Source organism: Leptinotarsa decemlineata, unplaced genomic scaffold (assembly GCF_025532065.1).
Source record: "Leptinotarsa decemlineata unplaced genomic scaffold, Ldec_3_MD MMD2_tig00026307_RagTag_RagTag, whole genome shotgun sequence".
Classification (NCBI taxonomy): Eukaryota; Metazoa; Arthropoda; class Insecta; order Coleoptera; family Chrysomelidae; genus Leptinotarsa; species Leptinotarsa decemlineata.
This window is the reverse complement of record NW_027412681.1, coordinates 15500340-15615715: the sequence shown is the minus strand read 5'-3', so window position 1 is coordinate 15615715 and position 115376 is coordinate 15500340. Positions and strand designations below refer to the sequence as shown.

General features: G+C 35.7%; 2 protein-coding genes and 1 long non-coding RNA gene across 3 annotated transcripts; all 3 read left to right on the top strand.

The window, feature by feature from the left end:
• The first annotated feature begins 45597 nt into the window (after positions 1-45597).
• LOC141485120 (uncharacterized) lies at positions 45598-83349 on the top strand. The gene is made up of 6 exons (XM_074181164.1): positions 45598-45761; positions 64455-64957; positions 66510-66612; positions 70869-70979; positions 76435-76590; positions 83033-83349. Exons 1-6 carry the CDS (start codon positions 45666-45668, stop codon positions 83093-83095), a joined length of 1032 nt encoding a protein of 343 aa, XP_074037265.1. The 5' UTR covers positions 45598-45665; the 3' UTR covers positions 83096-83349.
• Positions 83350-85804: 2455 nt separating this feature from the next.
• LOC141485119 (uncharacterized) lies at positions 85805-98242 on the top strand. The gene is made up of 2 exons (XM_074181163.1): positions 85805-92057; positions 94888-98242. Exon 2 carries the CDS (start codon positions 97022-97024, stop codon positions 97961-97963), a length of 942 nt encoding a protein of 313 aa, XP_074037264.1. The 5' UTR covers positions 85805-92057; positions 94888-97021; the 3' UTR covers positions 97964-98242.
• A 12861-nt stretch (positions 98243-111103) lies between these two features.
• Positions 111104-111958, top strand: LOC141485176 (uncharacterized). The gene is made up of 3 exons (XR_012467070.1): positions 111104-111275; positions 111331-111418; positions 111478-111958. It is a non-coding gene; the product is annotated as an uncharacterized lncRNA (long non-coding RNA).
• Positions 111959-115376: the final 3418 nt, after the last annotated feature.

Here is a 115376-nt window from a genome sequence, read left to right as displayed (position 1 = left end):
TCCTGGCGTAGCGAAACGCCTAAAAACCCGGAGTCGCAAATGAATAATTATTTCACAAACAATAACCACAAATGCTGTAATGCAGGCACATAAAAGGTCATGACAATAGCAAATGCGTATGTCCACTACTGAAATGCCCACTACTGAAATAATGAACTCCACAAATAACACTCCTTTTAATATTTCATGAGAATTAGCCTCTGGAGCCACAGGAACTATCTCGAGAAGTTATAGAGGTTCAAAATGTAACATAAAATCTGGCAAATTGATACCGCAGTGAAATCGAGTACGTTCCTCAACAAAGAAGTGGACTTGCGCCTCTTTGGCTCGAAAATTTGAATGTTGAATATACTAAGTATGGGTCGCTCTGGACAAAAAAAATGATTTTCAGTTAAGCCTTATACTACTCTCCATTCTTGTATGCATCAACTGCCTGCTACCAGGAAGTGGATGTTTGTGAATGACCGTAAATGCTACCAGATATATTCCCAATAAATTCGTCCACAGGGACCTTTTATCACATTTCACTAATCACAAAGTAGCACTGTCTTGACTGGATGCGAACGAAGAGTTATAGTTGGAAGCAGCAGATTCTCATTAATCATTTGTTAATTCCGAAATATTATATAGGCCAGAAATATGCTTCAATTTGTGTTATAATGATGTAGGCTTCAATATATCGGTTAGCAAGCTAATGTACAAACAGAGCAAATGTACAAACAGAGCAAATGTTCGAAGGCGGTTTCGTTAACCTTTTCTTTCTTCTGCATTCTCAAAGGTTATGTCGGAATACAGGTACCAGTATATACAAGTTACAGGTACTTTAGTACGAGAATATAAAACAAGGTCACAAAATGGTATCAGCTACACATGTTATAACCAAGAGCGGCTGGACTGCTGTTCATCCGATGTTCATGACTTTTGATTTGTTGGATATGTCTTCACGCAGAATAGCCTAATTGTAATCGAAATATTTAGAAACCTAAGAAAACAAATTAGTATATGAGATGAAGTCGCATAACGGTGTTTATTAATTACACCATGTTAGTTACACAAGATCGAATCGTTCATAACGAAACCGTTATGTGATCAGACTAGAATGTTGCGAATAAATACATTGTAGATGAAAAAGAATTTGGCACAAGAGGAGTGCCGTGTTCAGTGTTTGCCGGGTCTATTGTTTCTGCAGTAGATCTCCTTTGTTTGAAGGTGGTTGACAATGTTCCATAGTGAATTTCATTAGTTTAGACTTCGATTGTCTCCCACATAGCAATAGATATTCCAGGAATATTTGAGGAATATACATTTGAGGATATTGTATTATGCTATGAATATGTCATGGATATATATATATATATATATATATATATATATATATATATATATATATATGGTTTTTCTCATTTTGTCTTCAATCGAGGACCGCCTGCCCGGTACTGACGATGCCCAATAGGCTGAGAGAGCTGTCTAGCGGTGGCTCTTAAATTGAAATCAATATGGAAATGATCAAAAAGTACTTATCTATTTTTTATATATACAGTGTCACTAGATATATAAATATATATATATATATATATATATATATATATATATATATATATATATATATATATATATATAATATATATATATTTCAATATTAAACAGTGTAACTATTAAAGTGCGCACCATATGGAAAACTATTTTTTTGAAAAGTTTCAATGAAGTTTAACTTCGGCACTTGTTTGTGGTTTAAATTTAACTTAATATGATGCGGCCAACTGCGACCCACTGACGTTCAGTGTTTGTCAAATTCAACTTTCTTTTTTAAAAAAATTGAAAAAGTGCATTTCTAGATCGAATTTAACAAAAAGTTACTTGAAAAAGTTGTGTCTACGGTAATTATATATCCATATGCCAAATTTTATGCAACTAGGATAAAGTTAACGTTTTGCTTATTTTTGACAGATATCCCCTTTATTTTAAAATACAAGTTTGGTTAACTGTCATCAATTCATGTATACATAACAAACTCATCATGGAGTTTAACTTTTCTGATAAATTTTCACTCATACGGACATGTTCAGAGAGAAATTAAAAATGTGCTATAAAAATTTTAACATGACTAGTGCAAAGTTTCAATCACCCTAACATGCATGATTTTTTAAAATAAAAAATATTTTTGGGTTGGTATTAGCACTCTCAACAGGTGAAAAATAATAAAAAAAAATTATTTTGTGTTACATTTTTTTGTTTTTTGATTTTTTCTTTTGTATCATATATGCTACATATATGAACTCAGATCTAAAACATATTATAAATCACATCTCTATTTTATTGATTGAAGTTAGCGAAACAATTTTTATTTCTATTGAAACAAAGATTGAGTTTGCATTTTTCACAGAAATCAAAAGAAAACCCTTTGCAGCCAGGCAATTTACATCGCTGCCGAGTCTCACACCATATAGGAATGTGGCCAAAATTGTCAATTCTCACATCTTTCGGAGGAATCGAAGCCGAATTTGTTTTTTTTTCTTCATTTCCAAATTTCGATCAACTGATGAAGAAGGTCTACCTTTTCTTTTTGAATTCTGACCAACGTTGCATAGGCAATTGGCAATTTCCCCACAGAATTTTTCCATTGTTATGGTATTTGTGTTTCCTTTTTGCTTTTCAACCCTGCGATATAGAAGCCATGCATTGATAATAGCAACATCAACTGAACGATAAAAAATTCTACAATACAATTTTCTGCTTCTCATCGAGATTTTGAAACGTCCCAAAATACTGTCCAAAAGGACGACTCCGCCCATATATTTGTTAAACTCTAATACTAAGTTTGGACACTGTATTGGGACTCTTTTCTTTTCTTTTTTATCAAATCTTTTTACGTGTTGGACAGGAATAGACCCCACGTATGTGGAAAGTAATGAAACCGCTTTATTGTCTAACCATAACACTGATGTGAAAGGAGCATCTTGAAAAGTGCTTACATACTTTTCGAAAGAACCACGCGTCTTTTTTTTAAATGTAGCGTCACTGGAAAAATTGCAGTTGGGCAAACGATTCCTTTTTACTGTTCCTAGCGAAAGAATACCTCTTCCATATAAGTATGCCATCAGAGGAACTCCAGTATAATAGTTTTCAGCTATAATATCCCAAGGACATTGATAACTAACGAAATAATTTTATCACAGTTTTCGAAAGCACGAAAGCACGCCGAAGGCGGAGGGATGTTACCTAAAATAACGTGCTTGAGGAAGTTGTGATAAAATTATGAGTTATTTATCAATGTTCGAGGGATATTCGGTGAGAAATTTTTTTGCAATTCGAACAAAATTATTTATTGAACACACAGTTATTAAAAGAACAATTCGTATAATGATATTCCGTTGATCTTGCTGTATTTGCCTCGGTTACTGCATAGGTATTTCCACGCATACTATTGATTATTTGGTTATGATGTTCCTGATCAATATTCAAATAAGGTTTTATGGAATTTCCATTATTGTGCCCAGTAATTTTCAACAATTGCTGTTCTTGAACTCCACTCTTAGCTAGTTGACTGACTGCAGTTGCTCTATTAGAGTGATTGGTTATTTTCCTCTGTTTCGTATCCAAGCCAATTGCTTCAGCAGAAGATTTCGTCCATCCGTTGATTATATTTCTACCCAGAGGCATATTGTCATACCAGTTATCGCTTCCTGTCTTCCAGTGACGATTTGGCCTTAAAAATAGTCTATTTGTCTTGATATTTGTGCCTCGTTTTGATAATAATTTAATGAATAATCTGACAGAACAAGCATCGTTATCACTATTTTGAACTAACCATTTGCTAGAGGCGCAGTTCTTTGAACCCCTTGGCAGGTTTTACTGAAAATTGGATTATATTCTATCCTATTAGTTGGAGATCCATTGTTGTCCTTTTCGATATGAAAATAATCAACTAAGCAAGCAGCACCTTCACCACCTCTCCACGCCAATTCCACCGCTGCTATGTGATAAAATTTGCGTAGGAGTCCTATAGGGGTATTTTCATCCCAAAAGTTTATAATTTTACTCATTTCATTTGAAGTTAATGGTACTGAGCTTGTTTTGCGTTTAGTGGGATCTGTTTGTAAATTTCTTCGGGCTGCGTCGCGTGCATTCCGCGCTTGTTTGAATGCAACACTTTTAAAGGGGTCTAGCATGATATTATACTCCTTGTAATACTTTTCTTGTGATAATTTGCTTGTTATATTCCATACGGTTTTAACAGTAGCCTCCTTAAACTCTGTGCTATCCTTTTTTCTCATATTAATCGCCCAATCCTTGAGTATTGATGCAAGCTCTTCGAGAGTACGATTTCCATCCAATTCATATTTTCTGGCGTCACAAAACTCCATAAATATTTTCCAAGTGTATTTTTTACTATTGACAGTATTTTTTGGTGTATTTTCTTCAATGATTTTGTCAATTGCCGCATCATTTTGAACACCAAAGCGAGGAAGTGACATTTTCGAATGTCATTGAAGTCGCCCCGGAGCGCCAATTAATTTTTATTGTTGTATTTATTTTATTTTTAATGTCATAAATTATAAACTGTATTTACATATATTCAATTACTGAAATGTCAAACAACTTTATTGTGTTGGTTGCTTAGCAATGTCATGACATAAGTGATAACTACCCGTGAAAACTATCCATGGGTAGTTATCAGTGTAATGATGGTTTCATTGGTTATTTCGACACACATGACTAGAAATAGACAAATTTGATAGGATAATTTTTTTGGCAAAAAATTTTCAAAATAAACTATATAATTACATTTAGTGGAAATTGAGCGGCACAATCGTATGACTACGTTTGCTGAGGACCCTAAGTCTGGCTCATGTGAAAAACGATTTTTCTCATCATTTTCTTGACCAGAGTAAATTTCAAACCGGTATGCATAACCTGAAATCCCAGATAGAACAAATAATTTGTATCCCCATTTGTGGGGTTTTAGTGGCATATATTGTTTCATATAATGCCGGGCCTTTGTCGCACACATTTGTTCGTCTATTGAAAGACGCTTTTCGAATGGAATACTTCCAAATTTATTATTCAAGTGATCAATGATAGGCCGCAACTTATGCAAGCGATCATGATTCTCATGGTCTTTTGTGAGTAGTTTAGAATTGTCATTAAAATGTAGCATTTCACGGATTTTTTCAAATCTATTAATGCTCATTGTATTTTTTATTTTGTCAAAACCGAATTCCTCGGACCAATACCTTCTGATGTTTGACATATTTATGACTGACATGTAAATGCAAATGCCTATGTACTGTTTTAAATCATCTGTCGTGATATTTGCAGGTTTGGAAATATTTTTTTGAACGCTGTAGAGGTTCGATTCATCTGCAATCTTTTGAAATAAATCGTCGGAAAAAAATACCTGAAAAAATACAAATTCAAAAATAATGCAAAGAGAAATATAGCTATACTTTTACCAGAAGAACTGGTAGGGGGTTGATAGCTCCATATTTTTTGGAAGAATATCGTCACCACCAAATTTTGTACATTCAGAATTTTCTTCAAAACTAGCTTCTTTCCAGGACATAGATTTGAAGGCCTTTTTATCGAATGTAAACAAACTTTCATTTTCAGGAAAATTTTGGTCGATAGGATCTGAATCATTATCACTTACTGTATTTTGAGTGATGGGATCTGATTGATTGTCACATATAGTTTCCAAATTAATATCATTTACTGCATCTAACTCATGATGAAAAATAATAGGTATATTTTTAATATCTAAGTCAGAAAAATCAACGGGATTCTGAAATTTTTGAGAAGCCAAGTTTATACAATCTTCAATATTTTCGGAAAAATTTTCTTCTTGAAAATCTTGCAAATCATCTTCGCTTTCATAAAAATTTTCTGCAAGCTTTTGCAACCCTTTTTCTGTGAGACATTTTCGTAAACAAGGATTTCTGCCCATTGCGCTATAAAAAGAAAAAAAAAAGAATAATGCATGTTGTAGCAGTTGTGCTACATTTTTTAAAAAACAACGCCGATTTATTTTTAAGGCGTTTTACTACAAACTAATTCAACAAAATACTTTAGTACATACCTAAATTAGCAAATCCACGGAGTTTTTGGACAAAATTGCATTAATTTCTGTTAAAAACAATATAATTTGAGCACCCGACACACACACAAAAGCCGCTAAATCTAACCACCATATACAAACTTCTACATTCAATATCCGTCCCGCCACCTATGATTCACTAGATGGACAATAATGTAAACTGAGTATCTGGTATGCTACAATATGCATTTAGGAGATAATCTTCAATAAATAAGGAGGTAGAATTGTTTATTATTTTTAAAGTAGCAGATATGCTACACGATGCATTGTAGGGTTAAACAACGTCAGTACCTTCAATTTTGAAAAAGCAGACACAACTCAAAAACTGCAATAAGTATTAATAAAATTACTAGAGTTGAAATTACATTGAAATTTCAATATTCAGTATTTACAGATTATTTATAAACACTAACTAGGACGGTAAGGATGCTTAAATCACGTTGAATAAAATTTTTAAGTAGGTCTTGACAAACAAAATGCATGCTATGGTAGTGTCAAGTTGTTGAGTTACTTGTCAAATTTTTAACAGTTATTGTTGCAATAATGTTGTCTTTTCAGGAAAGAATAGAAATAGTTTCAATATATGTTGAGAATACACCATACCGGCAAGTAGCTAACATTTTTAATGAACGGCATCCAGGAAAAAATGTTCAACATACTACTGTGTCAAGGAAAATGTCGAAATTCAGAGAAACAGGATCCGTAGCAAATCAATTCAAGAAAAAGCACACTCCAAGTAAATATGATGAGGAGGCCCAACTTAACATTTGTTTTGAAGTTATTGAACACGGGCAAACGAGCATAACCGATATTATAAAAACTACCGATTACAAGAGAGAAAGTGTTAGAAATTTTTTATTAAAGAATAAATTTTGGCCTTACAAGCCAGAATTTATTAACACATTAAAAGAATGAGATTTTGATGTCCGTTTGGGGTTTTCATTCCGGTTTCAAGAGAGAGAGAGAGAGAGAGAGAGAGAGAAGAAAATGTAAAGTTTCCGTATAAAATTTTATGGACAGATGAGGCAACGTTCTCTTCGAATGGAACGGTAAGTTCTCAAAATTGCCGATGGTGGGCCCAAGAAAATACCAATTTCACAGTTGAATGTGGTGATCAGTATTCCTTTAAAACTAATGTATGGTGTGGGATACTTAACGACCAAATAATTGGGCCATTTTTCTTTAGGGAAAATTCATCATCCGTCGGTTATCTCAACCTTTTAAATAATGAGGTTAGTGAAGTTTTAGATAATATGCCTTTAAATATCAAATACGACCTATGGTATCAGCTTGATGGCGCACCAATACATCACACGGTTGCTGTAAAACAGTCCCTCCAACAAATGTTCAGAGGCAAAGTTATTGGACGTAACTGGGAACATTATTGGCCACCTAAATCACCTGACTTAACGCCTTTAGACTTTTTCTTGTGGGGTTACCTGAAACAAAAAGTGTACCGAAGTAGACCATTTACTGACATACAACATCTGGAAAATACCATTCGCGAGTGCTGTGCAAATATAAAGCCCCGATTTATTAAAAATGCAGTTACAGATGTTAGTAGAAGGACCATAATTTGTATTGAACGTGGAGGACGGCATACTGAAATGTAGGATATGAGTGTTTGACAACCCCATTTAGATCAATAAGTAATTTCTTGTACCATTTGTATTTTCTATAATATTGTTGTTTAAAATTCATAATAATAATAATAGTTCTATCGAAATTATTTGCATTTTTTTTAATTGCCTCTACTTTTTCGAAGTTTTTTCGAAGTTAAAGGTTTGTTTAAGTAAATAGCCAAGTGATTGAAACTTTGCACCAGTCGTGTTAAAATTTTTATAGCAAATTTTTAATTTCTCTCTAAAAATGTCCGTATAAGTAAAAATGTATCAGAAAAGTTAAACTCCATGATGATTTTGTTATGTATACATGAATTGATGGCAATTAACCGAACTTGTTTTTTAAAATAAAGGGGATATCTGTTGTGATAAAGATTTAAGTCACATATTTTACATTTCAAATAGTTTACCAAATTCGTATTATATTCAATTGTCTTTTCCACAATTCTACGTATAGAAACGTTGCAGGTTCATTAAACTCACCTCGACCTTAATATGTATTACTGCAACCTTTTCAGTACATTGAACTGTTTGCAGTTCAAATATATAACAATTAGATAATAAGTGATGAGCAACCAATTCTGTATAACCCCGATTCTGATGAATCATTAGTGTGCATATACTCTTCGATGTAAGATGTTAACTTTGATACGAATAAAAACGAAACTCTTGCTAATGACTGGCTTCAATTAAACTACCTGGAAAACCCAACATTTCATGGCGATCCTGCCAGTCCAGTCCAACCAGTGTGAAGAGAAAAAACCAAATAGTTAAAAATGTGTGGATCAAAAGTTACAAACGAAGAAAGACTGCAGATACAAGCTACTGGCACGGGATCAAATAATGCAAATCAATCCAGTTCCACCGAATTCACACACACCGACGGAATGATAATTCCAATTTTAATATTCATCGCAATTGTTATTATTTATTTTATATGGAGGAAAATGCGAGATGGTATGAAAAAATCAATGGAACGACAAATCGCGTTAAGCGAACTCCGAAGGTCTCGAGAAGGTATTAATTCCAACTGAAAAAGAGAATATTAGAATACGCTAGTATCCAGGGCTCATGAGCAGCAGGGATATTCTGAAGGAGTTCACAGGAGCTGAAGAACAACTGATGAAATTTGAAGAAAATCTTCGCAAAGATTCTTACGAAAAACGAAGTGAAGCAGCTACGCAGAGACGGTATCAGAGGTTAGAAAATATTAATTCACTTATTAATGAATTAGTTCATAAGTTTAATAATAGCGGGCCAACTAAGGATGAAATTGCTCAAGTAGAATTATATTTACATAGATTAGAGAAAGTATCTACTAGAGTAAAAAATATTTTGGATGATAGGATCAGTTCAGTTAGGAAAATAGATATTAGCACTAATATAGATACAGTTTTGATTACAGAGATAATCATGAGTGGAGACAAATTTGATTTCAAAACAGCAGCTAACTTACTGCCAAAATTAAATGGCACAACTGAAGGCGTGTATCAGTTAATAGAGGGAATTGAATTATATGAACCTACGTTAGACACGTTAGGCAAACAATCTTTAATAAATTATGTTCTTAAAGCTTGCATATCTCACAGAGATAAAATCCGAATGAAAAACAATTATACCACTGCAGCAAATTTATTAAAAGATTTAAAAACTAACTTTTTGCCAAAGCAATCAGCTCCAACACTTTCGGCTAAATTACAAAATATAAAACAAGGTAACTCAAGTATCGATGAATATGGAAGATCAATAGAAACATTAATGTCAGATCTTACTTTAGCTCAGGCAGGTGACAACACAGATTCTATTGAAATTTTCAGGAAAGAGAATGAAAAACTAGCAATTGACGTTTTCGCAAAAGGTATACAAAATACAGAACTTAGAACTATTATAAAAGCTCGGAATTACAACACACTGACAGACGCAATTAATGGAGCAAAAGACGAATTCACACAAGACAACCATCAACCACCGACTATGTTTCACATTCGAAATAAACAAAATCATCATTTCAAAAATTTTAACAATAGATATAGAGGACAAAACGGGAACAGGTATCAAAACAGTTCGAACAGACATAACAATACAAGGTACATCCCAAACAACAATTTTCGAGGGAGATTCAATAGTGTTAACAGACAAAACAACCCTATGAATAGAAATCGTTTCTCTCAAAACTCACCAAATTATCGTCCCCAACAAAATCAAAATATTAGAAGAGACAACAGAAGACAAAATATGTTTTTAGTAAATAGTGTAGAAAACGAGGAATCAAATCAAAACAGCTCACAAGAGCAAACATTTTTTCGAGGCCAATAGTCTGAAAAATTATGCTAACTTTGATATACACGATTTAAACTATGTCAGATTCAATTACAATAATCAGGAAATTCATTTACTTCTCGACTCAGGTGCATCGATTAGCGCACTTTTCCACAAACATGTAAACAGACACTTGTCTACAATAGATTATTCAGACACAATAAAAATCGACGGAATTTCAGGGTCAACAAATACGCTAGGGTCATTATACTTACCTTTACAAGCCGACAAAAATGAGTTCACACATAAATTCTTTATAATAGAATCATTTGACAATAACATAAAAGGGATTTTAGGTGCAGATTTTTTCAAAAAATACTCGGCAATCATAGATTATGAAAATTTTGAGTTTTCTTTCACAGTTTATGGGAATAAATTTACAATTCCAATAGAGTCCAACTTCAATAAAAATACTAGTATTCCCCCGCGCTGTGAAATAATCAAGTACTTCAAGATAAACAAAAATTTTGAATGCATAGTATTTCCACAAGAAATAGCCAGTGGTGTCTTTGTTGCCGGATCTATTTCAAAACCGGTAGACGGAAATGAAATTCCAGTAAAAATTCTGAACACGCGAGAAGAACCAGTAGAAATTAAGAATTTTTCACCGAAAATTGCTGACGCCAAATTGTTCGAAATTATTTCTTACAACGACATGAATGTTTCATCCGTTCAACGAGTGGAAGAAGTCTTAAAATCAATTTGTAAAGACGGACTAAATGGAGAGGAAAAACGAGCACTCGACCATATCTGTGCGAAATTCGCGGACGTTTTCCATTTACCCAATGATATACTTTCAGTAACTAACATTTATAAACATTCAATTAAACTCAACGAAAACACAAACCCCGTGTACACAAAACCATACAGACTACCTCAATCACAAAAACTGGAAATTGAAAAACAGATTGAAAAAATGTTAAACGATAAAATAATAGAACCTGCTAGATCTCCATGGTCGTCACCACTACTAATAGTACCCAAAAAATCGGACGAAAATGGGGAACGCAAGTGGAGAGTTGTTATTGATTATAGATTACTAAATAAATGTCTTAAAGACAAAAAATTTCCTATTGCTAATATTAATGAGATTTTAGATTCACTTTCCGGTGCAATTTATTTTTCCCATCTTGACTTAGCACAAGGATATTACCAAATTGAACTCGACCCAGCTTCTAGAGAGTATACAGCTTTCACCACGAATACAGGGCATTATCAAATGACCAGATTGCCAATGGGTGCGAAAGTAAGTCCCAGTGTATTCTCAAGGGCTTTAACTATGGCTATGACAGGTTTAAATTTTGAATGTTGTTTTGTTTACTTAGACGATATTATTATTCTGGGAAATAGTTTAATGGATCACAACAAAAATTTAACGAAAGTTTTACACAGGTTGCGAAAGGTAAATTTAAAACTCAACCCAAGTAAATGTCAATTTTTCAGAAAAGAAATCATTTATTTAGGTCATAAAATTTCAGCGTCAGGAGTATCTCCCGACCCGTCAAAAATTCTGGCATTACAACAATATCCAGTATCCAAAGACGCACAGGAAACGAAACGATTTGTAGCTTTTGCTAATTATTACAGGTCGTTTATTCCAAATTTTGCTCTTATAACATCACCTCTGAACAAACTTTCTAGAAAAGGTGAAAAATTTATCTGGACTGATGAATGTCAAGAAGCATTTGAAAATTTGAAATCAAGATTAACATCACCTCCAGTTTTACAATACCCAGATTTTTCAGCTGAAAACACTTTCATACTGAAAACTGATGCCTCAAAAATAGCAATTTCAGGAGTACTCTGTAACGGAGACAATAAACCAATTGCATATGCCAGTAGAACATTAAATAAAGCAGAAAGAAATTATAGCATTATTGAACTAGAGCTTTTAGCTATAGTTTGGTCAGTGAAACATTACAGACCATATTTGTATGGAAGAAAATTTGTAATACAGACCGATCATAGGCCTCTTATATTTTTGTACGGCTCAAATCAACCGTCTAGTAGACTGACGAAATTTCGACTCGTTTTAGATGAATATGACTATGTAGTACAGTACGTTAAGGGCAATTCAAACGTTGCAGACGCTCTTTCTCGAGTAGAAATACCATCTGACAACTTGAAAGAAATGTCCAGAAAAATTGATGCCTTTGTGAATGTTATAACACGTTCACGAACAAAGAGATTGCTGGATAACCCGAGTGTAAACGATGAAACTAGGACTGATCACCCCGGAATTGTCGAAGTTTTGAAAAAGCCTTATAACGTAACTGAATTGAAAATATTGAGCTCACAACAATTCAATGCACTACGGAAGTCAGAAAAACAATTTAAGTTCATGAACGATTATTTAATTTATGACGCAAGCTTGCAGATAATATATTTAAATAAGACAGATTCTTGCTCAGCATTATATCTTCGAGAGATGTTGAAAGACTGTCAAAAGTTGTCCGGACAAGAAAATATTCCAGAAATATTAATCGATAAAAATAACAATTTATCTGCAGATATAATTAAATATATTTCAAAAATCTTCAAGAAGTCGAAAACAAAAATTACATTCATAAACAACTGCCAAATCATTAACGATTCAGCAACTAGACAATCAATTTTAAATGATTTTCACATTCTACATACAGGAGGTAACGCAGGTATCAATAGAATGTATAACAACATCAAAAGGTATTACAATTGGAAGGGACTGTACAATGACGTAGAAAAATTTGTAAAAATTTGCGATGACTGCCAAAGATACAAACACTCTAAACCATTTATAGAACCCCTGAATATAACAACAACAGCATCATACGCGTTTGAGAAAATATCCTTAGATTTAGTAGGACCTATCGAACAAGACATTGAGAACAATAAATATATTTTGACATTACAATGCGACTTGTCAAAATTTGTGGAGGCATTTGCACTACCAAATAAAGAAGCAGTAACCGTAGCGAAATCATTCGTTGATAATTTTGTTTTACGATACGGAATTCCGAAACAAATTCTTTCGGACCAGGGTACCGAATTCATAAATTCAGTATTCGCCGAAATGTGTAAATTACTTGATATAAAACAACTCAATTCGTGTGCATATCACCCACAGACAATAGGATCCTTAGAAAATTCACACAAACATCTAGGCGCGTACCTAAGAATGCAGACATCTAAATTTGAGTCTGCATGGAGCACTTGGCTTCCTTTTTGGTGTTTTTCATACAATACAACGGTTCATACAGAAACAAAATATTCTCCTTACGAGCTAGTTTTTGGCCATTTACCGAAACTTCCCACTAACATTGGTGAAAATATTGATCCTCTGTATAGTTTTGATAACTATCCTCTAGAACTGAAACACCGTCTTCAGCGAGCATGTGCCGATGCAAAAAATAATTTGTTAAAATGTTAAACAAATAGAAAAGAGAGATATGATGAGTACTGTAATCCTAGTAATGAGTTTAGAGTAGGAGATTTAATTTTAGTGAAAAATAATGTTACTAACAAAATGCTAGAACTTTTTAAGGGTCCTTATTCAGTGATAAAAGACGAACATCCGAATATAGTGATTAAAGTGGACAATAAAGAAGTGACAGTGCATAAAAACAGAGTGAAACCGTATTACAACTGAGTGATAGTATAATTAGATTAGATACTGTAATTAGATTTAGTTTTAGTGATTAGAAGAAGAAGAAAAAAATTTTTTTTAAAAAACTTTTCTTTTTATTTTGCCAAGGGAGGTGTGATAAAGATTTAAGTCACATATTTTACATTTCAAATAGTTTACCAAATTCGTATTATATTCAATTGTCTTTTCCACAATTCTACGTATAGAAACGTTGCAGGTTCATTAAACTCACCTCGACCTTAATATGTATTACTGCAACCTTTTCAGTACATTGAACTGTTTGCAGTTCAAATATATAACAATTAGATAATAAGTGATGAGCAACCAATTCTGTATAACCCCGATTCTGATGAATCATTAGTGTGCATATACTCTTCGATGTAAGATGTTAACTTTGATACGAATAAAAACGAAACTCTTGCTAATGACTGGCTTCAATTAAACTACCTGGAAAACCCAACATTTCACTGTCAAAAATAAGCAAAACTTCATCCTAGCTGCATAAAATTTGGCATATGGATATAAAATTGCCGTAGACACAACTTTTTCATGTAACTTTTTGTTAAATTCGATCTAGAAATGCACTTTTTCAATTTTTTTCAAAAAAAAAGTTGAATTTGACAAACACTGAACGTCAGTGAGCCGCAGTTGGCCGCATCATTTTAGGTTAAATTTAAAGCACAAACAAGTGCCGAAGTTAAACTTCATTGAAACTTTTCGAAAAAAAAGTTTCCCATATGGTGCGCACTTTAATGGTGACACTTTTTATATATATATATATATATATATATATATATATATATATATATATATATATATATATATATATATATATATATATATATATATATATATATATATATATAGCCTAGATGAACTGTCATCATTCTGGGCTCTACTCAAACTGTTTGAGTAGTTTGAGTGGAGCCTAGATGATGACAATACGACCAGCTGTCGAAAGCGCTCGCAGATAATTAAATAGAAGTTATAAAGCTTCAAATCCTTTTTGTGACTTACATTTGATATTAACATACTGAAAAAAAAATTAGTTGCATCATTCAATATATATATATATATATATATATATATATATATATATATATATATATATATATATATATATATATAAAGATAAATTGATAAGTACTTTTTGATCATTCCCATATTGATTTCAATTTAAGAGCCACCGGTATACAGCTGTTTCAGCCTATTGGGCAAGAATTTCGGACCAAAATTCCAGACGGTCTAATAGATTTCGCAGATAGGGACTCTCTTTCCGATCATCTGAAAGATGTTCAGAATATTTTCGCGAACGTACGCCAACGGTTGCAGGATTCTTACGATAAAGCTGCCAAAGGTTATGATTTAAGACATAGGCCTTAACGTCGGGCAAATCGTTTGAAAGAGAAATTATACGTTGTCTGATAAGGCATAATATTATGCTGGGAAATTCGCACCGAAATATATAAAATGTAAAGTAATTCGCTGCATATCAACGAACGTATACGAACTCGTTGATGTCATTCGGGTCAGTCCATGTGAAGGATATAAAATTAGATTGAGGAAACGTCTTTTTATTATTTGTTTTTTTTTGTAAGTGGGGATGGTGTTACGATTAGTTGTAAATAGTTGAACGCTAATTTTTAAATTAGGGCAACTCTATTTGTGAAACACCCGATATATAGTTCCAGCCGACTCGATAAAACTGAAGGATAATGTTCGGAAAATTTGATTTCAGGCAAATTCTGGTTTTCGAATAGAAATTACGTGTTTTGAAGGATATAAACCTGCCGTGCCTTGTTGTGATATTGTGATTGGGTAATTCTGCTGTGGAGCGATCTTGCAATATCCTTATTATCGATTAAGATGAATTTTATCGAATGAATTATTTCTTCCGGACCGTTTAAAAACATCTCCGGCAATGTTGGGGCAGTCGAGCATTGGGAGGTAAGCGTATTGTTTTGTCACTCATTATTTTATTTTGGCACGGATGTATCGCGAAATCAATTATTTACGAGAATACCTTTTTTCTAGATGTTTTTCTCTGATATGGTAAATCGAAATTTCGCCCGGACGGTGCTACCTTTGAGAACACGTTGAAGTAGATGGGGTCAGACCTTTTTGAACTTTATTGCCTTGTACGTAGCGACTAAACCACACATTTTCCGAAGTCATATGGATGGTGGTGTTCCTATTTCGACCGTGTGGACGTGGAATCAAGAGCTTTTCACGAATTTGCGTAGTAGCGGGCCATAGGAATCTACACATCACTAGCAGCTAGATCAGTACCGATGAGAAGTTTTATTAATGGTGTTGTTTTTGCGGGATTGTGACATTATTGTTTACGAAAGCAATGAACCTCGTTGAATAGGTGTTTCCGAATAGTTTCGTCTTCGCCTTTGTATAAGCGTTTAGTTTTTGATATAAGTGAAGAATAAATCCGTTGAACAGGCGTATTTTGGCGAAGCAACATTCAACGTTTTTATTCTTGTTCCTTTGTCGTATTCCACCTTGCTGTTTTCGCGTATCTGGATTGTTTAGTAGTTTCATTTCAGGTTTAGGCTAGTCGATGCACAAGAAACTACTTGGCGCCCTTGTTATAATTTTTTTTGTACATGTTTATACTTATCTGTCGGATTTAACCCACGGCCCTTACGAGCAAGCACATTACCTGCCGTACACAAAAAAAGGACAGAAGTGTTATTCCTAATGTTTTAGAAATAAATATCTCTGATAGATATTTTTTTTTAATTCAATGTAATGGAAATTGGCGCCTGAAACGTGGGGCGATTTTTTTTATTGAGGTTAGCAGTTTACTTGTTCATTGCTTTTGTTATCATCGTTTTGCAAAATGGATTTGTCTAGACTTGTGAGAGATGAGTTGGAATATGAATTGAACATAAGAGGCTTTTTAAATTTAGATTCTGAAACGGTACTTTCTATGCGTAAACAATTGAAAGATTTTTGGGAAAGAAAGTTTTTGGCTTTCTACTACTCCATCTGATACAAAAAAATGGATGAGAGAATCTTCCAAAGAAAGGAAGGATTAATTAATTTGTATCAGATGGAGTAGTAGAAAGCCAAAAACTTTCTTTCCCAAAAATTAATCACTCCTAAAAATATAACCCTTTCAAATCAAATTGAAAGATATAATGCAAAATGAGACTTTTGGTAGTTCGATAGCAATACCATATACTTTGAATATAGACGTAACTTTTGAACTAGACAGTTGTGATAAGAAGGTAGCTGAGTTGGAATCTTACGTAACTTCTCATGAATTCCGTTCCGTCAGTGCCACTGAATGTAGATACGTTGAATACAAGTTGAAACATTTGTATTCCCGTTTGAATAGGCTTGAACCGCTAGATGATCCTTCGAAGGCTAGTAAAACGAATTTGTTAGACCAATTAGGTACTGTAGAAGTTTTGATCAAAAACTGCAAGGAATTGATGATAGTCCTATTACTAAGATCTCACCAGTTTCCGCGAATACTACCAGTTCCAATCTGCCCGCAGTTTCGAGAAAATCTACACCAATCCATAAGTGGAATATTCAACAAAGAACTAGCGGAAATGATTTCTAATATAAAAGCATTTATCAAAAAGCTGGAGTTTTGAGAACAAAACCTAATTAACAGCGATGCCAAGCATTTTCCTATTCTTTCAGAAAAAATATCTCAAAATCCATTAGAACCCTATGACAACAAATATCATTTAGAAATAATTTCTACCCTGAAGAGTAACTTCAAAAATCGTTTTAAGGATTTCAATGAAATGGCTTTAGTAGCGCAGTTTGTTGTTTCACCCTTTATGGAAATTGATATCCAACAGTGTGCAACTTGTGTTATGCTGAACTTTGGCGAAGACATCGCTGCAACAGAAATGGAAGTCATTGAGTTTCAAAATGATTTAGCCTTGAAATCGTTAGTCTCAAGTACTGAATGTATCTGGCCTATTGTAAGTAAAGGCAAATATTCAGTTCTATACCGTGTTGCCTTGAAAGTGCCTTCAGTTCAACCTATTTGTGTGAATCTTTTTTTTCCAATATGAAGTTCATTAAGAACAAATATCGCAATCGACTTATAGATGAACATTTGGATAATTGTATTCGAATGGCTGCATCAAATTATACTGCAAACATTAAAAAAATTATCGATGAGTCTGAGTGTCAGCCTTCTCATTGAACGTGCTTTTTTATTTTTCAATGTTCATGTTCATGATAGTGCGTTACTTTTTTGTTGTTATTATTAACTATTTTTAAATCATACGTGACATGCCGTTGTGGCTGGATAAAAGTTTGTGTTTATTTTTCAAACACCTTCGTTTGATAGGTAGGAATGTGGCTATGAACAAGTATGTACTAGTAATATTAGTTATTTTGTTATTAGTTTATTATTAGTACCTATGTATTATGTATTACCAGTTAAATAGTAAAATAAATACATATAATGATAAATTAACTGTGGATTATTTCATTTACGTTGCGTTACGTGGCTTCCGTGTGGGTAGTTCGCTGTTTATTCCAAAATTAACAAAGTAGCTCAACACATTGAAGAGGTTGGCGACCACTGATCTAGATGATACAATTGTGGTATCGAAGGATTTTGCTTCCCATATGTCCGCTGTTGGGCAAGTTCTACAGAAGCTTCTTGAAGTGGGTCTAACTATAAATCGCGAAAAATGTTGTTTCCTTAGGGACGAATTAAAATATTTAGGATATCTGGTAAATAAAGACGGTTTAGGCACGGACCCCTCCAAAGTAGACTCGATTTTAAACTATCCGGCTCCGTAGGTTTATTGGTATGGTGTCGTAGTACAGAAGGTTCATAAAGGATTTTGCCACTCGAGTATCACCACTTACCAGTTTAACTCGGAAAAATGCGTTTTATATGGGATTCAAAGTGTATTCAAGCCTTCAATGATATCAAACAATGTTTGGTTTCTGCACCGATTTCAACATGCCCAGATTTTGATAAAGAATTCATTATTCAATGCGACGCTTCGCAAGTGGGGTTATGTTGCGTGTTGAGCCAAGAATTCGAAGATGGTGAGAAAGTAATAGCGTACGCTAGTCGGTCTCTGACAGGACAAGAAAAAAATACTCAACAACGGAGCTCGAGTGTCTGGCGGTTCTATTTGGTGTCGAAAAATTCTGAGCCTATGTAGAGGGAACTCATTTTAAGATGATTACTGACCGGGTTCTGTAATCGATGTAACCACAGTAGGGAATACTGTGGTTACATCGATTACAGAACCCGTCCGGTAGGTTAGCCCGCTGGGGCCTCAGATTACAAAATTATGACTTTGAGATTATTCACCGTAAGGGTAAGTGGCACGCGGTTCCTGACGCGCTTTCGTGTGCAGTCAATTTAATAAAAGTCAATCAAGAGGATACTGATCGCTGGTATTCTAGGTTACGGAAAGGTGTAGGTAACAACCCAGACAAATACCCTAATTTCAAAATCGACCAAAATAGATTATATAAATGTGTTCGGCCGAAAGTACCCATTTATGATGAAGAGGCGAATTGGAAATGAGTAATTCCAAAATCATTGCGATTGGAGGTGCTCAGAAGGGCACATGATGTTCCTACTGCTGGACATCTCGGGATTTTTAAAACTCAAAAACGGGTGGCCAGGTGTGCACAAAGATGTCATGAAATATGTCCGTTCATGCGAAGTTTGCAAAGCCCAGAAACCCAATCAAACTTTACCGCATGGCTAGATGAGTATAAGACGGCTTCACCGTCCATGGGAATTAGTTTGCTCGGATATTATCGGAACATTACCTTTAAAAGAATCGTTATATTTTAGTCATTTCGGATTGCTTTACTAAGTACTCGATGTTGTTTCCTTTGAAAACCGCTTCAAGTTCCACGATCACGAAACATATGGAAAATGATATATTTTTGGTTTATGGAGTACCAAACCGGTTGATCTGTGATAATGGTAAACAGTATGTATCAAAACAGTTCCGGAAAATGGTGGAATCTTATGGGACCCAAATACTCTTTAATGCGAATTATAGCCCTCATGTGAACCCAACTGAACGGACGAACCGAATTATAGGTACCATGTTGAGGTCTTGAGGCGCGATTGGGACAAACATTTAGCGAAGATCGGTTTCGCGCTCCGGACGTCAGTGCACGAGATAACAGGCTTCAGTCCCGCATATCTGAATTTCGGTAGGGACCTAAATTGTATGGGAAAGAATTTCAGACCAAAATTCCAGACGGTCTAATAGATTTCGCAGATAGGGACTCTCTTTCCGATCATCTAAAAGATGCTCAGAATATTTTCGCGAACGTACGCCAACGGTTGTAGGATGCTTACGATAAAGCCGCCAAACGTTATGATTTAAGACATAGGCCTTAACGTTTGGATGTCGGACAAATCGTTTGGAAGAGAAATTATACGTTGTCTGATAAGGCAGAATATTATGCTGGGAAACTCGCACCGAAATATATAAAATGTAAAGTAATTCGCTGCATATCAACGAACGTATACGAACTCGTTGATGTGCAAAATAACAAGTCATTCGGGTCAGTCCATGTGAAGGATATAAAATTAGATTGAGGAAGCGTCTTTTTATTATTTGTTTTTTTTTGTAAGTGGGGATGGTGTTACGATTAGTTGTAAATAGTTGAACGCTAATTATTAAATTAGGGCAACTCTATTTGTACGGAAAATAAAACACAGGGCCAACAAAAAAGTTTTTCTCGTTTAATGGAGCCGGTTAACCAATAGCATTTAACGTACCAACTAATATTGAATCCACGATTTTGTCGATTATCTGACGATTTAATTGAAATCCAATTTGGTTGAGGCCTTCCCAGAGTTTTATTAATGTAAAATTTATTATCATAGATAAAGACTTAAAATGATTCGTCAGCAACCAATCGACTATATCGTCAGATTTTTTAATTTCGTCCAACTTATCTATGATAAATGAAAAAAACTTACCGAAATGTGAAAACCTGAAAACACATTGAAATTGAAAGAAAACACTTTACATTGAAAATATTACCAAAAAGCACTGTTATAATATAATACTGCCTGTTTTATACGCAAATAACAAATATTATCAAGAAACACTAAAACGATTCACCGGAATATTTTTTATTCCCGGTTCGTCACGGTATCCCATCCGAATAATTAAATTCAAAGACAAACGCAGTCGTACACTAACGACGACCAACTGGAGGCTAGCCTCCTCTAACTCTATAATTTCTGCAACTAAAATTACAAATCGGGACGTATGTCACTGGCTGGATCGGTCTCGCGGAGCTTGTGTTTTTTGAAACGGTCGGAGGCTTGGCTTTCTTGCGTATCAACGTATGGCATTTATTATTTCTGGTTGATGGTTTCTTCGTTATTCGTTCGTGGGTAGGCGTTGCGTTTAAGATTTATTGATTCAGAATACAGTGTGGTACGTACTACGAAGTAATTGATGGTAAAGTAATGTAAACCCAATCATTTTTAGACAAAAATAATCATAATTATTTGTCGAAATCTTTTAATTTATTGCCATGAATAGCCTCAAATTTTATGGGGAGGCTAAGCCTCCCTTGCCTCCTCTGACGAGCCGCCGCTGATCCATGACTGGCTACAGAAAATGTATCTCGAAGTTTGTCAATAATCCCATTTGTTACTATCTTTAGAGCACAGGAAACTGCTTTCTTGCATCTAGAAAAGATACAACAGGTTTTCGGAATGAGGACAACTGGACAGAAGAGCTCATGATTCTCTCAAAACAAGATTTAAAAACGACATATAAGTAAATGTAACCTGAGCAGAGAATTAGGATTATATTAAACCAGCGTGTCTCGAATGATGAGAGCTAGGAAATTTGATCCTTTCCTCATGCACTAGTTGTGAGAATTGAGAGGTATTTTGAAACATGCGTGCATTTTTTTTAATTTCGTCTTATTTTCTGGTGAAACGACTTTTCAAAAAAACGTAATTGTGATTCGGCATAACATGCATTATCATTCAATCGAAACCCCTTATGAACCATCAACAGCGTTGGTCACTTGATATTATCACTGAAAGGAAGTTCATCAGTATTTTTCGGCTTAGATTTCCAAATTTATTGGACAATGTTCCATATGTGATGAAACTCAAAATGTGGCTTAAGACGGTGTGCCACCACATTTCAAACCTGAAGTACTAGAATACCCCAAAAATGGATAGATAGTGTCGTGGCTACCCAGATAACCTGAGGCATACAATATGAATTTTTCAGGGGTGTACGAGTATTATATTGATTATCGACCAACATTTAGAAAAGACATGGAAGTAAGAATCACTACAGCTGTCGGGAAAATCCCAGAGGAAATGCTTCAGAATTTTCCCTGGGAGCAGGAGACAGATACAGGAAAACACAGAAAATGTTTCAGAGACCAACTCAATTATTTTGTATTTTAACAGTAGGTATAGTAACAGAAATCAATTTCAGTCTTCATCAAGTCCGCTGCACAAACAGCTTATATTTTGGTGGTGAATTGTGACTGCACTGGTCTCAACTATTTTTTTTGAAATATGGTAGGAATTTTGTTTTCAAATTCAATACTTAGTTAGTCCAAAAATCAATCACTCCTAAAATTATAACCCCTTCAATTAGTTAGTCCTGTTTAACAATTTTGTTTCCGTTATTTGAGCTAGTTTCTGATATTTGCATATTGTAGTTGCTTTGGCGTTCTATTGAGTCCTAGTAAATAATTTGAATTGCCAGTTCATAACTTCTTTCAATGGTCTTGAACTTGGAATGGATTTTCTCGTTGAAGACATACCCACACGGATACCTTTGATCACCTCCAGAACACCTTACACAAAGTTTGATTATTATTTTCAGTCATATGCAACTCTTTGTGTTGAAAATTGACTACTGGATTCTGGAACGTTGGAAACCCAATTTAATTAATAGTTATCGGTATTTGCTGAGAAAATTCCGCTGAGATAATATCATCATCAAATCTGGAGCTCCATCATTCCTAATACCAGAAAGCTGATCAATTGATCGTCAAGTTCAATCATGCCTGCATCATATTTTTCAGTGATTTTCAGTATTTTACCGCTTAGCAAAGGCATATATAGTTTTTATCAACTCATAAAATTAGTAATTTTTGATAATAGGTGATAACCATGAATTAACGAAGGAAGCACAAAACAGGCATGTTCAAAAACTTTCATGACATAAATGGAAATACTTTTGTCTCATTTCCTGTAGTTATTTCATGTTTACGACCTGTTTCGGGTATTATAGACCTATCTAAGGCATGTGATATCATCAATCATGATATAATCCAGAGTAAGTTATTCTCGCTAGGATTTAGAGAAATGTACTTCCATGGCTGGAGTCATATTTGACTCTCAGAAAGATGTGCATGAAATATGATGTCTGCCAATCACAATCATACAGAAATGCATATGGAGTTCCTCAGGGATCCATTTTGGGACCTCTGGTGTTCCTACTTTTCATCAAAGATATGCCAAAACATGTGAATACAAACTGAATAATTTTATATGCAGACGACACAACACTTGATGCAGATGCTAAAAGCCCGGAGAAACTCCAAGTTAAACTCAATGAGCTGTCTGTCGCATTTACAAATTGGTGCCGCAAAAACCCCTTGGTTGTAAACCCCAGTAAGACTATTTCAATGCAGTTCTACTCTAGAACTGTCAGGAAAATTGCCGATTTTCGAGTCAGAGTAAGTAGCCGTGATGTGATTTCGTCAGACAATACTAAATTTCTTGGTACCTGTGTTGATAGTAACATGACTTGGGAGTCAGCTGTGAGTCAGGTCAGAAAGAAAGTGAACTGTGGTTATTATGTTATACGGCAACTTTCATCCACACTCAGTACTGGATGTTTATTATGCCGTAATTTATTCTCACATCTCATACAATATCGCTGTATGGTGTTGCTCCACATCTATAAAAAACATTTCTGTTGGCCGAAAGAGAGTATTGCGTTTTATCAGAAATAAAATTTTGCCTGTACCCTGCATATATATATACAAAATTATTCTGAATTTTAGAAAACATTTACACAATCATCTCCGCAATTCAGATTTCCATACATATCCAACAAGAAATGGTAACTTCAATAGGTTATAAAAACATTCAACTAATTTATATGAGAACAGTTCATCCAACGTAGGAGCAAAGTTTTTTTATTAATCTTCCCAATTGCATAAAGAGGGAAAATAAAGAAATGAATTTCAAATAAACCCTGAAAAAATTCCCAATCAACGGTTCTTTTTATAATGTCGCTGAATATCTAAGTCGATGAGAGTGTATTGTATAAATATTTAATATACTTAATTTTTTCTTCTTTCTTTCCTTGTGTTTGTGTGACACTTTCATGTATTTATTTATTATTTCTCACGTTTTGTAAAGATTTTTGTGTATGCTTAGGTGAAAGGTCCCAATATATGAAAGGGGATAAGAAATATTTATATATTATTATTAATTTTGTATTATTATTAATTTGAAATTATTATTTGTAATTATTATTATTATTTGTAATAATAATGTCGACGTATACTATATCAACTTGTGATCATGAAGGATTTAATAATTTTTTTTTTCACCGTAGTGTGCGCTGGTCAGACCCTATCCCCCGAAGCCCCGATACATTCGGGAGGGCGCGCCACTCCCCACACCGTGGGGTAAGTGATCATTGGGTCCGAGAATCATGTGCCCTGAGCAAGCGCAGTGAGCCAAGAATGACAGCCTTCTGCATCTGTGCGGCTAAGATTTCTGCCTTAGTGTAGCAAGCCGGTATGATTTTAAGATTCGGGAGTAGAGAGGACATAATTCTACCAAGGACTCCAATAATCAGAACAACCATCTTGACAGAGTGATCTGGATAGAGTCTGCGGAGTTCGAAGAGAAAATCTCGATATTTCATCCGTTTTTCCTCCTCTTTTCTGATGATATTCGTGTCGATATATGCTGGACATGGTGATGGCAAGTGCATTAGGGTCTCGGGCGCCTCGCGGTAGGCCCTGCACTTTGTGTCAGGAACCTCTATACCCATCACGCGACTGCGATAGACTACGGTGTTGAAGACACCATCCTGGCAAGCCATGATGAACCCCTCAGTTTCTGACTTCAGCCCGCTCAAAGCGAAAAGCCCTGAGAAAAGCGAACGTCAGGCGCTCTGATAAGCCAAGATCTACAATGTTATTGAAGAAGACCCCATACATTGGCTTATCCTTGTGTTTCCGCAGAAGTAAGGTGATCTCTGTGGCTTTTATCTGAGCTTTTTGCTGAACGGGTTCCAACTCGGTGATAGAGTTGTAGTCACCTCGTTCAGAGTCGAAAACTATACCGAGTTCATCAGCTGCTCGAGCAGCTGCCCTAAGGAGAAATGCTTCAATTCCTGCTCCCTCATGGTCACGGACCATGCAGAGAAGGGGATCCGAACTCCTGATGACTTTACAGGCTGTGTCCAGTACCATTCTGTCATGTAGATACTCCAAACTCAAAAGTCCACGGCCTCCCTGTTGTCGGGGGAAGTACAACCGTGGAACGGACCATTTGGGATGCAAACTCCTATAGAGATGCATAATTTTTCGGGTCTTTACGTCGAGTTGATACTACTCCAAACGAGTAGAGTAAGATTGGAACGGCAAGCATATTTGTTGCAGCAACTTTGTTCTTTCCCGACAGTTCCGATGACCAGATCTGTCGAAGTTTGTGCTGATACTTGCCGCGGAGAGAGTTCTTCACTGCAGTTACCTCTTGTGAGTGGCGTTGTTCCACCCCGAGGTAAGTAAATATCTCTCCGGCATCCGGATGGTGTAGGATGCTTCCATCTACGAGCTGCACATCCTCTCCGTAGTCCCCGCAACGTCCTCTTTTGAGATGAACCATTGCACATTTGTCTATCCCGAATTTCATACCGCGTGTATGCGTGTACTCTTCCACCACCCTAAAGGACTGATGGGGATCTTTCTCTCCAGAGGCATAAAGTTTAAGATGATCCATATAAAACAGATGGGTGACCTTGTGCCTCCGGTTTCCGGGGGTGCCACAGTTATACCCTCGAGTATCTGAGCGCAACGGATAATGGTAATAGTGAGATGCAGAATAGAAGGGGACTGAGGGAATCATCCTGAAATACACCCCTTCTTCTATACTGTTGTGCAGTATATACTACTCTGCACTGCAGTATATACTGCTCTGATCTGCCTGTTTGTCCTGTATATACTGCAGAGGAGTATAAACTGTTCTGCTCTGCAGGTCAAACCGGTAGAAATTTTGACAACTACAAGAATAAAAACACAAGATAAGTAAAGATAATCTCATGTATTAGTAATTTTTATACTTGATAATGGGATAAAACCCGAAACCGGTTGTGAAATGAAATAACTATTGGAAATTGGAAAAAAGTGTTTTCATTCATTTCATTGAAGTGATCATTAATTTTCACAAAATGAACCAGTCATCAATTACACAGACTTGCATAAAAAGCAAAATACCTTCTAACTTCAGGATCTTTTGAATAATAAATCGAATTCTCAGCTTCACTCACACTTTACGATACCATTGAGAGTTACTTCTATGCATGATACAAAAATTAGGAAAATTTTCATTTTTCTAAAAACATATCTTTTCATTCATCAATTTCAATTTCGCCTCCTTCCTAGCAGCCCCCCTCCAGATATAATACACTTGTGCCAGCGTTTTTTCCAATTCTGAAGGCAGTTCTGATATGCACTTTTGAGCTTCCTCAGCGATTCGGTTTATATCTCTGTGATGTTCTCTCTTCGTTCCCTCAATACTCAAATCTCTGATCGGGAAATGTTTAGAGTCAAACACACTTTCACTGCCCAAATCAAAATATATTCTGTGCATTCCAACTCCCCGTTTTTCTATGCCCTCTTCTCCCGGCTCGACACTCGCCGTGATATACGAGGGGAAGAAAACTTACTATATTACACTATCTTCCCCTAAAAGAAAAACTAAGTACACTATTTACAATCTACCATAATTCAGTCGCTGAACCCGTCTGGGTCTAAGAACTGAAGTATTTATATTTTCTCATTTTCTACAATAGTATCATCAACATTTGGAATGGCTTGAACATTTTTTTCTGTCGATTAACTACTAGTTGTAGTTAGGGCAGAAATATTAAAATAATGTTTTTTTATTTGATTCAAGTGTCTTTTTCAAATAACATTATTCAATTCTGGAATCTCAACCAAGTAAGTAGATTTTCCGATTTTCCTGAAAATGAGTGCTTTTATCCAAGTTACTTTAGGCAATTTATAATCTTTAACAGTGACAGTTTCGTTTTCAGAAAACTGTGAAAATCATTTGCCTGCATATTCTTTCACTTGTTTGGCTTGCTGTTTCAAGACACGCTTCTTCAAACCTGCCTCACCATCACCAGCATGAACATCAATCATGCTGGACTTTCACCTGTAGTGCAATGATTTTTGTTACAAAAATCAAACAAAAATTGTCTAAGGCGATACTGATTTCTAAATTTTTATTTTTACATAGTGCAGTTTTCAATGCATTCCTCACTGATTTTACGGCATTTTCGGCTGCATCATTAGAAGACGGATGAAAAGGAGGAGAAGTGATGTGTTAATTACCATTCAAAGACAAAAAGGTCTGGAATTCATTTGAACAAAACGTTGTTGCATTATCAGATACAACTTGATGAGGTAATCCGAATCTGGTAAATAGAGTTCGGAGAACACTAATGGTTGAAGTGATTGAATTCATGATAAATACTTCTATCCACTTTGAATGTGCATCTATGACTTTAAAAAAATTCTTTCCTAATAATGGACCCGTAAATGGAGATTATTCAAAATATTTTCTCTCAAAGTAAAATGAATAACTAACCGATTGTTCCACATTAAGCAATCATTCCCCACACTAAGTTCGTTTCTAATTCTATGAAACGGTTTCAAAGAATTCATTATCTGCCTTGGCCATCCTTCTTGAGTATAGTTTATTATTTTCGATAATTCAACATCTTTTGAAGTTTCTTCTCTTACTTGTTCAAATTTAATTGGGCAATGATCATTTCTCGAAAAATAATCAACAAAATTAAAATCAATATTTTTCCACTCTCCTTCATTTCCTTTTTTAGGCAATATAGACGAAGAATATGCGCGATTATTATCCGATTTTACAAATTCAATATTGTATTGATAATTGGATAAAATTACTGCCCAACGTCGTTGGCAGAAAATTGAGGAATTTTTTCATTTGGATTAAAAATGGATATGAGTGGTTTATGATCCGTTACAAGTATAAAGCTTCGTCCATAAAGATATTGGTTAAACTTACATAGTCCAAAAATAATTGCCAAACCCTCTTTCTCAATTTGCGAGTAATTTCTTTCCGCCTCGGATAAAGTTCGAGATGCATAGGCGATTGGCCATTCTTGTCCATCGGCCATAACATGTGCTAAAACTGACCCAACTCCATATTGAGAAGCGTCAGTGATTAATCGTAGAAGTAGATCAGGATTTTAATGAACAAGCACTTCAGCTGAAGTAAGAATATCTTTTATCTGTTGAAAAGCATTGTTACAACTATCTGACCAATTCCAACTGATTTTATTTTTCAACAAATTGTACAGAGGATTCAGAATAGTTGAGAGATTCCTCACAAATTTACTGTAGTAGTTGATCAGTCCCAAAAAGGACTTCAACTGACTAATATTTTCTGGAACTGGGGCCTTAACAATCGCCGATATCTTATCTTGACAGGTATGTAAACCTTCTTTGTCAATTTTGAAACCAAGATAAGATATTTGTGTTTTGAAAAACTCGCATTTTCAAGCCAGCCTCTTTCAATGTATTTAATTCAGTTCCTAAACGAGTAATATGTTCTCTCCGGTTGCGACCTGTAACCAAAATATCATCTAGGAATATTGTAACACCCGGTATACCATTCAACAGCAACTCCATGAGTTTTTGGAATTAAGCCGGAATACTGGCAATCCCAAAAGGGGCTCTGTTGTAGCGGTATAATCCCTCATGTGTTGAAATCAAACATAGAGTCAAACATACTTTTACTGCACAGATCGAAATATATTCTGTGCATTCCAACTCCCCGTTTTTCCATGACCCCTTCTCCCGACTCGACACTCGCCGTGATATACGAGGGGCAGAAAACTTACTATATTACAATCTCCTCAATCGTCTCAAAATGCCGTCTCTTATGAGTCTTTCCTATCTTGGGGGAAGGGCTAAATCTAATGAATACGGTGGCAGAGGCATGATTAAGGTATTGTTTTTGCCCAAAAAATCACGAACAAGCAATGACTAGTGAGTAGGTGCATTATCGTGATGCAAAAGCCATGCATTGTTATTCCACAATACCAGACGTTTTCCTCATATTGCTTCTCGTGAGCGGCGCATAACTTCAAGATAATACTTCTTTTTGACCGTACGACCATGTAGCAAGAACTACCGAAGCACTACGCCACGGTAATGAAAGAAAACAGTGAGCAAAACCATGACATTTCGAACTTGGCGTGTTTTTTTTGGTCTTTGCTCTCCTTTTGAGCAAATCTGGATTGCTGTTGAGATCATTCAACAATTCCTGAGCGATGCTCATGCGACTGTGTTTTTAGTCAGAATCCAGCTATTTTGGAACGAACTTTGCTGCCACGCGCTTCATGCCTGAAATTTTCGAAAAAATTGCCTAGCATGAGCCAACCGATATGCCGACATCCTCTGCAACGATTCTCAATAACAATTTTCTTCACTAACTCAACATTATCATCGGTTGTCCAGGGCGAGCGTCGTCAATCACATTTTCTCGACCTTCTGTGAAAAGCTTGTACCACGAGTCAACATTTTCTGGGCCAGAGTACAATCACCGTATGCCACTGTCAACATTTCAAGTATTTTGAGTATCTAATTCCATTTTTCACACCAAATTTGATGCAAATTCTTAGATCCATTTTTTCAGAAATCAGAAAATCGTCGAACACGCAAAACACTCCTAACTTTTAGGCCTCTCACCTACAAAATAAACATGCTGTACAGCTGAAACTATGAACATATGTTCGAGACGAGTGTATCAACATAAAAAATAAAAAAAATCGCTAACCGAATGTAAATTTCCCGCAAAATTTGAACATTCACCTTATTTTTTGAACAGCTCTCTACACATTTACAAAAAGTTTATTTTTAAATCAACTGCTTTGTTCCTTTGGAAGTTTCACACATTTTTCTCATATAGATGGAGAAGTAGAAAGCCAAAATATCGCTATACCAAAGGAAACGAAGTAAAAAAGCGTTTTGGTCATGACTCTACCACGACTATTCGCTCATCTTCAAACTTTTCATTTACTTTTATGTTTAGGTACTCAGTTTTTCATAACAAATTGTTTGGATTCAATATTTGTTGAATCAACTGAGTGATTATTCAAGTAACCCTTTATCGCGATATTGTCATTGGACAGCTTACAAAACCGCAACATGTATTCCGCTTTATAAATGCTTTCTCAAGCGTTTTCATACGATGGAAACGTTTGAGTTATTGTATAGTTTCGCTATAATACGTTTTGCGGTTTTGTAAACTGTTCCATGAGAATCTCACAATACACTGTTACTTGAATAATCTACTGTTGAAACTCAATTTTCCGACAAGAAAATTTTCAAAAATGTGTGTTTCAAGAATCAAGATGTAGATAACCAAAATATTACATTTGCAGTAGTTTCTCGAAAGTTTTCGAATATGGATTTTTGGACAGGCTGATGAATTTTATCGATGAGCATAATGAGCTCTGGTTGACGCCAACTTGGTTAATGAAACGCGAGTCGATAGCTGAAACAATTAATTCCAGATATATGATGTAATTGGCCGATACTTGATGAAAATTCAAAAAACTTGAGAGATTCGTTGTGAGATTTTCACTAAACAGTTTTCTGAAACTGACTTGCGTTTTTGTGAAAACGCCACAGGCATTTCGCCATACACAGGCTTCTTCTGGCGTGTCTTTACTTTACTTTAATTTCAGAGTCCGGTATTAATTGGTTTCGTTCGATAATGATTATCAGTAAGAATATAGGAGAAGGAAAGTTCGAATTATTGATGAATTGAAACAAAATATCAGTAGAAATTCGAGTCCATCATCATTACTTTCGTTCAATAGTTCAAAGAGGTAATATCAAAAATTTGTACTATTGACTCCTATTATCTTAATCATAATCATTATCATCATCAACCAACTGTTATTAAGATGATACTAAAAAATATTTATTTTTCATTATATTATGGTTATTCAGCGGATATTATGATATTAATTTTCTCCATTTCAACCAACAAAGAAAAATATTTTAATGGCGGAATTGATGAATAGCATTAACCTAATGAACTTATCATTTGAACTGTACTCTCACTTCTGCTTTTTCCAAGAGTGCATTAGGACACGAAAATGAATACAAATTTCGAACAGGGTAAGTGAAATATCCGATTGGTTCCATTTGATTAGGAATATAATATGATGAGTGTTTGTTTCAAGATGAGTGGGTATGTATGCATGCAGGTACTAGGAATTGTAAAGGTTTTAAATCATACGACCTTTGCTAGAGAACTCTTTATTGAGGACTGTTCTGCGAATATATAAAAGTATAAAAACATACATGTTGTTTGTTTCTTTGGGAAACATTAGTACAGTAAAATAGGTTAAAGATATTATATTTTATGATAACTATTACATCCCTTCCTTTAAATTTCTATTTTTATATTTTTTGTTTTTACCCTACTTAAACTATCCTATACAATATCTTTATACTACCCCAAACAACCAACCATTAGTCTCTGCGGAGGCTTGATAAGCCTACCGTACCTAGTAACATAATCATTATTTGTTGAAACTGGAGTGGAACAATTCAATGTATTCTCATTTTCAGAGGTTCGATTTTCTACAGAATCATTGTCATCATCTGAATATAAATCTACCTTTGGAGTATAATTGTTATTGAAAGAATTATTTACATGCTTATTTTTGTAAGTTCCACGAGTTATGAGATATTTCCTATTTCTAACAATTTTCTGTTATTATCGGCTAATTTTATGTCATACGATCTATGTCTGAAATTTTTACCTATTACTTCTCCAGGAATATTTTTAGAATTTGTTTTTACATAAACTATTTAATTTTTTTCAGTTTTGGCAAATTTTTTGTTCTCTTATCATAATAATATTTTTGACTTTTTTGTATTTTTTCAAGAAAATTTTTAAAATAGTTCCTTTTGATATTAACTGGTTTTAAATGATGATCTGCAACAGGTAAAATACTTCTCAAAGATCTATTATTTAATAATTGTGTAGGTGAATATATTTTATTATACAGAGGAGTATTTCTTAGCTCCAATAATGCTAAAAAAGGATCATTTTTTGCCACTTCACATTTTTTGAAAATATTTTTCACAGTGTGTATAGTTCTCTCTACTAACCCGTTTGATCTCGGATGTTTTGGGCTTGATGTAAGATGAATAAAGTCCCATTCATTTGCAAAACATCTGAATTCATTTGAGGTTAGTTGGGGTCCATTATCTGAAACCAGAACCTCTGGGATGCCCTGACGAGCAAAAATATTTTTAAGCTGAGTAATCACTGCTATTGAAGTCAATGAATCTAATCTAACAATCTCTGGATATTTAGAATAATAATCTACTATACAAATATAATGTTTTCCTTCAATTTCGAAAAAATCTAAAGCAACTTTTTGCCAAGGTCTTTTCGGAATTTCATGTTGTTTTAGAGGTTCTGAAGGATTACCTTTACTATACATAGCACATGCTGTACAGTTAGGAACAACATTTTCTATTTCACGGGTCATGCCTGGCCAAAATAATATCTCTCTTGCTCTAATTTTTGTTTTTCCTTTACCCAAATGACTAGAATGTAACTTTTCTAAAATTTTCTTTCTTAATTTTTTAAGAATTATTAATTTTGAATTTTTAAACAATAAATCATTGTGATATGAAATTTCATCTTGCATTGAAAAATAAATTCTCACACATTCATGTACTTTTTGTTTTTCACTTGGTCAGCCATTTTTTGATAATTTAATTAATTCTTTCATTTCTTGATCTTTCTTTATTTCATTTTTAATTTCTTCTAATTTACTTTCAGAAACCTGTAAATTATTTGTAACAAGAAAAACTTGAGCATTTAAATTTTCCTCGAATATTTTTTCAAAATTTATTTCATCTACTTCAGATTTATAATTATTATCATGACCTCTTGACAATGCATCTGCTATGTACATTTGTGATCCAGGTTTATAAATTATTTTTACATCATATTTCTGAATTTGAATGAACATTCTTTGAAGACGTGGTGGACACATATTTAAAGGTTTTTTTACAATGGTTTCAAGTGGTTTGTGATCACTTTCGACTATTACATTTTTTCTTCCATATACAAAATGATGGAAACGTTCCAAACCGAAACAAACCGCGAGTGTCTCTTTTTCTATAGGGGCCCAACTACTTTGCGATTGAGTTAATGATTTTGATGCGTAATAAACCGGTAAATTATTTTGTAAAAGAACAGCTCCTATTGCAGTTTGAGATGAATCAACTGAAACTGTGACAGGTTTGTTCACATCATAGAACTGTAAAATAGGTTTTGACGACAAACTTTTTTTTAATTCCTCGAAACAGTTTTGGTGGTATTCTTCCCAATGCCGTACATCATTTTTTGAAAGATTTCTTAAAATTTCTGTTTTCATTGATAAGTTTGGTATGAATTTTGGAACGTACGTAATCATTCCTAAAAATCGCTCTGAGTCTTTTTTACAAGAAGGAATTTTGAAATTTTTTATTGCCAATACTTTATCAAAGTCAGGTTCGATACCTTTATCGACCAAGAAAAATTAAATTATTTATGCCAAATTTACATTTACTCAAATTGATTTTTAAATTAACTTCTCTACATCGCATCAATAATTTATTTAGTCTTTTATCGTGTTGTTCTTTAGTTGTTCCCCAAACCAAAAAATCATCGATATAAGACTCTACGCCAGGTATATTTTCAAACAGAAATTTAAACTTTTTTTCGAAAACTTCTGAAGCAAGTGTTATCCCATACGGAAGTCGTAAAAATCTATAGCGTCCATAAGGTGTATTAAATGTGCAAATTTTTGTTTAAAAAACTTCCAGTTGTCGGAGAGACATCCTTCCATACTCATTGGCTCTGGCTGTTTTATATTAGTATTAATGTGCTGATGCACAACCGATTCTTCTTTCAATGAATTATGAATTTTCACATTTTAAACTTATTTATATCAATTACTTTGACTGCGCCATGTAAAGGTTTTAAATCATACGACCTTTGCTAGAGAACTCTTTATTGAGGACTGGTCTGCGAATATATAAAAGTATAAAAACATACATGTTGTTTGTTTCTTTGGGAAACATTAGTACAGTAAAATAGGTTAAAGGTTAAAGATATTATATTTTATGATAACTATGAAAATGACTTTCCAATGTTAGGAAAATTCGCTCTGTTGAAATTTCGCGGACATAACTTTTTCAAAAAATCAGATTTTTTTTTTCATTTTGTAATTCATTCGAATTCCAAGAAAGTAAACAACTTGTCTGTGTATTCAATAATTTGTCAAATACAAACTAATACAAATTTGAACCCAGTTACCCACATTGAGTGCTGTATATCACGCACATATTAAACTTTTCATGTCTTTCCTCCAGCAGAAATGATGTGAAGATAATACTCAAAAAAATCAAGCAAATTCATTTGAAACATCTGATTGTCGAAACGAGTGATTCTAATGAGTCGTCATCCTATGTACTTTATATAGATAAGAAGGAAATGATGTATTCCAGTTCTATTACACATTTCCAGTTCTATTAAACATATATATATATATATATATATATATATATATATATATATATATATATATATATATATATATATACACCTCTCGAAGCGAAGTCGACTATCGAATAGTACACAACGGATGAACACCCGGAAAAACAACACATCATATTCTACCATCCGTGAAAACCTACATTGTAATATATATATATATATATATATATATATATATATGTATATATACCGGGTGTCCCAGAGCTTTTAGGCCAGCAGATATCTCAGTCACCTGCAGAAAAAAATTGAAAAAAAATATGAATATCATAGAAGACCACCAGCACTTTCATGTAGCAGAGCAAAATCCACCCCCTCGCGAGCAACCCCTGCGAAACCACCTCTAACTTTTGTTTTTCAAATAGCAACCCCATGTTGTTTGTCGTTCAACTGACAGCTCTTGTTATTTCTCAACCAACGATATATCATAATTGTTCGAGAAAATTGAATACGTTAGTGGGTACTATTAACTGGACTGATCGAATTGTTCTGCATTGTAGACACGAGAAAAAGTGGACGCTACGCAGAAAAAGAGGCGATAAAATGTTAGAACTTTTTGTGCTTCCTTTCATTCCTCTGATATCTGGATGACACATTGCCATCAGTTGTGATATTGTTGTTGTATATCAAAATGCCTTTTACCTTCACTCCCAACGAATACGTTGATATGCTTTTAATTTTTGGTGAATGCCGAAAGAATAAACGTGCTGCGGAGAGGCTGTATGGGCAGCGCTTTCCTGATCGTCGACAACCAGGTCGTAATACGTTTTCGTATGTAGAAAATACCATGCGAACGGGATCATTTCCAGGAAAAACAGATCAAGTACATCCTACTCCCGTGCGAACTGAGGAAAATTGCATAAATGTGTTGGCCTACGCCGAAGCACATCCTCATATTTCGGTTCGTGCATTGGCGGTAGAGATTGGGATCAGTAAGTCATCTGTGCAAAGAATTTTCAAACAGTACAAGTATCATCCCTTCAAAATTCATTTACACCAAGGACTCAGACCTACCGATTTCGAAAGAAGAACGGCATTCATTGCTCACATTCAAGTTTTAGTCCATGACAATCCAAACATCCTCAATCAAATCTTGTGGAATGACGAATCCCGCTTCCATAATAATGGTACTGTTAATCGACATAACATGCACTATTGGTCACAGGACAACCCTCACTGGATTAGAGAAACCAATTTCCAAACAATGTGGGGTGTGAACGTGTGGTGTGGTTTACATAATGGACGACTCATCGGGCCCCATTTTTTCCAAGACACTTTGACGGGCCACCGATATTTACATTTCTTGGAAAATTGTTTACCTGCCCTCCTGGAAGATATTCCACTTGAAGAACGACAACAAATGTGGTGGCAACAAGATGGTGCTCCTGCACATAACCATAATGTAGTTACTACATTCCTCAATGATACTTTTCGAGACCGTTGGATTGGAAATAGTGGACCTGTGCGATGGCCTGCACGTTCTCCAGATCTCACGCCACTGGACTTTTTCCTGTGGGGATATCTGAAACGAGTTGCCTTCGAAACACAACCAATGAATATTGACGATTTAACCCAAAAAATTTTAGAGGCTTGTCATACCGTTACTCCGGAAATGATTAGGGCTTCCTGTACTCGCGCGCTGATTCGGCGACTTGAAGCATGTGTGGCAAGTGCTTGCCAACATTTTGAACATTTTCTGTAGTATCATGTATCAAAATACAGATGACCTTAAACATTAATATTTCATTTGTGTTTTTATTTTCTATGATTCTGCATGTCATTCTACCTACCATGATACATCATTGACCGAGAAATGAAAAAGACTGTAAGTTGAACCAAAACTGTAACTGTAACTGAATAAGTGATAAACATTCAAGGAAGTGATTCCTCATCGAAAAAAAGATAGGATCTTCCATATGAAGAAACTTCATTGGAGCATCCCTTGTTAAGATACAGTCTCTTAAAGGGGGTACATGAAATTTGTATAACAATTTTTTTCACAAGCACTGAAAAAGTAACAGTATGGAAATCAACCTGACGTTTTGTACTACCAAAAAGACACTTAGGCAGTAATTTATTTGGTTGACCCCATGTTTGTAAGGGGTTGAAAACGCAACCCCTAAAATTTATTTCCCATGTAACTTTTTGTCTTATCATTTGTTCACCATTTGAAAATTTATTTCTGATAGCCTGTTTCATTCTAAACAAAAAATATCTCCTGGGTTTTCTGCCCAAAATAAACCAGTTCGCAGCAAAAAATTATTCTACGAACAACTACAGAGATACATCGTCATAAATGCGAACTGGATTTATTGTTATTTTGTAGTTAGTACCTGCATTAAACGATTGAAGGGTAATGAACAAAACTAATTTATCAATAACAAAACACACAACATGTAGAAATCATAGTAAATGTTCAATATGTCTACCTTCAGACATTACGCATGCGTCTAGACGTCGGCGCATTGAGTCACGTATTCGCTCAAATATTCCTGGAGTCTCTCTGATTACCCTGCACGCATCGATGATGCGGTTTCTCAAGTCCTCTACATCGCGAACAGGAGTACGATAAACCAAATGCTGTAAATGGTCCCAAATAGAGAAATCAAGAGGATTGAGATCTGGGGATCAAGGGGGCCAGTTCTGTGGTCCTCCTCGACCACTCCACTGATTTGCATATGTTTCAGTTAAATGCTGACGTGCTACTTGACTGAAATGGGCGGGGGCCCCATCGTGCATAAAAAACATATTCCTTCTGACGCTCAAAGGAACTTCCCCCAACAGTACTGGATGCACTTCTCTTAAAAATTGAACGTATGCCTCACCATTTAATCGAGGAGGTAGAAAATGAAGCCCAATTGAATCATCCCCAGTAACTCCGAGCCACACGTTGAGAGAAAACTGTTCTTGATGGTTAGTTTCGACAATAGCGTGAGGGTTTTCATCAGCCCATATGTGGTAATTATGAAAATTAATAATCTTGTCCCAAGAATAACTACATTCGTCTGTGAATTCTATCGTCTTCAGAAAGTTACAATTTCTTCTAATCATTTCCAGCATCCAATTGGAAAATTCAAGACGGTTCGGAAAGTCTCGCGGTAACAGTGTCTGTACTCATTGCAGATGGTAAGGGTATAAGAGTTGTTCCTTTATAATTCGAAATACCGTCATATGATCAACATTTTGCTGGAAAGCATCCTTTCTAGTACTGGTAGTCGATTGTTCTTCAATCAAATTAAGTACTGCTTCCTCAAGCTGTGGTGTTCGTACTTCTCGATGGCGACCACAATCCTGCGTTCTTTTGTCGAATGAACCATATTTTCGTAATCGTTGATGAAGTCGAGCAAATATTCTATGTGAAAGGTTGCTGCCGTTGAGGATACATTTCAGCATATCTTCTAGAAGCTTCTAACACATTTCCCTGCGACAGACCGTAAACGTAATGCATATCAGCCATTTCCTCATTTGTATATGCCATTTTAATAACAAGTGAATTATTAAAGTACCAAATCAAGAACAGAACAACAACACACAATTAGTATCAATTCAATTTCAAAAATCCACAAACTGACAACGTCATAACAATTTAATTGTCACTATCGCTAATAGCGATCTACTTGATAGATTAGTTTCGTATTTTCGCATTTATAACGATGTATCTCTATAGTTGTTCCTAAAATAATTTTTTGCTGCGAACTGGTTTATTTTGGGCAAAAAACCCAGGAGATATTTTTTGTTTAGAATGAAACAGGCTATCAGAAATAAATTTTCAAATGGTGAACAAATGATAAGACAAAAAGTTACATGGGAAATACATTTTAGGGGTTGCGTTTTCAACCCCTTACAAACATGGGGTAAACCAAATAAATTACTGGCTAAGTGTCTTTTTGGTAGTTCAAAACGTCAGGTTGATTTCAATACTGTAACTATTTTAGTGCTTATGAAAAAAATTGTTATACAAATTTTATGTACCCCCTTTAAGGAGTTGTATCTCAACAAGGGATGCTCTAATAAAATTTCTTCATATGAAAGATCCAATATTTTTTTGATGAAGAATCATCTCCTTAAATGTTTTACAATTATTTAGTTACACCCTGTATATCTGATTTTTTCATTCTATCCCGTTTGGGTTTTGCATCAAACAGGGTTGTGGCGTCTTCGAATACTTAGGAAATAATAAAAATGAAAACAAGAGTGGACTGTAAGAATTGTGGCATTAAGCGAACTCACCGAATTCCTAGCACAAATCCCTGCTTCTGAAAGGGCCCTTTCTTGGAGTGTTCTTTCTTCAGCTTCACTGGATTGTACAACAAAACGGGAAGTTAAAATGAGTTACCAAACAGTCGAAGATGACACAGAGTCTAGAGCACACACGGCGAAATAAGTAATTAGCAAAAATAATAGCGATTCACGTAGCGTACTTAGCATGAGAACGTAGGTAGGTCTCTATTCATATGGTTTAGATAGATAAGCATACTTTAATTGAGTTTTGAGCATGCGCCCTTAAAAGTCGCTCCATGCCAACAATAATAAAAGTAATAAAAACAGAAAATTACAAATAAAGACGCAATATTACCGGCCCCCAAAATGCATATGATTAAATATGTATTTTCCAATTCGAAACAAAATTATAATTTTCTAAAATAAAAAAAAAGCAATATTAATGTCAAAAAACTAAATATATTCAAGTTGAAAGAAAAGAATGAATTTTAATCAATTTGTCTCCTCAATTGGTAGAGGACACAATTTGACCAAAGGTCGTGTTAATGTACCATTTTTTGTTTTGACCACAGCAACACGAGAAATTCCGTCACTACCCGGTTTCAAAGTAGTGATTCGACCTAAAGTCCATTGGAGTGGGGGCGTAACATCTTTTATCAAAACTAATGTACCCGGTGCAACCGGAGTCATAGGTTTAATCCACTTGCTACGTTGATGTAATGTATGCAAATACTCAATTTTCCATCGACGCCAGAAATCTTGATGGATTCGTTGGAGTAACTGCCACCACGATAAACGGTTCAAAGGAGTTGACGTGATGTCGGAGTCAGGACCGGCAGACAGGGGTTCTAAATTTAAAAAATGGCCTGGAGTTAGAACTGAAATATCATTAGGATCTGAACTTAAAGGTGTTAATGGACGAGAGTTCAATAATGATTCAATTTGAACCAGCACCGTATAAAGTTCTTCATATGTCAGAACCTGTTCTCCGATTGTTTTATTCAAATGACTCTTTACTGATTTGATTCCCGCCTCCCAAATACCTCCGAAGTGCGGTGCTGAAGGGGGGTTGAAGTGAAATTCAATATTCTCAGAGGACGCGGCCTCTTGTAAAAGTTTAAGTCGACTACAAGCTCCAATGAAATTTGTTCCGCAATCACTGCTTATCGAAGAACATCGTCCTCGACGAGCTACAAAACGGCGAAGAGCTGCTAAAAATGCGTCACTCGATAGATCTGAAGCGAGTTCTATGTGAATCGCCTTTGTAGCGAGACATACAAATAGACATATGTATGCCTTGATAGTTTTTGATCCCCTACGTTTATTCATAGTTATAAAAAGTGGACCACCATAATCCACACCAACGTTAGAAAAGGGCTTAATTTGGGAAATGCGTGGTAGAGGAAGATTCCCCATGGGAGGTTGTAATGACACAGGGTGCGTCTTCCAACATGCCATGCATCGAGACAAAATTTTGCGAATTACGCGTTTTAATGCCAAAATCCAATATTGTTGATATAGTAAGAACTGTACAGTTCGTATACCTGCATGGAAATACTTTTTATGAAAATGTTCAATAATAAAATAAGTGAAATCTGAGTTACTAGGTAAAAGAATCGGATGTTTCTTATCGTAAGATAGGTTAGAATTTGTTAATCTACCTCCCACTCTGAGAAGTCCCTCATTGTCTATAAATATATTCAATTTTTTGAGCGGCTTCAAAAAATTATGTGATTCAATTTCTTTTGAGAATGCTAGATGTTGAGTATGTTTAACAAGAAGTTTCGTTGCGTTTTGGAGCTCTTTAGAGGAAAGAGAACCAGACGATTTGCTTCTCGGATTTTTCGAATTGAAAATTAATCGTTGGCAATATGCTAAAATTCGTTGTAAATTTCCGAATGATGATATATCTTTTAATATTTCGCTCAAACAGTGTGATCGATTTACTAATAACAAACCTCTTCATGCGTGGTATACATTTTCAAATCTGACTTGTGCCACTTATTCTGAAAATTTTGCAAAAAAGTGGGTCCTTGAAACCATAGACGATGATTTAGCAACTCAGATGGAAGAATGCCACGAGATGCTATATCAGCAGGATTCTCGTTCGAATCAACATGATGCCATAATTCAGGCGACACTTTATCCTGAATATATGTGACTCTATTACTCACAAAAGTTTTTCATCTGTGTGGAGAAGCTTTAATCCATGCAAGAGTAATTTCCGAATCTGTCCATGCCCAAATAGAACTGAATTTAAGTTTACCTTGATATACACTAAGGACAAATGACATTAAAGAAAAGAGGAGTACAGCAGCACATAACTCCAAACATGGAATAGATATGCGCTTGAGCGGGGCAATTTTGGATTTCGCACAGACAAAATATAGCTTCGATTTCTGATTTTGTATTTCACGAAAATAAATGACAGCAGCATAACCTTTTTCGGAAGCGTCACAAAAACCATGTAGTTCACATTCTAAATGAATATTGTGTAATAATCTGCGGGGTAATTGAATTCCTGACAGTGAATTCAATTCTTCTTTATAGCGTGACCAATATTGAATAATTCGTTCATTGGGAGTTTCGTCCCAGTCCAAACCTGAAACCCATAACTGTTGAATAAGATATTTTGTTGAAAACGTTATAGGGGCAAGAATTCCCAATGGATCGAATCCACGAGCAAGTTCGGACAGTAAATTTCGCTTCGTGCAAGGTCTATTCAATACTTCAACTGAAAATGAAAAGTTATCTTCAGAACAATTCCAAAATAATCCTAAAATTTTATGGAAGCTTTCTTGGCATTGATCAAAAGAAATTGGAGATGTGTCTAAATATGATTTGGGTAAATGAGACAGTAGGGAGGGCTCATTGCTCGACCACTTACGTAGATCGAAGCCTCCTTTCTTCAATAGAGTTATCAACTCTTTTTCAAGACGTAAAGCACCTTCAAACGTCGCATGACCTGTTACGATGTCATCAATATAACAATCGTACAACAAAGAAGCAGATGCGAGCGGAAAATTGGCACCATCTTCAGCCACCAATTGCTGAATAGTTTTCAGTGACAGATATGGCGAGGCTGAAATTCCATAAGTAAGGGTGCGCAGTCTATAATCCTGAAGAGGTTCAGATGGCGAGAAACGCCATATAATGCGTTGATAATCTTGATGATCGGGAGTGATTAAAATCATCCTGTACATTTTTTGTACGTCTGCACATAGGGTATATTTATGTATGCGAAAATTTAACAGGATCGTGACAATATCACGTTGTAATTTGGGACCAGTTAATAAATAATCATTGAGTGATAATTCATTTGGATCACGGACAGACGCATTGAACACTACTCTCAACTTTGTTGTTGAAATTTGAGGTTTAATTACGCAATGGTGCGGTATATAATAACTTTTCATTGGTACTTTGTTTTCCAAAATTAATTCCATGTGATTAAGGTCTGAGTATTCTCGCATAAATGAACAATAATCTTTATATATATGTGGTTGTTTTTTTAAACGTTTTTCAAGGGCTAAAAAACTCCTGATTGCAAGACATCTACTTTGGGAAAATACAGGGGGTGAGTCTCGAAAAGGTAATGAAACAATGAAGCGCCCAGACTGATCCCTTGTAGTTGACATTCTATATAAATCTTCACCCATCTTATCTTCTAGTGATAAACAGATTACATCAGGAACAGATTCAAGCTCCCAAAACTTTTTAATATTGTTTTCTAGAGATGTATAATTGATCTTACAAAAAATGAATTTAATGAAGGCGAAGCGTCACAGTTGAATTGACCCATTACAACATAACCAAATACTGTTTCCAAAGCGTACGGTTCCCCATTTCCACCATTCAAATGATTTCCTAACAAAGTTTTTGGAAATATATCTGCGCCTAAAAGGAGATCAATTTGACCTGGACAGTTAAAGTTAGGATCTGCCAACTCAATATTGGAGATATGTGGTCATTTTTGAATAGAAATATTGGTGGAGGGAAGTTTTTCACATATTTTTGGTGAAATAACAGCATCAGTTGTAAATACAGGTGGAGTTTTTCTATATGGTTTAATACACAATGTTACCCCACCTGAACTAGTAACAGTTTTAGTTTCACCTAATCCTTGCACAGCCAAAGACAAATGATATTTTGGTAAGCCTAAATTGTTGAAAGCTTTCTGAGTAATGAATGTGCTTTGACTGCTTGGGTCTAATAAAGCTAACATTATCACTGAATTGCGTTTCGTAAATCCACACCCACAGTTGACAGTAGCAAATTCTTGAGCAGCAGGCGTGTTGCCAACAGTAGAATTAGATGTAGATGTTTGGGTTTGAGGCGTTGATGAAGTTGATTTTTCCATCAAACATAACCAGGAATGATGTCTTTTATTACACCACCGACAACAGACATTTTACTTGCAGGTCCGAATATCATGCATATTGCTCAGACAATTGAAACATCGATGTAACGATTTACAAAGATTATAGCGATCTGTAACATTTTTCTCAAGAAAGTTAGGGCAGGTATATAGTAAATGTTTGCTCTGGCAAAGTGGACACTGATTATTTGAAATGCGTTTTTCAGTTTTAGCAAAAAATGAAGCATTTTTTGTAAAATTACCTTTACCCTTAGAGCGGAAATTCATACTTGACTTATTACTGGTATCTGAACTTTTATTTGATTTTGAAGTGAATGAAAAAGCTGAAGCTTCAATGGCGGTACATTGTTTATCCAAAAAACTATATAAATCCATGTATTTTGGAATAGACGTAGAACAATTAATTCGCTCAAAATCTCTCATCATTTCTGGATTAATACGCTTAATCAACATTTGAACCAAAATAAAACTCCACTCATCAATAGGCAGACCCATCTTCCTCAACTCGGATAAATTTTCTGAAAAAACATCCAACAGCTGTTGAAACGAAATTGGATTTTCACAATCAACTTCTGGACAATTTTCTAACTCATTCCAGTGAGCCGTAGCTCTGAATCTTTCATTAGTATATTTCTTCACAAGACTTGCATATGCAGTTGCATAACTGGGTCCTTCTAAAGGATGCATCTTTACTAGTGCTAAAGGAGGTCCGTCTGAACACGATACTGAATAATTGATTTTTTCAGAATCATTCAGTGATCCGTTATTATGAACCGTATTGTTGAAAAGATCAATAAACAATGGAAATTCCTTGTAATCACCAGAAAATGTCCTAAGTTCCATTTTAGGTAACCTTATGCGCGAATTATCGGAAATGGAATTCGTATTTTCAACAGTCTGATTCAATCGTAAACTGTTTTCAAATAGATCTGCGTATATTGTGCGAATATCATAATATGATTCTAAAAATGTTTCCTTTGTAGTATTTTCCTGATCCAGCTCAAAGTTTGGATCGCTAGATAAACTAACCAAAATATTATTATGGTGTTTCATGAATTCATCTCTGAGAGTTTCTATCTCAGCATATCTAATTTCGAACAAAGTATGTTGAGATTTATTAGTCATGCCAACAATAATAATAGTAATAAAAACAGAAAATTACAAATAAAGACGCAACAAGGGTTCTACCTAAATTATTATTTGTATTTAGAGAAATGATTTTGAATATTTTCTGAAAGTTTACCTGAGTAATTTATGCTACTGTACTGGACTACATTGTGTTCTTGGCAGTTTGGTTATAATTTACTCATAAGTGTTTTGTAAGTTTTAGTTAGATATTGAATTGAAAACCATTATTAACTCTTGAAATATTCAAATCTAAGAAGTTAAGATCCTTATTTTGTTCGATTTCTACTGTGAACTTAATTTTATTATGCAGACTACTGTTATTTCCCACAGATAATTTCAAACAACTTGTGACGAATCTTCCAAGTCGAAGACGTTGCACAGGTGACTGATTGTTTTACTTCAACTCTCTGCGCGGCATTAGCTGGGTGAGTTGTTGTTTTTCCGTTGGGTATGGAATCATATTTATATTTGTTTGGTCGTGATGCTCAGACGGTTCACATCGTTCTGAAGAGACCATGCATGGTACTGATGATGGTGCAATTACACCGAACCCAGTCTATCGGTTGGTCGGATCTACCAAACGAAATTGATTTCTGCTTTTCATAGTGAGAAATAACTTGCGACGAATCTTCCAAGTCGCACAGGTGTCTGATGGTTTTACTTCAATTCTCTGCGCGACATTAGCTGGATGAGTGTTGTTTTTCCTTTGAGTATCTGCCACACGTACCTACAAAGTCGTAGGTCTACCTACATGAGAGGAAAAGGGCAACTTTTAGCATGTCATAATGCACCTCTCCGAAATATTAATCATTTATATATATATATATATATATATATATATATATATATATATATATACCGACGTTTCGACAAAATCTCATTTGTCATTATTTAGGTGTGCTTTTACGTGTTCAGAAGTTAGTTGACCCTGCTCGACTCACTTCTTGAACGTCGGTGAAATTAGAGATAATATCACATACACGGATCAAATACCCGGAAAAACCAGTTCACAAACTTTTATCAAGAAAAACATTTTGTCAAAAAACCCTAAATAAATAAGTTTTCCATAAAATGAAACAATTCGTGGACACAACACTTCAAAAAGGGGGGGCAAATCGCGGACACGTGTTTCTGGCTATTGGCCTCATCAGCGCGGTGCAGCCAAGTGTGAAGATGGGCAACACTTGTTTGCCGAAAGCAGGAAACAACACATACGCACGAATTGTTTCATTTTTGATTTGTATCACACACACTCGATAAAATCTCAATCTGCATATCTATACTAGTAAGTATATACTTTTTTTGTTTCAGATCAATCATTACGTTTTCTCCTGTTTCCATTTGGGATACTGATTTGGAATTATACCAAATGGGTGGTGTGTGTAATGTCACTACTATGGGAATCATTGTTCGTGATTTTCATGGCCCAAGACTGGCGTTACTTTAAAGAAAATATAACACTTTTTCTAACAGGCCAAATGGTAAATGATCAATATTAATTTTTGAATAACTTGCGGTATCAATTGAAGAGACTTATATTTTTGATATAGCGTAACAAGTTTTTTTTTGAAAAATTTCGACTTGAAATAATGTCCAGGTTAACAATAGACCTACGATATTCAATAGATCTACTTATGGTTCACTTTCATCTGAATCATTTTCAATGTTTGACAGAGTTTCACTCTTGTCATTAAATCTGCAAATTCATAGACCAATTAGTTCAATCCCCTACAAACAGTAGGGGATTTATCGAGTAGATTATTGGTTTTCAGGTTGTTACTTGATTAATTTTTTTTATATTGATCCTCCTTTCAATGAAAATGATACTGTCTTTCAGAAATCAATCACAATATCAGCGGGCTATAAACATTGGATAAAAAAAACCGTTGGAACTTAGTTCTAGTTATTTCGAAGCACATTTAGTTGCTGGCACACTGTCAATCCTAAAGAATGAGCAATACGAAATGAGTTTTACAGTAAAAAATTATTTTGAATTGCAAGTTTGAAGGTGAAACACTTGTTGAAGCTTGAATGGAAATCTGTAGTCAACTTCGAAGGTTGAAAATCAAATACTTGAAAGATTCTAAAAATACTAGTGCGAATTGATAATCCAGCTTATGGGAATTTTTGAAATAGTTCCATTTTGGAGAAAGGCTAGTGTATGAGAAAATATTTGATAATGAAAAAAATGAAGAAATTCATGAGTGAATAATTAAAATGAAAGTTACCAAGAGACAATTATTCTCGATTGAATCATCAACAATTTGGGTAAAAATCCTAGAAATAGGAAAAGCCCTTCAGAATTGAAAAAATCAGACGTAACATTTTTTTTTTCAATTTGCGTTGATTCATCGAAATGAATAATTGTTTTGAATGAACATTTTTTGAAATTTCAAATACGAAAATAACATTCAATAAAATTACAGAGTAAATGCAGATATATGTAAATCGAATTATTTTTCTAATGGAAGTCTTGCTTTATAGTTGATGGAAGAGTAAGCTAAAATTTCTCTTAGATTCATTTGATTTAGACATAAATTTCTTTCAGCAATAGAGGAAATGACAATGAGTAATGAGTTGAGGATCCATAAATAAGTTAAAATATAGGATCACTAATGACATTTCCAAGATCACGGAGTTAAAATGTTCGCTCTCTGTTGAAAAAAAATAAGGTGCATTTTCATTTTTCTCAAGAAGTGTTCATTCATTCATCAATTTCTTTTTTACTTGTGATGAATAAACGGGGTTTGATGAGATGATTGCGATGGGAATTTCGTCTCTTGAAAAGCACAATCCCTTTGTATGAAAAATAACTGACGTGAAGAACATTTCTATCAGAGGGAGGTGAAAGTAGTTTTTTTAATCGATTAGATAGTTGTAGATTGAATTTCGTTTCTAAAAGATCGAATATTATAATGTAGTTTCTTGATAGATGAATAATCTACGTTTTCGATCATGTTTCTGTTTTCGTCGTAAATACGCACCTTTAAGGTGCGTATTTAAGGTTTAAGGTTTCATCTTTCTTTATATATTTTATTTTATTTTTCATGATGGGTGGTCAAATAAAATCGAATAGTAGACAGAAGCGTGGATGGGAGAATTTCGTGGTAGATAATTAAAATAAGATTTTGTGGTAATGACCAAACTGGAAAATTTATTTTGATCATAGTGGTTTTGATAACAAGTTTGCAAAAGGAAATTGTGTTTTTGATAAGAATTATCAAAACGGATGTGAAACCAAATGCAGGAATTTTGTGGGTTTGAAAACAGGAAGTCGTTTCGTGTGATAAGAAAAAGTTTAAGGAAATGTGGTTTGAGATATTAATTGAGGTTTTCCCAGCGAAAGTTTCTTCCTGTGATAAGAATCGAAAACAGGAAGTCATTTCCTGTGATAAGAAAAAGTTTACGGAAATGTGGTTTGAGATATTAATTGAGGTTTTCCCAGCGAAAGTTTCTTCCTGTGATAAGAATCGATAAACAGAAATGTGGTTACAGATAATTGTATTATTTGAGTGAACGCAAACTAGGAGTCATATCATTCTGATAAAGTTCGTCAGCTAGAAAGGTCTGTGAAGTTTTCAAGCATCGTCGTCTGTTATTTAAAACAAACAAACAAAAAACGTAAGTTCATTTCGAATTATTTAGGAGCTCGTATCCAGTTTCATTTTACAGATGAATATCAACGAAATTAATGATTTGCCCAAGGACCAACCACAAACGATTTACAATATACAAATTATACAGACAAAATATGGTTAAACTCCATTGGTTGATCTAGATGAAAAAAGCGTCTTCCTACCTAAGAGATATCTGCAGGTGTTTCAAAAAAAATTGAACAGCTTCATTCCCCAAAAATATGGACTGGTTTTTCGTGGACATAGTGGAATGAAGAATCTTTTCGAAATAATTGAATTGTAAGGTTAGTAATTGTTTCAAGTTCAAGTGATATTTGTGACCATGGCTGAGGATATGGGTGTGGTTAGTGATGGTATAATTGGGATTTTTCAAAAGGCTTTTTCGGAAATTTTAAAATCCTCCACAATTTCAGAACGTGAACATTGGATTAAATTAGCCAATAAACATATTAGATTGATCAATAGGGCTATTTTGAATTCAGATGTGCCTCATGGCATTTTTGTGAAATTGCAAACAAATTTATCTCACTTAAAACGCTTTCGAATGTTACTTAAAAAAATGTTTAATGAACATGTGGGTGGTGGTGGATCATTGAAAGAGAAAAGAAGCGAAAGGGTAAAATGGGAGGATATTCAATCCTCTTTTGCAAAACGCATACGAACCGGAGTTATTATAAATTTGAAACACATAGATGTTGAACAATTTTTTGAAGATGCATATTTTCTTTTCAAAAATAGAATTACTCGTATTGTGAAAAAAATAGGACCTGTGAAAGTAAATACTGTTTTTTGTGGGGAATATATCAAAAATAATAGTGATCAGTCCAGAAGCGAATTCAAATATTTTCATTCAAAAAATGTTGTTATTGACCATGGGACTGAATTGAAAAATTGGTTTCAACAACATATTAAAGAAATAATTTTCAATAAACTATCTGAATTTCAGGAACGAGATAGTGGTTGGGCTTTAAGTGGAATAGTCAATTTGGAAATTAATATCAATAAATTCGAAATAGGAAATGGTTCATCTTTCATTGAACTTCCACATCAAATTGCAAAAAAACATGCATGTATCGATATTAAAAATAATGACAATGCCTGTTTCGCATGGTCAGTTGTCAGTTCTTTGTATCCAATTCATTCTGGAAAGAATACAAATAGGAATTCTTCATACCCACGTTTCTCACAAGTTTTGAATTTGAAGGATATTGAGATGCCTATGGAGTTGAATAAAATAACGAGATTTGAAAAGCTTAACAATATCTCTGTTAATGTGTACACTCTGGAAATGAGAAAAAATTCACAATTTGATGTAGTACCAACTCGTTTGACTAATGATAAAATGGGTAGGCATGTCAATTTACTGTTAATTCAAAATGAGTATCATGTGAAACCAAAAAATTATGAGTCTTTGGAAACTGATGAGGATGAAAATGAAATTATATATCATTACTGTTGGATAAAAAATCTATCTAGATTATTGTCATCTCAACTTTCAAAAAACCATAACAAATGTTTCTTTTGTGATCGATCTTTGAAATATTTCAATGGTCAAGTGAAATTGAATGCACACAGTGTTGAATGTGTGGAAATGGGAAATGAATGTAAAATTTCATTTCCACAACAAAAATTCCTACAGTTCAAAGATTATGCTTTCAAAGAAAAAATTCCATTCATCATTTATGCTGATTTTGAATCATTACTTTTGCCATTTCAAGAGGGTAAAGACTTAAATTCATCTCGTTATCAAAAACATGTTGCTTATAGTGCAGGTTATTATGTAAAATGTTCCTATGATGACTCTCTATCTCATTTCAAGGGTTATCGAGGACCTGATTGTATGGAGTGGTTCTCGAAACAAATGGAGGATCAAGCTATACTCATTCAATCAAAAATCAAAAATATTATACCCATAATGAAAAAATTAATTTGGCAGATGCCACCGAAAATTGTCATATTTGTGAAAAACCTTTTAAAGACAATGATAAGATCACAAGAGATCATAATCACTTCAATGGAGATTTTCGGGGTTTCGCGCATGCGCAGTGTAACTTATTGTACAAAAAAACTTTTGTGGTTCCGGTGGTGTTTCACAATTTTTCTGGGTATGATTGCCACTAAATAATCAGGGCTTTAGCAAAGAATGGACGACTGAGTCTATTGCCAATGAACAAAGAAAAATATATTTCAGTCACCAAGTATGATGAAAATACAAACATCAAATTCAGCTTCATTGATTCATTCCGTTTCCTAGGAGCCTCTTTGGATTCGCTCGTTTCCACTCTAACTGAAGACGAGTTCCATATTTTGGAAAATGAATTCCATCTCTCACACCCTGAAGTAGTCAAATTACTGACTCGAAAAGGAGTATTTCCCTATGATTACATCACCAACGTAGAAAAGTTGGATGAGAAGCAGCTACCAAGTATCGAGCAGTTTTACAGTAAATTGAATGATGTACATTTAAGTGAGGAAGACTACGAACATGCACAACACGTTTGGAGTTCATTCAAAATAAAAAATTTGGGGGAGTACAGCGATCTTTACATAAAAACTGACATACTGTTATTGAGTGTGGTTTTCTAAAATTTTCGTGATAAATGTCACATGACTTATAAATTGGATCCTGCTCATTTTTATACATTATCTGGCTATACTTGGAGTTGTATGATGAAATACACAAAATGTAAATTGGAAACCATACAAGATGTTGACATTTCATTATTTTTGGAAAAGGGTATTCGCGGGGGTGTTTCTCAGACATCTAATCGTTATTCTAAAGCTGATAATAAATATATGCTTGACTATAATTCTTCACAACAGTCCAAATATATTATGTACTATGATGTGAATAATCTCTATGGTCATGCAATGTGTCAGTATCTTCCCTATAAAGGATTTCAATGGATGGAAAATTTTGAAAATTTTGATGTAACCAAAATATCAGATGAATCATCTGAGGGTTATATTTTAGAAGTAGACTTGTGATATCCCGAACATTTACATGATTTACACAAAGATTTACCGTTAGCTCCGGAACATCGCAAACCTCCGAATTCAAAAATACCCAAATTGATGACAACTCTTTTCGCAAAAACAAAGTATGTTTTACGTTATAGAAATTTGAAACAATATCTAGCAAATGGAACGATTCTCAATAGAATACATCGTGTTCTGAAATTCAAACAAGCCGCTTGGTTGAAGCCTTACATTGACTTCAACACCAAGGGCTAAGGGCTACCTCAAAAAATAATTTTGAGAAAAACCTTTATAAGCTAATGAATAATGCCTGTTTTGGCAAAACAAGGGAAAATAAAAGGAACTACAGAATTATAAAGCTGGTTAGAAAATGGAAGGGGAGGTATGGGGCAAAAAATTTGATTGCAAGTCCAAAATTCGTTGATAGAACTATTATAGAGAAGGACTTGATGGCAATTGAAATGAGAAACTGAGATAATTTTTGATAAACCATTATATATTGGAATGGCTATTTTGGACCTATCAAAAACTGTGGTGTATGATTTCCATTATCAATATATCTTACCTAAATTTGGTATTGACAATTGTAAATTGCTTTATACTGATACAGATAGTCTAATTTATGAGCTCGTTTGTGACGATGTATATGCCACTATCAAAGAAGATTGGCATAAATTTGATACGAGTGATTATCCAACAGATAATATATATAATATTCCTGAAAAAAAACAAAAAGGTGGTGGGGTTACTGAAAGATGAAAATAATGGGCATATGATGACCGAATTTATTGGTCTTAGATCAAAAATGTATTCACGAATTCAAAAGACATCAACTCAGAGGATTATTCAGTCAAAGTCTCATAATTTATATTCAATTGAACAGAACAAAATTGCTTTGAGTCCATTCGATGACAAACGGTTTCTGTTGAGAGACTCAAATGACACATTACCTTGGGGGCACTATAGTATCCTGGAAGACTCAAATATCACTTGAGAAAGCAATTACAATTACTTGATGTATACTAATGTAATAAAAGAAATAAAAAAGTGATTTTTTTGTTGTTGTATTTTTGAAACGAGGATTTTGAATAAAGGAAAAAACAATTATATTTTGTATGTGTTTTATTTATAAAGTATGCGATTGTATTCGTTCAATTGAGGATTGCTGCGACAAGGATTGTTGAGCGACAAAAAAAGTAAATATTTTCTCATCTATTACATAAATCACACACTAGTTTTTGTTTATAATAAAATGAATATTCACGTAAAGCATTAGCATACAGACTATCTAAAGATGAAGCCTGACAGAAACCTTCTATAATTTCTTCCAAAGTTGAATTAGTTTTATTTTTACGTAACCATGATTGAATAATATGGAAAACACCCCGATAATAATCACAAAAGTTTATGGCATCCAGCAAAGCGATACGATCAGACAGCACTCCCATGTGAGTGTTCAGGACATCGTTTACATCTTGTTGAAACAGCTCCATGTTTATTGTATCCTTGGAAATGGAAACTTGTTTGGTATCACTTTCGATGTATTGTGTGACGTATATGTAGTTCACGCAACGTGTTGTGATTGGATCATATTCATCTACATACCCATCGATTTGTGAATCAAAGAAATTTTCCTTCACTTGTTGCAGAATGTCAATGAGGGTCGCCCATTCATACGTTGTTAAATTGATGGACTGAATGGAGAATTGTTGCTTCAATATGATGCATGGACTAAAGTCTCTGGATGGACTTAGACCACATCGAATTTCATAAGATGACATGGGGAATGTCATCAATAGTAATTGGTGTTCGTTTCGAGCAGCCATTTCGTACTGCATCAATGCTCTGTCTATTGCACCCAGAGTCTCGTTATAATCTTCACCATCACTATCACACATTACTTCGACTCCACTACCATAACCACTTTCGAGAGACATTTTTCAAACTGAATATCCATGTGTATTTGCATGTGTTCTTATACCTTCAGATCACGTGGTCGTATTCAGATATTGTGTTTGTTGAATACCATTTCTTCACAAAAGGTCCTCCCAATACGATGTCAGTGTGCTTGTTTTCCATAAGATTCTATACAAAATCAACATTTTCGATCCAACTGTTGTGTTTGTTATCCAATCCCAGCCGTTTAACATACATTCTTTTGCCTTTTTTCCTCAACACTCTCTCCACGAGATATATATCTGGATTTGCAGTTTTTTGCAATTCTTCCCCATAGAAAGCACCCTTGATAGGTGCACCCTGCAAATCTTCTAGCATAAAGGTGGCGGGGTTGGTAATGTTGACTTTGATAATTTTGAATAATTCCGTAGTCCAATTGGGTGTGTAACCTTTTTCGAAAACATGTTTTGCCTTACTGATTCGCACAACATCGCCGACCTTGAATTTTCTCGGTCCAAGCTATTTTCAGGTGGGCGTATGCAGATTTGAGGATTTGTTTTTCGTTGGCTTTGTTGATTTTCGATGGTTCTATGCATGTCTTCGAGTGTCGCGTATCATTGTAGGATTTCATTATTTCAGGCAAGACATTCAACCATTTGTAGGTGCCATTCAAACTGAAATATTTGAAAAGTCTTTCTTTTAACGTTCTTATGACACGTTCAGCCATTGAAGCCTTCATGATGCTGTATGTATTGTAGTGATTTATTCCATGTTTTTTCATTAAAGTTTGAAAATTATTGTTGTAAAACTCGGTCTCTTGATCAGTTTGTAAATTTTTTGGGCATCGCTTCGTATGTTCCAAAATATCCAAAAATCTTTTTGTGATTTCTTCTCCCGTTTTCGATTTCAACGGTCGTGTCCACACGAATTTCGAAAAACAATCGATGACGACGAGAATGAGTTTGAAATTTCGATTGTGGTGAGCGTAGGATCTCATCTCAGCCAAGTCCATCTGCCACAGATCATCCAGTCCCTTGATGATGGTACGACGTCGAGGAAAATTTTTTCTAATTGGTTTATGCAGTTCACGGACAAGTTGAATCTTGTCTTTGGAAGCCATAACTGTGCGTAATGTTGTGAAAACATTCAATTTATTACATTAGAGGAAGGATCTGAAGATTTTTTGTTGATTACGAGCTCCAAATTTTCAACATTCACACCTAATGTAGATATTTACGATTCGACGTTAGATTGAAATTTTTTCAACTCTTCATCTATTTTCTTGATCAAAATATCAGTTTGCTGCATAGATTGCAAAGTTTTGGCATTCTTTTCGTGAACCAAATCGGTGAGTTCTTTCAATCCCTTTGACAAATCGTTGCCGATACGTTCGATATCGATTTCATATTGAAGTTTGAATTTTTCATGCAATTTTTGGAGCTGTTCCGTAGCATTTCGAGTCGTTTGAAAGAGGTTGGTGTTAACTGTTTGAATTTTTTTATCAAATTCAATATCTAACTTATTAACCTCATTCTTGATAAGTGCGTTTACATCATTTTTCAAATTTTTCATATCATTGGTTACTTTCATCGTAAACTCAATCATTTTTCTATCATAGTTAGTCATATTTCTTCTTATGAAAGTAGTGAGGTTTTTCTCAACTTCATCCATATATTCTTTGTTGACTGCATCTGATGCGTTCGTAGGTCTTTTCACATTACACAATTTCAAATTATCGAAATCAATGTTGCTATCGGGTGTATGCAGCAAACCTCCACCAGTGCCTACTGATGATGTTGCAGAATGCTTTCGCTTCCTATTTGAGCTACGTCCGAACTTGTCAATAGTCATGATGTAAATGAGACACTCATCGATATGATTCCAATAATATGTGTTTTTTCAACGTGATTACGGTGTTCAAAAATGGTCGTTTCAATGCATTGAATTTTTGTTGAATTTTTTTGATACGTTTTTTGGGGTGAAAATGAACGATTTATCGCATCAAATTTTTGGCATTTTTTGACACGATTTTCGCGTCGTTTCTGCATTATTTTTCATAGCGTGTTACAATGCAAATCATATGGATTTAAACGCATCAAATTTTTGACATTTTTTTGGTGCGGTTTTCACGTCAGTTATGCATTATTTATGGCATCATATTTTTGAAATAAAATACATGTCATTTATGGATGATGATTTATTACTGAATAATGTCGGCTTCTCTGAGTTCATGGAATATAGCTGTAATTTCATTGTCATGTGACGTATTTCCAGCATCTTTCGAAGCTATTAGCAGCTTTAATCTATCGCATAACTCGTTCGGATCATCCCAATACACATACTCGAAGGGCTTGTCATTATATATCCAACGATGAGTATCGATGGCGTTCGTTTGTAGAGTGCTGGAACCAACAACATCATTGCTATCGTAACCTTTACCAAGTGTTTGAGTTCGAAACATAGGTCTTATTATGCCGGACCATTTCCATTTTTGAGTTCCCTTCATGCATCCTCTGGCATTCAGGTGGGCTTGTGTTACGTCCAACAAACGTTTATAAGAGGCTTGATCCTCCTTATTGAAGTCTTCAGGTTCATCAAGAAAGATCAAATTATATAGTCCTGGAGTTCCTTTGAATGCGAATCCTTCAGTTGTAATATTACCACGTTTATCAAAGTCAATGTAGTTTCTACCGATAATCCATTTCGAAGAGGACTCGTCATAAACTGGTCCGTATATTTTATCGATTGAGTCGTCTTTAGCCCAGTGTTTCATGACATATTTGTGTGATATGGGTGGATATTGCTCCAGATATTCCATCATACTCTCCTCTGAAATATTTTCTATTGATGGTGGTGGTGGTGGCGGTGATGGCGACTCGTGGAATACCTCATCATCCTTTCCCGACGTCTCTGCAACATCTTCAAGTGGTGAAAATTGTGTTTCTTCAAATGCTCGAGATTGATCGATTGATGGTTCCGTCTTTATTTCCTCTTTCTCCTCCTTTTTGACATGTCCCAAATGGCCCACCGATTTTTTGGAGATTTCAGCAATATCCTTCAGCGGCTTCGATATAGGTTGAAAAAACTTTTGTAAAGATTCATCCTCTTCAGACTTTCCCAATTTCAGAGCTACATACTTTTTTCTTAAACTTTTTGAGATTTCATTAATTTTGTTCTTGCGCACAACATCGACTTCTTTACTGAGTGGTTTCATATTGACGAATAACGTTTCCATCTCTATTCACACACACTTATGTACTTGTCGAAGCCTTTTCGATATCGCCCCTTATTTAAATCACATTCTTTGACAATGATAAAAGTTCCATACTTGTCATGCCAACATTCGGCACACATGTTCTTGAATCCATCGAAAGACATGTCGGGAGAGACGTGTTCATCGAATACATGTTTCAAATTCATTTCGTCTTGCTTGAACAATACAATCATATTGCAATTGTCACGTATAAGTTGTTTGGGTATCTTGGAATACGTCTGACACAAATAGATGGCATCAATGTCCTTATGCCGACCCATGGAATAATATTCACGAATTTTCTGCTGACCATCACAGGCTACATCATCGAATATGAATATGGAATTTCGTTTGGCCGCCTCTGGACTCTGAATTTCTTCGTTGTCTTGAAATGGGAAATAACCGACTCCCTTAGTTTTTCCAATATCTCTCTAAGCAGCTGATACTTGGGTTGATAAAGCGACTTTGAGTACACGTAGACTTTTTCGAATTTGGCTCCATTCGGATGAAATAATATCGATAATGCTGTGTTGGTTTTTCCACACCCTGATGGACCACATATGATGGCGCGAAACGAATTGGGCAACAACTTGCCATGTTTATTTCGATACTTGACACCATCATTCAAATAGTCCAAGTTGTCTATGGGTAACGTATTGTCTTGTGGAACGACTTCCATGTTCTGATTGGTGTTTGGGAGTTTCACTTCAATAAGTAGCGTGCACATTGATGTCATCTATCATTCCTAATGTTGACTCATTGCGGAGAAGGTGTCGACTTGGCATATTCGCAAGATAAGTCTCTTGAAGCTCGACATCGAGCCGATAAAGATCTGGAAAAAAAGGCGTGGCAACGAGTGAAATGTAAGGACGCATCACTTGGTGAGAAAGAGAGCGCTCTCTTCGTCACCGGAGTCATGAAGTCCAAACGCAAATTAGGAATGGGAAGTATGAAATCATTTCAACGCAGCATTTTGCAAAAAATAATCAAAAATTGGAAGCCCACAACGAATGATGTAAAGAAATCCGCGGCATCCGCTCTCAAGGTGGCAAAAATGGCAGAAAGCTGGAGGACGTAAGAAGATACGTATACCAAGGATAATTCCATTCGAAGCAAAATCTGGAGGAATCCTTCCACTAATACCCATATTTGCAGGCCTTTCAGCTTTGGGTTCATTGGCAGGGGGAGCGAGCGCAATCGCAAAAACCGCGATAGATGCAAAAAATGCCAAAAAGAAACTTGAAGAAGATCAACGTCACAATAAAACTATGGAACATTTGGGTTCCGGTTTGTACCTGCGCAAAACACCTCGAGGATATGGTTTGTTTCTAAAAAAACAACATCATCGCAAAGGACGAGGTCTTTACTTGAAAAAGCAAAAAAACTCCTGTTGAAGCTACCCCATAGAGCATTATATGATTCAGAAATTGAAAAATGTGCCCATCAATTGAAAATACCACATTTTCGTGGAGTCTTTATGCATGATACGCTGCCAACTTGTGGTCCACGGCTGTGAGAATGTGCTGTTTTCAACTTGGATTCTCAATTGAATGCAGGCACTCATTGGGTAGCTTACATTAAAAACGGCAATGCTGTACAATATTTCGATAGTTTCGGTAATCTCAAACCTCCAATGGAATTGATACGATATTTTGGAGGGGGTACAACGATTACATATAACAATGATCGACATCAAAACTTTGATCAGAGTGCCTACAATTTGTACTTCATAATGCCAAGACATAAATCTTTGCGGGATTTAACCGACGCTGAACTGAAAACTCTATCGATTGACTTTTTGATTGAGAATGCCGAACCTTGGGAAAGGACTACCAACATCGATTCGCTTTGCAGATTCGTTTACCATGTTTCATCCATCATCGACATGAAGCTGCGTCATCATCGCTACAAAATGCAATGTATTATGGTCCTGTTAGCTCACAAAGAGAATGTTATTATTGTAGGAATAAATGATCCAAAATATTGTTGTTTCAATCATTATTTAAGGTGTGTGCATGTGGGTGAATGTATCAGTCATGTCTCTGATATTAACTCTAACGAGTCGTTCTTCGACACTTTCCATCGATTTCAATCCACCCATTCGATTGGATTCCGATTTCGAATACAGTTTAGCTTTGCTCAGTTTTCATTCGTACAACAGTATACCGAACATTGAAGAAGACACGAAATTCTATTATTATGAAAACGGTGATAAAACTAAACGAAAAAGTATCGATATTCCTGCTGGATCTTATGAAATTGGTGATATTGAAGCTTTAGTCGGCAAATATATTGTACCTAAAACGTACAAGGAAAATCCTCAGGAATTTTCTCAAGCCGAACAATAATACGCTGAAGAGTGAAATATTCTGTGTGAAACACTCCATCGATTTCCGACCTGCAAATAGCTTGGCTCACATTTAGGGTTTTTCATCTACCCTTCTCAAGCCCAACTTGCATTACGCATCCGATCTACCTGTGGGTATCATTAAAGTACGTACCATACTTATAGATAGCAACATTACGTGTGGAGCCTTCTACAACGATACACCGTCTCATACGATATACGAATTTGCTGTTGATGTTGATCCTGGTTACGCAATCGACGAAACGCCTAATCATCTCATTTATCTACCTATTGCACATAGAGACGAAATAAACAACATTACATTACGAGTGTTCGACCAACATTCCAGACTCATTGATTTTCGAAACGAAGAAATAATAATTCGTTTGGAATTGAAACGAAAGTATGGTACTGGTCATCTATAAGAATAATTCATCCCCAACCAGTACGTCAGTCTTCACCAAGACCTTCAAACAGCGTCAACTGTCAACGGAGAATAAATTATTCCTGGAATCTCTTGGCTATCATGTTGTCCAATCAAGTGTTCAACATTTTCCGAAAACCGCAAAACGATGAGTCCAAACAAAAGGTAGAATGGCGGACCTACTATCCATATTTCAAATCTTTCCGCAATAATGACGTCATTGAAATCAACATTAATCAATCCGATGCCTATGATGCTTTGTACGATAGCCTGCTATTCATCAGCGGAAAAGTTGAGAGGACCAAGGGAGATGGTCGGGTGACCTTCGTGAACAATGCTGGTAGTTTCATGTTTCAATCTGCTACCTATGAGCAAAATGGTAAAGAATTGGAAGCAGTTCGTGAAGTTGGAATTGTTAGTACTGTCAGAGGCTTCCTCACCTACACCGATGAAGATATCAAACACTTGGCCATCTCAGGATGGACATACCCCAACAGCTTCGGCATCATTCAAACTACATCTTTAACGTTCAACATGCTTATACCTATCAAGCATTTCTTGAATATTTTCAATGATTATCAATGTGTTTCCTATGGTAAACACACCATCCGATTAGTACGAGCTGGAGATGATAGCAACTGTTTCAAAATAGAAGAGACTCCTGGTACGCCAAAGACTGAAGTTAAGCTGGAAATTGAAAATATCGAACTGAAAGTTAAACGAATCTTCCCTCATGATCAAATCAAATTGCAACTTTTGAAAGCTATCCAAGCCGACACTCCTATTCTCATACCGTTCAGAAAATGGGAACTTCATATGCTGCCTGTTCTCATACAAGGTGCAAAAAATGAAATATGGACCGTCAAGACTTCTTCGTTTCTCGAAAGCCCTCGCTATGTGATTGTATGTTTCCAAAAAGATCGTGATTACACCAAAGTCAACAATGATCCAACGCAATTCAACCATATAAATATTACCAATATAACGTTGACTTTGAACGGTGAAAATTACCCCAAAGAAAATATGCATCTGAATTTTGGGAAAATGAATTTTTTGCAAGCCTAGTTCAACTACGCACAATTCGGTCTTGGCTAATCAACATAATACTCTCATCAATACCGCCGACTTTATACAAAAAACTCTCTTCCTCATCGATTGTTCCAGACGAGTCAACATGAGAATAGCTGTTGTAGATATTCAAGGTTTCACCGTCGAGCAACAATTCCATCCTAAGGAAATATCCATTAGGATTGGAAATCAGTGTAGTAACTTTTTATTGCTGCCAAACAAACCATTTTCCTGTTTGAGTAAAGAAGATCGTCGTACCGTCTCTTACCTGGAGCGAAACGTTCATGGATTGAGGTATTCCTCCGGCTATGTGGAATATAATCAATTAGATGCCATCCTCATGGAAAATCTACGAAATGTCGATATCGTTAATGTGCGAGGACATCAAAAACGTGACTATCTAATTACGAAATTTCACGAGTTGAATATACCTACACACGCTGTGAATTTAGAAGAGTATGACAATACATCGTGGATGGTTCCCACATTCGGCAACAACGAAGGTGTCTCACCCTGTATGCACCACATTCACAATCGAACTGAATATAATTGCAGTCTCCAAAACGCAGATATTCTATACAAATGGCTTTATAATGTATTACCAAAATGAATAAAATGCATGTTACAAACCTATGTTTTTCATTTTCATGTTCTCAAGTGAAAATTGTGACGTTAGAGTACCCGCAACCCCCTGCCATCTTCAATAATAACAAAGTTAGCTCTCTATGCTTTCAACACTTTTGCAAATGTCTAATTATGTTTCTTCACATCGAGACGAATCCATTGATGCCGAAATTATCGAAATCGAACGACCGGAAGTGAATACCGAAAGTGTCCATTTTATTGTAGATTTGGACTCTACATGATATGGCCATTCCAAATTCACCATTACTATGCTTCTATCTCAATTTTTATAAACCGGAAGTATTTATTTTTCGATGAATCGTACAGATCTGAAACTTTATTATTTCATATATTTGACACATTTATCAAAGACAAATAATGTCTGGCATGTCGGATCTCACGAAAAAATATTAGACCCTCCCAACCTTTCGTGTTGCGTGCGCACCATCTATGTTTTCTCTTCGTGAACTTGGATGTTTTTTACTTGCATGTTGGCAGCCATGTTTTTTCTTTAACGTTGTATATTCCATTCAATTTCCGCCGCCAGGTTTTTTTCTTAAACGCTGCATACCACGTAAATAACGATGGTAGCCATGTTTTTTCTTTAATGCTGGACTTCCATGTTTTTTTCTTTAATATCCGCCGCCATGTTTTTTTTTTCTTAAATGCTGAAATTCATACGTTCCTTATTAGAAAACCGGCAACGTCTCATAAGTCACAATGCTTTAGCTTTACAACCGACAACACCGAACTGTTTACGCTACTACTATCTTTGAAATAGATCAGTTCGAAGCTCCATCTCTCTCACACTCATATGACTGACCAAACCATCGAAAATATATTATACTCTTATGTCATTAAATGATGTATTTCAGTGTCTCTTATCGCATTTCCTGTATCACATTTCCTGTTTACTACGGTTTTATCAATAATACATGATAACAATTGTGAATATGCGAAGAAACTGTTTGATATATTTCATTTGAATAAAATGGAAATTTGTGTGTGTGTGTGTGTGTCAAATCAAGGTCCAAGTCGAGGGTCTAAATCGAGGTCCAAATCAAGACCCAAATCGAGGTCCAAGTGGAGGGCCCAAATCGAGGTCCAAGTCAAGACCCGAATCGAGGTCCAAGTCGAGGGCCCAAATCGAGGTCCAAGTCGAGGGCCAAGTCGAGGTCCAAGTCGAGGTCCAAGTCGAGGCCCCAAATCGAGGTCCAAGTCGAGGGGCCAAATCGAGGTCCAAGTCGAGGACCCAAATCGAGGGCCTAACACACACCCTCCACACACACACACACACACACGCAAGGGTTGCTCTTTGCACCGCCGCGCCCTAATAAACCTCGCTGGGGTTGGTCTTGCTCTTCCTACCACCACCGACCCTCCATCCAATTGACCATCGCCATCCGACTACACCGGAAGTGGATGAGGCAGAACGAACTTAGCATACCTACTGATTGATATGGACTTTGTACATTTTCTTCTTTCCTTGCACCTCGAACACATTGGTTTTTCATCTCCCTTGTCAAGGAATCCAAGCAATGTGACAAACTCAATTGGCCAGTTCTTTGTGGTATGGGGAGAGACAAATCCCAGAAAGGATCGAAGGTTACTAATGAGTGTCCACAGTGTCCAGTGTGTTTCAATTGACCAACGAAATTGTCTACAATTTTAGAGTTGTTCATATTCAAATATCACTCTTGTGCTTTTTAACTGTCGCTCAATTTTTCGTCAATCTCCGTTAAGATCGGTTCAGGTTTCTCAGTAATTCTGTTGAGGTCTTCATGTAAACCTTCTAAAATATATCGAAAGGATTTCTGGTCGTCTTGATGGACAGAACCCATGAATCGAGGGGCAAACCTTCGAATCTGACATTTAAAGTAGACTGTGCTAATTACTCTATTAGATGAATCATCTGATCACAATTCCTTGATAACTTCTGCGAATGCTTTTATTAAAACACCTTCCATACTAGAAATACTAGTATTGATATCTTCCATGTATGTGTCTTTTTTTAAATATTCCAGCAACCATCTTGTGTTTGATAAACATGGGATTATTTTTCAACCCATTAAACCCAAGAGTTCTGACTGAAGAACGATCTAATGTTGTAACTGTTGATACTACTATCTTCTTCTGAGTAATCACGAATACGATGATTCACCCCTTCCTTGGATCGGTGGGATGAGGAATTCGAAGCTAAACTGCTTAAAACTGAAATGGATATTAGTTTTTTTCGGTACTGTGAGCCAGAGGGCAGAACTCGGCCACATTTAGAGTTTTCACTTCCTCTTCTGTCAAAGCTTGACCGTTTTGCTGCGAGTCTTCCACCACACTGCACAACTCCAGTTCTTGCACTGTCTGTACAGATTCGTTAGGTAGCGGCATCGGAGAAAGAGATTTGAGAAAGATAATTCTCCATTGGGGATGAGGATAGGATAGGATTGGCCGTATTATCATTGGTATTCGCTGATTTATTTTGTTCATGAGAAACATGGATAATTCACTTAGTGTTTTTGGAATTGTATCTAAGTATATATATATATATATATATATATATATATATATATATATATATATATATATATATATGTATATAAAAATATTAAATTCTACAAAAAGGATTTGAAGCTTTATATCTTCTATTAATTATCTGCGAGCGCTTTCGACAGTTGGTAGTACTGTCATCATCTGGCACTCCTCAAACTGAACTGGTCATCCTGTTGTCTGTCTCTTTATACGGTCAGAGCGTCTTAACTCAGGTATTTCAGGTACTTTAGGTAAATTTGCCTGTATTTGTTCTGCATCAGGTACTCTTCTTCGTGTTAGATCTTCTCTAGGAATGTGTATGGTTTAGTTTAATATATTGAATGTGAGATCTTGTTGTGTTTTGATTTGTACTTGTTCCTCGATAAGTGATTTATGACTGTTGAATTTATGGATGTTCAAGTTTTTCCAAATGTCCATGCGGTTTCCCTTGTTGATTTGTTTTATTAGTTTTATGTTCTCTGGTGGGGGGAAATTATGTTTGTTTTGTATGGCGTGTGTTGCAAGGTTTGATTTATATACTGTTGGATTTATGTATGCCTTTTGTGCTCATTGTACCTTTGGATCAGTTTTTTCTTGGTTTGGCCGATATAGAATTTGTTGCAGTACGAACATTGTATACTGTATATCCCGTTTTGGTCTTTGTCTTCTTCTTTTTCATAGTTGTTTATTGTTTGTGTTATCTTCGTGTTCGGCTTGTATGTGATGTTGATGTTAAGTGGTTTGAAGATGTTTGTTAGTTTTTTGGTTTGTTGTCCTACGTACTGAACATCAATTTCATTAATTTTTCAGTGACTAATCGTGTGTCGTTGGGCGAGACGCCTGGTGGGAATAACTGATCTATGAGATGTATGATTCAGAATGGCTATGAAACAATAGAGGTTGGTGGTAGAAGGGTGAACATTTAGGGGTCATGAGTATTTTTCAATTCCATATAATAAAAAAATTGAAAAAAAAATAAAAAAAAATTCTCAGATGGAACACCCTCATCACCCAGGGTTATGGAGAATATATTGGAACCGAATATGCATACGATGTATTTCATCCCCGATGACGGGGTCGTAATCTACCTGACCCTGATTTTTTTTTTGCTTTTTCCTGTCAATTTTTTTGAGGCGTTCGATTAGGAATCCATGGAAGTCGAATAAGGACTTTTGTCAAATTATCACCCCTCTTGGGTTATTTTTACACTTTCCAAAGACTTTCAAGTGAAGGCAAGTTTAAAGTCACTTTCTACTTTACGAATATGAAAATCATTTTATTCTGAGAGGTATTGAATAACTTCTAGAAAAGCAGTATGGTGTGATTTCTTTCAGGTTCTTTTTACTGAAGAAGTGAATTGAATAATTTTATAGTAACGAAATTTAGCTTTGATCAAATTTTCAAACACTCTGATTGTTTTAGATCGTCTTATTCAACTACATCGACTTATTCTTGAGTCACTGGAAGAGAGCTCTCGATTTATGGGATTGGATCGAAGAAACTTCATTACCATGGAACGCTGCCGGTGAAGATATATTAAAAAAAATTACACTGGAAATAAGAATGCTCAAACGTAACATGACACTTCTTATGATTGGAGTCATTATTGCAAACGTGACATTATTCCCATATCCCCAAATATGTGAGCCTTTCCATACAATGGGCGAGAAATATTTTGAAAGATGGATAGTTATTATCGATATAATGACTTTTATTATATTGGCTATGTCTGGTTATGGCACGAGCTGTTTATCTTTTAAAGTGGCTTATGCTTTCACACATACAAAATTTCAGTATTATCTTCTGAATGGAATATTGAAAAATTTGTCGGATGATACTAGGAAAGGTTTGGATGACGAAGAATATCAAATGATCACATACCAAAAGCTTGTTCAGTTGGTGGAAGTTCACCAAAATACGAAAAAGTGAGTTTCTGCTGTTGATAATGAAAATATACGCTTCAAACTGAATTTAGAAATCATTCATTAACTAGCGAGCCGTTCCGGTTCCGCACGAGAGCAATGCTGTTATTAAATATACATATAAACGCGTGCGATCGCTGCTAATCATGGGCGACGCGCGGCCTCCAACGCGCAATTTATTGGCACCCGCCGTCGCTCCCCCGGCCGGTACCGCTGCAATCGCTATCTCCCTGCGTTTTAAATCTGTAAATGTAAACTTGGAAAATATTCTTCAAAATCACATGCTGTGACGGTCCATATTGATCTTTATTAAATGCACAATGTATTTAAGGTACTTAATTGAATAAGAAGTAATGCTGTAGGTATTGCTTAAAATCGCTCTGTAAGTAAGCTATTATTTCTTGAGGATAAAAAATGGTTATTGTGTCTAAGAAATAGACATATACCATTGTGGAATTTTTTGTAGACCTTTCTAAGATGTTCAATACTGTAGTACATTTTTTCATCTATCTCGTAGGGTTCAGCAATCGTTTGCAATGTAAGCGCAAAAGTGTTAATTTACATCACATAAGAAACCTCTGAAATTATCAGTGTTTCTCTACTAGATTATGCATCAAAATTTGTTGCGTTGATTCCGAAATCTAAGCATACATAGAGACAGACAGCGGAAAGCGACTCTATTTCATCCTATGTGGTGATGAGTCGGTTAACACTCTCTATTTCAATAATTCGTTTCAATCATTCAACGCATATATCTTGCCAATTGTAACATAAGTATTTCCTGTAATTTTCGAGTACATTATCATTCACACAATTGTGTTTCAAATTTCATTTCACTGTCTACTCTAAAGCAAAATTCACATATAAGTACACTGCTGTCTTTGAGTGACGAATAAATTGATTTTCCACTAAACCTAAAAAATACCAGTGAATGTTCAAAACATGCGATTTTTACTGCATGCACTCATGTACTCACATGAACTAGAGCACGTATAATGAAAAAAATCCTGTTTGAATATTATAAATTGAATAATAATGAAAATAATATAAATTTCATAAGGATATTTGGTATTCGCAAAATGTAGTCACATCATATTTTTGTATTTGAAGTTGAACCTTTTCTCAATCAAGTTAATGTAATATGTGGACCAGTGGATGCGATGAAAATTAGTGAAAAGCAATAAATTCTAGTGCTCTCCCGTTAAAAACGCGACGAATTTTTGCAACGTTGATAGTGAGTCTTTTTGACTGAGTTTCTTTGATGTCTGATTTCAACAGATTGTTTTCAACAAACGCTCAGTCAAAATCTGCTTGAATGTTACTTGAAATTTTGAAATATTCATCTTTAATGAAATGTTCATTCAGGATAGTATGCGCAGAAAAATTTGGAAAAAAACATAATGGCGTGGATGAACTCCACACAAAATATATTGGAGTGTAAAACAACAATAATCATCGTAATCAGTTCAATTTGTAGTTGAATGTTTAATGTATTTCCTTTATTACCTGATTGAACTTATTTTTGTGAAAATAACTATTTTGAAATATGTTTCAGAATATTTGGGTTGATCGTAAAATATTTCAGTTGGATTATGCACCCTGCATATTATATAGTTAATAGTGTTGCGATGGTTTGTGTAATCTACCTTTACATGCTTGTAAGTATTATGACATCAAGTTTTTTTAAAGTTATCTATCTGAATGTGACATTTTCATACAAATAAGCCTCATATATTTTCGGAACTGATTTTGAAACCCATAAAAATACGTTCTGAATCAAGATGTTATATGCTATTGTTACCAGTACCTACTGTTATAAGGTAGGCAACTGTATATGCATTTTTACATGTTGGTCGCATGCACGTTGGCACCTCTGTACATAACCCTTAAAAAATAAAGAGTGGCAACAGATGTCACGTGATGTCAACAAAAAAACAGTAGTTTTGGTAAGATTGTAATACACACAAACATATATGTAGTTTAGAGTTTGAAATTAAATAAAACAGTACCAATGGAAAGATCTCATTACTGGAACATATAACATGGCGCAGTCGAGAAAGAACCTTTAATCGCAAAAGAAGAAATACCGTGTACAGGAAGTACCAAAAACAGAGACATCAGTTATCGTTGAATAGGTTGGAAACACAATTCAAGAAATGGAAGAAAGACTACCAGAGCCCATGAAATTTGAAGGAAATGTTAACGAAATTTTCAAAAGATTTCTTCAAAATTTTGAAACGTATTTGATTGCCACTGAAAAAGATGGAAAATCAGACAAAATAAAAATTGCTCTATTATTGAATACAATAGGCAGTGAAGGTGTGGAAACATTTAATACCTTCAAATTTGTACCCCCAAAGGATAAACAAAAGTATGACAAGGTTGTCTCGGAGTTCAGGAAATACTGAGCGCCTTGGAAAAATAAAACATATGAGAGGTTTATTTTCAAGAATCGTATTCAAGCACTGGATGAGTCATTTGACCATTTTTTTGGTGAGCTAAGAAAACTCATACAGTCATGTGAATATGACACTCAAGAAGAGTCAATTCTTGTTGATAGAATTATCCTGGGGACGAATGATCCTAGAGTCCAAGAGAAGTTACTCAATATTCAAAACCTGGAATTAGATGTGGCCATAGACATTGCTAGGAATGCAGAAGTAACCAAAAAGCATATAGAAAATGTAAGGCATAAAGAAGAAACAAGTGTAGATGCTTTTAAGAAACAATAAAACACATGTATATGGAATGTGCCCAGCATTTGGACAAAAGTGTCATAGATGTGGTGAGCTGAACCATTTTATAGTGGCATGCAGATCCTACGTGAGGAAGGTTAGGGAGGTGTCCCAACAAGTAACGAGACCAGACGAGGAGGATGATCAGCTATATGTCTACAGCATCGCAAAAGTGGAGGAAGTTGAAAAAGATAATTTAAGAATGAGTGAGTCCAAAAAAGAAGAATTCAGAAAGCAAAGTGCAAAGTGAAACAAGTGATTGGGTATACTTTGAATGGGTGGATCGACAAATCATATGAAGGAGAATTAAAGGCATATTATCAAATTCGGAATGATATTTACGAATATAATAATATTATATTTTTCAATGATAGAGTTTGTGTACTGTAACGGAACAATATACCTCTCGGCATGATTTATAATCTATCAATAATTATCATAGAACTCTAACCAGAATTGGAAGGTTTGCGCCTCTCCCCTAGAGATGTCAGTAGGAGAATCAAAAGGTACGAAAATCTTCAGTTTTGAGAGTTATAAAAAACCACCAACTTGAAAAACGTGTGCCTCAATCAGGAATGAGATTAGGAATTCTTTTGGTTCATTGAATATATAATGTTAGAAGCCTTAGGGTGTGTAAACCTAGATATTTTTATTAGAATATTAAGTAGTTACCTGGTTCTAGGTGAGTCTAGTCTGTTTAAATCTTGTTTATATTCTATTAACGAAGAGTTCAATTATTCTAGCTTTGTTATATTCGAATAAAAAGAATGAACTTTGTTCATCTTTTGTTCATCTTTGTTCATCTTTGTGAATCTCTCAATTCTGGTATCTCTCTGTTGAACCCACCTTCAACCTAAACCCAGCGAGCCTTCTTCTAAAGTTCCACTACAGTACCGAGAGTATTGAGGCAAGATATGTTGAAATTATTGCATGAGGGACATTTTGGGATAAGTCATGCAGTAGATAGAGCTCGAGAAATCTCATACTGGCCTGGCATGAACAGAGATATCAAAAGCATGATCAAATGCTGTGCTCAGTGCGAAAAATATAAGTTTGCAAACGTCAAAGAACCTTTGATTATGCATGAAATACCAGAAGTACCTTTCCAAAAACTGGTTTCTGACATATTTGATTATGGAGGAAAGTCATACTTAGTTATTGTAGATTATCTTACAAAGTGGTTGGAAGTAATCCCAATAAAGCACAAACGAAGCAGTGATATTATAAATGCATTTAAAAAAGTTTTCACCACATACGGTGTACCAGATGTTGTTGTTTCTGATAATATGCGCTACTCCTCATATGATTGTAAGCAGTTTGCAAAAGAATTTGATTTTGAGTTCAAAACTATTAGCCCACATTACCCTAGGTCAAATGGCCTAGCCGAAAGGTGTGTTCAGACCGCTTAAAATATGCTAAAGAAGGGTTGTGACTTAGATATTGCCTTATTGGAGTACTGTAATACACCCCTTACTGGCCTTAAAAGATCCCCTGCTGAATTATTGTTCTCACGAAAACTAAAGACTAAACTGCCGTTAGCTGATAAACCAAAAACCTTCGTAAAAGAGTTTAAGAAGGACTTATATCACAAAAATTCACAGTCGAAAATGTATTATGATAGGTTAGGGTTTCGTAATGGTGATGTAGGTGTATTTAGAAATGAAGCCAGAGAATGGCAGCCTGCCTCTGTGGTAGCCATACATGAGTCTCCACGCTCATATTTAATAAATACTGGAACGAATGTGTTGAGAAGAAATAGTTTTCACTCGAGAAAGTCCCTGGCAAAACGTCAAATGGACCACACTCCTTGTGACCTACAAGATATAAATGAAGGGCTCAGGAATAGTTCTACATTTGTAAAGTCTGATACTGCCTCGATGGACTCCCGCGGGGCAAACCCTACAAGCCCTACGTTAATGAAAAATAATAATCACAACCGAACTAATCAGGGAAGTTCCCGACCTTGTAGCACAACAAGACAGCCTTCTAGACTCAATGAGTATATTGTATATTAGGATCAAATGTTATGGCGTTTCTTGAGAACATATAGGTGTCATAAGCATATCAGTTGAAATGTTGGTATTGTTCATTCAATCTCAATATCAATTAGCATGTTATTGGTTCTTATGAGGGAAAGGTGTTATAAGGTAGGCAACTGTATATGCATTTTTACATGTTGGTCGCATGCACGTTGGCACCTCTGTACAGAATCCTTAAAAAATAAAGAGTGGCAAAAAATATATAGTTTTAGCTACGATATGGCTGTATCATTATAGTTTTCCGGTTACTATTTTTAGAGATATATGAATTTCAATATATATATATATATATATATATATATATATATATATATATATATATATATATATATATATATCCATATATATATTTGTTTCAACCGTCCCCATGCCAGGGGCACTTGAAACAGCGATTGGGGTCAGTTGAAGCATATATAAATAATACAATTAATACTAATGAAACATGTTTTATTTATCATCAATACCATTTATACGAATAATTATTATTAGTTTTCAAAATTTTCAAAATACTTCTAGCCTTTGACGAGTCGTAAACATTAAAAGAAATCATAAGAAACGATAATAATCTGTCCAAATCTGTTTTTCTCTTCACAATAAACCTAACGAAAACATTTTCAAAAACAAATAAACTTTGAAAATAAACTAAAAAACATTTCTAAAATCAAATAAACATTAATAATAAAATTAACATTCTGAATTGACTCAAAGAACCTCTTGCTAATGTAATAAACATTGAGAATTAACTTAAAGAAAACATTTAGCTCAGATTTTATTAAGAATATTCAGAGTCGCAATAGTAGCAAAAGTAGCTGAGACCTCCTTCTGTGCATTCTTGGTGAGCCCACTGTTTAAACGAAGTACAGTGAATCCACTTTTCTCTGGATCTGCGATTTCGTGTAATTGACAGATTATAACAATCGTCTTTTTCAAGCTTTGATATTATTTTTCTTTCGAATACTTCAGACTAGAAATCGTTCAACCAGTCAACCATTTCATGATTATTGGGCACGATGCCTGTTGTACAATAGTCATTCAATTTTTGACAGGAGTTTTCAAATGACTCCGTTGGAAACTATCTACACTATCCACAGTGTATGTAATATTTTCAATTGGTTGAATTCATGTTTCATTCAATTTCAGAAAATCAGTTCAGGAGAAAGCTTTCTACAACCGAGAGTTCTAATTACTCAAGTGATGTTTGGATATGCTTTATTCGTAACGGTGAATCATGGACAACGATTATCGGATGAGGTGAGAACTCCTGAGAAAAAAATATTTTCTCAAAATCACATATTTGCTTACACCTACCCACATCAGTAACGTTTCGCACCAGTTGAGTTTTTGGTAAAAATATATTGGTTTATACAGGGCGTTTGGATGTCTAATCGAAAATTTCAAGGCACACGTCAATTTTAATTTCTTGGGGGACTAATTCTGATATAGAAATAATACCCGAAACTTCACTCCCCTGCGGTCAGCAACTACCCCCCTTTTTTTCAATGGCATGAGGGTTTGAGTGATACATCATTTGAAAGGTCTTTTATCCCTCCATTACTTTTATAATTTTTTTTCGAAATTGATTCATTCGTTATTGAGAAATCAAATATTGAACGTTTTATTTAAGAAAAAACAGAAAATTTGCTGTTGTTCATTTCAATAAGGAAATCAACAACAAATAATAATAGTGGAAAAAATCAACGGATAAATTGTTCAAAATGTGAGACATAGATTTTTTGAAGCTTTTCTGGACTGACTTTTCATATTTTGTTTATACTGTCAGAGCAAAGTTTTTTTTGAAAACAATTTTACAATTTTTTCATTTCTACAAGCATTTTGTAGTGAGCGTAAAGGTCTAAATTTTTCGATTGTCTTCATCTTATTAGATTTGTTTCGAAGTGACATGTTTGGTCAGGCCTACCTTATTTCGTCAAAAGGTATTTTGTGTAAGTTTGGTGAAAAGTACCTACACCAAAGTATTACTGAATTACGTATTTACATTACTTTTCACAACGAAGACAAAAGTTGCTTTATGAATAGCCACGTTTAAGCACATGTGGCAACACTCTATATAATTTAATAAATAATAACATTTCCTGTGCTCCGCTCCTACAAAAAATAAATTTTTATGTACCACGCCTCAACTCAAGATACGAGGAAACATTTCATTGTCAAAGTAGTAGAACAAATGTGAATCTCGAAGCACCAGTAAATTTAATGTGTTATAATTTTAATTTAGTATGTAACATGTGTGACATTAATGGAAACTCTGAACTTCATCAAGGATTGTATCTTATATAGAACCTTTCATTTAAAGTTTTTTCGTATATAACTTTCAATTGTTTGATGTCAACCTTGTGAAGGCTAATTCATTTATAATATGTCAATTGAATCTAATTATAATATTCCATTAATATTATTAATGTCATTTGTAATTTGTCAATTTAATATGTAATATGTGCATTTAACATTTCCTTTGATTTGGTGAACACCTGTTGGAAAAGTGTTATCTATATATCTAACACTGTGTACTCAGAATGAATTATATAAATATTAAGAGTTAGTGTCATTAGCACTTATTTGAAAAATTGCCCTCAAGTTTATTATGCTCCGTCGTTTAACTTATTTTACCACTTCGATTGAAAAATGAGTTTTTTGTTATACAGGGTGTAACTGAATAAGTGTAAAACATTCAAGGAGGTGATTCCTCATCGAAAAAAAGATAGGATCTTTCATATGAAGAAACTTCATTGGAGCATCCCTTGAAGGGAGTACATAAAATTTGTATAACAATTTTTTTCACAAGCACTGAAGAAGTTACATTATTGAAATTAACCTGACGTTGGAAAACGCAACCCCTAAAATTCATTTCCAATGTAACTTTTTGTCTTATTATTTGTTTACCAGTTAAAAAATTATTTACGATTTCCGACAGCCTATATCATTCTAAACAGAACATGTCTTTTGGGTTTTTTGCCCAAAATAAAGCAGTTTGCAACAAAAAAATATTTTACGAACAACTACAGAGATACATCGTCATAAATGCGAACTGCATTTATTGTTATTTTGTAGTTGGTACCTGCATTGAACGATTAAAGGGTAATAAACGAAACTAATTCATTACATTAGTGGCATTGAGCCACGTATTCGCTCAAATATTCCTGGAGTCTCTCTGATTACCCTTCACGCATCGATAATGCGGTTTCTTAAGTCCCTATATCGCGAACAGGAGCACGATAAACCAAATGCTGTATGTGGCCCCAGATAGAGAAATCGAGAGGATTGAGATCCGGGGATCAAGCGGGCCAGTTCTGTGGTCCTCCTCGACCTCTCTACTGATTTGCATATGTTTCAGTTAAATGCTGACGTACTACTTGACTAAAATGAGCGGGAGCCCCATCATGCATAAAATGGTAGGTAGAAAATGAGGCCCAATTGAATCATCCCCAATAACTCCGAGCCACACGTTAAGAGAAAACTGTTCTTGATGGTTAGTTTCAACAATAGCGTGAGAGTTTTCATCAGCCCATATGCGGTAATTATGAAAATTAATAATCTTGTCCCGACAATCAAATTAAGTACTGCTTTCTCAAGCTGTGATGTTCGTACATCTTGATGGCGACCACAATCCTGCGTTCTTTTGTCGAATGAACCATATTCTCGTAATCGTTGATGGAGTCGAGCAAATATTCTATGCGAAGGATGCTGCCGTTGAGGACACATTTCAGCATATCTTCTAGAAGCTTCTAACCCATTCCCTTGCGACAGACGGTAAACGTAATGCATATCAGCCATTTCCTCATTTGTGTATGTCATTTCAAAAACAAGTGAATTATTAAAGTAACAAATTAAGAACAGAACAACAACACACAATTAGTATTATTTCAATTTTGAAAATTCACAAACCGACAGCGTCATTCCAATTTAATTTTCACTATCGCTAATAGAGACCTACTAGTTAGAATAGTTTCCTATTTTCGCATTTATGACGATGTATCTCTGTAGTTGTTCCTAAAATAGTTTTTTGTCGCGAACTGGTTTATTTTGGGCAAAAAATCAAAGAGACATTTTTTGTTTAGAATAAAACAGGCTATCGGAAATGAATTTTTAAATGGTAAACATATAATAAGGCAAAAAGTTACATTGGAAATGAATTTTAGGGGTTGCGTTTTTCACCCCTTACAACCATGGGGTAAACCAAATAAATTTCTGGCTGTCTTTTTGATAGTACAAAACGTCAGGTTAATTTAAATATTGTAACTTTTTTAGTGCTTGTGAAAAAAATTGTTATACACATTTTATGTACCACCTTCAAGGGGCTGTATCTTAACAAGGGATGCTCCAAATAAATTCTTTTATATGAACGAGCCTATCTTTTTTTTCGATGAGGAATCACCTCCTCAAATGTTTTACACTTATTTCTTACACCCTGTATAAAACGCAAAAGTCATTGTTGAGTATACTATATGCACTATACTTTGAATACTCTCTCCTAACTTTATTGAGCTCTATCGTTCGTTTTTGATTTAACAAATCGATTAAAATAATGAGTGTTTTGTTATCCTATTCAAGTAATACTCCATTGTAAGATTTTCTCTTAACAGTTTCACAAAACCGAAACACGCAACACATCTTGATCGTACGTGTTCATACCGGCAAAATTCTGCTCAATTACTGCTTTATATGAAATAAATATGAAATAACCTATTACTGTCTACTGTCAATGCTTCCAAAACACAGTTTACGTTAGTGTTGGGGATCGTTTCCAGAACGTGAATTTCAAAAACACATCCACGTTTAAAAGTATGTACTTATGTACCTTTGTAGTTCCCACAAATGGCGCAAATGATCCAGATGTAGAGTGTGATGTGGTATGACATATTTGGGTATAGAATATAAAAACAACGATTTCTTATTACCAATAATTAAACCACTGCAAGGAGAAACATCATCTTTTGTGAAAAATTCAAGGCATTTCGTCGAACTACTAGGGGTAATCGAAGTCAAAGAGCAGGATCAACTGATCAGTTCCGACGTGGAAAGCCTCTACACCAACGTTCCTGTCGAAGAAGCACTTCAAATCATACAGAGCAAGCTGTCCGAAGATGGGGACCTGAAAGATAGAACAAACTTACCGATTCAAGTAATCATGGAATAACTAGAATGCTGTGTACGAAACTGCTACTTCCAACTGAAGGACGAATACTCTACGAAAGTTGAGGGACTGCTATTGGAATCGCAACTTCCACCGGTTATAGCCAACATTTATATATGGAGTGGTTTGAAACTCTGGTCATTGAAGAAGCCCAGAAAAAGCCCGAAGTCAGGTTGAGATACGTAGACGACACCTTCATTATATGGAATCATGGGAATGCAAAACTAGACACCTTCCTGAAGCACATCAATAACGTAAGTCCTTCCATCACTTTCCCAATGAAGAAGGAATTCCACAACGAATTGCCATTCTTAGACGTATTGGTGAAGAGGACCGACACTGAATGGGAAACATCTGTATACCAAAAACCCACTCACACGGGACAGTATCTGAACCAGAAATCCAACCACCATCAATCGACTAAGAGAGGAATCATCAATACTCTAGTAGACCGTGCTTTCGGGCTCTGTAATACAAAAGAAGGTTTCGAAAAGGATCTAGGCATCATAAAAAATGACCTTCAACAAAATGGTTACGCCAAATGGATAGTGGGACAGACTTCAGCTAGAACACAGCAAGAGCCTCACAATGAAGAGAAGTCGTAACAACCAGTACTTGTACTTCCCTACATCAGAAGATTGTCGGAAAGGATACGAAGAATTGGGTCCAAACAAACGATTTCTTATCAGTATTCTCTTCATGGTACAGACAATGAAAACAACCATAAATGTATTTCTTCAAAAATCTATTCTTTTTAGAGAACCAATGATTCTTTATGATCCTGTCAATCGTTTTCTCATGAGCGAAGTGACTAATCATGATTAGCGTTTACTATTTGCTATGTACAGTGTTTCGAGACTACACATCTTCGACCATATGGTGTAACTCGACAATTTTTATTTTACCGTGAATAGTATCCATTGAAAATGTTTTTATTATTCACTTCATCACCATTCAACAATATTTCTTTCATCTCTTTTTATATTACGTCTGAATCTTTTGCCTCTCAATCCTTTATCTTCAGAACTATTTTGTCTTATGATTTGCTTCAGAATTACGGCTGAGTGCATCTACGTTCGCATTTGTGCACCAGCCTAATGCAGCACGTTTAATAAAAAGTGCTGCCGAAATAACACTCACCTGGCTAGGCCTGGAACAATTGGTTGTTTGTTGAAAAGTTCCCAATGAAGCCGTTTTTGTTGATTTCCACGAAAATGTGAAAATATTTACCAACTATCAACTATCCTCCCTCATCCCAGAATGAGGTTATATTGAACTCCTTCTGAGCCACAAAGAGTTCTGAAAAAAGATTTCGATAAAGAATATTACTGTTTGATCTTCCTCTTGAAGATGATCACTTGGAGATCGGAACTCGTGTGGAGGTGTTAAAAATAACGGTTTAGTGTTGGGATAAAACTTCAGTAATATTCATTACTAAACCAAATGTTCCAAACAGTGCATCACAAGATTTCGATAGTCTTGAAGATTGATCCTGAATTTCAGAAATACTTGAACCAATGTTACAATGTTACTAAAAAGTGAATATTTTTTCAGACTGATATTTTTTTTCATAATGTTTATGCATGCCCTTGGTATATATGGAACAAAAGGAACAATCAATTGATTTTTTTGTTGATGACCAACGCTTTGCAGCCGTTGAAATTAACTTCATACTCTTCGGTGAATATGGATTATTCCGCTACAGTTAAGGTGTGTATAAATATATTTCAACTTGTTTTAAATAACAATTTTTTTTTCAAAATACGAATTTATTAGTGGAATATTAATCCCTTCAGAGACCACAGTCGGTTCTCTTCTGAAAAGCTCTACAATCAAGGCTCTTGTTCTTAGGGGTTAAATATTGCCAGCAATTTTTATTTATACATCAGGATATTTTCACCTCAAATTAGATATACTCCTACATTACCATAAAATTCACGCATATGAAGTTTCACTTCCAAACATGCTCTAGCTGCTGAATTTGTTCCAAAGAAGACTTCGTCTGCCTGTTTACGAGCCAAATATTGCAAGTAACGTTGTTGGTCTAGAACAGCGGTTCTCAAACTTTTTTTGTGACGGAACCGTTTTGGAAAGGGAAATACTTGAGGGGATCCTACAATAAAATAATAGATTTTGAAAGTGTATTCTTCATTAATAAATATGATAAAAGTACAATGTAACAGTTACTTATTACTTACATACATAACAAGAATATTAATAGAAGATATTGAAAAAAATTACTAATGGAAGGTATGAAACTGTTTTTCATTTTTAATCAATAATTTGATATTAGGTCTTACAGTCTCATATCAGGTTCGGTGTCCACTCTATTGCGCTTCTTTTATTTCGTGACTGCATATGTTGAAAATCCTGTTTCGCACAAATATGTTGTCGGGAACGGGAGAACAATATTGAGAGCCATTTTGGCAAGCAATGGATATTCATCATGGATTCTGCACCAAAAATCGTTGAGAGATCGTTTTGAACAGTTACTCCATATTTGTGTCTGATGACATTTCTGAAAGAGATTCATATATCCTTCAGGCTTTTGCAAGTTGGGTGAGAAAGGATTATGAATCCATGAATTCAGTTTCATTTTTGTATTCTGTTCTTCGAGAAAATCTTTCTCAAAAGATGCGTGGATCGAAGTGAGATCTTGGACCAATTCTTCAAGTACATCATCTTGAAACATTTCTGAGTCGTTATTGCTAAAACATTCACTTAGTGACGAAAAGCATTCTATTTTTCTCTTACCAACGCAAATAATCAAAACACTTTCTTTTCTTTCGAAGGCAGTTATTTTGTTACAGGCCTGAAACACTGTTGTCTGTTTATATTGCAATGATACATTTAATTCATTCGGTTTTTTAAGATATCTGCCATAAAAGATAGTCGGAACAACCAAGTTTTATCATACAAATGGTCTTTCAAATTGAAAGAAGTATCTGAAAGAAACATTTGTAACTCGGTTCTAAGTCAAAATAGCCTGTTAAAGTTTCACCCCGAGACAGCCATCGCACTTCTGTATGGAACAGCAGTGTTTTATGTTTGCTGCCATAACCTTCACACAATAATAAGAACAATCGGGACTGTAGTGGTCGTGATTTGATGAAATTAATTATTTTTACCGCTCCATCCATAATTAATTTCAGATTTGACGGCATTTGCTTCATTGCAAGTGCTTGTCTATGCAGGATACCATGACTGGAACTACAATTAGGCACTTTATTTTCTATTCCTGACACTACTCCTGCTGTTTTACCCATCATCGCCCCATCCATACAAATGTCAATGCAGTCGTTCCAACCGAGATTATTTTCTTCAAAATATATTTATTTCTTTTAAATTTGTTTTTTCGGCAGTGTTTATGGGCAGCGGTGAACACGTAAGCATGTCTTCCTCAAAAGAAAGTTCTTATGAATATCTCACGATAATCAGTAAGATAGTCAAACCAGCGATATCAGTCGATTAATCCATTTGCAAGACGAATCATGTTTTTTGTAGACGTGTGAGTAGTTCTTGTTTGACGTATCTTGCCAGATCAGAACTAATCCAAAACTGATATACTTCTTTTTTTCGCCTTCGAAACCGTGGAAATTGACGTCGTTGCATCATCGTCTGGATCGGAAATTGCTGTATACTCCGCGCGTACTACTTTCGAATATTCGGCTCCATTAGAAGAAATTGTTGCACAACGTTCAACCTCTTTAAGCTAAAGTTCCATTCCTGTTTATTGATAGTTTTATATGTAAGGATGGTGAGATCAAAATAACGCTCGATAGTCACTGCGTTGAAGAGTTAGTCCAAAGAATAAATGTACAGAACCGATACGACCAAAATACAGCAGTAGAACAATAAATACTACGTTTCTAGCAGGTAGGTACTTATGGCTACGAACGCTATTCGCAACTGACTGAGTGCCATCCCCCCATGCCCCCTTCCGGGTTGAGTGCTCTGAAATGAAATCTTCCTCATACGGTTGATGTCTACAGAACATCCTATCTCGTCCATTTACTCAACTTACTGATGGGCACTTCAGCAAGATTGACATCTGACCGTCTTCGGTCGAAAGTCAGCCTCTAGGTGCTTTTACTTTCTGATCTATTGCATTGTTAAATTTTGACTTTCCTAACTGAATTTTTGCATGGGGTCCCCAAAAAAATAACCGGAAACTATTGTTTTAAAAAAGACCGCGTCGAGTGCTTCTCGTTGAACCTGAAAAGGAAGTGTTAGTTATCTGCTAGAAAATTATACGCCGGACAGCGGCTCTGGTCTTTGGTTCTGCTTCGTTGGCCTCCTGTATTTGTCCCTCTCTCAGAATCAGGGATCATCCCTGTTCAGTGCGTTAAGTAGATCGCTTATCGCTGGATTGTCGTGCGCTCTGATCCTGTCAAATGTGTCCCCTGCCTGTTTTTCCATGTATGCGTCTACGTAGTGTATGTTCAGGTCTAGATTCCGGAATATGTACCTATTCGGTCATATCTTGGAGCGTTTACGGCGACCCTTACGCACGCGTTCATAAACGACTGGATCTGTTTGTTTGAAGGTGATTGACAATGTTTCATGATGAATTTCACTAGTTCGGACTTCCATTGTCTACTATATAAAATGATTTGAAATCCCTGAAACAACTAAAAAAGAAGAATTGAAAATGAATAGCTGAAAATAACAATTTTATATTAACCAAAATTTCGCTTGATGATGGGTTTCCATATGTTGCGTATTTCTACGCTGGCTTGGCTGAATTCGTTGTTGGACGACATGTATGCGGCTTCCTTGAATTTTCTCCTAAACCAATGTTCCTCTCTGTGCAAGATCTCAGCTTGGGACCACTCGATGTTGTGTTGATGGGTCCAAACATGGTCTGCTATTCATGATTTGCTGGTTTCCCCTTGCTGTGTGTGTTTCTTGTTGTCGGCAATGCGAACATTCAATGGCCTCTTAGTTTCACCAATATAGGATTTTTCGCACTCACAGGGTATCCGATAAATGCAATTCTTGGAATCGCAGTCCGCGTTTGGTGGCCTGGTTTTCGTGAGGCTGCTACGGACAGTGTTACCGGATCTGAAGCAGGTTCTGATATTGTACTTGGAACCAATTCTTCTTATCCTCTCCGATAATCCTCTGATGTAGGGAAGTGCAAGCACTGGTTGTGACGGCTTCTCTTCCTTGCGACGCTACTGTCTTCTAGCCAAAGTCTTTTTCACCATCGCTTTGAAGTAGTCATTCCGTTGAAGATCATTTTTGATGATGTCCAGCTCCTTCTCGGGACCTTCCTTGGTATTACAAAGCCTAAAAGCACGGTCTAATAGAGTCTTGATGATTCCTCTTTTAGTCGATTGATGGTGGTTGGATCTGTCTTCAGTATGTCGCTGCGCCCTACCCCCAGGCACTTTAGGCACCTTATCGTCAGCAGCTTCACTTTCAGTCCCATGTTGCTTCTTCGACCTATTGTTGGTAATAAGTTTTGTCGGGCTGATCTCGCCATTTCTATTCTTCGCCGTATGTGAGACCTGAACGTTAATCTTTTGTCTGGGTTTACTCCCAATTATCTAGCTTCGTTGGTCCACTGAGTCTCTTGTCCGTTGAAGATGACGTTTCCTTCCGGGTCTACCATCCACCGGGTGAATAGTATTGCCTGACTCTTGTCAGAGTTAATACTGATCTTACACAGGTTGGCCCATTCCTCTAATATATCTGCCTGTTGCTGCAAGTATCTGGTGACGTGCGCTTGGATTGTTGATCTCACCAGCAGAGCTGTATCGTCCGCGTAGAGCGGCAACTTGTTAAAGTTGTTCTCCCGCTTGGGAAGGTCTGCTGTGTGTACTGAGAAGAGGTGCGGCGAAAGGATTGCACCTTGTGGACCCCTGCTTCCAGTAATCGTATGGTTACTGAGTGTCCAGGCGTGATCGTCGCTTTTATAGTCTTAGCGTCGAGCTCGGACATTCTCGGCAATACTCAAGTCGGCGCCTTTGATGAATAAAAAGTCAAAATGAAAAAAGAGATACCAAAAATGCGGTGTGAACAATCACGACTTGATGTTTCGAAGTTAGATCCGAATGTCTCCTGTTCAAAACTATAGCGTCTAATCTCAGAGGCGGCTTTCATCAAAGGGACTGCGCGCTCACAAGTAGATATTGGCGGTGGCGGCATAGTAAAATTGTACGGTAAGTTCACTCCAATGGGTTGCATCGGATTCGTTGGAGTAGTCGAACGCCGCCTTCTGGCAAGGCAGCGGTAGCCTTGTCTCAGGCGGCTCCCGTTTGTGTCGGCTTAACAAATTGTGCCATTCATTTGAATGAACAAAGTATACTGTGGTGGATGGTGACTCAGTTCGACTGCGCCTCGTAAATCGTGATACGCCGCGTTAAAACGATCTACCAGAGAAAGGTGTTTTGAATTCGTTTCTAATTTCTTGCGGAAGCCCTACAGGGGGTATTGCGGAACTATAGAGTTAGTCGAATACACCTAGAGTACGGCTGGTCTAGAATATCAGTGTAGTATCTATAGAGTTTTATTTGAAAGGGTATATTTTTAGGAGGGATTAATTTTTGGGAAACAAAGTTTTTGGCCTTCTACTTCTCCATCCTGATACAAAAAATGTGGAAATCTTCCAAAGAGGTTACATAATACACAATATTTCCTGTTGGTGAACTCTATGTACTAACGTCAAATGGAATTCCCTCACATAGTTCATAAGATACAATTCTTTTTAGATCGTTACCAATCATACTCCAATATATTGGAGTATGATTGGTAACGATCGAATATGCTTTATTGGAAAACTTATATGAAATTGAATCTTGATATAGGTTCAACTTCAAATAACAAATCCTAAACAAGTACTGCCCTGAAAACCACAACTGCAACACTATTCTTCATGCGCGATTCACAAATTATGATGAAGTCTTCAGCAGATAAAGTCGTCACGGACCTCGTAACTCATGTTACTGTGATGAGAAGTATATTGGTCAGACTAAAAAACTATTTGAATACGTTTAAAGGAACATGCATCACACAGATTTCGGAGCCGAGAAAAGTCTAATGTCGCTCAGAAAGCTTTGGAGGACGGTCATATAATGAATTGAACACTATCAAAAATTGATGTGAAGTGAAGTGTAGCATGAGAACCATGAACAAAGATCCCATTCCAAACATCTCAAATTTACAGGTATTGAAATTTCAAGCCAATTTTTTGCCAAGAAATCATTGAGGTGTATCTAAGGAGAAAGTGAAAATGTACCCTGATAGATATAAAGAGGACAGGTATAGAGTGATAAATGAATCTCTCCAGGCGTCAATTTGGCTGGTGAAATGCGCAGCGAAAAGATGATTCTAGCAGAGGGAGCACTACTTGTTTTGACTGCATTCTTCACCAGAGGTTTCTTTCTGTATCAAATGATAAGAATAATATTACAACTTGTATTGAATGTCATCCACTATATTGTAAAAAAAGGCGTTCTGTGACATTTCTGAAAGTTTTATGATCATACGTAAGCTAAGATATTATAATTTTTTTTCAAATGTTCAATGCTGTATAAAATTGTTGGTTCTGTTCATTATTCATAACGTAATTTTTCTAAAAGCTTTAGAGCCCATTTTAATAACTCACAAAAGACTGTTGAAATTATCTTATTATTTGAAAGAAAGGCTCAATATCCAATGGGTAATATTGAAACCATTCAAATAGATGACAAATAGAATAATAAGTGTATGTTTTTTTACATACTTCAAAGAAAATAATTCCTCAGCCTATAGTACCAATGCTTAAGACTTGCATTCTTGGTATGAAATGAGTTTTACTCGCGGTTTAACCACCAAGAAGTAATTTGCGAATTCGTAGCAACAAATTTTAGTCTATTATTATAAATCAACCAAAGTCAAACAACCCAGCCCAAGCTTTATCAATTGAATCAATGAATTAAAATATGTATACTGATTGTTGTTTTATGACCTTACCGAATCCAACGATTAGAGGAATAGTTGACATAACTGTTGGGTTTTGCGACATTTCAACTTTCATGGAGTCATCATCAGGGCTTTATAATATTAAACATATAAAATATTGAACAGACATAAAATGTGCGTGTAGTATGTTTTTTTTGCAATGATAATTTTCTGGGAGATAACAAAAAATTATTTCATTTTTCAGATAGGAAAGATATCTTGGTCTCTTATGGCTGTCCTGAAGAGTCTCAATGAAAAATATAGATAAAAATAATCAATTTTCCATCGATATTTGTGCACTATTCATAACCATATGTCATATTTTCAAGTGAGCTTCTTCAGACCGAAATATTTAAATAGCACTGCGCTTCAAATGAATATGAACCACGGAGCTGAATGAGATCTCAATATAGTCTTCACTAAGTAGGAATTATAAGAAACACTAGATCACCTGAAGAAGTAACTGAACGAAGATATGGTCCATTGTCTTGATGTTGAAGAATGGTAACTTGTATAATAAAGAATTTTACCAATCAAAACTGTTTTACTGCTCTAATTATGAATGATCATTTTTTATTATTATTTTGACTTCGTGAGAATATTGTCTTTATTGATAGATATGAACGGTAACGTATGAACGGTCACATCTACAGGAGCTACGTTCGAAAATTAGTTATGGGACTGGAGTGGAGCACGAGCAAAGTGACTATCGAACATTCAAAGAGTTCTCATCAACATCATCATTCAACAGATCATTCAACAACAGATCATTCAACAAACGAAGAGTGTAAAAATAATAACTAAGGTTATATTTGAGTCGAATTGTGTTTCAATCTGAAGAATAAAATAAACCAATAAATGCCTGTGGTTACTTCGGTTCAGTACTTGTTCGAAAAGTCAGACTCATTTCATTTTGTATGATTTCAGCATTATTCTGTAAAACTACTTTTTGTTATTCGGGGGTGATGGTGAAACTGCTGTTACTGGAGCATATCGGATTTGTATGCTGTTGTTTGTTGAAATTTTTTCCTTACCTAGAAGGTAACTATAACTTTGGCGATAAGACCGCTGAAGATGCCAGCCACTTGCGCCAGCAAAACGCCTAAAAATCTGGAACTATAAACAGTTACAATTAATTATTATTTCACAAACAACACTCACAAACATTGTAATACAAGCGCGTAAAAGTTCATAACAATTGCAAGTACGGGCGATTGCCCCAGTGGATTGCTTCAGTGAAGGCAATCGGAGCATGCAGGGCGCTTCATGAGATTTAGCCTCTGAAGCCACGAAAACTAGCTCGATGCGTTATAGAGGTACAACATTTTCTAACATGAAATGTGTCAAATCAATACCACAATGTCCTTCGAGTATATTCCAAACAGAAAAGAGGACTTGCGCCTCTGTTTGGGAAATTTGAATGTTGAATAAACTGAGTTGGGGTCGCTCAAGACAAAAACCTGACATTTAGTCGAGCCTATACTACTCCCCATCATCCTTGTATGCATCCACTGGTTGGTACGAGACAAATGTCTATTTGTGAATGACCGTAAACTCTCCAAGATATATTCCCAATAAATTCGTCCACAGGGACCTTCTATCACACTTTGCTAATCACGAAGTAGCACTGTCTTGACTGGATACGAACGAAGAGTATCGTAGAAACCTTGTAGGTCATAATGACTTTGCTGATCCTGGCCAGGGAGTGAAAGCAGCAGATTTTCATATGAGATTTGTTGATTCCGAAATATTACAAACCAAAAACATGCTTGAATTTGTGGTATGAGTTGCAGGCTTCAATATATCGGCTAGTAAGCTAGGGTACAAATAGGGCAAGTTACCTTCAGGAGTGTTTTCGAAGGCGGTTCCCTCAACCTTTTTTTCTTCTGGATTCTTAAGGGTTATGTCGGGATACAGGTACTAGTATGTGAAAGTTATAGGTAATATAGTATGTGAAACAAAGTAGCAAAGTAGTGTTTGTTACACCTTTTATAACTCAAGAGCGACTGGATTGCTGTTCATCCGATGTTCCTGATTTTTTATTTGTTAGATTTGAAACAGCGTAGAATATCAGAATGACTATTGGAATATTTCAAGAAATAGAAAAAAATAGCATATGAAACAAATTTGCATAACGGTGTCAGTTAATTATACCATGGTAATTACACAAGATTGAATCATAATATAATTAGACTGTGGAATACTGCGTATAAGTCCATTGTAGATGAAAAAGAATTTGGCACAAGAGGAGTCCGTGTTCATTGTTTGCCAGGTCGATTGTTTTACAATACTGTTGTATACCCATCCATATGATAAGTTGTTGTGTATACGTAATGGGTCAACACTGTAACCTAAAGTCTGTTTTTCATCCTATCTTCATTATTTGTCGCTCATATCTCAATACTCATTCCCATAGTTGATGGTTTTTCGTTTCCATTTTTATGCTCATTATGTGAATTATCTGAAGGTTCAAGGGTTTATGTATTTGATCTTGACTGAACCCAATTATGTTAGCAAAACCTATATAAAATGAGAATTATCTTTTGTAAAAGGCTCACTTCACTTAATTCCTTTTCCTGTTCAGACTCTCGTCGTTTATCGAAGTCTGTAAATATCGATGTATAAGTAAAATTGAGTTGACCTGATTCACAGAATACGTATTTTGTTCCTCAAAACTCAGTTTTGAGCGTTGAAATCTACTTTCTATATTATCATTGAATGACTGTGTTAAGTGTAGGGCGTTGAGACTGGCCTGAACGATTTCTTCCTTCAGATCAGAGGTTCTCAAACTTATTTTGTCCACCGTCCACTTCGAGAATGAATTATTTTCTAGCGCCCCCCAATTTATTTTACTTTACTACATCTTAAGAATCACAATCGCAGTCATTATTTCAATAATTCAATTATGTGTGTCATGTGAAAATAAGACTTTCTGATGATGGTAATGTGAAACACCATTTTGTAATTGTATCGTCACCACCTCCCTGTATAGTGTGTTTGTCTGATAAAGTAGAGTTTTTGTTTTCATTTTTTTTGTTTATATTCTTATCGCGAGACGACTGTGGTTTTCTGTCTGCCGCGAGAGGAAGAACATATAGACAAAAGGTTCGATTCCGGAGAAAGAACCGAAAGTGCTCGAGAAAACTGCAGTTGTACTGGAAAAGTGCAGTTTCTTATCTCTCTCTCTCTCTCTATTCACCGATTCCTCAAGTGCCGTTGTGACCAAAATCAAGGTAAGGAAATCACAGACACGTTAAATTCTCTCTCTTTGATATCATTATTATTGTTAGTTAATTCTCATTCATTAGCACCACTGAACAGAACGAACTACTCGATAATTTTCAAAGACCTATTAAAACAGTCCACTAAGTTACCCAATATATAACATGGTCCATACGATCCGGATATTGTGAATTCTTGAAAATTTTCGTTTGTTCGTTTTGTTCAAACTCTTTAGTTCTCAGACAAATACATTTAATTTTCTCCTGTTGGCAAAAAACCCAAGAAGTCAACGTTCTGTTGAATACCTCTCTATCGTTTTGTTTTTTAATTTCACATCCAATCTTTACTTGTTTTTTTTTTTGAAAAATATTTAATACTTGGAGTTTTTGCTAGAGGTGAGATATTGATTCTCAATATACGAGGTGTGATCGAATAATTTTGTTCGGTACGATTATTTATCAAGGTATTTTGAAGCTTGTTATTTAGCAATTCTGTGGTAGTTCAAGATGACGGCTAACGCGAATAAAATAAAACAATGTCGGGCTCTTCAACAAATTTGTATAGACCGTATGAGCGATATTGCTGAAATAGCAGAAGCTGCCAAAACGTCTGTCGATCTTCATTCTCTATTTAAATCAATGTGTTCGCACTTAGAAAATATTTATCAAGACTTTGAAAAGCACAATGCAGTTCTTTTGCCACTCCTCATTTCAGTGGATGAATATGACAATGAGGAATTTAAAGTTCTATCCAGAGGATTTTACAAGCATTATTATGCAGCAAAATCTACCTTTTCTCAATTATTCAATACAGTCGATGTTGTAAACAACCCAAGTCCACCCGAAATGAGTCATGTGAGATTGCCAAAAATCGAACTTGTTAAATTTGATGGCAATTTCAAGCAATGGAAAACCTTTATTGACATGTTCAACAGTTTGGTCCATGATAACTCCTCTTTGAAAAACATAGATAAATTTAATTATCTAATCTCATCTCTGTCGGGGTCTCCGTTAGCACTTGTGAAGTGTAACCCTATCTCGGATGCAAACTATATTGTTGCATACAATTCTTTGATGAAACGTTACGAAAACAAAAGACTCCTTGCGAATGCTCACTATCTCGAGTTAGAAAATGCTCCTCGAATCCCTGATAATAATATTTCCTCTCAAAATCTCAGAAAACTCGTAGACACGTTCACAGAAAATATTGCAGCTCTGAAAAATTTAGGGTTTCCTACAGACCAATGGAGCTTTTTGCTTTTTAATATGCTTGTACGGCGGTTAGATTCAAATACAGTTGGTCGATTCGAAATTGAAATTGGTTCTGATGACATACCGACATTTGATGACCTTCGAGATTTCGTGCTAAAACAATCTAGTGCCTTAGATAGAACCTTCGATTGCACACAGAAGAAAATTCCTAAACCCGATATTAAAGCCAGAACACATTTGCAAAACTCATCTTCCAATTTTACCCCCAGAAGATCGTTTCACGCCCAGGTTAAACAAGTGATCTGTTCAGTTTGTGATGGCAATCATCATATTTACAAATGTCCACAATTCATCTCTCTGAATGTTAAGGATCGCTTTAATATGGTGAAAACGAAAGGATGGTGCTTCAACTGTCTCGGTTCAAGACATGTGATAAAAGATTGCACTTCAAAATCACACTGTCTTAATTGTGGGCAGACACATCATACTTTGTTACACTTTGGCATCACCGCTCCTCCCATAAATCAACTTCATCAAGATCAAAGCTCATCTCTGCCTCCTGTAGGAGATAATCTACCACAAAATCAAGCTTCTTCTGCTTTCACGAACATCGAACCCTCAACTCATTCTCAATGTCAACCGTCGAACATGAATACTACCATACTCTTATCAACAGCTCTTATTGAAGTTCTTGATGCCCGCGGTGACTATCAGCAAATTCGTGCCCTCCTCGATTCAGGTTCACAAATCAACATTATAAGCCAAAGTTGCTGCAATCGTCTTGGATTATATAATCAAAACCACAATATTTCCCTCTCCATCCAACGTATAAATGACATGAATTCCTCAGCTTCTAAAGCAGTCTCCCTGCAGATTCGCCCGTGCACTAGCCCTAAACCTCTTATCAAGTTGACTGCGATCGTAATGCCCAAGGTTTGTAATAAAATGCCTAGTCATGACCTCAATGTTACGTCTTGGTCTCATTTGTCGAACCTCAAGCTTGCTGACCCTCATTTCAACATCTCCAATGAAATCGATCTCCTCTTAGGAGCCGAAATATTTTCTTTGATCCTAAATAGTGGTCGCCGGCCTGGGAAACATAACGAACCCAACGCATTTCATACTATTTTTGGTTGGATTCTCATGGGATCAATTCCCAACCCTTCTAGTTCGGAATTACTCACATCTTTACATTGCTCTTGTAATCCTCATCTCGACTCTACACTCAAACGTTTTTGGGAAATGGAGGAAGTCCCAAGAATATGTAAGTCCTCTCCTGAAGATTCTGTTTGCGAAGATATATTCTCTAAAACTGTGTCCCGAACAGCCTCAGGCAGATATATAGTCTCACTTCATTTTCGAGCCAATGCATCTATATTCTCTAATTCTCTAGAACTCGCTCTCCGACGATTTCATCTTCTCGAACTCAAATTGAATAGAAATCCTTCATTAAAAGAACAGTATTCCGAATTTATGCGGGATTACCTCTCTCAACACCATATGTCACCTATAACAGAAACATACAATAACGCTGATGAATATTTCATCCCACATCATTGTGTTTTGCGACCAGAAAGCGCTACCACCAAACTGAGAGTGGTATTCGATGCTTCTGCGAAAACCACAAGTGGGGTATCACTCAATGATACTTTATTAATAGGACCCAAGCTTCAGAGTGACTTGGTTACTCTCCTATTGAATTTCAGAATAAATCCTATCGCTCTCATGGTAGACATTCGTCAAATGTATCGTCAAATTCTCCTTTCCATACAGCATAAGAAGTATCAAAAAATTCTATGGAGATTCTCTCCAAACGAGTCAGTTCAGAAATACGTTCTAAATACTGTCACTTATGGAGTGAGCTCGGCCCCTTTTCTTGCGATAAGAACCCTTCTGCAGCTTGCTCAGGATGAAGGTGAAGAATTCCCCTTGGCAGTTAAAGCCATAAAAACCTCCTCCTATATAGATGACATCGTCACAAGTTGCCAGTCAGTTCAAGAAGCTCAAAGTCTCAAATCTCAACTCATTTCGTTGCTCAGAAGAGGAGGATTCGAACTTCACAAATGGAAAAGTAATCACACTTCTTTACTTGCCCAAGAAGTTTCGGATAACTCTACCTCGCTTGATCTTAATAATGATTCAACTGTAAAGGTTCTAGGTTTACAGTGGAATGCTTCCGCTGATCATTTTTCTTTCACTATATGTTCCAAGTCAGTACCTTGCTCCAAGCGAAATATACTTTCCGAAATTGCCAGGATATTCGACCCCTTGGGATTTCTTAGTCCTCTTACTCTTTTTGCAAAAAAGCTCATTCAACATTTGTGGACCTTAGGAATAGGCTGGGACGAAAATCCTCCTTCGGAAGTGACATGCATTTGGAATCGGATAAAGGATGAGCTTCCAATTCTCTCAAACATTAGCGTTCCTCGCTTTCTATTCCATACCTCTTCTTTTTCCTGTACCCTGCATGGCTTTGCTGATGCCAGTGAACATGGTTACGCGGCCATTATATACTGTCGATATGAAACTATGGATGACATACGCGTTAGCCTGATATGCGCAAAATCCAAAGTATCTCCTCTTAAAACCCTCTCTATCCCAAAACTCGAACTCTCTACGGCTTGTCTACTAGCTGATCTCCTCTTTTTCGTTATAAAGATTTTTGACAAACAAATTCCCGTAAGCAATATTTTTGCCTGGTCAGACTCATCAACAACCTTGTCATGGATACGTTCGTCTCCTCATAAATGGAAAACTTTCGTGAGTAACCGCGTAAGTCGAATTCAAGGCAAGCTCTCCCCTGAAGTTTGGCATTACGTTCCATCAAAAGACAACCCTGCTGATTGTGCATCTCGAGGCCTTTTTCCATCCCAGCTAATAGATCATTCCCAATCAGCTAATAGATCATTCCCAATGGTGGGCGGGGCCTTCTTGGCTTCGCCAACCTTCGACTTTTTGGCCCTCCATGGTTAGCTCCGCTGAGTTAGATGCAGAATATCTCCTGGAAGAAAAAAGAACTGTTTTGTCCACCCAAAGAGAAAGTAATTTTCTTGATATCCTGTTAGAAAAGTATTCCTCCTTCACCAAAATTCAAAGGATTGTCGCTTATGTAAAGCGTTTCCTTCATAATTGTCAGCTTCCTCCTTCCGAACGAAAGTTGTCTTACCTCACGTTCGAAGATCTCCATCATGCTTCACTCTCCCTAGTTAAACATATCCAATCTCACGTGTTCCACTCTGAAATCTCCTCCTTACTCAGTGGAAAAGTTTTAGAGAAATCACTTCGCAAGTTGAATCTCTTTCTTGACACAAATGGTCTCTTGAGAGTAGGTGGTCGTCTTACACACTCCAAACTCACTTATGACAAACGACACCCGTTATTATTACCCAGCAAATATCGGTTAACCGACTTAATCATCGAAAGTATACACTGCCAATATTTCCACCCTGGTTTCCAAACTCTGTATTTTCTCTTACTCCAGAAATACTGGATATTATCTGCGAAACGCACCATCCGTAAGAAACTTCCAAAGTGCCTTACATGCTGGAAACAAAATCCCATTCCATCCCGAGCTCCAATGGGAAACCTCCCTCCATTACGCGTGTCACAGATGAAACCATTCTCTTGCATTGGCATCGATTTCGGCGGACCCTATTCCATAACTCTCGGTCGACATCGTGGTGCGAAAACCCACAATGCCTATATTTGCCTCTTCGTGTGTTTTGCGACTAAGGCACTCCATTTAGAGTTGGCGACAGATTTGACATCCGAGACGTTTTTGGCAGCTCTGCGGCGCTTGATTGCTCGACGTGGTAGGGTTACAAAGATATTTAGTGATAACGGGACTAATTTTATTGGAGCCTCTCGAATCCTCAAAGGTTTTCATATTGCTGCTCAACAAGAGCTAATCGAGTGGAGTTTTATCCCCCCTTCTAGTCCTCACTTCGGTGGATTGTGGGAGGCTGGTATCAAGTCAGTTAAAAATCACATCTCTAGAGTCCTTGGAAAACAGCTTCTTACCTACGAAGAATTCAACACTTTATTGGTCCAAGTAGAATCAGTTTTGAATTCTAGGCCGCTCTGTCCGATCAGCTCTGACCCTAACGATCTGTCCGTTCTCACTCCAGGTCATTTTTTAACTCTGGAACCGCTGAATGCTTCCCCCGATGAAGAGCTTGGCAAAGTCACGTTAAATAGACTATCACGGTGGCAGTTGATTTAACATTTACATAAAGATTTCTGGTCGCGATGGAGCAAAGAGTATCTCCATACCTTGTTCCAGCGAGGCAAGTGGACTGATCCCACTGTTAACATTGAACTGGGTACGATGGTTTTAATTAAGCACGACTCAATGCCTCCCTCACGTTGGCAACTTGGCCGTGTGGTTGAAGTTTATCCGGGCACAGACGGAATAATACGCGTTGCCTCACTAAAAACTCCTACTGGATTGCTCAAACGGTCAGTGGTAAAGCTTTGCCCTTTACCACTCGAAAATAATCAATAAAATGCCTCGGCATTTTAGGTGGGCGGTATGTATCGTCACCACCTCCCTGTATAGTGTGTTTGTCTGATTAAGTAGAGTTTTTTTTCATTTTTTTTGTTAATATTCTTATCGCGAGACGACTGTGGTTTTCTGTCTGCCGCGAGAGGAAGAACATATAGACAAAAGGTTCGATTCCGGAGAAAGAACCGAAAGTGCTCGAGAAAACTGCAGTTGTACTGGAAAAGTGCAGTTTCTTATCTCTCTCTCTCTCTCTATTCACCGATTCCTCAAGTGCCGTTGTGACCAAAATCAAGGTAAGGAAATCACAGACACGTTAAATTCTCTCTCTTTGATATCATTATTATTGTTAGTTAATTCTCATTCATTAGCACCACTGAACAGAACGAACTACTCGATAATTTTCAAAGACCTATTAAAACAGTCCACTAAGTTACCCAATATATAACAGTAATATTAGGAAAACTTTTATTCATGTTATTAAAACAAACATTTCAATTTGAATTCTGCAAACAATCTAATGTGAAGGATGACTTTGATGATTTTCAACAAGTTTGTTGATATCAGGCTCGAATTCACTCAAAAACAGCCGTTAGTCACCGTGTTCGGTAATCTGCAAACGATTTCTCTTTTTAGTTAGCAACGTTGCCACAGCACGTTGCACACAAATACAATGATGGGACTGCTTTCAAAAATCGTTTAACGATGTACCACAATTAAGGGTACAATTGCGGGATAAAATGTCCTGGAATCGTTCTGCGAAATGACTGTGGGGGTTCGCCAAATGTTGGCAGTGAACAAACAAGTCGTCGTTGTTGAAGGATACTGCTGACCTGCCGATATTGTTCTTGTATAAGAGCAATTTGCCTACAAAATTAGCAATTACATTTTTTGTTTCAATAAAATTCAAGTCGTCACCTTGAAGTTGGAGATTGACGTCAATAAATAATTTATACAGGTCTGTCAAGTACGCAATATCATTCTTTGAAGTGATGAGATTGTCGTGAAATTCTTTGCCTTCATTTTTCAAGAGCTCTATTACAGAGTCGAATAGATTGTAAAATCGAGTCAGACAGTTACCTCTTGATAACCAACGCACTTCTGTGTGAAATAGCAATCGGTTGAAATCTTCATCATTAACAACACATTTAAAGAGCTGTTTCGAATTTAATTGATTGCTTTGATGATATATTGCAGTGATTGAGAGAGGCGCTCACTCAAATTTTTCGCAACCAAATGTTGCCTTCGAATGACGCAATATACAGCGAGCACATCTGGAATTTTATTTTTTAAGTACGCTATGAAGCCTTTATGACGTCCTGTCATAGCCGAAGCGCCATCTGTAGCAGCTGATATAATATTCTTTATTGGAATTTCTTTCTCATCACAAAATTTTTCCAGTGTATTATATATGGTTTCTCCTTTTGTATCTATCTCTAAATTTCTGGCAAACAGTAGTTCTTGATATATTTTTTCATTTTTAGTAAACCTCACGTATGCCAACAACAATGCTTCATTAGTTGGTAAAGTGGACTCATCTAACTGAATTGAGAATTTAGAAGTCTTCGGATGATTGCACAATGAATCTTCAATATTTTCAGCCTTCTCATCAATTCGTCTTTGCACGGAACTATTGCTCAAAGAAATTTTTCGGATAATATCTGCCGCTGGTTTATGGAGCACAGTAGTTATTACTTCTTTTATTGTCGGTAAAATAAAATTAAATCCTCTCCAATAGTGTGAGGTTTACCTGTTCGAGCAATTAGCAAGAGATATTGTAGGAAGCTCGGAGTCCGTCGGCTTCTTAGTCTAAGATCCGATCATAGAATGACCTTCACCCATCTGGTTACGAGTTGAAACATATTTTTTTATAACATTTAATATATCGCAAAATATATTTCGTAATGGTTGCTTAAAAATTTCTGTGCAAAGAATAATCAATTAACAAGATCACCGACACTGCCTAAATGGATATGAGAAAGTGGTTCCAAAAAGCTAAGTTGAGTAACCTTTTTTCAATTTCTGTGAAAGATAAAATTTTAGAACAAAGCTTCGCTTGATTTTAAATTTCTTATTTCGTATCTAACTTTCGTACCAAATAATATCCATTTTGGTCAGGACAATCATTTATTGCTGAGATGGGTTTGTTGTCGTTGGTCCAGTTACTCCTTTTCGTCAAACGTGGATGATATTGTTTCACCTATCTGTTTCAAAATGTATCAACCAACATTCGAGACATTCTCCATTCGCGCCTCAATCCGTTAGCATTAGGGTTTATTGGAAGTAATGTAGATTCGCGCGTGGTGTAAGAATATCCCAACAAAAAATGCATGAAAGTAAGAGCTTCTGAATCTGACGGATTATTGCAATATATTGTTCGAGGACATCCTCTTCTTGCCGACATTCTGATTGCGGACTGTCCAAAAATACATTCTGTTGATGGGTTTTTCAGTTCAATTTTATTGTCTGTGTCAATCTGCTTCTCACATCTGCGGCTTGCAATCCTAACCTGGAAATCGAAAGCTGCTTTACAGGTGTAATTCTCGTTAACGTTTCGATTTCGTAATTTTCTTTGGATTTTGAAGATTTAACTGTCAGTATTTTTTCAGATACACTTATGTGGAGATTATTCACTGCTGTTGTTATACCAAATCTGAGTGAAACAGCAAATATAATTCGTTGATAGGCTACAGTTCAAACCAACAGTGCGTCTTTGGTTTAATTTTTGTTCTTCCTTTATTTCGCGATCACATCGGGGTCACCAATATTATTTTGTATGAAACTTCCGTTCCGAAGTGACAAGTGAAATTCACACAATACTTCTCTTTTTCTCAACTTCATAACATAATATTTAGAAGGTATTAAGATCAAGAAAATGGAGGAATAACTCAAAGGTAATCAACTGAAAAATAATACTGAAATGATACTTTTATTTGTGTGAATATATTATTATTATTATATTATCATATATTATATTAATATATATTATTATCTAGAAATCAAGTAGGAACTTTGATGATTACGTATATATATATGATCAGATGATTCCTTTTGGCTCCCGTGGGTGTTAGTTAACAACGGTTTGTAATTTTCGTATAGTATTATATCAATTACTATTATTTTCAGTCAGAAAACCTCTCAAACGGAAAAAGGATCAAGATGAGAGAAGTGGAAGTAGTGATGGTGATGAAAAAGGAACTAAACTGACCAAACCGTCGAATTCTGTCTTATCACTCTTAAAAACAAAACAATCACATTCACTCAAAATAATATCTTACAGAGAGGCTGCTGCTCCAAATTGTTTCGAATCGCAGGTTGATGAAAAGTTTTTTAGTAGTAACGAAGTTATCTCAGCTATCTTGAATGTCAAGTCTATCAGTAATATGAGAGAAGTTCAAGAAAACGAAGTAAATAACGAAAAAGAATGGAAAAAAGTTAGAAATGAGGATGTTTTTTCATGAAGTCCATACAAAACAAGATGCCTGGGTGTATCTTCCATACCTGAAACGTTGGAGTTTCTAAGTTACACTTTACATTCAATATAGCGATATTGCCAGCCTACACTAGGTTTGGAAAATGGATTTATGTTTATGAAGGATCAATGGATTCATATGCTCATCCAGGAGACTCGCAGAACAGTTCTGACTAGGCTCCTATGCGAGAGTTGTTACACCCCAACTTAGTATCTACATGAGCATAAGAGAATCTACTCTACTCTAATATTTTTCTTTTTTATAGGTTTGAAGAACATGAGTATTTGCTGAAATAATTGATCAAGAATCAAAAATATAGTTATTGCAAGTTCTTTATCACTATCTCAATAGATAGGCTTATCTGTGTGTGTTCCTCTCGAGGTGACTTGAAGACACAATTATGGTCCTAGAGTTCCAACCTTGGGTCTGCAGTGTTCTGTGGGTACAACAATCTTGATCGGCTCAACAGCGGGTAACTACTAACTACTGCTACTACTGTATTAGGCATTCACGCAAGGCATTCTAGCTCTGCAGCAGTACTAATACGAGAAAAGGTCATTCAATCGAAAGAAGGCCTTAAATGAAACCATTCATATTAGACTGGTACTGGATCTATTTACTGGAAGTGAGTTCTAGGACAATAAATCTAAACAGAATAATCAATCATTCTCTGAATGTATGAGCTGTCTCCTTCATGAATTCTAACCCACCTCACTATTACGGATAGAAACCCGGAAAAACTTATCATTATACATTATTCGTAAGAATCATCGAGTTAACATTTCAAACCTGCACGGGGAGAAGGGCCAAAACAAGCAGTAGAAGAAACCCAGGTAAATGAAACTACCCATACCTATAAATCAAGAGAGTCCAAACAGATCAGTCTAGTTCTGAACTCCAGACATCACCAGATGATGGCAAATCGGGCTTTGCCGAAAAGTTGTGGAGATAATTTTAGTGAGAATAAAAAGCAGAACACGGATCGAAACCCGGAAACCCGGAGTATATATATAGATGTACAGACAACAACTGACACAGCTAATGCCGCATAGAAAGCTGAAGTGAAACCATCAGGCAACTGTGAAACGTCTTCCATTCGGAAGATTCTTCGCAAGTTGCTTCCAGCATATGAAAAGCATTAATTAATTTTATTTAGTCAGTACAAGCAATCGATACACCGGTTTCGGAATATTACCCCATCATCAGTAGTGGGCAGGTCACTTTAGACTGAGTGAACCGTCTGAGTATCCCAACCAAACAAAATCAATTCCAGCTAGTCATAAACCTTATCTGCAGTTGATTCAGTAGCATGTCCGCCAGGTGGCGAAGTGGGTATCTGCCACACACACACCACACACACACACATACCAATACGTGACTGGGTGGTGAAGCGAGGACCGTGGAATTATCTATAAGGTTCCGAGGACATGGTGAAGGAGACGTCTTAGACCAATAGCGCTTATATTACTGACGATGAAATTTCATAAGCATTCCCAAAAGCCTCTCAGATCCTTTGAAATTGCGAATGGAAAATGCTATGTATCATACTGTAGAAGTGTTTGCAAATTGGATTCTTTCCCCTGTTTTGTTTTATGTAGTTTTTTATGGTACTTCCTTTTTTATATTCTATCCTGTACAAAGATAAGAGAAGAATATTCTCGCAGGGAATGTATAAATTTTATTCACATTAGAGTAATAAACAGTTTATAGTTTATGGTAGCGGTTGTTCATATTAACTTCCCTCATCAACCCATAAATAACAGTGGCGACGAGGAAAAAGAGTAATAATGTCGAATCTAGGACATATTAGAGAGTTTGATCCTCAAACTAGCGATTGGACCATTTTCATCAGAAGGATGGAAAACTATTTCATAGTAAATGGAACAACAGATGCTGACAAAAAACGTGCGATTTTATTAAATGCACTCAGTGAAGGAGCCTATAAACTGATATATAACCTATCCTTGCCCAACAAACCTGAAGACAAGGATTATAAAAATTTGATAATCTTGTTCAACGATCATTTTGAGAATAGTGAATCCATTTTTGCTCACCGATTCAAATTTTACAATGCAGTAAAGTCAACTCAAGAAAGTTCCACCGAATGGGCCGCAAGGGTACGAAATCTTGCTTCGAGTTGCGAATTTGAGTCAACAATGTTGGATATGCTTTTGAGGGATCGATTTGTTGTTGGATTTGAGAAGGGTACTGTTCAGGACAGACTTTTTGAAGAGAAGAAGGACTGTAAATTTTCAGATGTTATTCGCATAGCTTCGTCCAAAATGGCAGTTAGGCAGAATACAGTATTGGAAGGGCCTGTAGTGAAAGTTGAACCAAGCATTCATCACGTGTCTCATGACCGGAAGAAACGTCACAACGCACTTCCAGCTCAACAGTTCCAGAATCAACCTTCAACAAGTGGTGGTGCTTGTGCAAAAATTAAATGTTCTGTGTGTGGTAGGAGTAATCACTCTACCAATTTGTGTCGATACCGCGATTTCTCATGCAATATATGTAAAATTAAAGGTCATTTAGCGCCTGTTTGTCCGAATAAACAGAAGAAAAAGAAAAATTTTCAAAACTTTCTGGAAGTAAATGATGAAGACTGTTTTACAATTTTTTCATGTAACGTAAGTAATGAACCCTATTTTGTAAAAGTGGTTATAGATGAAAAAGAATACTCTTTTCAACTGGATTCGGGAGCTAGCATTTCAGCAGTTTCAGAATAGTTTTATTTGAGTAACTTTCATAATTACCCAATGATTTCAACAGACAAAGTTCTGCATTTTTACAATGGAAATGAAATGAGACCATTAGGTATTTTTCAAGTCAAAATAATTTATAATGATATGTGCAATGATATTGATATATTTGTTATAAAAAATGGGGCTACACCAATTTTAGGGCGCGATTTCATGAGTTTATTTAAATTAAAAATTGCATCAGTCAATTATTATTCAACTACTCCCACTAGCGTTGATGAAATTATCAAAAGGTACGATGCATTATTTTCTCCTGGGCTTGGTACTTTTAACAAAGGTACTGTAACTTTAAAATTAAAAGACGAAGAGGTATCTCCTGAATTTTTTCGTGCAAGACCCTTACCTTACGGTTTGCGAGATAAAGTAAACGATGAAATTGATAGATTGGTTGAGATAGGAATTTTGAAACCTGTTGATTTTTCAAAATGGGCAACTCCCATTGTACCAGTCATTAAAAAAGACGGTTCTGTTCGCATATGTGGAGATTTCAAAATTACTATCAATCCTGTTCTTGAAATTGATCAGTTTCCACTTCCTCGGATAGATGATTTTTTTTCACGATTACAGGGGGGTGCAATATTTTCTAAAATTGACTTATCGCAAGCCTATGCTCAAATACTTTTAGATGAAAACTCCAAGTAATTAGTCACAATTTCAACCCATAAAGGTTTATTTCAATACCAACGTTTACCATACGGTGTTGCATGTGCTTGTGCTAAGTTTCAAAAAATCATGGAATCTTTGTTACAAAACATAGAAGGATCAGTTGTTTTTTTGGACGATATTCTTGTGTGTGGTAAAAATGATTTTGAACATAATAGTAGGCTTGACAAAGTTCTGTCTCGTTTGCAAGAAGTAGGTTTGAAGGTTCGTGTCGATAAATGTGATTTTAATAAAGCAGAAGTTCAATATTTAGGTTACATTATTAATAAAGATGGATTGTCTACTTCTCAAGATAAAATTATTGCCATTGAGAAGGCACCGATTCCAGAAAACATTATCCAGTTGAAATCTTTGTTAGGAATGATAAATTACTACGGAAAATTCATTCCCAATCTTGCAACAGTTCTCAGTCCATTATATAATTTATTAAAAAAGGATGTCAAGTTCATTTGGAGTAAAAAATGTGATACTGCATTCAAAAAAATTAAAAATTTGTTAATTTCTGCTCCAGTATTAACACACTATAATCCAGAATACGAATTGAGACTGACAACTGATGCAAGCCCTTATGGAATAGGGTGTTTAATAAGTCACATTTTACCAAATAATGTCGAAAAACCTATAGCATATGCAAGCCGTACCTTATCTGTAGCTGAAAAAGGGTACAGCCAAATAGAAAGAGAGGGACTGAGTATAATTTTCGGTTTGTGTAAATTCAATCAGTATCTTTACAATAGAGATTTTACATTGGTTACGGATAATAAACCGCTTATGGCAATTTTTAATCCAAAAAAAGGTATTCCTCAATTTTCAGCGAATCGACTACGCCGCTGGGCAGTCATATTATCAAATTATCGTCACAAAATAGAATACGTTAAGTCCGAAAATAATTCCGCAGATTTTCTTTCACGTTTACCCTTGAATATAAATGTTTCCACATTTATATGGATGGATGGATGGAAATCTGTTGATATTGATTATTTCAACTATTTTGAAACTGAATTAACTGCAGCGAATTTTGAGCATGTTAAGCAACATATACATTTTGATGAAACTTTACAAAAGATAATCAAATATGTAAAATACGGTTGGCCGAAAAGCTCAAAGAATACTGCAAGATTCAAACAATTTTATCCAATCAGGCATGAATTATCGATCGAAAACAATATTTTATTATGGAATCATAGAATTGTTATACCGGAAGGTCTTAAGAAACAAATATTATCACAGCTTCATTCCTCGCACATTGGTGTAATGAAAATAAAAAGTATTGCTAGGAATCATTTCTATTGGCCCGGTATAAACGCTGATATTGAAAGATTGTCTAACTCATGTAAAAATTGTTCAGTTAATAAGTCAAGTCCAGTCAAAAATAAAGTACTTCCCTGGAAATGGCCCGATGAAATTTTTTATCGAATTCATATAGATTATTTTGGTCCATTTCCGGATAATTATTACTTGATTATATTCGACGCACATACAAAGTGGATTGAAGTGTTTCCCACAAGAACAATGTCTTCAAGTTTCACTGTGAAAGCACTCCTTTCAGTATTTTCACGTTTTGGAATACCTAAATATGTAATGTCGGATAACGCAAAAAATTTCCCAAGTGGTGAATTTCAAATATTTCTGAAAAGATATAATATTATGCATATTACATCTTCTCCATTCAATCCTCAATCAAATGGTGCCGCAGAAGTAACGGTAAAAACTGTTAAAAAATCTTTACAGAATGCTCTAGGTACAAATAAAAACATCGATATTTCTACAGCACTAAATGATTTTTTGTTCGACTATAGAACCTCTGTTCATTCAACAACTAACGTATCGCCTTCAATATTAATGTTTGGCCGCGATATACGTACAAAATTCGATTTATTGAAACCTCCTAGAGAAGACATCAAAAAAAGAATAGAAAAACAACAGGTAAAACAAATTAAACATTTTGGTGGGAAGGATAGACCAACATTTAATATAAATGAAAATGTTATCGTAAAAGACTATCGTACGATAAACAAGGTAACTTGGATACCCGCTGTGGTTAAAAAAATATTAGGTAAATGTACATATATAGTTTTTGTTCCCGAAATCACTGTAGTACTGTAAATATTTCCAACTCTGAAAACCAGGGTTTGACATGTAGTACTAGTGAAAACTTTTAAAGGCCAAAACGTGTTATTAAACCACCTGATAGATTAACTTATACCTGATGCATGTTTATTATGTATAATATTTATATTTTGTTACTTGCATAATTATAATCGAATTTTTAAAATTATATAACTTGATTAGAGAGGGGAGAGTGCTATGTATCATACTGTAAAAGTGTTTGCAAATTGGATTCTTTCCCCTGTTTTGTTTTATGTAGTTTTTTATGGTACTTCCTTTTTTATATTCTATCCTGTACAAAGATAAGAGAAGAATATTCTCGCAGGGAATGTATAAATTTTATTCACATTAGAGTAATAAATAGTTTATAGTTTATGGTAGCGGTTGTTCATATTAACTTCCCTCATCAACTTATAAATAACAGAAAAAATTGTGTGTTTCTTCCGAGTACTCCGTAATTGCCATGGGTTGTGAGGACTCTTCAAATTCGCGCCTTTTTCTATGTGTGTGATGAATGACTTCATTTGTATGCCGATGCGGGGACCTCATTTGCATAATGTGTGTAGATGCGAGGACCTCATCTGCATTTATGTGCAGATGCGAAGACCTCAAATGAAAAAAATATTGTAGGATTGTTTGAAGAACATTGGCATTGTGAGTAGATTTAATTTGAGTGTCGATGAGGGAACTTCATCCGCGATTGTGTTAGAATGTGGGGACTTCAAATTAAATGATTCATGAGAAGTTCCAAAAGTTTGTCGTATTATGTTTGTACAGGCAGTTTTTTTTATCATGTGGTAACATTGCTATATTCTAAACCGTAACAGATACCAAGACGATTGAAAACGAAAAGGTAACTGTCATCGGGAACAATACAATGGTCGAAGAAAATTTGGGGGGACTCTCGCCCCTCTCGAGTTATACGGGGAAAACCGAAAATTTTGTTTTTCGTTTTTTTCGAATGGAATTGTTATTTCGGAGAATATCAAAAAATGGAAAGATAAAATGTGATTGTTTTCGAAGTGTACTGTACTTAAAGATAAATATTCGATAAAACGTGTCGTGTCAACTTAGCCACCTTCAACTTCTTTTTTAAATACGGACCTTCCTTTTTTACTACTGTTCGAGAAGAGCAATGGACTGTATTTGTTTAGGTACAAGTCGCTTCAAGAGGAAGAATTCCACTTACCTCTTTGGTATTGCTGTGGCACACATACGCGCGTTTTTTCTGGTTGGTTTCTACCGATCGGATTCTTGAATTGTACTGATCCCTTTTTGCTTGGAATCCTCGCGTTTCGTCAAATTGGCACCAAAATACAGTGGCGTTACGACCTCTTGGAGATTAGGGGAACGCGAGGGATTATATTAATAACAGCGGATGAGGTTGCTACTAGTGAGTTGTGTATACAATACGTAACATACCGACCACCAAAAAATGAATGTTTTTTATAGACTACTTGTGAAAAAAGAAAAGAAAAATTATTATATATTCATAAATATAGTGAGAAAAGTTTAATCAAAATTAAAAATTTACCAACAAAAAAAATAAAAATTGGCTGAGAAGGGTTTTGGTAAAGGACACACCTTGCTCACAGGTCTTTTCAGGATTGTCCCTTGAGAATTTTTTACTGATACTACACTCGTAATACCGTCAGCACCCGGGTGCAATTGCGTAATGCGACCGCGAGTCCATTTCATGGGAGGATTATGATCCTCTTTCAAGAGAACTATTGTACCGAGTTCTATTGGGGTAGATGGCTCAAGCCATTTACTACGTTGCAGAAGAGTATGCAAATATTCCTTGTGCCATCTCTCCCAAAAATCTTGCTGAAGACGTTGCACCATTTGCCATCTTGAAAGACGCCCCAAATGAATATTACCAAGATTGGGTTCTGGTACTGAATTGAGAGGTGCTAATGTTAAAAAATGCCCTGGAGTGAGGACTGAATCATCGTTGGGATCAGAACTAAGACTGCAGAGGGGTCTCGAGTTCAACAAGGCTTCCACTTGCGTGACGACCGTAGACAACTCCTCAAACGTGAGAGTCTGATCTCCAATAATTCTGAAGAGGTGCGTTTTAAAGGATTTCACCCCAGCCTCCCATAGACCACCGAAATTGGGAGAGGAAGGGGGGTTGAAATGATACCGTATTCCTTCTTGGCCGGAAACTTGTTGCATGATTTCAGATAATTGCCTTGCAGCTCCCTTAAAATTTGTTCCACAATCTGAGTAAATGTCCGAACAGAGTCCTCGCCGAGATACGAAACGTCGTAAAGCTCCGAGGAAGGCATCAGATGAAAGATCTGAGGTAAGCTCTAAGTGAAGAGCCTTTGTTGACATGCAACAAAAAATGCAAATGTAAGATTTAGTTACCTTTGCACTACGCATCCTAGTAGAAGTAGTTCGAAACGGGCCACAGAAGTCTACTCCAACATGAGAAAAGGGTTTCAGTTCGGATATTCGGCATTTAGGAAGATTACCCATTGGTTGTTGAACCGGTTTCGGGTTGAGACGGAAGCATTTATAACATTTTGAGATAATTCTTCGAATAGTCTTGCGTGGGGATATAATCCAGTAGCGTTGAGACAAAATAAAATGCAAGGTCTGAAGGCCGGGATGGCAGTACTTAGAGTGCGTATACTTTATCACTAAAGTTGTGAAAATATGAGTACTGGGTAAAAGAATAGGGTGTTTCTGTTCATGCGTTATATCTGAATCTTTTAGGCGCCCACCTACTCTTAGAATTCCTTTATCATCAATAAAGGGACTGAGTTTTCGAAAGGGTTTCGGTAAAGGTCTTTTCCGGTGGATTGAGGCTAATTCGGAGGAGAATGCTTGTTGCTGAGTGACTTTTATTAGAAGCTGAAGAGCGAATTCCATTTCCAAAAAAGAGATATGAGATGAATTGAGGGCAGATAGGTCTGCAGCAAATCGAGTCTGTTTTGTTCGAAGGTAAATGAAACGTAATACATAGCAAATAATGCGCTGAATCTTGGTGAGCGAAGAAAAATGTGATATTAAACCGTTAATGACATTTTCGTCTACAACTGAGATCAAAACAGATTTTCGTTGTTCTTCACATATATTAGATAATTCACCAGGTTGGACTGAACTTTCGGGCCACTTGTGGCGAGGAAGTGAGAGCCAAGATGGCCCCGACCACCATAAGGAATTGGTAACCAGTTCCACGGGGGACAATCCTCTGGAACCGGGATCGGCAGGATTTTCCGTTGTAGACACGTGCGCCCAGAGAGAAGGGGAAACCTTTTCTTGTATTTGGGTAATTCTATTTGCGACAAAAGTTGTCCATTTGTGGGGAGAACTGCGTAACCATGCAAGGACAACCATAGAGTCAGTGTAAGCATTGATTGAGGAGATTTTAAATATTTCACCATATGTTTTTAAAGTGAAATCCAGCAATTGGGAGAGAAGCAAGGCTGCGCAAAGTTCTAAGCGTGGTATAGATATCACCTTGAGTGGAGCAACCCTAGATTTAGCAATGAGGAGTCGAGTTTTAAAGGTATCATTCGAGAAGGTTCTAAGGTAAACCACAGCACAATAAGCCTTTTGAGAACTATCGCAGAAACCTATGATTTCTTGAGACAATGAATTTTGGGGTAGTATTCTACGAGGTATTTGAATAGAAGAAATTTGTGAAAGTTCATCTTTAAATTGATTCCACTGTGCCACGATGGATTCAGGAAGGGGATCGTCCCAATCTACACCAGAAGCCCATAAGATTTGCAAAATAACTTTTATAGACAATGTGACAGGAGTGAGGAAACCTAAAGGGTCATAAACTCTGGCTAAGTTTGAAAGAATCGTTCTTTTTGAGCAAGGTTTGTCAAGGGGTTCAACTTGGTATGAAAAGGAATCAAGTGTGGGATTCCATTGCAGACCTAATATCTTTAATATTGTATCCTTTTTCAGATCTAAGTGTAGAGCATCAAATTTCAACAATTCTGGAGCTAAGTGGGAAAGCAACTGTGGTGAATTACTGGCCCACTTACGAATTTCAAACCCAGATTCACCTAATATGTGAATTAAATCAGCTTGTAGATTCAACGCTTCAGAGACAGATGCGCTGCCAGTGACGATATCGTCAACAAAGACATCCGTTTTTAGAACTTCACAGGCCTTTGGATATTTAGATTGATATTGATTGGCAATTTCGTGGATTGTGCGAATGGCTAGGAACGGTGAACTTGAAACGCCAAAAATGACGGAATTGAGTCGGTAATCTTTAATATTTTCATCAGGAGAAAATCTCCACAAAATTCTTTGAAAATCTCTATGGGATTCTTTCATCAGAATTTGCAAAAACATGTGCTTGAGATCGGCTGTAAAGCAAACAGCGTGAGTACGGAATCGTGACAAGACGACACAAATGTCGGGCTGGAGCTTGGGTCCAGTTAATAACGTATCGTTTAAGGACAAGTTATTAGAGCAACGGGATGAAGCATCAAAGACAACTCGAAGTTTGGTGGTAGTGCTCTCAGGCTTCAGAACGCAGTGATGGGTTATGTAATAATGAGAAGGGAAAGGAGTGATATCGGAAATGAGTTCCATGTGATTGAGAGATAGATATTCGTGCATAAAATCGGAATATTGGGAATAAGTATTCGGGTCATTGCGTAGTCTACGTTCAAGTGAGAGAAAACGCTTCAACGCAATATCTCTGGAGTTAGGAAAAGTTGGCTCTACAATTTTAAATGGAAGAGCAACGCAAAAGCGACCAGAACTATCACGAGATACCGAGGATTTATAGAGCTCCTCTGCCTCCATATCTTCTTTTGTGAAAGAGGGTGCTGCAGGAACTTGTTCCAGTTCCCATAATGATTTAACCGAGTTTTCTAAGGAAGAGTCTATAAAGGTTGAAATTGAGATTACTGGGGAGGAAGAAGATACACCGAGCTTTCCCATAATAATCCATCCGAAAATGGTATCTAGGGCGACTGGTTTATCAGTATTTACGACGTGAGAAGAACCTTTCAGTATGTGAGCAAATATATCAGCTCCGAGCAACATATCTATAGGTTGTGAAACATTGAACGTTGGATCAGCTAATTCAAATTTAGATAAATCGAGAAAATCATTCCTATCAATGGTTTGTGAAGGAATATTAGAGCAGATTGAAGGTAACACAACAAAATCAAGATTAAATAAGGGTTGAGATTTATTACATGGTTTTATAGTACATGATACCCCTTGGGAAGCGTGAGTCGTTGTTCGTCCAACTCCTCGTATTTCTAGAGACAATTTGTGACGAGCTAGACCAAGTTTTGTGCTACATTTACTCGTAATAAAATGACTTTGGCTTGCGCTATCCAGGAGAACACGAACCCTTTTATATTGACCTCGACTATCAGCTACATCTACGATGGCAGTGGACAAAAGAATGGTTCCTGGATTGCTAGTGGGTACGCTAGCCGTTAGAGTTTGAGACGACCTTTCATTTGAGCTTCCAGTAGAGATATTTGAATTTTGAGCAGAGTCATTGGAGTTTGAGTTAGTTTGAGAAGTCGTACTAGTGGTTTAAGATTCTTGTTTACTAGGCAAATGGAGAAGAGTGTGGTGTCTCCTTGGAGATGGGCAGAGGCGGCAAAAACCTTTAGACGTACAATTAGGAGACGAGTGTTTAGAACCTAAGCAATTTGAGCACCATTTATTTGTTTTTATTAAATTGTAACGTTCCTCTGGCGTTTTAGAGAGAAATTGTTGACAATTGTAAATTAAATGATCTTGATGACACATCTGACAGTTTTGTTTTTTATTAGAATTTACAAAAAATGAAGAACTGGATCGTTGTTTTGGAAGAGAAAATTTATTAGAAGCTTTCAGTTTAGAAGATTTGGGAGCGGCGGAGTTGACTGTATCAATCGCTGAGCAAATTTTGTTCAAAAATGACTCGAGAGTTTGATAATAATGATTTGGTAATAAAGAAGAATTTTCTAACTCAAATTTTGTAGCGGTAGTGGAATCTAAACGATCAAGCATCATGCATAAAGTCCCAATGCTTAGTTGGAAAGTTCAAATTCTCCAAAACTGCAATATTTTCATTAAATGTATCAATGAGTTGTCGTAAAGAATGAGAGTCTTCTGGATTAGTAACCTTTTTTGTGTTCACTATGGCTCGCCAATGGGACGTTGCAATAATTCGAGGGTTTTGATATCTTTTTATAAGAGCATTATAAACTACCATATAATTTTGAGCTGTCAGAGGTGTACATTTAAATAATGCCAGAGGAGCGCCGTTGAGGCAATTATAGAGGTAAGTAAATTTTTCAACATTAGTTATGGTATCATTTGCGTGGACAACAGAATTAAACATATCAATAAATGTTTGCCAAGACCTGGCATCACCGTCAAACTTAGGTAATTCCATTTTGGGGAGCCAGCAGATAAATTTAGAGCGAGAAAATTTAGTGAGTGTAAGCGGTACGCACGAAATTACTGGAAAAACACTTAAATTGTAAATAAACAATGATTTTTGAATCAGCTGTTGCCTGGATGAATGCAAACGCACAACAATGAATTCGTGCTGCGTGACCACAATGCGCGTACGGTTCTAACCGCCGAGGTGCGAGATTAGAACCAATTTTACGAATTATTATTTCTTTTATTAGTACCTGAGAAAAACTTTAATTTTGGCGGAGTAAAAAATTAGGGAGAGAGAAGCAACTTCACTAGTTATCAAACTAATCCGGCTCGAAGGACCAAAAAATGTTCGAGAAGAGCAATGGACTGTATTTGTTTAGGTACAAGTCGCTTCAAGAGGAAGAATTCCACTTACCTTTTTGGTATTGCTGTGGCACACATACGCGCGTTTTTTCTGGTTGGTTTCTACCGATCGGATTCTTGAATTGTACTGATCCCTTTTTGCTTGGAATCCTCGCGTTTCGTCGAATTGGCACCAAAATACAGTGGCGTTACGACCTCTTGGAGATTAGGGGAACGCGAGGGATTATATTAATAACAGCGGATGAGGTTGCTACTAGTGAGTTGTGTATACAATACGTAACAACTACAGATAGTAATAAAGCCATAAATTCGCAATCCAAGAATAAATCACATTTGATATCTTTATAGCGATTCATTATAAATAACTACCATCATGAGTGACAAAAATTTTGAATTACGGTCCTGTCGTTACTTCTTTTGTAAATTCTTTCTATTTCTTCAAAATATAATTCAGATAACCCAATAAATTCGACAGGTGAGTACCCTGACACAATGATTATTCGTACTTTTGCGTTTTGGAAATTTTTGTATTGCTGTAATCCTTTTTTCGAAGCTTATTTCTCCCTAATCAATTATAATTCGTAATATTTTTATAATTCTCAATCCTGTGGAGATGAAAATATCAGTTATGGTCAAAATTACATTGTTATATAATTTGGTTTGATCAAATAGCATCTCAATTCATTGACCATCTTAAAAGCGTAGGCTTTGCTTGGTTTCTATGGCAGAAAAAATTAATGCGTTGTTGATATCTGTTGAGAACTTTCAGACGTTTATGAACTTATCAAAGATGTATTGAACTTATGAAATGACTGAATTTCACTAGTTCGGACTTTCATTGTCTACCATATAAAATGATTTGAAATCCCTGAAACAACTAAAAAAGAAGAATTAAAAATAAATAGCTGAAAATAACAATTATATTGAGCAAAATAAACCTGAAATGAAATAATAGTGAAATAAATTCAAGTAAAATAGATCAATTGAACAAAAATAAAGAAATGAAAAAAAAAATAAAAGAGAGATTCCAAGTTACGTCAGTTCACGACGTTTCGATTGTTAGTATCTACAATCATCTTGGGGTGATGACTGGACTGATACCTCTGAGAGATAACTATTTATAAGTCGTTCGAGCACTTTCACTTATCCCCACTTTCCATTTTCCGCTTCACTGGTTCCGTGGGAGGTGACCGTTTGGCGGGAGTTGGCCATTTTTCGCTTGATGATGGGTTTCCATATGTTGCGTATTTCTACGCTGGCTTGGCTGAATACGTTGTTGGACAACATGTAAGCGGCTTCCTTGAATTTTCTCCTAAACCAATGTTCCTCTCTGTGCAAGATCTCAGCTTGGGACCACTCGATGTTGTGTTGATGGGTCCAAACATGGTCTGCTATTTCCCCTCGCTGTGTGTGTTTCTTGTGCTCGGCAATGCGAACATTCAATGACCTCTTAGTTTCACTAATATAGGATTTTCCGCACTCACAGGGTATCCGGTAAATGCAATTCTTGGAATCGCAGTCCGCATTTGGTGGCCTGGTTTTCGTGAGGCTGCTACAGATAGTGTGGCTAAAAGCCAAGGCACGAGCCTCGCAAAGAAGAGAAGCCGTCCCAACCAGTGCTTGCACTTCCCTACATCAGACGATTATCGGAGAGGATAAGAAGAATTTGTTTCAAGTACAACATCAGAACCTGCTTCAGATCCGGTAACACTCGAAACGTCGTGAACTAACGTGACTTGGAATCTCTCAACTTTTTATTTTCATTTTTTCTTTTTTTCACTTCTTTATTCTTATTCATTTTTGTTCAATTGTTATATTTTACTTGTATTTATTTCACTATTATTTAATTTCAGGTTTATTTTGCTCAATGTAATTGTTATTTTCAGCTATTCAGCTGTTTCAGGGATTTCAAATCATTTTATATAGTAGACAATGGAAGTCCAACTAGAGAAATTGATCATGAAACATTGTCAATCACCTTCAAACAAACGTTATGAAAGGACTGATATGGTATTTAGTCATGCAAAATCAAATAGAAATCCTCTTTTGACAAGGAATATGTTATGTTGAGCTATACACGAATCGTCCTATTCCGAACATCTAAATGTTTAGATGATTGGAAAGAAATTTGAGGGACTAGGAACTATGGTGCATTTGACAGAAAGAAATAAAATAAATGTTATGGGTAAGAACATATTACCTCATAAAAATTTAAACAGTGAAAACATTTTTTATTTATTTAGGATTGGCCAGTTACGAAAATTATGCTAGTCAAGATTTTTCTTTACGAGAAATTGCCCACGAAATGGAGATTTTTGTAAAATCCACCAGAACTATTTTGAAAAAGAACAAATGTATGCTACAGGATATGCAAAGTTCATCACCTCAATGAAAGGGATTACGAAATGAGAGTACGATTTGCGAAGTAGTTGAGACGTAGAAATAGGGAAGTTGAAAATATTTGTAAAAATATAATATGGACGGACGAATCAAAATTCACCAACAATGGTTGGTTCAACAGAAATATCCATTTAAGGTGGAATAATACAAATAAACATTCACTTAGGGAAACCAATTTCCAAGAAATGTTCGGAATAAATGTTTGGTTAGGAATTGTGGGAACAACAAACATCTTTGGCCCTTTTTTTCACGATAATCATTCGAATAGTGGAGTGTATCTTCTTTTTTATTCAATGAATACTCTCATGAATTACCACTAAATATCCGCCATGAAATACAATATTTTCAACAGGACGGCGCTCCTCCATAATGCAGCAATAGTAAGGAAACATTTAGATTCAATATTCCCAAAAAAATTAATTGGAAACAATGGACCAATTAACTGACCATGTAGATTGCCATGTAGCTTTAATTTTTTGTATAGGTTTAATTTTTTCCAAAAGTTCATTTAAAATTTTTTTTTCAGTTTGATTGTTGTTACTGATATTAATGGAATATTCCCTCTATGTCATAAAACGAATGTATATATTCCAAATATTCATAAAATATTCTTGGAATATATACATGCCTTTAGAATATTCATAGAATATGCTTGAATGAATATGTCAGGATTGTTCCCGAAAGAATGTGCATAGAATATCTATAAATGGATTATTCTCCCGTGAATATTCAAGAATATTGTCGATCGAATATACCATATGGTATATTCTTAGAATATATCCCCACGGTATATTTTGGAATATTGTATTATATGTATTACTGGAATTTTGAATTATCTTATGATAACGTATTGAAATAATTCAATATTATTAAAAACAAAAATATTTGAAGATTTTAATCGAATGCATAATCTAACTTTTTGAACTTAACGCGAAGACTCTAACTGTTGGAAACGACAAAAAAATTCGAATAGGCCAATAAATGAACCAATGCATCAATGAATCGGTTTACTCTCATCCTATTTGTCTTTTTGTAATTGAAATTATTCAATTACAAAGCAACAAATCCTGGCAACAGAGAAATTGGGAAGTGAACTATTGGACGTTTCTTATTGGTCAATTGAAGTGTAGCGCGCGACAAACATCGCTTGGCAGCTTTGCGTTGAAATCGACATTTGATTCAACATGGCGGTTGACATGGCAGGTTTGCGTGTGTAATGTATGGTGTATTGGTGTCAGTATCAAAGTATAATTCTCTCATGTTCAGTGTACCATTTATAGTTTGAGGCTGTCCAATTTGCAGCACAGCGAATAGTTTGCTTTTGCATCTTCAAACAGTAGAGTTACATATTCAGTCTTTAAGAAAAGTAAGTAAATGACATAATGAAGCCACGATGCTCAACGTACAATACCTCATTTCAGGCCCGAGGAGAGTTCGTGTGTGGGATTTGTTGGTTTGACATGTTTATAAACTAGAGTGATTTTAGTTGTGTATCTTCAGTAGAGAAAAGTAAGTGAATGACTCTTTTGTATCATTTGTTTTCATAATTTTTATAATTTTTTTTCAAGATAGTATCAATATGCCCAAAAAGGAAACGGAGTGGTACCCGGTACAAGACGGTGCGCCAAGAAACTGAAAACGTAATAAGTACTTTTCAACTAGGGAATGCAAGTTGCTCTCCAAGTCATAAAAAGTTGTAAATGTTCATGAGGAACCTATGAGAAAAATATCTATTTGATTTTTATTCCAATTTTATTGTGCCACTTTCAAATAGTAAAAATGAACGTTAATGTTGGACAAATAGCAGGAAAACCCTTCTGGTGAGCAAAGTTTGGATAACTTTGAGTAAGTGAAATTCATTGAAGAACCCATCATACCACTCATTTAAAATAATTTATTTGTGAGTTTATTTTTTGAAGTAAGAAACCTATATCTCGCTCATTTCTTGATGTTATACATTTTTTCTCCTTGAATGAAATGATATATTTATTATTTTTCAAGTAGCGCTGATGAATTCAGAGAGTTGTTATTTTAGTATATTTTTCAGTATACATTTTTTTGAGAGTAGGAACATCCTAATTTGAATACATTTCTAATATTTGTAGCATGACAATATTCAGGAATATTTTATTCAGTGAATAAATATCTCGAATTAGATTTTTCATTTTCAATATTTGTAGAAACGTCAAGTATTTCAATGTATATTGTTTCTGAAATAAATGTATTTATGAATATTATGTATTTTATTACTTATATATATATATATATATATATATATATATATATATATATATATATATATATGCCTAATAGCATATACTCGTCACATTCTTGGAATATTTCAAATATTCCTAGGATATTCATAAAATATATTTTTAGAATATTCTATGGTGATTCCCTATTTTATATTCCTACAATAAGTTATGAATATCCCCAATATTTTATGAATATTCCTCGGATTCTACTCCCGGAATATTCTTAATAGAATATACCTTACATATTCTAAGAATATTTCAAGATATTCCAAGAATATCCCCAAAGAATATTCTTAGAATGTATCAAAGGTTCGCCAGGAGCACTTCCAGGGAATATTCTCCAGGGGATATCTATATCCATGGCATATTCATAGCATAATACAATATCCGTGAATGTATATTCATGAAATATTCCTGGAATATCTATTGCTATGTGGGGAAACGCTATAAAAATATCAAATATAATATACCCTAGGATTGTGAATTTATCGCTTCATGAATATCTGTAATGAAAAAACAGGTCTGTATTTAAAAAAAGTTAATGGTGGCCACGTTGACACGAAACGTTTTATCGAATATGTATTATTACATCGTCATAGTACACTTCGAATACAATAACATTTTTTTCCCATTTTTTATATTCTCCGAAACAACAATTCCATTCGAAAAGAATAAAAAACAGCATTTTTGGTTTTTCCCGTATAACTCGAGAAATCTCGTAAATTTTCTACGACCATTGTATTATTTTCGATTACAGTTACACTTTTTCACATTTAATCGTCTTCGTATATGTTCGGTTTAGAATATAACAATGTTACCACATGATAAAAGAAACGTCCTGTATATTTAAAGTGACCAGACGTCCCGTTTTGAACGCGACTGTCTCTTCATTCACGTAAAATAGTCCCGTTTTCTAAAATCATCTCTAAAAAAACCGTTGATAGGTATCGGATGTGGAGCCCATATAATTCACAATGCTATAAAATCTGCTGCAGACGGCCTACCTTTAGATTACGGAAGCATTATTGTAAAAATATATTAATTTTTTTATATTTATACGGTTGGAGTTGAAGCTCTAAAGAAATTTTGAGCTGAAGCTGAAATAGAACATCACCAAATGCTCGGCTACAGCAAATCTCGCTGGTTTGCGCTGATGCCTGCTTTGGAGAGAGTTTTGAATTATTTTTTGAGCATTGAAAAATACCCCAAATCAATAAAAGAATTTTTTGAAGATCCTACATCTGAATTATGGCTTTGTTTTTTAAATTCTCAGTCGGCAAGTTTTCGCCAAGCTGTTTTGAAGATCAAATGTCAAACTGTATCGGCAATTGAAGCTGCAAAAGAAGTCAATCAACTCATTCAGAATTTGATTCAAGATGGAACCAATTAGTTTCTTCCATTTACTGTTTGTAATTTAATCATAAAACGGAAAGATGATATTTATAAAGATTTTGTGAAAAGAACAGCTACAGAATTTTATAAAACAAGAAGTGAATATTTGGAAGAATGGACTAACTTTCTCACTAGAGAAATGGAGATATTTTATTAGGCAGATTAAAGAGAAGTACCTGCGTGGGAAGATGTACAAAATGCATTGGATGTATTGATTGAAAAGGGATACATTGACAGTACTAAAGATTCAGAAGTATTTGACGAATTTTCATTAATTTTAAACTATGTAACTCCACAAAAAATTACAGGCTGAAATGATTTAAAAGTTCACACAGAAACTCTTTGGGTGGAAGTATTCAAACACGTTCGCTCCAACAATCTGCAACATGAAAATTTTTGTATTTCAATTGGCTGTTTCTTGCAAGATCACCACCATCCATATACCTTTGAAAGTAAAATTTATTTCCTATCGTGACTTTCGCAGCCTCAATCATGAACTATTTCGTAATGATATACAGAATATTAATTGGGGTGACTTTTATCAGCTTGATGATGTTAACGAAATGGCTATGTTTCTGAACAATGAAGTCGCCCCGGAGCGCTAATTAATTTTAATTGTTGTTTTTATTTTATTTTTATCGTTGTTTTAATGAAATACAAAAATATTATCCAACTATTTGACAGACATACCCCCATCCTCACCAAAAAAAATCAGTAAACCACCAGCCCCTTGGCTGACTTACACCATCAAGGAAATGATTGCTCTTAGAGACCGTGCCTTCGGAAAATTCAAGCGAACTCCGTCTCCTACTGCTTGGAATAGTTATGAAGATCTCAGGAATTACACAATCGAAGCAATTCGTCGTGAGAAGAAAACATACCTCGATTTCATTCTAAAGCAACGAAAGCAATTCAACTAGTGATTTCAATGTTGGAACACATTGAGATCACTAGAAATTTTGAGAAAAAGTAACAATACAGAAATCCCGAATAACTTGAAGGACGCGAACCTCATTAACATAAACTTCAGTTCAATTCCCCAACCTGAGCGTTCAAACTACCAAATTTCATTATTAGAACGATACGGTTCTCCTTCAGTTATTAATAAACTTTTTCATTTCAGTGCGGTTTCGTCTGCAGTTATACAGAAATGCCTGAATCGTCTCAAAAAGTAACGGAGTTGGCTCAGACAATATCTCACTCCTAATGATCCATCTCTTAGATAGTCATCTATTGGATTCGTTAACTTTTCTCGCTAATGCCATTTCAACAAAGGGTGTTTTCCCAAGTTGTTGGAGGAACGGTGTGATTATTTCTTTATCTAAGTGCAACTCCCCTTCGGATTTCTCTGACCTGAGCCCTATCACCATCCTACCTTGTCTTTCAAAAGTTGTTGAGATGATCATGAAGGACCAAATTTGCAGCTTCATAAATGATCGCCAAATCATCACACCCGTGTAGTCCGGTTTCAGACCTCAACACAGCACAACCACAGCTATACTTTCCATAACCGACGATCTCTTCAAAGCGGTCGATGGAAGTAAATTAACTTGTTTAATACTTCTGGACTACAGTAAAGCCTTCGACACTCTTGACGATGGCATTCTGTGCGATAAACTCAGCGTCTTCGGTTTTTCTGTGAATGCGCTGTCTCTGGTTAGAAATTACTTATCGAACCGAACTCAAAGAGTTATGGAGAACAGAAGTAATTCTTGGTCCTTTACTATTCAGCCTGTATATTTGTGACTTCCATCAGTTGGGAGAAAAATGCAAAATTCATCATTACGTAGATGATACTCAACTGTACTTCTCCTTTCAGT

What these genes read in the sequence shown, in the direction of transcription:
- LOC141485119 (XM_074181163.1), top strand. Translation starts at nt 97,022, where the DNA reads ATGTCGAATCTAGGACATATTAGAGAGTTTGATCCTCAAACTAGCGAT.
- LOC141485120 (XM_074181164.1), top strand. Translation starts at nt 45,666, where the DNA reads ATGTCACTACTATGGGAATCATTGTTCGTGATTTTCATGGCCCAAGAC. An exon ending in TAATCTACCTTTACATGCTT is followed by an intron (nt 66,613 to 70,868) that starts GTAAGTATTATG and finishes ATTCAATTTCAG; the next exon opens with AAAATCAGTTCAGGAGAAAG. An exon ending in ATTATTCCGCTACAGTTAAG is followed by an intron (nt 76,591 to 83,032) that starts GTGTGTATAAAT and finishes TTCATTTTTCAG; the next exon opens with ATAGGAAAGATATCTTGGTC.